Here is a 144179-nt window from a genome sequence, read left to right on the forward strand (position 1 = left end):
TTAGACCACTTGGCATAACTCCTGCTTTAGTTTCACTCATTCTGAGGCCGGACAGCATACTCATCTGCAGCCTGCCAGACGACACAGACTCTCTTTTTAGTCACCTACCCTATCATTAGCATTTCTAAACAAGTACAAGATACCTACCTAACCATCCTTCTCTGCCATTGTTGTAGTGTGGTGTAGACACCCAGCTATATATGGCAGGAAAGGGCTATTTTAGTCAATTATAATCATCTGATCCTGCAAAGTTAAAAGTCTTGGTTCCCGACAAAACCTCTGAGGTTTCTGAATCTTTGAAGCGTTTTCCAACAAAAATGAAGTTTTAGTTCATTTTAGAGAGAACTGCTTACCTTGCAGAATAAATGACTGGTGATAAAACATGCAGCAGTTCTTCACTGTTGTTTTCTGTCAGGTTATCTCATGGTTAATGATCACTTACTGTATATTACTTTTACAGTGCTATAAGGTGATTTGAGTCAACTACATCTAGTGTAATGATTCTTAATTGAGATCCGACTGATAACAATAGTGAAAATGCTATAAAGGGGACTAGAGAGGGGATATTTTACTTTTGAAAAGATAGAGGAAACACACATAGAGTTGTGTTTGTTGTTCTGATCCTCATTGTGGCAAACAAATAAAACCCTGTGTGTAAACCTCTACATTTGGATCAAATTTCTCTTTTAGGAGAAAAAAAACGTCTATTCATGCTCTGTAGTAACCACTAACCTCAGAAACATTCCCCTGCCCTCTACCACGTGACCACGTAACACAGCTCCACAGAAGAGTCAACAACAAAAGCAGGTTAAATATTTCACATTTTATTTAGTTCCACTCATAAAACCCAAAGAACTTCTCTCATGGCAGAATCAGACACAAACTGAAACAATCATACGGAGCCCATTTAGAGTTGGGACAGCACAGACAAAGACCGAGTCACTTATACTGTATCTGTACAAGCAGATTTATCCTGATGACATTACAAACATCAAATGAACACTATGTAACATACATAACGGCATGTGAGATCTCATACATCTGCTGTGTATTGCTGTTGATCAGTTATTGGCCCAGAAAGATCAGATAAATAGACAGATGAATGAAAGGCTTCTGAAAAATAAGAAGCAAACACAGAATCAGTCTCTTTGGCGATTTCACCTCATTTACTGCATAATCTCAAAAGTGGAGAGAGTTTGGTTTTATACTGACTGACAACGAAAGACCCTTTGATCATCCAAAGCAGTGAGCGGAGCAGCTAAGAGCCTTTACCTGCTTGGATCCTACTTTTGAAGAAGGATTTCCACTCTTTCACTGGTCCAAAGTCCGTTGCATGAAATGTGGATAATACAACCAAGGTACAGTGGTATAACCCATGTATTGCTGCAACATTGTAACAGTAACAAAATGTCATGAAGTCGAACTGGCTTTAACATTTCGGAATCAGTCAAAGTGAAAACCGATATTGCTAAATCTTCCATAAACCTACAGCAGAGATGTGTTCTCCAGATTGTGTTGGTTGGATGATGATCGGTATTTGATCTTTGCCATTAATATTTTGCAAAATCAATCTATTGGTAAAGGAGCTTAATGGCCAATTAACAGCTGTGACAAAACTACAACAGCCTGTAGCACAACACACACCATTCAAAACGGTCATACACATCCTGGAGATGTCATCATCATTCCATTAAAAAAAATTATACTCTTATACATTTGATTGTAAATTTTTAAAAGGATGAGTTAAATCTGATAAACTACAGAGCCTATTTTTAGAAGCTATTTGACTCACAGATGCCTCTCATTTAGGAAAAAGTGCAGGGCTTGCAATGTTTAATTTGGGCTTTTAGGCGGAGCAGTTCACGCTTTGAATTCAATAAAACAAAATTGAAAAGAAAATCGGGAAAAAATCTATCACAAGTCTTGAAATCCGAGTTACAGTGTAGATCAAATGAAATAATATACTTTGATAAAGAAATGAACCAAATCATAAAAAAGAAAGAGTATATTTTTAATATGCGATATCATCACCTTAACGACCCCCAAGTCAGCTGGAATTCCTTTGGACAAGTTCTGTATGATATGCAGTCCATGAGCCGTAACACTTTCCTAGTGCCATAAGTTTTGGTTCCATGATGGTCACAGTCACATTTTACATACCGGCTCTGAAGAGCAGACAGTGGTTACAACCTTATACTGTCTCTTAGGCATCAACATAGGGTCTTTTCTGGTCAAAGTAAAACCATCAAATCCTCAAACAGCCATATAGCTTAGCCAGGTGCCCCTGCTGAACTGTTGCTCCATCGAATTAAAGTCACAGTAGGTCATTTGAGGCCGTCCATGTGAAAGTAACAAGGAGTCCTTACATCCAACTCAACACTCCCAAATACGTCAGCAGTTCCAGTTTTACAGTTACAGAAATATTATCTCCTTCCCCCCTACTGGACGCACACATATTTCTTCCACCAGGCCTTGGAGAGCATCTTCATCTTATCGGCTGTGCTGCGGACCTTCCTCTCCCGCCGCGCTCGCCTATCAGACTGTCGCAGTCCCACAGAGATGGCCACATCAAACACCTCCTTCAGATTCTTTTGTGTCAGTGCCGAGCACTCAACGTACGTCACAGCCCCGATTTTTTCCGCCAGCGCCCTGGCATCTTCCTCCGGCACCGGCCTCTCCCTCCTTCTTGCCAACTCGATTAGCACTTTGACGTCCTCCCGCAGGTCGCACTGCGTCCCTACGAGGATGATGGGCGTGAGGGGGCAGCGGCGGCGGATTTCGGGGACCCACTTCTCCCAGACGTTTTGAAAGGAAGCGGGGCTGACCACGCTGAAGCAGAGCAACAGGGCGTCTGTCCGACTGTAGCAGAAGTGGCGGAGTTTGTCGAACTCGTCCTGATGGAGAAGAACAAAGAGAGAAATTTTATTTTATATATATATATTTTAACATATGTCTGGTTCAGAGTCTTTATTTTGATTTGAGCCACCTCCCTTCACTCTGACCACACACGGATGCACTTGAACACACTCAAGTACTGTAACATCACATCACAGGAAAGGGAGTGGTGCCAGTAACTGTTAAATAACAAACCGTCTCAATAGTGTTTATATTGCGCAAATATTCAGAACAGACAAATCCTGCCAACACATTTATACCATTTGCAGTAAATCTCTTAAATTGACACTTTGGAGCCACACAGCTTTAACTTACATGGGCCTCCCACATCCTTGAGTACACAGATTAAGGTTGGCAGTAACTTGACTCAGACCTCTCCTTTTTTTCCGTTTAACTCCATCCTTTCCAACACATATCTCTTAATCCTTATTTAACTAAACAATGCCACAAGCCCGCTCTCTGCCCTTTAAAACACAATTAAAATGTGCAGAAAAAAAAATATCAGCAGTTTCCACATGTGGATTTGAGGCCCAGCACATGCCGCTTCTGAGTTTGACACACACAAGGTCTGGCTGCGCTTTGTGATCTGATGACGTAGGCCCATCTGCAGAATATACACACACGTATCAACATCTCTGAGTGAGGAGCGACGTTGTTTATCAGCCCTGGAAGTGTCTGCTATCATCTTTTTCCAGACCTTCTGTGTCTTTCCATCTCTCCTCGCTCTCTCCTCTCTCATCTCAACGTTTTTGGCACACCCGACCAGTCTCTGGTTCAAGCTCTCCCCCCACCCTCGTATAGAATTGCATCACTACAGTAAGTGTTTGTAGAGTTTTATCTAGTTGAATTTGCCCCAGCTTGTCTGCATGCGGATGCGTCTGCGTGTATGTGTGTGCAGATTTAAGGCCGTGAACAGCTCAGAACATGCTGTGAGGTTTTACACGTATTAGGGGTTTACTCAAATGCCTCATTCCACTTTATAGCCAAACTGTCTTTGATTCTATGCAGAACTGGCAGTGCCCTCGCAGCGGCTGTGAATGTCAAATATGCTGCTCCCAGGGCAGGGTTTGACTGTAGTGGGTTATGAAACAACCACCCAATGCCCCAGAGAAACAGAAACACTGTTTCACAACATGTTCTTTCCAAGATTGGCCTATCAACATAATAATGAGTCAATAAATTTACCTGGCAAGCTCTGTGTAGCACAGTTCATTCACCTTAGTAACTGACAGAAAACAGTTCACAACTAATTATAATTTTATAACCAAATGACGTTTAACCGATTATTTGTTCCATCGTTTCAGTGCCTCAAATATAGTGAGGATGAGTCTGCAAATGTACTCAAGATTTTTTTTTAAATGTCTTTTTAAACATTAGCAGCATGCAAGGACCCTAATATGTGCTATTAAAAACTATTCCTGCATAACTCTGCATATGACACTGCAACCAAGCAACGGCGACTAATCAACCAACATGTGAGAGTTATGTAGAGCAAAGGCCGAGAAGCATGCAGGCACTGTATGTCAATGACCTGCGTAGAGTGGTAATGCAATGTGTTTGTGTGCAAACTCACCTGTCCCGCAGTGTCACACAACTGTAGTCTGACTGGGCTCCCATCCACCTGAACCACAGCTGCAGATACAGAAAGGGACAGAAAGAAAACAAAGTGAGTCACAGGTGACAGTATGAGTTTTAAGGCTGTGTATGTACCCCCACCTGACACTCGAGTTAATGCACACACACACACAGCTACTAACCGCAACACTCTCAGCAATAAACAAAACCCTTACAGTTTAAAAAACAAAAAAGACTCCCCGCTGCCGCCTGTTCTGCTCTTCCAGCTCGCAAATGGCCTTGCTCAGTCTCGCCCACCCACTCTGCCAGTTACCGTTCAGACCGTAACACTTTACTGTCGCTCAGACCGCTCAGTGGGCTTTGTTCTGTGCTGTGTTTTGGCAGAGGCCAGTCAAAGGTTGTCTGATGGTGTGTCTATGTGTGTGTGCATGGGGGTAAAAACAAAGCAGATTTTGTTTATTTAGTGACTCTCTTCCAATTGGCCTCATTTCCAGATTGGAAAAGGGAGTGAGTCATCTCACAGTGAGTTTCATTACAGGGCCATTTATTCTATTCAGAAAACTGAACACAACGCAGAGCAGCAGGCACATGGAAACATTTACAATAGGCCTGGAGCGTGTGGTTGGTCATACCACCTGATCAAAGGGTTTTGCTGGAACTATTCATATAGGAGGACAGCCGTCAGAACACCCTGCTTTCACAGATGCAAAGGGGGGGAAGCGCGGGAGGACACAGAAGAAGGAACATAAGAGAGATGCCATTGGGTAATCATTTCCTAATACCTGACATATGATACTCCTTTGATTTTCTCATCCAAAACTCCTTATTGTCCAGTCTCCTAGCCTCCCGCTTCTCCAAGTCTCTGCCACCTGTGGCATTGTGTAACTGCTCAGAAATCAGCTTTCAAGGGAACGCTCTGATTCCAGGCACTGAAAAATGACATCACTATTAAGGGCCCCAACTGCACAATCACTCTCTGTCAGGCCAGGGAGAAAGACAATCTCTGCCTCAGAGCTACTGCAACAGATGTGCCCGTTTCAGTATAGAAGAGAGGCCTTGCGGGTCAAGGCTGACAACAATAGGCAGAGTTGTGCAATCCAAAACCCGTGAACCAGTGAACCAACCTCTGTTCTGTATGGAAGAGTTGAGCCAGCACTTGTCTAAGGGTGGTGTGTGCTCTACAAGAGTGTTTTATGAGATTTGGGTTGGCCACATTGTTCCTTTTAATGCTTATCAAGAGTAATGTCAGGGAATTAGCTATTAAGTTTACAAGTTTTTTCATAGCCAGCCGTTTTCTTTTTAAATAAAAATGTTAGATTTTGAAAAGGTAAAATACCAAAATCTTTTTGTATATAAATCAGGGTATAATCCTGCACGAAAAAGCAAAACAGCTTCTATGTTGCTCTAGAACTGCATTTCAAATGGTATGTCTAAATAACAGATGCGATCACACGTCAATAAAAGCGATCAACAGGTCACCGTGTATTTTTTTTCTATTCCAATACTGTTCGGGTTCAAACACCACCTTCAAAGGATTTTTGTTTTTCTTCTCTTACATCGCAAAAGCTTCCAGGGATTAGTGAGACAGTTTGGAAAGTGGTACAGCGCCAAATGGAAACCCAGCTACACCAGGGAGGATACTTCATCCACATTAATTACCGCTGATGGAGGACAAGATAGCAGGAAACACAAAGACATCTATCAGTCCTTAACATCTGAATAATAGAGGGACATTGGGGAATATAGGTGCGGTGGGGCGAAGTTGATCTCTAAAACAAGCAAGAGTTGAAAAGGCATCCTGTGAAAAATGGGTGATACTGACAGGTAGATGGAAACCAACAGATTTTTCTATAGGAGGTTTTTTTTTTTAAGTGTCATAAGTTTTATTAAGTTTATTCACCTCGTTTAAATAAACTGGACATGTTCAGCTATGACAGGTGACACACATACACGGTCTGCCTGTGCATTCACAACATTTCTAAAATCTGGAATAAAATGAATAAAATAATATGTCTGTTTACCCGTGAAGTCATCAAATGCAGTAGGGACGTATTTCGTCGGGTATCCATTCGTGGTGTAGCTGACCACCAGACTGGTTTTCCCCACCGCTCCATCGCCCAGCAGGACGCACTTCAGCAGCCGCTCCTGCGCCTGTCCTGGCCGGGTAGGTTTGGGTTTATGAGGAGGCACTGGAGGGGCCATGGTCCTACCGTAATCCATTCTGAGTGGAGGTGCCTTTCAGTCAGCCAGCTCTGCACCGCGATCTCCTCGATGGACCGGTGAAACACCCACCATGAGAACAGGTTCTTTCCTCCTTTGCAGTTTTTCTTCCCTCCAAACGGTAATGATCGCAAACGGAGCTCGTGCGTAAAACCTCTCCTCCTGTGCGCGCTGTCAAATCCAGTACGGGAAGTTATCGTCCAGTACTGCACCGCTGAACACTGCAGTTTTACCAAGCGAGGGAGGACCCAAAGTGTTTTTTGTGTGTGTTTTAGGATAAATTTGACTAATCCCACCTACTTTTTCTCATTGGCTCCGCCCAGCAACGTGGGAGTGTGAATCCAAGTGTTCTTTGAAGAAAAGAACATTACCCTTATTAAACTGTTTGGGGAAAATTAGAAAACAAGAGGGACGATCCTGTGTTTTTATTATTATTATCAATCTTTCCTTTCAATATATTATTGTGTAGTTTACTCGTTTAACCTGTTACACACTGCGTTGCTATGGGCTTAATGTTTGATCTCTTGCAGGCATGTCCAGACGTGTCCTCACTAGTTAGGAGGAAGCCTTGATGCCCTTTTTGAACATGGATATAAAAAGTGCTGAAATTTTATACGCAGACTTCAGCCTCCTGACTTACTTTACCTTGTACTAGTACGCTTTTCCAAGAAGGAACATCCAGAATCTACAAGATTACTCAATCAATCAATAAATGGAAATTTTATTGTATTCTCCACGTGATCGGCCAGTTTTAAACTGTCCAATATCTAAGGTGATCCGCTTTCTTATGCTAATTTGTCAAAGACACTGGAAACCTCGAAAACTGAACCAAATGTTTTGCCTTTTGCCGCCTCCTTGTGGCTGCAGCGAGAAACTGACATACCTGAAAACAGGTAGCGTTAATACTCTTGTCTGTTTAAAAAAGCCACAGTATATGTTGAATTGATCTCTCAAGAGTTTATTTTTCCAGCCATAAAACTAGTTATTTTCAGGAATACAAAGAAAAGTGCACTAAGATAATGCAGGTCACGAGTGATCAATTGTTTGGAAATTAAATGAAAAGGAATTAAAAGTCAGTTTTCTGTTTAGATTAATATTTTCAAGGCAAATAGAAAACAAAAACTTCTGGTAATCTAGGCCTGGTATGACAACTCTATGAAAATGAAGTTTGGCTGGATTAGTAGCAGCTTTGCTAAATATGTACACAGGAATCATGACAAAACAGATTTATACATGTTAAGCTGTGTGGTTACATATTGCTGTCACCCATCTTTTTAAAGAAAGGACAGATGGGTGTGTCTATGCTACTACTGTAGTTCTATGACCAAGCAGCACATGATTTCTGACACTAACTGGCCATTAGGTTTTGGTTTTTAACGGGTTATATGTATGCTTTCTCTGTAGGATGTAAATTCACATCTATAAGGCATAACAGTCTTTGTGTGAGCTTTAAAAGCAGACACTAAAGGGAAATATGGACTTCAACTGTGGAGTATCCTGAATAATTTTATTATTCCTAAAACAGATCTACTTACAGTTCCATATAAGATACCTTGCCCTGTACAGATATAGGAATCCGGTAAGTTTTGTACATATACAAAACTCCATTATTGGGAAACAAATGGTTAGGCTGATACGAGAAGTGGTGCATTGTTGGAGGAAACAAGTTGTAAGTACTGTGAATCAGATCATGCACTGTAACCTGCGGTTAAAAAGGCACCTGCTGTATTACACTTTCACGTTCCTTCACAAGCTTCCTCTACAACGGGAGACAAAACACTTTAAGAGCACAAAGAACATGGGAAATCTTAGCACTTTGTCTATTGCCCATATACGCAATCATGAAACTCCTCAGCAACACTGACACCTCTGGTACTCTGCCAGTGAAGAACTTCCTCTCGTAAAATTTATAATGTTGTAAATTACTAAAGTCACCGAGGAGCTCAGTTATCTTTCTGTTTATATCAAAGGAGGGAAAGCAGTGCCTTTCAGCTGCTCCCTTTAGGAGTCAGCACAGCGGATCTTCTGCCTCCATCTCACCCTTTCCCTAACAGCCTCCTCTATCACACCGACTCCCTGTATGTCCTCCTTCACTACATCCATGAATCTTTTAGTGTAAGCAATGAAAAAAACAAAAAACACACAAAACATAAAAAGAGTGACTGATAGTGAATAGAAATGGATGCCAGCGAGGGTGAAAAGAAACACAAAATTTTGGAAAATTAAGAAATGTGACTTTAATTGCTGGGTAACAGTTTTGTTTGAGCAAGCTCTATGTCAGTTACTCGCATACATGCACACACAAACACAGAAACGTCCATACACACCTGCATACACACAGATAAACAGTCATGTGAATGAATATGCATGGAGAAATGTACATGTGATTTCACACACGTCTTTAATTGCCAGTTTTATGCTGCCGTGATCTGTGTTGACCCCTGTTTTAGTGCTCCTCGCACAAATCCCCTCAACGACTCAATTCCCTTTACTCAGGTGTGTAGCTGTCAGTGTGGGAGCTTCCCTTTTATGGTCTTGTACCTCATTTTGGACTACAGCTCAATTTAAGACACTTTTTGAATTCTTTTTTACATGTCAAAAACAATATTTCCAAAGATGGTCATGCGCAATCACCTGCGCTGCAGAATCTCTTCTTCTTCGAAACCAGCAGCAAGAGTCCTATCCAGGATTCATACACCATGAAGCAGAATCATCTCAGCCCCATCCTCTAACCCCCATAACTTGGATACAGTTAGTGTGAAGTACCATGCGTAGTCCTCATCATCATTCATTTAAATAACCTCCCTTTCGTTCCCTTCCCCGTTTCTGGAGCTCTGTTCTTTGGAGCTCTGAGCACAGACTGCCATGTAAGACATCTGAGTGACAGTCTGTAACTCATGTAGCTTCTCTTTAAGTCGCTGTCCATGAGTGATTACTGGGTTTTGGGTTTGGCACCACCAGGAGTTGGATCAGGAGGAGGGCCACCACCCTGGACAAGTCTTTGAAGACTACAGGGGAGACACATAAGTGATAATAAGTGAAAATTAGCATCATCCACCACCATTATTTTTTGTTAAGTGTGTGTTAATGCCTCACTGATAAATCCTATGTTTAAGGAACACATTCCAACATAGTTAGTCCCCTTAGCTCGTCCTACCAGCCTTATAGTAGAACCTTTTAAATTACTTCAGTTAGATCCCTCCCTGGTTTGTTTTAGTGGCTTGAAGCCATTTTGATACGGATTACCTGGTATTTTTTCTTGGGATTGTGTGTGCGTGATACTGTTACTGCCATTAACTATATCAGCATATTATCGTGGGCTTGGAAGGCATGACTGGGAAATGGATAAACTATTTTGGTTGTAAGTGGTTCCAGTTTGGATCGACAACCAGGTTTGTTAATCCTACTTATTTTCTTGTTTAGAAAAAAGACAGGAAAAAAGGTCAAGGACACATCTGGTTGATGGAACCAGGCTGTGAACATTAAAAATTCTGAGATCCCACCGTGAGCTAAAAAGAGCTAAAAACTCATGCAACTGTAACAATGGATCTCCAAACTAACACTCTATACTTCAACATTCGGCCAATAATTAGCAGATAATGAGCAAATACACTATAACATATTAGTTACCATTATTATTAATAGCATTGTCATGCTGCACAGCCATGGTGGATCATTCTTCTGATGAGAATCATTTGATTAACAGTTAAAAATCTGTTGCTTTTTTCTAAACACAAATCATTGAGCATCATGTTCAGTCTCAGTCTGCTGACCAGCTGAAACTAAATGCTGTGATGTAAAGTACAATGTGTTTGCTTTATTAATTGCAGTACTGTGCAAAATCTTGAGCCTCCCTTCTCAAAAAATGTAAAGTGGGATTTGTCATTGATTTTCAGTCCAGGTCTTGTGTAATCTGGTACACCTCAGCCTTTTCTCCCTGTTTCCCTTCCTGAAGAATGACAGCCACCCTTCCCCTAAAACCATTTCTGATGTACAGTCGATGGATCAGCTGAAGGGCCAGATGCATTTTTCAGGTCCTGTTTCAGGTCTTTGCTGGATTTATTTTTTTATTCTATTAGTCATATCCTATTTATTTACCATTTAAAGCTGAATCATGACACACTCGCCAGAAATGTATAAATATATATATTTTAAATTAAAAACAAAAATGAATGTAAGATTTATTTGCTTTTATTAATTTGACTTTGTATCATATTTGCTATATCTGGCATTTCAGCTAACAGCACTTTGAGAATCACCTTTTTGTGCAAAAATACTCGTTTATGTCTGTGTTTCTACAACAGGCTGCAAAAAAAAGTGCCTAAAGATTCAGTTTTTTTCAACATGTTCAAAATGTAATTTCCTTATAGTGTTAAAAACATATCTGAGTACTGCAGCAATGAATAGATTTGGCATATTTGTTTATTTTTCTTATAGACTGCATAGTGCTATTGACTATATACTGTGTTAAACAGTGTGAATGATACTTTGTGCAGTCAGCTCTGGTGCATACTTAAAGTAAAAAGAAGTATCTGAGATCATGAGCTCCACTGTGTTGGTGATAGCACCTTTCTGCCACAGGATGGCGTCATACTCACATGTCCTTGACGTTGTCAATTTGGGCCTGGATTTTTGCAATAACGCCATCAACCTGCTCCTGGAATATAACAGAAAAAGGGTACAAATGTTAAAGGATATGGTGGACATTAAATATCAGTGAGTGTACAAATAGAAAAAAAAGTTGCTACCGGACGTCGTATATAAAAAAGGGGCAGAGAAAAGACAGCGATCACACCTAGAAGAGAAAAAAAAGTAGAGTTGCCAAAGTGATAAACAAAGAGTGTATCAATAGCTTTCATATGTCCAGTGATGATATGCGTTTCTTACTGATGATGAGCAAAGTAAGGCCATTGCACAGGTCTCCCAGGTATGTCACAAGGTACATCAGAAACAGGAACTAAAAGAATAAACATAAAATAAAGAAACAGCTGCACAGACTTTAGCTTTCACCAGAAAGTTAAGCTGTTATCAAGAAACCCTCCTGCAAACCTCCATTTGGTTTTCATTTCCTTCTAGAAAACAGTCCATCACACTAACACACTGTTGATTTTGCTCCACTGTATTATGTAAATAGGATACAGAATTCATTAAATTATTGTCACTGACATCATTTCTCCTTGACGGATAAAATAAGCTTTAAATATAACCCCCAGGCCCCAATATGATACAACTCTTTCCCCTCATTTTTCAGTTCTGTCACTGTACATATGATACTGACATGGGACACCCTGTGTCAGATGGAAGGAGACTCCAGCTTATCCCGGGTGTCTCTGAGTTCATATCCCTGTGTGTCATGCCACATTCCAGCAAGGTCAGGGTTGAGAACAGGGGGTCCTGGGATTAAGGGGCTCAGTCAGCTTACGCTGACTCACCATTTATTGCAAATGAGTTATTTCAGCCTGCTGTTAACAGCTACAATTTCATATCTATGTAGATGTTTTACTGATACTGGTAAAACTAGAGTATTCTGCATGTTATTCCAATACTGGCAGTGAGGTTTACTAACTATATTGTAACTGACTGGTACATGTGTATAGTGAATGCTGCATCAATAGCTCCTATCCCAGTCTAATACTACTCTCTATGAAATAAGTGGAAATTACCCTAAATTTAATCAAAGGTAAGTAGCCATCACACATTTTTTTATTCATATTTGATTGACCGTTTTGACCCCTCAGAGGATCCCTCAAACTTTTCTTAGACTTGTATCACTTGCATTACTCAAGAACACACCTACATTTGAAATGACTTGAGCCTAATGATGACTGTGTCAAAAGGCTGATTAAGAACTGGCATTTTATGCATTAGCTTTCAGAGAAAGGACATAAACCTAAAGTCAATCAAGTTTTATCTAAAAAACTGCAACAAAGCATTTTCCGTCACAGCAAACTAGATAAATCATTAATTATGTGATGCTGGCAGATTTTCCGCTCTTGACTTGATGAATATGATCTCTGCTGCAAGCAAGGATTTGGCCTTGCTAGCACGAGAGGCATAGCCAAGGGTTGGATGAGAAGAGTGAGGCATTTCAGTTTGATCTGAAAGGGTTCTTTATCCAAAGGGACACTTAGCCTTCCAAACAATTACCAAAAATATGTCACAGGGACTGACAGCTGCCAGCAGTGCTATTAATTTATTTAGGAGGAGAGGCTTCAGCTTTGAGCCGGGAGAATGAGAGTAACAGTCGGCAATGACCTAACCTCCAGTGATAGAGGGATGAGGCAGGGAGGAAGATGACAGATGATGAAGCAAAATGAAGGACTACGGAGATAGGATGATATCTTGGTTAATGATGATAAAATTAAGATAAAAATGGAGAGGAGAGGTTCTGGACAAAGCGAAACAAATCACTGAAGACAGGTGATTAGGAGAGTAAATATGAAGCTGGTATACACATACACACACATCATTTTAAAAAAGTAACTTGACTAAAAAGCTTAACTTACCTTGAGGGATTCAAAAAGGTTGCCAACAAAAAAGAGTCTCTTCAGAGTGTCAACAGCTGACAGAGTCATCACAATGAGTTTCTGCATATAGAGGTCAGCCTGCTCTCCACTGAAGCTGATGTCCAAGTCCAAATAAGACCTGATAGGACAGGATGACAAAAGCAGAAGCTAGATGCTGAAATGTCAGATTTAGTCTCACATTTCTTTGCACTGCATTTATTTTTGAGTCTTTTCTGAGTCATTCCTCCTTAAAAACACAGATTCCACACAATACTTCAAGCACATATACTTGTCATAACTTTCAAAGCCATTAAATTGCCCAATCTCTGAAACTTCCCAGGTCATCAGCAGCTATTTAAAATCCATTTTACATATAAAGCTATCATTTTATAAAGAGGCATTGCAACAAGATGACTATCCTATAAGGAAAATTCAACAAAAGTGACAATATTTCAAGTATGCTTTAACAAACAAAAAAATAAAGGTTTCCTGAGTGAAAGTTGTTATCTTAACCCCCTGGTCTTGAGCACATTCTATATTAATTTGTATAAAAACTAAAATAACAAAGGTCAAGTCCCCATTAAATAAAAGCACAGCATCTTACTTGAACGGATGTTCTCCATCACCCCAGCTGAGGATGTAGAGGAGTTGGTAGTAGATCCGTACTGAGATGGTGAAGCACATGATAGCCAGGGAGACTGTGGAGACCACAGTGATGATGCTGAGCTGGAACAGGGACAGCAATCCCACCACTAACCCTGTGAGCACCATGCCACTCCGCTCCGTGTCCTTCCAGTAGATCAAGTCCATCACTAAAAGGCAAGGCAGGTACCGTGTGGTCAGAAATGTACATGCTTTATCATAAGCACAAATATCATGGAAATTTGAGACTTTTACAATATTTTTTTTTGTGATGTTCTATTTCCAGGGTGGAATGATTGTACAGCACAGAGGTGTAGAGGAGTCAAACATGCATACATTCACTTAAATCTTTTATTAAATAATGCTTTGCCAGCATCTAAAGGATTTATTTAAAGCACACATTAAAATGACCGAGTTCAAGGAAAAGGAGAAATGTAGGTTTAAATAAGTTTGGAAGGTCTCGCTGAGCCAATTTTAAACTAGGGCAGATTCAGAGTACAAGTTATTCAGATGTGTCACCATTTTGCCAAGGTTCAAAAGAAGATACGAACTGTCACCCTTAGAGGAAGGGAAATTGGTTATATATTCAGAAACAGTCCATTAAGCACCGAAGGTCAAGCCTGCAATGAACTGGGAACTGCTGGAACACCAACATCACTGTGCACAGCAAAGCCAGTTTTATATTGACCTTGACTGAGGGTGCTGACCAAGACAGAAGCCCTTGCTCCAAAATTGATACCTTTAAGCTCAACTGAAATTTGTAGCTGCCCACATGGACGAACCAAATGCCTTTTAGTGAACATTTTATGGGCAGGCAAAATGAAGATTGACCTGTTTCGCCACAATCACAAGAGGTATGTTTGGAAAAGTAAAGGTGAGGCTTTCAAACAATAAACCTAACACAGTACCAACTATCAAGCATGGTGGTAGTAGCATCATGATCTGTGGCTGTTTTGTTACCATTGGTATTGGTACACTGCAGAAAATGGATGAAATAATGAAGCATGACTACCTCTAAATTCTTCAACTTCACTGCAAAACAGCTAGATTGTTAAAACTTGGATACAATTGTGTGTTCCAACAGGACAATGATCCCAAACACAAACTGGGTTTGGATTGGATGAAGCAGGCTAACATTAAACTTCTAGACTGGACTTCCCAAACCCCTGACTTCTAACCTAATCTAACTCTTCCAATTCTGCATGGAATAGCAGTCAAATATCTAGCCAGAATTATGCCAGAAGTTTGTTGATATATAACAAAAACAAGCTGCAACTTGCTGAGGTACATGAAACTAAATATTACTGGGCATGTGAGTTTATTTTTGACCCAGTTTGGATTGGAGAAAATCTGAATTAAAAACAAACATTTGCCCCTAATTCAAGCTTTGAAAAGTTTTTAAAGATTTACCCGTATAATCACGCCACCCCGGAAAAAGAACAGTTTAATGAACTCAGCAAAAGCACCAAATTACCATGACATTTATGCCCATGATGAGTGTAAGTACACCTCTGACAACAACTGAAGAAAAGAAAGGTTAAAAAAAGATAGAGCCAACAGAATAGGAAGTAAAAAAGAAAACCAAAATAAAAACAGTGGCTGAAAAGTCCAGGCAACTGTTGACAATATATTCGATTTTGACAAAGCTGCTGTATCATTTAAACTCCTCAACATTCGGCTGAATAATACCTTTTTTTATTTTTTAAGAAGCACCATTGAAAGAGCACCTGGAGCATAGGAAAAGAGATGGAAAGGGTGGCCAGAGAGGTTGAAGACATGAGGCAAGGAGGGATTTTAAGCCTCAGGCATGAAAGCACACAGGGCAGCTCCGAGGACACATCAGGCTCTAGGTCCAGTTAAATTTAGCCCTCAGATGAAAGAGGGAAACAAGCAGTTGAGGGGAATTTAAATGCAGCCTTTCACAGCACCTGCTGTCAGTCGTCAGGACATCGGCAGCCCCTTCTCCACACCCTGTTAGTTTCCCTCTCTGTCACCCAGCAACAGCTGCCCTGGAGACTGAGGCGTCTGCAGAGTCATGCAGTACTACAGTGGACAACTTTGATGTACGCAGTAGAATTCGTGGGTCATCTTTTTTCTCTTAACAATTTTAATGTTACAGAAAACGATTAAGCAATTAACAGCAATTAAAATTCCATCACACAGCTCACTGTAAATGCAGTGTCCCTGTGCTGTGTAATTATTGTCAGAGAGAGACCTGGTACTTTGTACTCGTCGTTCAGCGAAATGCTAAGCCTCAGCATTAGAATAAAGGGAAGCCTCTTTCAATGGAGTGTACTGACAGCAGGTGGGTTATTTATAAACATCACTGCACACAATTAATACCCATGATGCCCCTGGAACACACCTGTTCATTGTGTTTGTTTGTGCTGCTGCCATTCCGGGACAGTGACACTCACATGGAGACACAGCAGGATACGTGTTTAGTGTAATAACACATAAACAGCAGTATGACATCAAAACTGGCCATGGAAGACACATTGTATTTGGCTCATCTTCACACACCTTGTACTTGTACTTTACTACTTGCTCTCTATTACTTGCTCAGGGTTTTCTAAACACACGAGTATCGAGTAAATATGCAAAAACACTGTGACTTCCCCTTGTAATCCCCTAAAGTTGGTTTATTTCATTTATTTATTAGCAATTTCTTTCCAAACAGAACTTGAACAATTTATCAGACAAATAATATTAGCTGTTTGTTGATCGATTTGCATTGGCATGTATGAGGGCTGATAAATCAAAACTTCAAAAGCAAACAGGAAATTGGAGAAACACCCTTCAACCATGTTATGAGTGTTGACATTGCCCTGTTGGCAACACATGCCACAAACACAACAGTCAGAGAGTAAACAAATAAATAGACAACTGAACATAAAGAGAGAAAGAAAAAATTTGCACATATATTAGAATCTCGAATTTTTAAATCAACTATCGGTAACAGTATCGGTCTTAGAATCCTATATCAGTTGGGCTCCACTTTCAGTCACTTTACTTAAGACATTAAATAATGGATTCAATTTTCCAAAGGGCCACATGAGAAACTGGGACTGTTGTGAAGGGCTGCACCAATAAGCTTATAAATAGATAAAAATCATGTTAACCAGAATTGAGTTCAGAGTTGCTGGTATGGCTCTCCACAACAGTCCCATTGGCCGCTTTGCAAAATGAATTGCCCACCCATGCATTAAATATTTAATCTCCACATGACAGGAAGTATTTCACTGGTTACAAGTTAGCTTAATTCTTCAGTCCACTATAGTTCACTAAGATGAAGAACTGCAGCACCTTATGGACAACTGAGCCTGGCTCCAAAAGTGAGGAAAGCCCATAAACAAAAATGACCACATTAAAAGTAGAAATAAAGATATACAAAAAAAGGTACAAAAGGGCTTTGGTCTTTTTTATTTATTACTCAGGCGCATCCACAGTTCACAACATATCAAGTACTGAGCTAAAACATGGTGCAATTCACATTAGCTAAACTGCAGTGCTTTAACTACGATATACAGGATGTTACTGTATTCTTGATTATAATTAATCAAACAAACAGTCAATCAACTGTCAATTAACCAGTCAAACAAAAGTAATAGAGCCAACTCGTCCTTTATGCCACCTTGGCTTGACATAATTTCATTTCAGCCCCCAAAATCCATTTCACTTGTGCCTGGTCATGTCAGCTCAAGCATGTTGCCACAAACCTCGTACTACTTTAGAATGAAACTCCATCTGTGCCAGCTCTTCAGTCTAAAGAGGAGACACCAAAGAGTAAGAGAACCCAGCTGGCAAATATATTACAACCCATGACTGAAAGTTTATAGTCATTTGAATGGCTGGTGCTCATTTAAATCCAGGGTACTGATAAATGTGGCTATATTTGAACAACTGATTAGTTTAGTGCCAAACACACCTGCAGCTGATGGAAACACCCATCCCCAGCGAGCAGCAGGAAATCCACTCAGTTTAAACCTTCAGGACTCTGACAGACCAGCCTTCTCTAAGCCAGTCAGAAAGCTAAACAGTCCACCACTTGAATCTGCAGCTTTCTCTGCCATCAATTTAACTGAAATGAAACACAGCTCTTTGTGGGAGTTGTCCCTCAGCTCATCACACTAAGCTTAGACCTACAGCTCACCTATAAAGGTGTAGAAAATTCTATTTCCACATCCAGAGCATCTCACCTTTACTGGCCATTTTGGTTGCTGCTCCAGCGTTTCCCCTCGCACCCTCTGCCCCTCTCTCTGTGTGTACCTCTCACCCCTGTGAGCTGTTTTTGGCCACCCACTGCTCGCTCAGCAGTCCAAAGGCCTGACAGCCCAAAATAATCTCATGTGCAGCACCGCCCAGCACTCTTAGAAAATACAAGAGCTTCACCCATAAACAGATGATTCGCAACCATTACACTAGATCTTCTGACTCTAAAGACAGATGAATGAATCCATTCCTTTAAACTGGGAGTTTGTTTTATAGAGCTGTGTTCATATTTTAAATTGTGTGAAACAGGAGAATGAGTGTCTTTTTTTCTGTTATGTCACCAGGTCCCATCTTTCTGTTTCCACTGCTGACAAAAAAACAGAAGAGCAACTGAAAAGCTGCATTCTTTTTCACCTTTTCTAGAGTTATAAATTCTACTTATGATTTAATGTGACAAAACAAACAAGATAAAATGCTTAAGCTATCAAATGTCTAAAAACAACTAGCAGTACAAGGCCTAAAATGACTGACTAAAAGGGTGCTGAATGAGAACCCAGTCATTTATCATTGCCAGTTTCAATATTTGAAATTTGATACAATGCTACTAAAAGCAGTCATAAAACCAAAAGAAACATGATATTCCAATAGATATATTTGCAGTACTTATTCAGGGGACCCTAATCTCTGTCATCAGCCTGCCCGCACATTTATTAACGCTCAAACAGTCGTCTAAAATAAGACCGAGCTCCACTCTGATGGAGGATCCACTTCGAGGGTCAATTCACCACTACAATGCTAGCAAACTGCCACAAATCTGCATACACAGAAACTCCTCCCATATACTATGTGCATCTTTCTTTCTGTTGTGTTGCTGACATCAGCATGAATCTGAAAAGTCAGCCAGTGCCAGCTATGGTTTGCTCACAATGAGCCAATCACTCCTTAAATCCCAAAAGAGGGTTATTACGGAGACACAATGAACAGCCAGCACTTCCACGGGGGTGGGGAGAGGGTCAGTTATCTTTGTCTGCCTGCTCCTGAAGGTCCATGCAGAAAGTGAAATCTGATATTCTCCTTCTTTAAAGTATTGATTGAGCTCAGTGAAAGAATCTTGCTGAACGAGAGAAGAGGCAGAGGTCAGGAGAAGACAGACGTTTTTTATTCTCCTACCTGCTATGTGTGTGCATGCTGCCCAGTCCTCTGTTAGGTTAAGTGCTGAAAACCAGTGATCTCTGACCAGTTGTTCCTGAGTGTTTAGGCCAATGGCAGGCGGCGCAGATGACGCTGGGTCTCCCGGTCGCACAGTTGTGAGAAGCTTGACTGAAATGGTTTCCCTGGCAACAGGAGATACTGGCTCAGCTGCTGCTGCTGGGAAAAGGAAGAATGTGTCACTATGGTAATGCCATCACGTTGAATGTGCTTAACTAAACAGCAGCAAACTATATTTTGCACAAGAATGCGGATTTGTTTGATTTGACCACTATTTGTCTTTATAACATTCACCACAAACAAAATCTCTTTTACACTGACACGATCACAAGATACAAATGATATATGAGGCTATCAGACTACTGAATGTAGTTTAGATTAGAGTTGTTAATTGGGTATTTTACAGCCTTTAGAAATAAAAATTACATCTGGGGTTCCACTGCTCTTCTATTTATACATGCTATTTTTTCTCACTTTTTAATTTTTAAGCACAATAAATTTATATGTAATGAAATGTATTCATAAAAACCCACTGGAAAGTGGGTTTACAAAATATTTATGCGGCCTTTCGATGCTACAATTGTCTAATCATTTTGATTTGTCGTCACTTCTGCCTCAGACCCTAACGTGAAGCATGACTCAAGGCAAGGTCATCACTTAAGCTCTCAGAACATGAAGATTTTAAAGTGGAGACTGTTAGGAGGAACTAACAAAAAAAAAAGTCTCTTATACTCAATAAATGTAAAATTTGGAAAGACTCCTTTACAAGATGTTTAAATTCAGTGTAAAAATAATATAAAATGAAGGTAAAACAGCATACAACAACATAATCTTTTTGTAGATCACATGAGGACTTCAAAAGACTTTTGACAAGATCATTATGCTGACTGACAGAATCAATAACCCAGGCCTAAACTCAGTTTTTTGTATTCTAATGTATCTTTAGTTGATCATAAGAATTCATAGTGATTTTTGGATACAGGCTACACTTATAAAACATCTACTCTAATGCTCAGTATGCTTAAAATTACAAGTCAGTTGTGCAAAGAGCTCATTACATTTTTTTGGTTGAAAACCTACTGCTCAGTCAACCAAGCTAGTCATCTCTGTACTGAGGCATCCTGAGATTTCTCAGACACTACATATTTTAGAGTTTCACACAACACAGAATGAAGCAACCTCATCACATATTTCTCACTCTGAAGTATCTGTGAGGGGCTCTGTTGCAGGGATGACAGGATGGAAGGGGAATTCTCCACACTCTCGTCAACACTCTCCTCTCTTTGAACTCCTTCATCTCTCTCTTGAGGTTCTGGGTCCAGGTTTTGGGGAGAGGGCTGAATTGTAATAGTTTCAGTTTGTCTTTGTTGCTCCCTTTCCCGTCTTTCTCCAGCACTTTCTGTCCTCGTCTCAACTCTCTCATGCTCTCTGCTTTCTGACGTTTCCTCTTCTTCATCTCTACCGAGGAACAGTTGAGGATCCCAGTCTGCATCAGGGGAGTCCAACAGTGTTTCCAGGGTGTCCGTGCGGATCAGAGGAGTGCGACTGCCTCGAGAACCAGCCCTGCGTCGATCGCGGAGGAGTCTAGAGGCACCCACTGCTTCAGCCTCGGCAATAGCGATGTAGGAGAAAGTCTGCTCGAAGGAGTTCTGACGCGGTGTGCCCCAAATAGACGGGGATGAAGCCAGTCCCTCATCATCATCATCTGGATCTCCATCGCCCCCCTCATCGTCGTCGGACCACTCCCTGGCCGTGTGCAGCTCATACATCTCTGACTCCTCATTTCCACCTGAACGAATAGAAAAACAAGATGGATGTGAGCTCAACGTACACACTGACACACAGTAACAAAACAGAGAGAGACAAAGAAACAGGATACAAGCTGGGAAAAAAACAGTTTACAAATAATCTAAAGACACTGGGGCTACTAGTGTTATTGCAGTGCTATGCAAGGAGAGAGATTTTAGTTTTATTAAATGGAAACGTCAGATGAAAGCTGCAAGGCATCCTATTTGATGTCAGGGAGAAGAAAGAGTTCAGAGTCGAAAGATGAAGCCTTCTTTGATAAGTGCAAAAACAGCTCTCCTTACAAAAAAGGAACAAATCAGCGTTCCTTTAGTCTAACCTGTGGATCTTCATTGCTAGCATTAGAGAAGTTGAATAACAGGTGCATTTAGGTGAACTTGCATCAATGAGTAGACATTCTGCCACCAAATATCTCTGGGGATGTTAAGTATCTGCTTCTTACCATCAGTGCAGGGAGGAGTTGAGTCTGGAGTGGATGCCACGGAGCCATATTCCTCTGAAAGGACAAAACAGTGAAACTTTTGCATGAACCCACGGGTAAAACAGGAATGTTTAAGGCAAGCTGCTGTAAATTCATTCTTTCCACCATCTCACACTGAGCTCACAGCCTGGCAAACACTGAACGTAGGTGTTTCTTCTAATGATTAAAAACCCCAAAAGAAGCATTGCAGTAACTCGTTATGAGTCACTGTTTTAAGGGTTATAAGTGAACTGTCACTGTACACATTGAAAAAGACTGGGAGGTACCCTACTCAGCAATTTCAACCTCTATGTAAAACAACAAAGCATAAAACTGTGTGCATATCAACCATTTTGTTGCATATTGATTCATTTCCTTGCAGAGTTGTGCTGGCAGCAGTAAAGGCCTTCACTACATTAGACAGCCAGCATGACTTTAGCTAATAAATAAACCAGGGAGTGGAACGAAGCAGCATACTCTCGTCTGCACATGCAAATAAGCAGCCACTTTAATTTAAATGTAGAGAGGATCGTGCCCATATTCTGTCAGAAAGCTGAAATAAAAGGCAGATATGGAAGCACAACAGAAGCTTGTGGCAGCTTGAAATAACTTGCATGCCTAACATGCCTGGCTGAAAAGCCCTCTCAGACACAACCAAATAAACATCTGCTATCCAACGCTAGATAACAACAACCAAACAATCTGCTTCTGCACTGCATCCGCTCCATTAAGCCATGTGTTTATGAAAGGTATGAGCAGTAGAGAGGAACAGAGAGCATGCAGGAGAGGAGGGAGGGGGAGAGCTAACACATACGATGCTCATAGCAGTTAGCAGGAAAAGATACTGAGCTGGAATATAAGAGATGATGGAAAGGTGAGATAAGCAAATGCAGACGCCCCCAACACTGAAACACAAACTGAAGGACCAAAGCAGACTCACGGCAGTGGGAGAATCCTAAAACCTGGCCCATGCTCCATCAAGGCATTGCTGGGCCCATCCAGTCATCCAGTCTGGAAGCTCCCCCCTCCTCCTCCTCCTCTGCTGCCGACACTCACGTCCTGTGGACTCTCTCTCTCTCTCTCTCTCTCTCCTCCTCCTCCCTCTGTGTCTCAGTCATCTACTGAGAGGCTTCCTCCCTCTCCTGCCTCTCGCTCAGTCACTCAACAGCCCCGCCCTGCCTCACTCCACCATCCTCCCCTCTACATCTCCTCTTCCATCGCTAAGGCTGCAGCTGTAGTAGTAGTGTACACTACAGCAAAAGGGGGGAAGGCACGAGTTTCTGTGTGCCTCAGCTTGCTGTCATCTCCCATTCACAGCTACTCTACACCCATCTATCCCCTCTCCCTCTCTCTGTCATCATGTGATCCCATCTCAGGATCTGATCGAATCAGGTTGTCAGAGAATGAAGACATTAATGATGTAAAACATAAATGTAAAACATAGGTTGGGTACGATGAGCTGAATCCTCAATTACATCCCATTACTAACATGTAAGGTTCGTCAGCTTTAGTTTGTTTTAGTAATACAGATCAGATTCTGTTTTCTCATATTATAAACACACAACTAAAACCACAGCCATAAAATATGCAGTATATAATATACTGTAGCATAAAAATTCAAGTAAAAGCTTTTAATTAGATTGGAAACAAGGCCTGGGAAACAACGAACACCAGGAGGCAGTGTTGTGCAGCTATAAAAACTGATAGTTTGGTTTGAGCAATGCTGGAAAAAATATGTGCAGTATGACGTCTTCATAATGCTTTTTATTCATGTAAAATTCAGCTTTTGAACTACAACATAGACCCTTCATTTCAGTTCATAAAACTACACTGCTAATGTATCCAAACCGCAGCTCTTTTACTGAGATGTTTGAGTCATTTTTTAATCATTCGTAAAGTAACTAAAAGCAGAAATTTAAAAGGGGAAAATATAGATTTAAACTGGATTTTTGTAATTAACAAACAGTCACATCCTGAGTTATACACCTGGCAGTTTCCATGATCAGACAAACACAAGGACCAGTGTCAGTTTGATGACAACAAAGATACACACATATAGACCTTAACGCTCTTAACCTCTAAACCAGGTCAGAAATCGCAAATACACAAACTAATTAGATTAGGACGCAGAGGTGTCATCTGACACACAATCAGCAGGTTACAAGTTCGAGGGCCAGTTTACTGCATATCATCTGTCTCTTCATGTGAACAAGTTCCACTTTTACTTTAGCTTATTTATATCCTCCATTTTAGCCTTAAACAGCATATCTTTCTGTTTCATATGAACATTAAAGCACTTCTTTTAGATTTCTGTCATACATCAGAGATGATGGTACACAGCCAAAAGGAGCTGGTACCATTTACCATTCTCAACGTTTAAGGCAGAATGGTGGCCAGTGCTTCAAAAGTTTCAAAAGTCCAGTGTGAACAAATAGAATTCAACTTCACAGTGAATATAACTCATGATTAACTCACTGGGAGTCAATATCTGAACATACAGCTCTGTCCAAAAGTCTTGGGCCAACACACACTTTGTTAAAATTTCGCTAGGAAATGGGAAATATTTGCGATGACTTATTAAAGCATGTGCAAAAATACATGGAAGAAAAGTATATAAAGCAAATACTGATTTTGTAGAAATTTAATGAGCGTGAAAGTCGCTATTTGTTATGATCGCCTTTATTCCGCTTGAACAGCTTGAACTCTCTTAGGCAAGCGGTCCTCAAGTAGTCTCAAGAAATAATTTTCCAGGCTTCTCATAGGACATTCAAAGCTCTTCTTTAGTCAGTTGTTCCATTCTCTGGCAAGTTCAAGCTTGGGAACCGGTGAAAGCCCATGCATGACTGCTAATGTTCTACTGTGTGCTTTTCTATCCTGGTATGCTTTTGTTGCATGGGTAATATGTTGCTATCCTGAAAGATTACGCCACTGCCCAGCTAACACTTTCCAGAGAGGAATGCATGTTGAATTAAAAATATGATGATACTTTTCTCCAACACCACTGGCTGAACAGACCCTGCACTATGCTTTACAGATGACTGAAACAAAAATGTTGATAAGCAACAATTTATTTTACTTTTGAAATAAAAATGTCATATTCATCACTCTAAAACACCTGTTGTCACATATTTTCATTCCAGTTCTTGTGTCAAGTGACATACTTCAGCCTTTCTTCCCATTTCTCTTCCTTAAGAATAACTTCTTGACAGCCTCTCTTTCACTAAGGACCAAATTTATTTGTCAGGTATTTGCTGGGTTTATACCCATTTCGTAAGGATATGACTTTCAAATACTGTTTAATCTCCTTAGATAATTTTTTAAGGTCTGCTACTTTTTTTTTTACAGTTTTTTTTTTTTCCAATTTTAATGCCACACTGCACACCATGATGAGACATTAAGTTTTTAGCTATTATGGATCTAATTTGGAATCACCTTGTTGACATGGTAAATTGCCTGTCAAACTGTGTTATCTTTGGGAATTTTTTAAATACATTTAACAAAAGAAAAGAGGAGAAATGATGTATTTACAGGCTGCTAGTAGCAAATTGCCTCAAACTACAATTTTACAATGGTTCTAAGTTGTCTGTTTCATCCCTGGTAAGACACCTTGTTTACACTTGAATGACTTATAGCCCATTTAAGTGGGTTGACAAACATTCCTCTGAATTCCTCTGAAAATGGCCAAGTATAAGGGCTGAGCTGAAAAACTGTGAAAAGCAGCCCAAAGAAATGACCTTCAAGCCTGGAGAACTACTTCTCAAGACCACTTCATGTCCACAAAGTCTGGGTCCTTGGAAGCAAAATATAAGGGTATGAAGGGTGGCTCCAGACTTCAGCACAATGATATTTGCCAGTGATTTTGTTTTGTTGCAGTTGTGATCATTTTTAAATCCACCAATTTGCCTCCTGACATTTTAAAAGAAATAACTGCATGCAAAAATAAGTTCTACTTAAGTTTTATTTGACCTTAAACAGAGATAAGTGGTTACAGAAAACCTTACGAAAAATGAAAATATCTCATTTTTATTTACAGCGCTCATCTCAAAGTCTGCTACGTGGCTTTTTGAGCTCTCAGTGATTTCCCTTGTTTAACAGGAGAGCTCACTGGTCTTTATGATGAGGCACGTTGAACCTAGTGCGATATATATTTTTAATCACTTGAATTGAACTTGTGTTTCATTTACACAATTAGATTATCAAATAAAATGTGCTAGCTAGATTATGACGTATACAGATGACTAAGATGATTTTTTTCCAATAATCAAATTTCAAGCAAATTAAGAACATTTATAGACTGACTTATGGACAACACTGGCAACCTCACAGGGTATTGTGATGATCCCTAAACAAATAAACAATAGGATTCATGAGTCACTCAAAAATTCTCTCTAAAGATCGTCAGAGATGTTAATCTCCCACAGGCGTGCAAGACTGATCATGGGCTCTGTCAGTGTTTTGCTAAATGTCCCAGTTATAATCCATGCATGTGTGCAGACACAGGACTCTTGTGCTGGCATGCTGGCCATGTGATAATCCAGCATTACCTACAGAGCCAGTACTACACAGTCAGAGGTAGAGGAAGAAGGACAGGGAGTGGGTGGGGCCAATTGAGGAGATAAATCCATGGAAATAGATGAGCCAATAGAAGTGCCAGGTTGATAAAGTGAGAAGAAAAGAAGAGAGAGAGGGAGACAAAAAACACAAAACAAAAAACCCCACAGACAGTGAGAACCAGGTCTTGACGAGGGAGGATTCTCTACAAGAAAGTCGCAGGATTTTAAAAAAATATGCCCCTGGTGTTTTTAAATAGAAAACTAACGCAGTGTTTCATTTAACCGGATTTCACTGTAAAAACAATTTTAGTTTACCTGCTTCCCCTGCTTTGGGGGGAAGAGGGTTATAACCTACCTGTTGCACTGGACCTGTTGAGAAAAACACAGGGGCGGAGGAGGGGCACCCGGAGGAGACGAGGTGCCGCCAAGTCGAGCAGGAAGCTTGAGCACAGACTCCGTGGAGTGATGAGGACAGCACGCCGGGCGAGCAACGTGGAGGTTCCCTCCTTCCTCCGACAGCTGGTGAAAGAGACAGAGAAGATGGTCACCTTCTTCTTCAAAGGAGGATCCAGGGAGACAGGGCCTGGGGAGGAGGACAACTTGGATGAAGATGACGGAATACCCAGCCCGTACCTGGAGCATCCCATTTTGGAAAAGTATGTGTCTGAGGGGGGATCTCCTGTGGGGTTGAACTATGCTGTGGCAAGCATGCAGGGGTGGAGGGCTCAGATGGAGGATGCCCACGCCTGTATGCCCCAGCTGAGAGCAGAGTTGCGAGACTGGGGTTACTTTTCTGTTTTTGATGGACACGCAGGCACCACAGTGGCACAGTACTGTGCCAGACACCTGCTGGATCACATCCTGGCTGCAGGTACGTGTTAACCACCGACTCTGAATCAAAATGTACGATTTTTAGAAACTTATATTTATATCTAAACACCTTCAAAGTAGCCCCAAACATGTTCTTACTTTACTTGTTTGACAGGAAAACGCTTCCAGTCTTTTGTGGCTTTAATAATTAACATTCAGACTTGAAATGCACTCGCTGTAGTTTGCTTAGGACCAAAGCCTCTTAAAGAATAAAATAAGCAACATCATGCAAAGGAGAAGCGGTCTGGCAAGTTAAATACTTTAGCAGAACATGTGTATTTTCAGTCCCAAAACAAATCCTTTGATAAACAGGTCAATTAAATTACTTTAGGAACACAAAATAGCTAATTAAGAGCTGATTAATAAAGGCTATAAAAGATTGAGACTTAAGGGTTACAGCACACTGTGCATTACTTAAAGTGAATTTAAAAAAATAAAACACCACACTACACTACAGTATGCATTTTTTTCAAATCAAAATTCTTGATGCTTTTAGAAACACTTGAAACATCGCAGGGACTGAATTTATTTAAACATGTAATTTCAACCCAGCAGTTCTACAGGGAGAAAAAACAAAACTACATTGAGTTTTTCACGTTTGCTCACAGCTACAGTACTGCTCAGTAATGTTTGTCTCTCCAGTGCACTTTCTCTAAACTTGTTCTGTGTCATTAAAAGTTAAATGTAAAATGTCACAAGTCAAACATCTATCTTTGATTGTCCCTCTTTTCCAACAGGTGGGATTCAAACAAACGAGGATCCTGAGCAAGTAAAGGAAGGGATACGCGAAGGCTTCCTAGACATTGATCGTCATATGCACAAACTGGCTCGTCAGGACAACTGGGACAGAAGTGGCTCCACTGCAGCAGGTGTGCTGATTTCTCCGCGCCACATTTACTTTATCAACTGCGGAGACTCCCGCACTCTGCTCTGCCATGACAGCCAGGTGGTCTTCTACACCGAAGACCACAAGCCGTTCAACCCCAGAGAAAAGGAGCGGATCCAGAACGCCGGAGGCTCGGTGACCCTGCAGAGAATCAATGGCTCGCTGGCTGTTTCCAGGGCACTGGGAGACTTTGACTTCAAGGAGGTGGACTGGAGGTCACAGACGGAGCAACTCGTGTCTCCGGAGCCGGAGGTGTACGAGCTGGTGAGGACGCCTGAAGACGAGTTCCTAATTCTAGCTTGCGATGGTGTGTGGGATGCCATTGGAAATGAAGAACTGTGTGCTTTTGTACGCAACCGTCTGCAGGTGTGCGATGACCTGAGAGAGATTTGTACCCAAGTCATTGATCTCTGCCTCTATAAGGTGAGAAATCAGGCCACAAAATCCACAGTAACAGTGAAGCACTTTGTGAATAGAAGCACTCAGACTTGCAATGTTCTAAAAGAATACACACACACACACACACACACACACACATATATATATATATATATATATATATATATATATATATATATAAAATTTTAAACTGAACTGCTTAATTCCCAAACACATGTGTATCATCGCGAGGTCTTATCTTAGCAGTCCTTCTGTTTACTTCAAACTCAGCACACTGGACCTTTCAGTAAGACTCAGAGTTACCACAGGTGGATTTGTGAATGGCAAGCTTTACGTCAAGAGGGGGGTGGTGGTGGGGAGAGTCTCTGTGAGGAGGTTTAATGCTAACAACTTGTTACGTAAGTAGATTACTCCTGCTGGTCTTCTTAATGCTTTTTAGTTACTATCCATACTCTATAAATAGCTGTATTAAGGAATCCTGGGGACAAGATTGGAGGGAAGAAAAGCCGCACATGGTTGGGATTAGGCCTGAATGTGAGGCTGTTGACGCTGGCTCAGACACTTTATCCCGGCTACGATGGGGCGCTATTTATTTATTTTACTGTACCTGCTGAATAACTGCATGTTCCAGTACACACTGAGCCTCACTTCATAGGCAACAGGATGATGGCAATAACACTGCAATAACTTTCCAGGATGCATTTTTCCAGAGTTACAAGCTATAATATGTAGTTTACAATGTGACATCACAAAAAAAGCCAAAAAACATTTTTTCCCCATGACATGGAAAAAATACAAGAACCTCAGATAGCATTTAAGTACATGTAACTTTCTACTCTTATTTCGATCTGCATCAAAGTGCTCTGTCTCCCTCTGCAGGGCAGCTTGGATAACATCAGCATCATCATTGTCTGCTTCCCTGGCGCCCCCCAGGTGTCACAGGAGGCACTGCAACAAGAGGCAGAGCTTGAGCAACAAATTGATATGAAAGTGGAAGGTACTGCTGATAACTTTCCTGCTTCATGCTAAAATAGATCGCTCTTAATTTCCATTTTTATAAGCACGTTGTTTTACTCATTGACCTCCACAGAAATTATCCAGATGATGAGGTGCAAAGATGAGGACCCTGACCTTCTATATGTGATCAAATTCCTAGCAGCAGAAGAGATGCCGGGACTGCCCCCAGGAGGAGGAATCACCAGCAAGTGAGCAAACGAATCGCCGCCAACACTGATGTGTTTGAAGTGTAATTAATTTTGGAGAATCAAATACCTACTCTTAGTGTTTCTACTTTTGCAGGCGAGACTGTATCATCTCAGCATACCAGAAACACATCATGGCTCTAAGGACTCAGGAGCCTATGGTAATGCATAGAAGACACGCATAAGAAATGTCACAAAAGCTGGTAGATCTATGGATGTTTATCTTCTGTCACATTACAGTTGGAAAACCTTAAAGTAGGGATAACAGGCTCCAGAGAGCAGGACAATCTGAGGGCAGGATTTCTCTCGACATTAACCAAACCACAAGTTGTGGATTTCTCCCACTGAGAACGCCACATCCGGATGAACAGAATGAAATTTTGGAATTTTAAAATTAAACACATATGGTTGCAACTAGCTGTTGTTGTGACTGATCAACCTTCTAGTTTAAGTTTGAAGTATGAAGACTTGCAGGTTTACTTTCTGTGACAGTATGTTTAATGTTTTTTGCTCAAATCCCAGTTTTATTTAGTGCAACCTTTCCTCCTAAAACCCAGCAATCATTTTTTGTCCTCTGTCTGGTACATAAGTCTGAGACCATTACATCAAGCCCATTTATGCAATCTATATGACTCCCTCTGTACTGTCATGGGGAAATCCCGAGCTTTCTATTCTATACAACATTGTGGGGGTTGAGCTAACAGAGCACACAGACTTTCTCTTTAAAATGACGGAAATTGCAGTTTCCATATTTTCCATATTCTTTTGAAACATTTAGCAGGATTTCAGCAATGCACAGTAATTTTACCTCTTGCAAAACAAAACTTTGATTCAGTGTCTTCAGTGTCTGACCTAAGTCATTACTTCAGGAAGCAGAGAATTAAATGAAGTCAGAACTGTGAAAGGGGAGTCAGAATTATTTCTGTCAGGGGATTAGGTGGAGGAAAGCCAGACATCAGAGCAGGAAGGTTAAAATCTCAGAGGAGGAAATAACAGCTTTTGAGGATCAATTCGATTTCAACTATACAGAAATTGGGTTGAAATTTTATTTTTAGGATGAAACAAGAAAACAGAATAATGCTGCCCACAACCCTGAAACAGGAGCTCCTCTGATTACATCAAACAGGAAACAGGCAACCCGGCATTATTTAGAAAAAAGGAGCACACAAACAAGAGAGAGATGGTTATTTCTAAAGGTGGCATTAAAACTTCTGCACTATATCTGTGGTCACCACATGACATCATACATGTCTAATGTCTCTGTAAAGCACTTTGAATCACCTTGTTGTTGAATTGTGCTATACAAATAAATTTGCCTTGCCTTGCCTTGCCTACATAACCGAATTTCCCATTTCCTAGTTTTAACCAATTTTTCAAGATTAGGGAGTCCATCAAACTAATACATGAGCTGAGGAGTCTCTGAAGTGACACCTCTCTTAAACAGAATGTAACAAGGCTGCCATGGAAAGATGATTCCCTTCACATGATGATCCTCTTGGAGACAGACAGTGATTCAAATCCCACCACTTCAGAGGTCTAGCTTGTGCAACACTTCTCATCCATAATGAAGAAGAAGTGTTGTCATGTTACCACTTCTCAGGCGCCCCAAAAGTCGGTATGCCCTCCATCGTAATTTTTAACCTTCTTGCACTGATGTCTGGTTCTCCTCCCCCTCATCACTTGACAGCTCTGAGCACGATCCCACTTCCACAGTTCCGAGTAAAATATCTTTAGGCCTCACTCAGACATCATAGCATTCGGTGATCAAACAAGACTTATTGTCCACTTCCAGGAACAGAAGATGAAAAATAAATAAATAACAAGTTTAAAATGTGTTTCCTTGAAACAGAATAATCAAAAAAATAATAATTTCATCCGAGTCTCAGAAGGAAATAATAATAATTACAAAACAACTTAATAGAATTTCTATTTTATAGCATTACCGGGTCTGAAATAACTATGTCTTTGTCTTGTGACATTTCAGGACATTGAAGGATCAGAGGAAGACTCAAACTAAAGCCACGAAGAATCAACATCATGAAGAAAGCTTAGACACTTCTTAGATGTGGACCACACTAAGCACAATTCTTTAAGTAACGTTTTTGGGTATAGGGTATATTTGTTTTTGGGTATAGCCACACATATTTGCTTTCTGGTCAAATCATATTAAATATGGAGGAACAAAATGATACATCCACTGCATGTGTTTTTATTTATTTATTTATATTTAATTCACTTGGGGTGGGAGGGTGGGTGGCTGGGTGACACTTTTTATCTAAAAAATTTATATTAATGTGCAAAGGTCTTGAGCAAAGGTCTTGAGCACCTCCGTGGTCTTTAGCAATAGTCCTCTGGGCTTTCTGGAGATCTTTCAAAGCTTTTATTTGAACATTGGCTGCTTTTCACGGTTTTTCAGTCCAGCTCTTTCATGGCTGTTTGTTAAGCCACTTAACACTGACCTATGAATCATTCAAGCATATAAAAGGTCGCCTAACCTAGGGAAACAGTGTTGTCACTACACACAAGAACTTAGTAAAAAACTATTTTAAAATTGTGTCATTAGGCAAAAAAACCAACAAAAAAACCCCACTCCACATAATTTCTTCGTATTTCTTTAATTGAATCTATAGAAAATACCAAAGATACCGCAGTTTGACTGGCAAAATAGTATTTTTGCAGCAACGATGTGATTCATAAAGACTTGCTGGCATATCTTAGCATAGAGATCTCTGTTTCTGTAAAGATTTGATGGATCTGGACAACTGTGGAGGACAAAAGAAAAAGTGGCAACACCTCTAAGAAAAACTACCTACAGCAGATGAACAGTATCTGGAAGTTACGTCCTTAAGAAATAAGAAAATGTCCACCAGGATCTGAGAGACACATCTGGTACTTGAGTTAATCCATCTGCTGTCGCCAAAGACTCATCAGAAATGGCCTCAGTGGAAGGTCGGCCCTGAAGAAGCCATTTATAGGAAAAGGCTGAGGTGTGCCAAATGACACAAGAACTGGAAGGAATCAGCTCTTACAGAGTGATGAATCCAAATTTGAAATTTCTGGTTCAAATTACAACGGTATGCTTAGAATGGGTCAGGAGAGAGATACAACAGTGACTGTCAACCATTAGTAAACCACAGTGGAGGCTCTGGGGATTGTTTCAAAATTGATGGAATTATGAACACAGAAAATTATCATCAGATTATGATTCACCCTGCAATACCATCTGGAAAGTGTATGATTGGCAACGTTTTCTTTTAGCTCAACAATGATCTCAAACACACTACCAATGGCCAGTGGACAGAAGAACACACAGTGGATGAGTGTCAGTCATAGACTGGCCTCATGGACTCCAAGATTATTGAAGCAGTGTGAAATCATCTTGACACAGGACAAAACAAAAAGGCAGTCGAGGTCCAAAGAAGAGCTTTGAATGTCCTTCAGGTCTGCAGAACTATTTCTGAACACGACTTAAAGAAATCAGAAGAACGCTTGACTAAAAAAGTTCATGTGTAAAAGAGGGTCATAGCAAATGTTGACTATCAAGCTTGTTAGAATGAACTGTGTTTTTGCCTTATATCAATATTTGTATATTTGCGTGTCTCAATAAATTGTTGCACCAGCTTCGCATTTTACTAGCAAAACGCTAAGATGTGAGTAGTGACTCATGACTTGTGTACAGTACTGTACTTTATGACAGTGGGTCTGCCCATCAATTTTCTATTGCTTATCCAGGGAGTATTTGATATTATTTAACCACACAGTGCCTGGTCAGACACTGATAGTTATCTGCTCATCATGGAAGCGTCTGTGTAATGCAGCTCATTTACATTGCCATGTGATATTGTATACAAGCTGCATATGAGGAAAACAAATGATCTGACATTTGTGATGGACCACAGTATCTCTCGGTAAACAATCAGTTTGCACGGTGCTGTCATGGAGCAAAGGTCACACAGATGGCAATAACTTGTTACATCAACATAAGCGTATGCCACGAGAGAGGAAAGCCAGAGCGAGAGACACAAAAGGATAAAGAATGAAGGAGAGGTTAGGAGAAAGACGGGTGGGTGGGTGTGTGTGTGTGTGTGTGTGTGTGTGTGGGGGTTAGAGGACCAAACTGGATGAAGAGGATGAGAGGTTTCTGGGAATTAGCACATCTGCCTCATTACTTCTAAGATCTACAGCATTTTAGAGGGCGGGTGTGATGTGTTACGTCAATGTGAATTTCAAATTGCAGTGGAGTTTTTGCCAGTGGATCTCTGTTGCACAGTTAGCTTAGTTTGCTCCATGTGTACAGCTTTCAAATTATAGACAGTCACAATTATTTTACTTTAACACTTAATATTTTATCTCTCACATATAGAGTCTAAAATATAAGTGTTATCCTAACTTAGGCTTTCAAAAAAACCCAACTTTTTTGCGAGGGTGTGATGTGGCCCGGCACCTCTTTATTAACTCCCAGAGCAGAGCTTTTATTGGACTGTTCCTCCTTCACATCTCCTCACTCCTGACAAGTTGAATCACTGGAAATTTTCAGCTCAGGGTAGCATCCCTCAGCTTTGAACACTTGTTTGGACAAACATAACAAGAGAGAACAAAAAACAAGAAGAGGTACAGAAGAAGAAGAAGAAAAGCACCTGAGAGGAAGGCACAAAGAAACTACCATATATAAAATGTGAGTAATAACTGGGTTTTGTGGCATTTAAGTTCATTTAAACTGATTTAAAATGACTCTGTTGCCTCACGGCAGGAAGTTAAGCAGCTTTGGGTATGAACCACTGGCTGGAAACTTTCACCAGCTGTTTCCTTCAGGTGCTGCAATTGTTTCCAATTTCAGTGGATTTTGTCGTTTTTACAGGCAACACTGGAATTTTCAGAAATATCACTTTTTACAGAAGTGTTTGCTTGGCTGGGATGGCTACAGCCTCTAGTGCAGAGAAGTTATAAACAAAGAGGATCGGCTTATACATATGATCTTATAAATAAAAGAAATCATCTGAGCATATTTTAAAGGTACAGACTTTCTAGGAAAATCTGTTCAGAAAATCATTTCTGTTTTTACTAGTTTCCTGTCTGAGTTGCAACAGAGGAATGGTAAAATCCCCCCCAAAACCCCCTAATGTGTCACTGCCACCAAGAGCTGTCTGTCTATTACGATGCAGGGTCTTTACCTTACTATAGTAAAGTGCCTTGAAGTGACCATTGTTGTGAATTTGTGCTGCAAGAATAAAATTTTCCAGAATTCAACTAATTTTAGTTTCAGCTCATCATGCGCTGACTCAGAGCTGTTAATTCTGCCTTCCATCACTGCCAGTGAAATTAATTTAATGGAGGCACAGCTAAGGACAAGAGGAAACATGCCCACGAGCAATTAGTAGCACAGAGTACACGAGGGAATAAAAGTGTTGAAAAAAGACAAACTACAATGATGTGAAATAATCAGTAAATTAAATCTTGAATAGTCCTTCCTGTGCTGCCCCCCTCTCCAAACGCTTAATCTTGTTTAGGGGAACAAGGACACTCGTTGTCCCTCACTGCGCCACCACTGTAAGAAAGTGGGACAACAGGACTGTGTGTCAGATTAAATGTTGCACCTGAGTCCGGCAGGTAGGTGCAGCTCATTACAAAGCTGCCTTGTGCTCAGTGTCGCGTGGAAACAGCGAGTTACTGAAAGAGACGAACTTAGCGAGTCCAAAGAAAACCTAAGCGACAGTTGGACAGCTTCTGCGTGCTTCGGCTTGAGTGTCTAAATGTTCATTTAAAGTTAAAATAATCCCCTTAATCTACCTGCAGCAGTGTGAGATGCCCGTGAACGCAGGGCATGTGGGTTATAGCAGTGTGCCGCCGGGAGCCTCAGAGACATGCCCTCTGCTCATTCCGGAGTCCGACTCTCTGTGGAGGCCAATGACGAGAGAGGAGCTCGAGACAGCTGCTGGGCCTGCCTGGAGGAAAGTGCGCTGTTACCTGGTGCTGCTGTTCTGGCTCGCCTGGGTCACCATACTTGCCACTTCTGTCGCCATCATAATAAAGAGCCCCCGGCCGGTTGCGACGCCCTTGAAATGGTGGCAGGAGTCTGTGTTCTATCAGCTGCAGGCCGACCAGTGGACGGAGGCGCAGACCGAGGGTTCAGAGGGCATGTGCGGTAGGACGCGCCGAAACAAAATGCTGAAATTTGGGTTTAATATTTCTATGCTTAAAAAATTGACATGATGGATAATTTAAAGGTGGGTGATCAATTCAAATATCGATAGATTCTATTCCGACGCTGATATTGGATCGATATTAGTACGATAAGATAGATACTTTGCTTCGATCCTTTCAGTTCAATTTTAGACCACTAAACTGTGGTAAATTATTTATTTATGTTTGTTTTTTGAAAATGGAGGAGGGGGGACGACTTCAAGCATGCACTACGAAAAATGTCTGAATCTTTGTATAGCCTGGCCCAAATTAGACGGACACATTTACATTCCAGTCCCCCATTTTCAAAATACATGAGAAACTGAAAAATGTTTTGCTTTGACTGATTATTTTTGGAAAGTGAAAATCACAGTGACTGATCAAAATTAGTTCAGAATTTACAAATTGATGATTCATCTCAGTCATGATGCACAAGCTGCTTTTATAAGTTAAAGGCACTGGCCCCGTAATTACATGGTAAATGGCCTGGATTTGTACAGTGCTTTTCTAGTCCCTAAGGACCCCAAAGCGCTTTACACATCCTGTCATCCACCCATTCACACAAACATTCACACATGGTATCTGATCTATATCAAAATTTGCAGCGTGCACAACCTTAGATGCACCTCATTCACCATCACTTAACTACCTGCTTCCTGGCAGTCACGACAACAGGAAAGCTGCAGTCATCAGTTTTCATTGAAACCATTTTTTCCATTATTTTGTCCACCGCATTTATGTTGGTAGGGCCAATAACGGCTTTTAAAACCACACAAATGTTATTGTACCCAAAAATGCAATGTGCAAGCGTGGCTGTATTTGTACCAATTATTGCTTTTAGTTAAACAGTTTCACTATTACTGTGAGGCCAAAAGCTGCACTGGGTTCATCTCTGTGCTGATAACTACTTAATCTGACTGTGTGATTAATACTGTGGGCTACCACACGATTGTATCAAGTTATGAGAGTCTGAGAAAGTGCTGTTGCTTTTGCTTTGAAAATAGAAAACATTTTTCTAATCCCACATGAGCATCTGTGCGCAACATGTTCTTCGATATAAATGATAAATAACAGCTCTACTGAAATAAACATGAATGCAAACCCATCACATGAGGAAACTGAATATCATGGCATTCTGATTAAAAATAAGTAACTCTTTCTGATATGTATTTTCTTAAGCAATGCATGAGCAGCTTCCCTACCTCAGGTCTTTGGGTATAGGGGCTCTAATCCTGAAGGGTGTGTTTGATGTTGAGGTCTTTCCTTTAAACCTCACTGCCGCTGATAAAAACTTTGCTCCACTGGCTTGGACACAACATCTGCTCAGTGAGCCGCAAAGCAGGTGAGTAAAGAACTTTTTTTTTTTTGCAAATGGTATTCAGACGTGGTTTTATGGGCCTTTATTACTGATTAACAGGCTTCATGCTGGTCCTGCAGGTCTTAAAATTGTGCTTGACTTGTGTAAACGGGATCTGTTGGCACTTCAGGATGTAACTGGAAACCTCTCAGCTACCACACAGGTAAAACCTGCTTTCTGATCATGCACTCAGTCAGGAGTTCATAAAATATGAAATGGATATTCTTTCTACAGCGTGCACTCCACTTCTGGTTGGAAAAAGGTGTGGCAGGTTTTGTTATCTGTGACACTGATGCAGCATATTCAGAAAAGGTAAAATGATATTGACTAGTTTTGAATTTAGCTACAAGTGGCGTTACCATAGGCTCAGTTTTCCCAATTAAATGTGTACTTTTCAGACTCTGCTGGAGTGGAGACGTGTCTTTGGGGAATTCAGTAGTCCCGAGGAGGAAAGGTGTTGTTATGCATGTAAATACAGAGTTTTTTTATGTTATAAAGGAAGCTCAAGGATTGCTGGAAAAAAATGTTTAATTTCAGGATTGTCGTGGTTAAACAGACGGCAGATGTTCTGCGTCCATTAAATGGCTCCGGTCAGGTCAACGTTACACTGGTGGATGTGGTCATGAGGTCCATTCTCCCTCGTTCACATCACCCACTGTTTGCACAGGAAGTGGCTGATTTGTTTGTAGCCAGCACAGGGATGGATCGTTTTGGGTCCACATCTCTCTACAGTCTCAGACTGCAGCCCCACGAAGCCATCGTAATCAAACTTTTTGAAGCACAAAACTATTCGTAGAGTTTCTGTGGTCGGGTTTCAGTATATCTCAAACCACAGTGATGCAGCTGTTTTTAAAAAAAAATATCATTTGTGCTCAGAAGTCACTGAAAATAAAGTCATTGTTTTGTGTGGCAACATTTGTGGTTCCCCTTCAACCACTGGGATCTGTAATATATGTATAATATAGCATGACTGTGTGAACTCAGATAACAAGTAAATCTTGATTTCACATCACAAAATTTTGTTTTGTGTGTGTTTAAAGAGTTAAAATGATACTCAGTTCACATTGGGTTTAGATAACCTATTATAAGTGTGCTTATATCAGAAGTGAAAAAATCCTTTTTACAACAAAATTTGGCAGTATCCCGAGTGTTATTACTGTAACCGAAGAGTTCTCTTGTATTTTGAGTTTCCTGAATTTTTGAAACGGTCACTTAGGCGTGCGACTAAGTACAGTATATGCTAGCAAAATGATACAATAAATGCTGGATATAAGGACAGCATAAAAGATGCCAATCAAAGAAAAGAATGAATGTGACATTCAACACAACCCTTTCTGCCACACTCAATTAGTGGTGAAGTGTGGCTGCCTGAGAAAACAAAAAACACTTGGGAATATAACCTCTCCATCTTGGGATGTTTACATTAAGTAACCACAAGGTGAAGCTGCAGTACCAGTAACTGTTCAGCTGCTCCCCCAACTCTTAAAGTATGACAGTAAAAACTCATCAACTACAAATAAAGAGTTTCTAAAAACAGTAAACCAGTATTGATACACGGCACTTACAAAATCAGCTGCCATCATGTGACTGCTGAGTCATTCACTGCTAATATGGCACTTTCTTTTTTTTTTAAACGTTCCTCATTTTCATCTCTTTCACTCTGAATCATGTCAGATTACTTGTTATTTCAGAAATTTAGGCAGCATTTCACTTCTCAAGAAACTTTCTTACCACATCATCGGCATCTGGAGTGATCTCACTAGAATTTCAAAATAGCAAGTCTTTGTGTGATGCATCTGAATAAACCTATAAAGCAATTATACTTTAAAAAAAAAAAAAAAATTTAAGATCACATCTTTCTCAAAGACCTCCATGTTATATTCTCTCTAATATGGTTAACATAAAAATCAAAAAGTGTGTTGTACTGTTGCAACACTTTTTTTTTTTTTTAACTTTAACATTTTTACTTGCCACAAAAAATTATAAATGAACACACACACACACACACACACACATATATATATATATATATATATATATATATATATATATATATATATATATATATATATACTGCATAAGGGCTTTCATGTCATGTCATGTTCTTCAAACATCGGGTCTCATAGAAGACAAACAGTGCAAGTAAGGATGTTCACTTTTGCTTTGTTTTTACATGGACAAAAGAGTTTTTGACAAGATTGTAACTGTAATGAGATTTTATTTTATATGAATGAAATGTTAATGATAGAATGAATGATATTCTTTCATTCAATTCAACAGATTTACAGCTTGATGATTAAACACTACATCCTCAAAGCAAAATGTGTGGGTGGTAATGTGTCTAACATCGAGACATGCATGACTGAGCATAAGTGAAATCAAAACGTGAATGTGGATTGAAGACAAAAATGTTTTGAAGAAAAAAAAATCCCAATTTTTGTCGTACTCATACATTTGCAATTGCATAAACCAAACTTGCATAATCATTAAAACACACAGCTTTACAGCACAGGAATACAGTTACAGCTTTAAAGTTAAAAGTCTAATTCTCACAGTGCATTTTGCAGCAGCACGGAATTTTTAAAAGCAAAAAGCTCTTAAAATGACGTTCACAATCATCATAGGTCGTTTAGAGATCCATGAAAAGGAGGAAGAAAAGGAGAATGCAATGTTCAAGCAATACAGTGACATTATGAACAGGACTCCCACAGGAATGAAACCCTCTCTGAAAAAGAAGTAACCCAACTCTCAGAGATGGTTTGGAATAGCAACAACTTATACTAATCCCTTTCGTTTCTCAACATAAAACATTATTATTAGACTTGCAAAAAAAGCAGGTTTACCTTTACATTACTGTTTTAATGCAAAAGTAAGTGGTAAAAGGAATAGGCTATTTTTACGACAATTTTTCCCTCCAACAGAGCACAATTATGAAAAGCTTCTACTGTACCAACATATATACATAAACATTTATGTATTACCTTTTCACATTCACTTAAACCTTATGGGTAAAGGTAGAGGATGTATTTTAGAAAACACACACATACAACCACAAACACATGAAACACAAAATAGTCAGTGTTATGAGTCAGGCGATCTTAACTCCTGAAGAAGTAAAAGCTTTACGTTTCTGAAATCCATTTTTTCAGTCACAGTGGTTTTGCTCTTGATACATATGTCTTGACAACGATGTGATTTTTTTTAAATGCAGAAAGGATATTTCAGGGGACTCTGATATAAACTGTAGAAGCATTTACACTTTCTTGGAGAAAAAGGACATTACACGTGTTTACAGATGTTATTGTTACTCCCATTCTGAGGGCTCCCCTCCGCAGGAAGTTGTTATGCTTGAGACAGACAGTCTATGTTTATCCCTCAGTCGAGATAAGGTGGTCTCTACTTTGTTGCCTACTGCTTCTTTATATGAAAGTAAATACAACGTGGGCGATGCCTGAGAAAGTCTCTGAAGCCACCAGCAGAGTCTGGTCAACACAATGCAGAGCAGAAAAATGTAGGCTTGACCCTTTGGGACCTTTCTGTAAAATTGAGAAAAATCTACTGACTTTTTGGTCTAGTGCCAACCTGTGTTTGAGATTTTTGGTCTTAAATAAAAATACACTATATAGACAAAAAAACCAAAATAGGCTTCATCTGTTAATCTTCAAATTCAGGTGCTTTCTATTCCATTGCCACAAGTTTACAAAATCAATCACCTAGCCATGAAGACTGCCTTTGAAAACACTTGTGAGAAAGCAGGTTGTCCTAAAGAGCTCACTGAATTCAAGTAAAGGTACTGTAATAGGACACCATCACTGCAGCAATTAAGTTTGTAGAACTCTTCCCTCTTGAGTGATCTTACTGCAAGTGGAAACATTAAATAACCGCAACAACTCAGTCATGAAGAAGCAGGCCACGTAAAGGTACCGAGCGAGGTCGGTAATTCTCTGTAACTCTCTGCTGACTCAGTAACTTCAGAGTTAACATCAGCATGAGAACAGTGCCCGGGGAGCTTCATGGTATGTGTTTCCATTCCTGAGCAGCTCCTTTAGGTGGCCCAGTACTTGTGTCCATATCAAGTGCTTTGGTTTTTGACCAAATTTGGGTTCTTCACTGGATACACTCATGCTCGTTCATAATAACCACTGACACATTAGTAATTAGCATTGCTAACACTGGATCTGCTACACATTAGCATATGTTGCACATACAACAAACATTGACATCATTAGCATTCAGCTTGGATCACCCCTATATGGAAAATAAATTTCCAGCCCCATTGTCTCCATTAGTAAATGTTTCCTAATATACAGAAAGTTCTATGAGACTTATATATCACACTGTGATTTAGTTCTATATTTATTCTTATGCATAATAAATTTTACTTGATTAAATTTTAATTCATATGTTTTTTAATTCATGTTTCATGACACACAAATACATTTTCAATACATAAGTTGTAGTATGAGACACACAAGTCTTTCAAGACATACAAAATACAAACATTTCCTGTAAGTTAATTTAATTTCCATATGGGGATATCCATGGTGGCAGACTTGTTAAGGCTATTCTGGGTTATGGGCAGTGGACAGTTCAATAATAATCGTGTATATCTGTTACACACATATGTCATCCAAATAAACCGTGTAAGCAGGCACGTTGCGTGAGCTGAATCTCATGTCATCCATGCTTTAGACACAGATAATGCATTAACAGACTTACTGACTTACTGTGCCTTAAAGAAAGGGCCGACTGATGGAGATTCAAACAACAACAACTATACATTCATACATTTCCATACAGCTTTCCTCAACTGCATATATTCAGATTTTACAGTATGTCATCCTTGGGCCTGACATGACTGTAAGTGTTCCTTAGTCCCAAGTCACAGTGCTGTTTTAATGGCACAACTCCCCTTGCAATGTTGAAATAACTTCCGTCCATTAGTGGAAAGTTAACAGTTAGTGCAGTCATTTTTTCCAAAGTTAAGGGAGAAATTTCAACGGCAGCGCGTAGATTTAAATTGTGACAGTCTTGTCTTTGTGCCTTCAAATACTAGGTGCAGGAATTTTGGATTCATACATTCATTTCATTTTAGAGTTTTCCTTAAATGTTTTTTTCCATATAGAAACGTCCTCCAGCCTCCAGGCCATCACCTTGCACTGCCATGGGTTTTTGTGGGTCATCGAGGTAAATTGGAATACATGTTGGTTGGTGGAACTGACGTGTCTGGTGGGTTGCGTTGTATGACATTGTCAAGGGGTAAAGACAGAGCGCAGTGTGCTGTCGTCTTTACGGCTCCTTTACTGAAGCGGAAGCTCAGCAGAGAGCAAAGGTGGCGAAACACGGACTTGCGGCAGATGATAAAGACCCAAGGATCAACGATGGGGTTGACCGCATAGAATCTGAAAGCTGTCAGGTTCTCTTTGTCACCGCAAAATGGATGGATCGCATTGATAAAGCCTGCAATCTGTAAAGAAAAGACAGAGAGAGCGTCAAGGTCAGATGCAATTCCTGTGATTTCCAGTTTACAAGTGTAAATGTTTCTGTACCGTCTCTTCTACAAGGCCAAGGTCAAGAGTTAGAGAGACAATTTTTGTAGAATTGTAAATTAAACAATCAAGATGTGTTTGAAGTGCAAAATTTCAACTCAATTCAAATAAAAATCTGTCTATTTTATATACAGCTCTGCATTCTCAGAAGTTCAAAATTAATGAGACAATCAAAGCAGTTTTATGGCCAGGTAAGACCTGTTCCCTTCAAAGTACTGAATATGTATGTCATAGCTGTTCACTGTTAGTGTAAGTGCGGGAGGTCATCATTAGGCTGACAAAAAATTTTACACTGATCTGCTCACCAACACCAAAAGACCTGAAAGACCACAGAAGACAACTGAAGTGCGTGATGACAGAATTATTTCCAAGGTTAAGAAAAACAACTTCATAGCATCTAACTGAGCCAAGAAATCTCTTGAGGAGGCAGATGTATCATTGTCAAACTTTATTATAAAGAGAGCCTTCATGAATGGAAATACAGAGAGTTTACAACAAGGTGCAAACCACTGGTTACACCAGCCGACACAGTTCTCTAAAATAATCTTTGAACGGATGAAACCAAGATGAGCTTGTACCAGAATGATGAAGACAAAGGTATGGAGAAGAAGACAAACAGTAATAAGTTATTAAACGGTAACAATGTATTTTTAAAAACATTAATACAAATTTTTGAGAGGAAACTTCTTGACAGCGGAAAGTTTTTGGCACACGATTAAAGATATTAAAGAATAAACGTTGTCTCAACTGGATGGAGACCATTCGAAGCTTCCTCCAGCAAATAGAGCAGAGTCGTCGGCACTTTGTTGCTAAAGCCAGATGAAAACTCAACTGCGTGTTCAGCATCAGTGTCAAAGGAGATGGCAGTTCATCTTGCTGTGCAAGGCTTTAACAAATGTCAGCATCATCACACTCTGTGTAAGCGCATCTTTAAGTTTCAAATGTACAAAGTGTTCCGAAAACAGACCCACATAAGGCAGCATGTTAAAACCACATCTTTTTCCTGTATTGACCTTTATGGTATGACAGACTGGAGAAAAGCAGGCCAGACAACAGCAGCAGCTGGCTGCCTACAAAGCCAGGGCAGAGAGAGAAGCAGCAGCTGGCAAAGCATCTTTGTCACCTCACTCCCATTCTCTATCAACAATTCTCCATTTCCTCCACGAAATATCCAACAAACATTCTCCTAATTAATGGCTTCTGCTGATTGACTGCTTTTCTACATCGGTGTAAATGTTTCCATGTTGCTAGGGACTGGACTGAAAACTAATAAGCAAGAAACATGAGAGAGGCCTGAGGGAGAGTCCAGACCCAGTGCAGGGACCAGTCACAAGCATGACTGCATGCTTCGCACACTTATCAGCTGGCTAAAATCAACCAAACATGATATTTCACCTAAAGATGTCTGGGTATGCCGATGACAAACAATTTAAAAAAAAAGACAGAGAATAAGAGAAGAGGCACACCCAAAATAACAGCACTTATCATGTGATTTTACTGAAAGGGGTTGAGCTCAACGGTATAACAACATCAAAATCCTGGAAGAGAGCCGTCATCCTGCATGTGTCAGTAGCAGTTACAGTTGAGCGTGGAATGAAATACTCTCCAGATGTTTTTGACTTTTTAGGAAGTAATCATGCAATTTTAAGTCGTCTAAAATTTCTTGAATTGCACAACTGATGCTGGCAGATTCTAGCGGATTTCACAGGCTTAATAAATGGCAGATAAGACACGGAGGGATTTTACGAAAACACATCTGAGCTAGTGTGTCCTCAACTTCCTTTCACACAACACGTTTCCTTTTTTGCAGGCGTAGACTGCAAAATTTCACAATTTACCTGCTGCCACCACTTTATTAGTAAGTTTCTCTCCTCCTTGTTACTACATTAGTAGCAACTGGTAGTAAAATAAAAAATAAAAAAATTCCAGCTTTAGTAAAAACCAGTAGCTTCCGAGATGGAGTTGGAACTCAATAAAATTATCAATGTCGACTGTGTGTAAATGAAATGCCAGCAAACTTGAAAAATAGTCACCCAAAGTATGTAAGCAGGAAGTCACTGCAGCATCAAGAGCGGTAATAAAACTTTGAAAAATTGGGGAGCGGTTATTTAATAAACTCATCTGGAAGTATTCAGAGAGTTTTGAATGTTTGTTTTGTTAGTTGAAAATTAATTTTTTTTAATTCATCACTGCGTGAAGCGGCTGTTAACTGCTTTGTGATTGCCAGCGTAGATCACGTACATTACTAGTCTTAAAATTGGCTTTTGTTGCCTAGGCATCAAAGGTTACACTGATATACACGCTGAAAAATGGAAGATTACTGAATTCAAACTGTTTATTTGAATTTAGTAAACTCAAGATTTATGTATCGTGTGTGCGTGTGGAAAAGGGCCCGAGTGTACAGATGTCAGCACAATTTGGTGGCAGATACATTTTAAAAGCTCTGGAGAATCATAGAGAAAGATGTTCGTAGGAACGATAAAGGAAATATAACAACACCCTTAACTATTTTGGCTTCTGACCTAGGAAAAGGTCTCATGCTGGCAATAATTTCTTATTTGATTTAATGTTTCAAACAAAAATGAATCTTGGCATTAAACACACTAACAAACACAATGACAAATGCTTCTTGTGCTCAATGCAAAGTTATGGTACCCTTAATTCATCACGCGGCGCTGCCAGAAACATTTCAAACAGACTCGTGTGCTCTGCTACCTTCCTCGCTATTGTTGTCTCACGCCACATTACCACCCTCGCTCATGCTTCTGCTCCCTACATGCCACCCGGCCTCTTATGGTGCTCTCGGCAGGCTTTAAGCCCCGCAGAGACAAACACAAATCACGAGCCGTCCACTCAAAGCACTACAGGCTGTGGGGCCAAAACTGATGACATGTCAGGCTCTCCTTAAACAGGAGCATATTAATGGATCTGTCTGTGCTTAAAGAGCAGGCCAGACATAGAGGGAAAGCATCATGGGGGATTATTTAGGAGAACAGAGAACCAGGGAGCTGCAGGGAAGGCGTGATGAAGACATATAATGTATTATATATGTACCGTATATAAATCTAGCCAACAAAGTGCCGTACATGTGCAGTTGCATTCACCTATCACCACCCACAGCCTTGCAAATTGTAATGACAAATACTGAATGAAACAGAACCTCGTCTCTTTTGTAGCCATGGAGATATTTACCTTTTAACCAAATACTCTTTTAAAGCAGGTAAAGAAATTGATGGATTTTAAACATTTCACAATTATACGCAGAAAGCTTTGGAGGGCACTGTTACCAGACAAGTACCAGACTATTATTATTATATTTCAGCTGATGGTTTCACATCCAGCCTATTTTACTTTGATATTTCAAGAGCCCTCGGACTTCTCAGTATGGTTTTACCTTGCCTGCATGCAGCTTTCTCAATCCTCAGTTCCTTCCCTCACCACCTCTCCTCAAGTCTTAATCCTACCCAGCAGAGATGCAAAGAGAGTGGAGCCAAGGCAACAGGCATATAACAAAATGAGGTATTTTTGCTTAGATGCTTAGACAATCTGAATGAATGAAGAGACTCCTTTATTTACAGACCCCCGCCCCACCAATGCCATGGTTTGTATGTTCCAGCCGTGTCACGCACGTTAGCAGAGGATGCAACACCTGTGCACCCTCGAATAAAACTCGTCCGACAAGCCTCCTCTCTCCTCTCTGCCAGATGCATTTTAGGAATTGAGACATCCTTCAGCATGGCATATTTAGATTGATTTCTGGGTCATGGTAGTGATGAAAGACAGAGGAGATGAGGAGGGACGTGGCATCATTTGCTCTGGTCTGACCGGAGATGCAGTTATCCTTTATTTAAGCCACCCGTATTTTGTTTTGGAGATTTTGCTTTTGTTTTATTTTGCTCAAATTGTTTTTTATGGATCTCGCTTCTTTGTTCTGACAGTCTTCATGTACCTGGATCCAGGCCATCTGTTGTAAATAAGGCATGTAAGACACACATAGGTTGCATGTAAGATGGTTGATGATGGCTGCTTCATTCAGGAAACAGACCACATAATGGATTTCTACACTCTACAACCCATTACTGCCTATCGTGTTGTCCTAGTGGACTCCCCTAACTCTGTCTTCCTGATCCTGTTTCACTGCAGATTATTCTGAAACTTTAGATCAGACAGTGCAGAGAAAACGGGGCTTTTAGAAATCATTTACAGATCGATTACAGTCTCTGAAGGAATTAAGATTTTTGGAAAATATGCGTAATTACTTACTTATTCCTAGAGTAAGAAGAGAAGCTCAATATCAATCTCATTGGTGCCTGTTAAACCTGCAATATTTGTTTTGTTTTTTTTTAGTTGGAGAAAATTAACTATTAATACAAAACTGACATCGTATGTGCAGCTTCTTACATGTTTGTATTCAATATTTGTGCTTCTTTAACTTCTACAGAAAACAGCTGCTTCTTTAGTTACCTAATGCACCCCAGTGTTTGCCCCCCGGCTGCTTGCTTTTCAGGAAATGGAAAGCGTGTTGTGTAGTGTGAGGTCGCTCAGAGTGTTTCCGTTAAAAAAACACAGCCTGTGTCAGTAACACTGATCATAGCTTGAGCTAGATCTGCACGAATCTAAAGCTATGACTCCCACAATTTACAATACACGAACTTATTTGATCTGTTTTTAATACAAAAGCACTGATTTTAACAGGTTTAAGTATGGAAGTAGCTTAATGTGTACTGATGTTTGCCACAAACATTATTGTTTAACAAATTTCTGCACTTACAGTTTTGTGTTATCATCATTTCAGAGGACGTCACACTTACAGTCATTTCATGGAATCTACTCACTATTTGCCGAATCCTAACATTTGATCTGAACCTGACCTTAAAAGTAAAAGCCTTTCACCGTAGCCATCCCCTTCAAGGGTAAGCTAGCAGTAACACAACACGTGCGACCTTATTGCCTCAGGTTGATTCATTCACTTACATTTTGCTCTGAAGTGATTCAGCGATGCTCACACTGATGATATTCTGTTTCCTTCAGCTTCATAACTTGCTTACAGCTGTTAGCCTTTACAAGCAATAGTGAGTCATTTGCAGACTTTTTGGTTCACTTCATTTAAGTCTTTAAGAGAAATCTAACACACCCATCCTCCATGGAATAAATTTATAGGCTTGAGCTTGATTAACGCTCTCGTCTTGCTTTTTTGGAAACAAATGAATCATTTTGGGTTGTAGAGTTGGCAACAGCACGAGAGCACAATTTACCAAAGGTGCGTGAAACTTTGCTGTATTTCTGTTCTTTGGCCAAAAGGTTGCATTAGTGCAGCGACAAAGATTCCTCGGAGGGGGCTCTCTGCACCAGGGCTGTGATCGACCGTGGCTGCCCAATTTTACTCTTTAAGTGTGTGTGTGTGTGTGTGTGTGTGTGTGTGTGTGTGTGTATGTAGCCATATGGAAAAGAAATAGTAAAAACTTATATGATTTACTCATGAAAGTGGCCACTTTCTCATTACTTTCCTACATTGTTTTAGTAAGTATCCAAAACATACAAGTTTCATTATATAATTTTTCAAGGGATCTTATATCTGTTTTCACTCTTATATGCTTTTCATACAAGTTTCACACAAGACAGATACAAACTTTATAAGATTTATATATATCTTTTCCATATGGGTATCCATGATCGTTTATGTTAATGAGAGTGTGGGGAGTGAGTTGGAGGGCGGGGTGGGATTGGCTGCTTTTAACCATGTAAAGCACTTTGTGCTACATCTTTGTATGAAAAGTGCTTTATAAATAAAGACTGATTGATTGATTGATTGATTGAAAGGTAATCGTACAAAGATTTATAACCATGGCATAGCATGGAGGCATCTGATTCATTCAGCACTTTAAATGAGGTGAATCATAAAAACTACTAACTACGCACAGATGAGCCATGACAGAAAAATTAACGGCCTTTTTATTGTGCAACTCCCTTTAGTGGTGTTTTTCCATGCCTAACATACAACACTGGGAGAAGGGCTTCTGGGTCCTGTGGGATGCACAGCAAGGACTCTGTGTTCCTTGAACTGTTCTTGGCCAGTTTGTTTAGTATAGCTTGCATGTACGCCCTGTCCTGGTAGGGAAAGGGGGGCACATGTGCATGTAAGGTGCCATTAACACAGGATACACTTGGTTTGGGTGGCACATGTTAAAATAACGTCCATATAAACGCCAGGACCGTACTATGTTTCGCTTCACCTTTCAGTGTTTTCTTTATTTATATTGTGGCTGAACTGTGTACATATTCGTGGCTTTATTTTTGAAAGTAATCTTTTACTTTTAGTGACATTTTTCCACATGCAGTAAATTGGTGGAAATGTGAGTTCACCCAAGTGTTTTTTCCCCTGTTTAGTTTTCCGAGTTGTCACTTCTCTTCAACTTCACACATCAACGAACCTTATCCCTGTTTTCTGCCCGTGTGTATTTATCAAAAGATTCATTTAAAACATGACAGCAGATTTATTTTCTCGTAACTCCGCTGGAAGGTCAGCGAAAGGTTCACCACAGCACATTAAAGTTCATTGATCCATTGATCATTGGAGATTATAGGATTTCCACTAACAGCTATGCAGGAGTGTTTTCTGTGTTATTTCTCCTGAACGCCTTAAACAGAGCAGCACGAGGCTTAGTGACATAAAGGCTGTCTGAGGATGCTTATCTCTGAGGATGATTATCTCCTGAGATCCTGAAGTTGTTTTGTTTTTGTAGTTGGTGAATTATTCAGTGTGGCACTATAATGCAAGGGTAGACAGGTTTTTTTGTTGCGTGTTTTCTGACATTTGAGGTTAAGGAGAACGTACAGAGAGGAAAAATGGGTGGGTGTTTCCTGCCGACACCGTCTGCAGGATATACATCTCTCGTGCATGTACAACGGCTCAATGGTAACATTTGTTTTCCTTACTGACTTTTTCACAGAAAACACATCCCAGTCTTTGGAGATTATTATTAAGCTGTTCATTTCCATGAAAGACATTTCCAGAAGACAAAAAACTATATGCTGCAATAAGTGACGGTAGTATAGTCAGTCTATATTGATATAATCAGACATGCTTCATCAGGGGAATTACACTGTCTACACTTACGGTCCATTAGTGAGCTTCCTCTCTAAGATGTGCCCAACACTACAGTGAACTACTGCACCTGAAAACATTAAACCTTTTATGATCATCATCTATAAATGACTTCTGAGAATAACGGACTCTCTGAACACTCACACATCAATTCAACTGTCTGCAAAGACCACAGGGCAAAGTAATATTACATTTAACACGCATGCCTTGGTATCACAAAAAAATGATTCCTGTTTTAAATAGTACACAATGTCTTATACATTACATGCTTTCTAAGTTCGTGGAAAACTCATAAAAGTTTTAAGACAAACCTTTATAATCTCTTTAGAATTCAGGGCCAAATAAAGCTGTCACTCTGAACTCTCTCACAATTAAATCCTGTCTCGGGAGCAGGATGTGCCAAATGTGTAGGAGTTGTCGTTTGCTTAACAACTGACAAAAAGAGGCTGGTGTCAGAACTACACTTCTCAAACTCCCCAAAAGAGGAAGTGGAAGTAACCGTGAAACCATAAAACCCCACTTTTCAAACTGGACAGTGTAAAATATGAGGCACAGTGTTTTAGCTGGGCAAATTACAAAACCTTGAGAGTGTTACAACAGAAGAAGCTGTAGACCGACACTTCCTCTTCATTGGAGATAAAAATGCTCATTTTCTCTGCTGTATCTGATGCTGCTGTGGTCTAAAGAGCTTGGAAAGAAAAGCGCCTGGACTTCTTTAAGTTTCTTGAAACTTAAAACTTCAAGAAACTTAAAGAAGTCCAGACGCTTTTCTTTCCTTAGACTACGGTGACCTGGATGACTGAGAACCTTCACAGACATGATGCTACTGTGCTTTCGTGTATTGTTGACAGGGTCATATATGCCCTTTGAAAACAGCAGGAGTGTATCTTTTGAAATAACTTCAAATCGAACAGAATTGCTCACAGTAAAGTGTAACTGTTGTTGACTGAGGCTGTGTTTAATGTCACTAGTGCAGCCAGATGAATTTAATCCTGGTTGCAACATTCTTTCACAGAGAGCCATCTGGACGTCATCCATGTAAATTAACCGCATATAACCGAGGACTATGAACTAAATCCCTTGCTGCTGTTAGCAGTGAAAAACATCCACTGGAACTAATTTGCTGTTGCTTTAAAACATCAGTCCCAAGGGCGTAGATTTGGCATGGTCGGAAGGTACGTGTCCCCACCAATAATTTGATCTATTCGAGTAAAGAAAAACAAACCCGATAGAAAGAAAAAACGATGTGTCAGCGTCTCATTCACCCAGCGGAGCAGAAAGAGTTCAATTACGTCCTCTACTGGAGTCCTACGTCATGTGACAAATATGGCCAATGTGATTGGCTGAGCCTTTCAGGGAGCTCTGTTTAGTTTTAGCAGTAGTGACGTGCGATACCACTGATTTCCTTTCCGATCCGATACCAAGTAAAATTCAGGGTGGTATCGGCGATACTGATCCGATACCGATACTCTGTACAAAAACTTAATGTTTCATTGCATTTCATAATACAATATATAATTGTATTATGTAATTGTAATAATAACATAACCATATTGCTTCATAATGATTAGAGGACATCAGACAACTTGTTTTTATTGCTTAATAATGCAGAATAATCATATATTAAAAAAAAAAACTGACGTTGTGCGCTATTTGAGCATGTTGCCTGCCTGCAGCACTCTGCGAGAGACGTCTTTCTCGCCCTAGCAGCACCTGTCCCCGTCCTCCTCTTCAGTTCGCCTCAACATAAGCTCATCATATTCTGTGATGTGATTTACTCCGAGGTGTTTGACGATGTCAGTGGTGTCTGTCTGTCTTGCCACATATACCACAAACCGCATCTGGGCTGTTTGTGGAGGTAAAATGCATCCACACATGACTCTGTTTGCGCTCAGCCATTGTTGTGAGTGTGCACGCCAGGGGCTGCGACACATTTATACAGCCGTATTTCGCATATGACTATGAAAGGCGTAAGAGGAAGTAGTTCCTTCAAATTTAGAAGATCCAAATGATATAGTTTCTTTCCACTGCATTCATTTTAATGGAAAAACTACAAATTTACCCCAGAGTACTAAAATATCGATATTATAATATGAGAATCGATTCTAGAACAAAAATTGCTGGTATCGGAAGAATCGATATTTCAGTATCGATCCGCACACCACTATTTAGCAGCGGCAAACCTGCGCTGCGAGGAGGAGAGGAAGACGCCAACAAAGAGGAAGAACCTGGATGTAAGAAAGTGTTTTTCAAAGAAACCTGTAAGTCACTTAAAGTCAAGTTCACTCATAAAATGTGTCCGTCACAATCACGTTACAGGCTATGCTAGGCTTTGGCCCACATCAGTCTAAAACTGTATGTACCCATTAATAACGTGTTTTGGAAACTAACTGCACAACATGCAGCACTATTAGTTCTCTCAGTCTCAGAGCAGCATTTCTAATTTTGATTGAAACTGTCAGAGAAAACAGCAGCCTCGAGCAGCCAGGATATTAGTTTACAGAGGCTGTTAGAATTATATGTCTAACGTTAAAATGTTGGTGACACAATAATTTCATCCTAACGGCACTGACATATTCATAGGGTTAATTTTTGAGACAAAATGTCATGAGGTAGTCATGATTTTACAAATATTCCACCTTGTAGTGCAGTTTGCACAAATTGTTTTACAAATGCACTCACCCTACAAACATTACTGATGAGTCAAGATCTGCACAAAGTGACAGAAACACTGAAGCAGCTTCACATTGTATTCTTATTGTCATGTATGTCCTATTTGTCAGGTGACAGAAGAACCAACATAAAGCTCAGAGAGTAATGGTGACACAAGGTCACAGGTGAAGTTGGATGATGACTTGTTGGTTCATTGCTGTATTTGAAGCACATGTGTGACTGCATGTATGTGGAATGTCTCACTGTTATTCATCAGGTGACAGAGGCAGCTCTGCCATGTTGTAGCTCGGACAGAGGTGAAGAGGCGAGGTCACAGGTGACTGACTGATGATTTGGTGCTATAGATTAAATAGTATTTATTATCATGACGATTGTTAGGCTGCTGATGTAAATTGATTCATTAGTGTATGTTTGACAAAGAATCTGAATTGACATGTCTCACTTTTTAAATGGCACAAATCAATGTGTTATTTTATCAGGTGGCAATATGTCCTAGTGCAGTCAGAGGGGAAGAGCCAGGGCCAAAGGTGAGGCACATCAAAATAATAATTTTAATCTGAGGATAAAACGCAGGTACTGAGGCTGAAAGAAGCTTCAGTGCTCTCAGAAGACTAAAAAGATGGCTAAGGTCAACAAGGACTCGAATGAGATTAAACAATACTGCTGTATGTCCACCAGGAGAGACTGGACAGTATAGATGTAAAACAAACATGCCAGCAGTTTATCTCAGTTAACGAGAGGAGCAGGCATGTGTTTGGCTGCTTCACATAGCGGACATTGAGTTGTTGTGTGGGACACCAGTAGTCCATGTCTGTTGCTGTAACAGTAGTTCGTGTTTAGAATAAAACATCCCAGCTCACTGATCTGATCGGGGCAATAGTGCCTAAAATGTTGCACAATTTTGCTGAGAGATCTTTTACTTTGTGGTGATCTTAGACGAGTAGTTTATGGACAAAAACCACCAGGTCATTCAGTGTGCCTTAGTGCCAAAGTATAACAGATGTTGGTGTACTATAACTGAACTAATGTTGTTAAGTCCTTAAAGTCATATTCATTTATTGTCATGACTGTATTTGAAGCTGTTTTTATTTTTGTATGATACCTGATTTATATGGAATATGGCTGAAGTAAACTAAAGCCTAAAATACTTAGTCAGTGATTTGTTTAATAGTAATTTAACATTATATAATTCACATATAAAACTATGAATTGTGATTGTAAATGGTTTAAAAGCATGTATAATAGCATATGTAGGCAAGTGTGTTCCTCCTTTTATCAAGAAGCAGAGACAAAAAGGAAAAAAAGAGTTCGGTCCCCACCAAGGCCAAAACCAAATCTACGCCCTTGATCAGTCCTATTTTTTTGTTTGATTTATTGATCTTCCATCCCTGTTATGGCATTATATTAACTCTGGTGATGTGATGATATGTGACATGGTCACGTAGTCAAAGGGTGACACAACCAGCTGGGGTGGAGGTAGCCGGTGAGCGCTCTATGTTTTAAGCACTTTGTAGCTGATAAAGCCACGATTCAGACGACCTTTCAAAAAACAGAATTATTTTATTGCTTGTCATCCCAAACTAACTTTCATATAGTTATGAATCTATACAGCAGTAAAATAAAAACAGGAGGTTATGATTAGCACACTGTTTCCACCCACAGCAGGTGACAGGTGATTTCCTCACTTTACTGCAATGCCAATAAAGTCTGTTCAGCTGACAACTGTTGCTTTTGTGTTGACTATATTTATTAGACGAACATCACTGGAAGCGACTGTGTGTTTTTATCACTTTCGCACAAGGTAAAGTCGACCTTTTTTAACTGAGCTCATTTTGATCCAGCTCATCACCTTTATTGCACAACAGTGACAGGAGAGTGAAAGTAAAATATGCATTTTTTACATTTAAATTAGTTTGTTTCCAAAAACTTTCAACGTTCTGAAGACGCAACCATAAACGAAAGAATACATTACTTACATTAAGCCTGTCTTTTGAGCTACCATATTATAATTCTGTAAATCATAGACCTACTTTCTCGCCCTATATTTTGGATATTTTTTAGCACTACTAAATGAATGGATGCTGTCCACAACGAGGAGCGCGTGACATACAAAGAAGAATTCCAGGTCTTAACACGCACAGCAGGCCTTTATTTTGGGCTTTTCCAAACTGGTTCTAACAGCAAACCAAAGCCAAATAAATCCCTCACCGTCTTTAGTTGTTATATTTTTGGGATTAGCTTCATTATTATAGTAAAAACACTGCATTATAAACCTCATTAAAATAAAAGCGCAGCATATTAGCAACAATATTGCAACACTATTCTGGTTAAACACAGCCAAGAGAGTTACACCTGCATCGCTATGTGGTTTTCACCCCCTGTATGGTGCAGTTTTAAAGGTTATCAAAGCGGTTTGCATAATTCATTTATCCTGCTAATGCGAGCTCCAAATAACCACAAAGCACTTCCTTTATGAAGTCTGTAAGTGACTATTGCTAAGTGCTGTGTTTGAATGTTTATTTGGATCTTTGATTAAATTTATAACTGGCATCCTGATCAGAACAGCTGTGATTCAGCATGATTCCTTGTCATTGTCCATCTCTTAGTTTTTCCCACTGAGCTGCTGGGACCAAGAATCTACGTGCCAGGCTGTGTGCTGGGTGTGTGTCAGCTGGGGATAAGCAGCATAGCAGCATCAAAGGAAACCTCTCAAACAGAAGATAATAACAAGGATTGAAGTCTGGATTACGGCACTATCGAAGCACACAGAACAGACTCTAACGCAAAGCTAACTGTTACACAACTGCGAGACAGATTAACCAAATGAGACATAATGTACACAAAGAGTGAGAAGTGAAGCCAGCTAGTTGATTCCTTATGTTGTCAGTCTTTATTCCCAGATAACAGGCTCGCGCTCGCACACACACACACACACACACACACACACACACACACACACACACACACACACACACACACACACACACACACACACACACACGTTATTCATTAACTATCGCTTAATAGCTGTTGAATAAAAGTTTTGAATGATTCTGTTTCGGTTTCTAGTTCTGTTCTGTGTAGAAGAAACATGACAGGAAGAAGAAAGTTAGATATTTTATATCACAGCTTTTTAAACTACATGCATTCATTTCAGTTTGAGTGTTACAGAAAAAAAAAAACACAATTAAAAAAGTACCTCGCCATGTCACTTGTGCACAATTTTTATCAACAGCAACTTGTCTGTAATTTAAAAAAAAACAGTTCCTCTACTTAGGAAGTTAAGTCTCATTTCCATCAGTGAGGGTCACACATCTAAAACTATACAAATACACCCTATGTGGACTGGCTCTTTGCCGACATGATGTATTTTTAGGATTTTGCAGGACTCTCTGGGAGAAGATGAGAGCAGAGGAAACTTCCCATCATATTCTCAAGTTCGCTGCAGAAGTAAACATTAGCCAGGGTGCAGTGACCCCCAAAATTTCAAACCACCAACTCGTCACTACTGTCTGGTTGCAATTATGTTGTTTCGTTTGTTTAGTCCCTGTTGTCTACATACTCTGTCTTAGATGTGTTTGAAGGCAGAAGTTAATCCACGCACAGCTGAAATGCATTTTGGAAAGAATCATAAAGAGGATTCATTGATGTGTCCCCCCCACCCCTCATCCATCAGTTCCACCCACAAACATTTTTTTAATTTATTGATATCCTAGATCAATGACTTCATTGTAATTCTATAACTTTATGAGATGTGTGGAAAGTACAGATGCTGACGTATCCTGTCTCCGTGTTGAATAGTTAGAACAATGCTCTGATTTCATTAATAGAAGAAGAAACCTTCAGCCGCTCCTTTGTGATAAGGTACCACTACAGCAGGTTAACATGTTTGGGTTAGCAGAGCTCTGCACCAGTTTCTCCAGCTGGAAGCAAACCAGCAAGCTTCCACATGTTGCGCAAACATGTTAACCACTGCACTACTGAGCCAGCAGTTTCTGTAACAGGAAATTTGTATTACATTTTTCACTGTGACACTAGCAAAATTATTTTGCTTTCTCATGGAGATTTTCTTTTCTCTTTAAAAGACTTCAAAAGACTTCCTCATGACCCAAGCTGAGGGCACACCTGAGCACATAAAATACACACATTAATAGGATTTACTGAGATGAGAAAGGTCTTTACAAGAAATATCAGTAACCTGGTTAGTCATACATGATTCTTACTCAGCTGGACGATTAAATTAAAAGCAGGTTATGTGAGAGTCAGTCAGTTGTAGACTGTTGACCGAACTGTTAACAGTTTTTACAGTTCACAAAGTTTTTTTCTTCCTTCCTCTTTTGGGGCCCCTCCAGCAGGCAGCGTGGCCAACTCAGGGATCACCCGAAGCAGTCATTTAGTTGGCCACGCTAAAAACCAGCCTCGCTATGATAATGGTTTTTAACTGCAGCAAGGGTTTCACCACATTATTGAACTCGAGTGTCAACTGCTTCCCTTTTCAAGTGTCCTTCAGCACATCAACAGATGCTCTGCCTATTCTGCCATTGTTATCGTCTGTTTGATATGAGGGTGTTGTATTTCACTGCTGTGCCATTGTGCCAGGTCGCTTATCTCCTAATGCTGCAAACAAGGCGGAGTATAAAACAAGAATCCTATTGTTCTCTGGAGCTGCTAACATAAGGAGACTAGACTTAGCTGTGTTTACTTAAGCTAATTATCAATTGTAAAACACAGATAAGTGGTTGTGTTTTGATAAGTGGATATGAAAATGGATTTGAATTAACTCTGGATGCCAGGGCGGAGATTTGTGTCTCCACCTGCATATAAAACCAGGGGTTTTTGCTTGTTAGGTGAACGTGTAAACCACTACACTGTGGAGCCATTATGAAAAAGTCACACCTCTGTTTTTCAAATCAAAAATACATTTTTAATTACACAATGTATGCCTGGGGGAAATGTGATTACTGTATGTACCAACATATCATTTTATATCATTTGTTCTATATAAACTTTTTCCTCGTCTTGTGACTTTCCTCACAATCTGAAGCGACTACACAAGCCCTAAGGTTGAGAAACTCTAAACTTGGGTGTGGAGCACATTTCACACAACAGCGTGTGAACAATGACACTGTTGACAGAAAGGCAAATAACTGTGCACACACGTGGCAAAAAAAAAAAAAAGCTACCCAACTACCAAGAGCTCTCAAAGTGAATGTATATGCAGCAAATGGCTAACTGAAAAAAGGGGTGCTGGTACTTTCTCTTGTATGCACACAGGCACACCAAAGCATGACACCTTGCATTTGTTTGGACCAAATGCCTATGTTCCCGATAGGGATTAGCAAGTGAAAAAGAACTGAATCCTTCCTAGAGTTGCTGATCTTTTGCTTTAATTGTGTCAAGGCCTCAGCCACATAGGTTTAGTGACCATGCACAGTAAGATCAGTAGGAAGAAAATTTATCAACAAATGTATATGCAATACTAACAGCCTAAACACATATAGAATCATACAGTGGATCACTGGTTCCTCTACAAGACATTTTACTGTATCTACCATAAATAATAGCAAATAATTCTTGCTGGGTAATCCAGCTGTGAGTGCAACTGGTTGCCTGCCTCTCTGTATTGGCCTTGGTTAGACTGACCTGTCCAGGGTGTACTCCCACTTCTCGCCCTGTGGTAGGTGGGATAGACTCCAGCTGTATTACCATCAATTATCTTTAAAAAAATTCTGCAGAATTAAGGGGCCTGTAACCTCAAGCATTAGCCAGAGTGCAGCGGTAGTGTGAAACTGTTACATTTCATAATGTCTTGTCCTTCCAGTTTTACCACTGAAGTATTCAATATGTAACTGCAGAGAAATGTGTGGTAGACAATCTGGCTGGAAGTAGAGAGATCATTCAAAGGACAGAGAAAAAAAAGTGCCATATACAGGAAATAAATGACGCGCAAAAGCGCAACAATCACTGTTTTGACGTTTAGATTTGAGACAAAAAATGACTTGTATAGAAGAGTCTCTCATTGGTGTTGGCCAGAGGGGCCGATGGCGCGATATGGCAGCCTCGCTTCTGTCAGTCTGCCCCAGGGCAGCTGTGGCTACAACTGTAGCTGCCTCCACCAGTGTATGAATGTGAGAGTGAATGAATAGTGGCATTGTAAAGCGCTTTGGGTGCCTTGAAAAGCGCTATATAAATCCAATCCATTATTATTATTATCATCATAGCCACAAATCCACAGTGAATTAACAGCCAGACTCAAGACAGCTGTTTTCAGCACAAAAGAAGATCCTCTGAGAGTCACCTAGCCTGCACCAAACAGCAGACCAAAAATGTCAGAAACTAGATGGTAAACAGAACATAGCAGCTAAAGGAACAGATTTATTTTTACTTCAGGAGTTGGTCATGGGGATACAACTGAGGGACGCATTCAGAAACACAACATTAAATAAGTGCTTAGCCTGCTTCACACTTGTTGGATGTGCAAATAAGCAGCTATAGTTATGGCTCACATTCTCAGAGTTGAAAGTCACAAAAAAGACTGTTAAAAAAGTATCTACTAAAGGTATTCATTAACAGTGCCAAAGCATTTCGAGCTCAATCAAGCATGCAGAGTACAGTACAAGGTTCAGTTAAGCACATAATCATCATCAGTCACAAACAATTTTTCATTCGGGGAACCAAAAACACATGAACAGATGATGACTGCTGCAGCTGCCCCCATCTGCTCCACATCTGTCTTTAGCCTCTTCCATTCATTCTATTCCTCAGCCATTAAAGACCTCTTCCACAGCTGCTCACCTCCTATTGTACTGGAGCCCAAAGCCATGTTCTCCAGCTCCCACACTTAACTGGCACATCAAAAGGTTTCTTCAGGAGATTCGTTGGCATCATATGTTGTCCGATTTCAGAATGAGTTCAAAGGTAAGGCAAACAGGATAAAACTACAGGTAGTACAAAGAAAAGCAAGATCAACAAGCCTGCAGCCATCTGACTACTGAAATACAAATAAATGCGTGCACATGCATGCGCATTTGTAATGTGCACAAAATAAATGCTTATTTTATAGCAATTATTGTTTTTATTGAGTTACTTTTGAGTATGTTATGTATGTTAAAAATAAAACTGTTTGTGTAGAAATAGAAACAAACATTGATTAAATTGTTTTACATATTTTTTGTGAACGAATTACTTGATTGATCAGGCAATATGTGCTTAATTTTTAAGTTTTTATTTTATTTTATTGGTGCCCTTTTTTTCTTGTGGGTGGTTAAACTTTAACAATGTTTCCATTCTGTAATCAGAAAAAGCCTTAAGTGTACAACATAGAGCGTGTTTACCAGCAGCAAAAAGAAGATGCCCCAGTGCCCACTTTTACAAAAGCAATCCAAAGTAATTAATTACACATTTTACTCTGATGAAGCAATTACAATTACTTGACTCAATATAGTTTCAACAAGACAACTAATAATCTCTCAAGGAAACTCCCCAACACTGTATAGATGTTTGCATGTGTGTATCTGCTTATAGGCACAAAGGAAAGGAATCCTCTTTGTTCTTTTCACAAAGTCAGCTGCTGATTGCAAAGCATCATCTTTCCTTTTAGAGACAACACTAAACCTCACAACAGGGTTAAAATACCACAGAAACAAAAAAGGTTCTTATTTTCAACTCTGTCATAGCATAAGTACTTTTACACATGTAAGTACGACGCCCATGCTGCGTGGACTGTGCTTCTAACAACAACCTAAACACATGCAAAGGTAATGGTATCCTATGCTAATGTCACACAGTGCTTTCCATTCTAGTTTATGCTTCCTCCTGTCCTCGCTCCTACGTGGTGTGGAAACAGTTTTCCCATAGAGAAGATGGGGAGCGAGAAGGGTCGTGCAGGAGGTTTTAACAAGAAAACACAAGTGCATTGCTTATAGAGGTGGCACAGTGGTTAGCCCGGTTGCCTCACAGCAAGAACGACCTGAGTTCAAGTCTGCCATCTATTTTTTCTATGTGGGGTTTGCATGTTCACCTGGTGTTTGTGTGAGATCTTTCTGGATGCTTAGCTCTTGTTCTTTCTCCAGCTAGTCGCTCAAGTTGGTAGTTTAGTAGAATTAAAGAATTCAACTGAGATTCCCAACTTTTGGTTTAATTTTAGACAACCTCTGGAAGGCATTTTAACTTCAATCTTCTGGATCTGTCTGGATTTGGGAAATTCCCCTCTTCATCCACACTAATTTTCTCAATCTGGATCCAGTTGGATGCAAATAGGAGTGGCCCTGAAAAAAACACCAAAAGCCTGTTATTCTGCATATTTTCAATGGCATTCAGGCTTTGGCTATGACTGGGCATGTTAATGCATGTAAGAACTCCAGGCGGTTTGGAAACTATTGTTATAATATTTAGTTGTACGCTTGTTTAAGTCCTGCAGGGGAACAACGAACATGCATCTAAATGTTCTTGAACTAAAAGCAGAATATCCTGTGAAATTTGTCTTCATAACATTTTGTTAACTAATACCTCAATCTTTCTTAAATCTATGACCTGACAAATAGTTTACCAATGAAATTTTTGTGTCTTTTAACAGAAGAACTGTGTGCTGCATACTGTTCCACATAGCATTTTGAAAACTTCACTCTGTGTGATTTCTCTTGTCCAGGCCTGTCAAACAATCCAGATTTATGAAGCGCTGTGATGATTCTTGGAGGAATGATGCCCTGTAAATGTGTTAAAGCTGCCTGCTGTTCATCATCTTCCCAGCAATCAGCCCTCTTGCCCAGTTAGCTCACAGCTATTGGAAGCAAGTTGATATTTCCATTTTTCTTTTTTTCAAATCACAGAACAAACTGTGCTCCTGTCAGATTTGTATATCACTAGCCCCAGCAGAGTGAAAGAGAGACAGGGTTCAACAGGAGTTATATGAAGTCCAAAGACTTAACATTAAAGTAATTGAGGCGCTTAAATCAACGGTAACATGACGTATCTACTGTGAGAAGAATCAAAAAGAAAAAGGTTCATTTTTTAAACAAAATAAAAATGGAAATTTTATTTTTATTTGCTATTTCACTGCTACTGCCACTAAGCAGTGTTTAATCTTTGGTCTACATTTGACAAATGTGCAAAGGAGATGCCAAACTTTATACTGCGGCTGTGGGCGACTAGTCGACTAGATGTTTAAACGTTGCTTGTCTTGATGGTCCGTACTAGAAATAATATTTGAGTAAAAGTATTATTCTCTGTGAATGGAAGATGTACACAAGCACGGGGGAAAGTAAACAGACGATAGCAGCGCTGTTTTGCAGTACTCAGATATTAAAAAATGAGCAGCTTATACGTCGGCTTTGTCAGAATAAACTGGAATCTAACCACGCAGCCAAAGCAATGTGTAACCGCATAATGATGCTAGCAGAAACCGAGGTTCTTGCTGCTAGCACTGTTAAAGCTCGCCAAACACTGTAATTTAATCATTGTGTGTGCTAATCTGATACACGACGCACATTTCAGCTACATTTAAAACATGTTTGGTTATCAAGAAACTTGACTCATATTTCATGGAGCTCATTGGACAATGGTTAACTTTGTCCATTGAAAGTGTGCTCATTGTAAATGTTTTCTGATGCTTTTCCTTCTTTTAGACTAGCAAATTATTTTGGATCCCTACGTCATATATCAGAACGCTGATGGTTTGAAAACGATTAAAACAAATAACTTTATTATTTAAATAACTGAAAAGAAGGAAACAACATTCACAGGGTGACATTTACTGTCATTCAATTTCCAACTTCCCAGCCTCTAGCCTTCCACCTTACTTAGACGGCCGTATGGTGGGTAAAACTACTCAGAAGATCAATGACTGAAGAATTAGTATGACCTCATTCGAGCTGTTATTTCTTTTTTTTTAGATACAAATAATATTTTCAAAAGCGGCTAGCTGGAATTTATCATGGATTTTTTTTGCACTCCCTAACCACACACACAGGAATCAATACAGATCTGATGATTGAGATGGGCATATGGCATCTGCCCTAATGGAAACCTTTTATGAATAAGTTAAAACATTAGTGATTAAATCGAGCCCATGCTGCTGCTGATACAGTTGCTCACTTAAAAAAAACCCTAAAAACCAGGAAAAACCAAAAGCCTGCCATTTGTTTTTCATTATTCACAAATGGGATAATTGGGAAAATTTCTAGCGAAAACAACTTTATTGAGCCAGGTATTGACCAGATGGGTCGCTTCAGGAGTTCCCATAGTGACACTATGAAGGGCATCGATTTGTAGACTGGAGGAAACAGCTTTTAAAATAGAGATTACAATAGGTTAAATACTCACATGATTCTTATTGAGCTGTCAATTAATGCTTATAAACTTCAATGGCAGTATGCAACAGTCATTTTACTGTTAATTCAGCAGTATCAACTTGCATAATCCTGAGAGAACGCTTTAAAACCTTTCCAGCAGCAGGAGATGATTTTTGTTTTTCATAGCTGTATTTTTAAACATTTTACAACCAACAGAGAGCATACTGGCAATAAATTTGACAATAAATCTGTAACAATGTGTCAGTGTCTGCCTGAGATTAGCTCTAATTGGATAACTGAACCTAATAGTTTCCAGCTGTCTGCATCAATTGCACGGTATTAAAAGTGTGAGTGGGAGGTAATAGATAACATTAAGATCAGGGTCATAGTTTGACAAACTTGCTAAATAATGCTTATGCGAGCCAGGCAACAGTAAACTAGACATACATTGCCTTTCCTTCTTTGTCTCATAGATCGTGTTTTACCACCTCTCTGTCTGCAACACTAATAGTTAATCTTGCCGTACTCAGAACCAGACCTCAGAAAAATGCAGAGAAAACACCGCTTCATTTATTAGTGTCCAAAAGCCATTCAGCGGATGCAAGATTGTGAAATGTGATCTGTAAATACAAAGTCCACACACATTATTTATACCTGTGAGCCAAAGACCATTGAAAATAATGAATGTGTCGTGATACGATAAATATTGATATTCCCTGCCAAACTTAAATTTAAAAATGTAAGTGTTCATTTTCCAGTGCCTGCTTTTCATCTCACCTACATCAACCCAAGTGGAGTGCAGAGCCACAGAAGAAAACCTAATTCTTTAAAGTATATTCAGTTCCTCAAAAGTGATCTGAGACAACAAACACTAACCGGAAACACATGCTCAATGTTTTTATTTCTTCTTTTTTCTTTTTGCACATTGTTGTTGTAGAAGTGCAAGAATTAATGACCAAATGAAGACCGTATACCTCTTAAGTGAAGCAGAGAAATTGAGAATAAAAATTACACTTGAACTCTACATTGTTTTCATTGCAATGAACAGATTCAGACTTCTCTGCCCACATCTGCTGTGCCTCAGGCAAACCGACCATTATTAATCATGAGCCTACATCTGTCTGGAAGCTCTGACACGACAATCAAAACCACAATGTGAACAACCATACATGCACACACGTCTGCTGAGACGCTGCTGCAACATTGTCTTTCATCATATACACAACGGATATCAAGCTCATAATTTAAGCACGTTGATAGCAAAACTTAACGTTAGGCTAAATTTGACTTTTTCGAAAACAAAGCTCAATTACAGAAATACATAGGAAAGCTCAAAAGTAAAACAATTTTCTATTTTTAACTTTGAAACTGAAACACAAACTGTCTGCATGACTTCTTAAAAGGAGGACCGTGTGCTTGCAAGCGGTGAAGTTGGAGTTTCCTGGAATCTTACTCAGAGTGTGAACGAGTATGTATCGTCATCCCTGTCACTCTTAACCATAACTCAGGGCAAGTACAATCACATGGACCCTAGGTTAGTCAAAGCTTTAGGGCAAATGTTACCACAAACCACCACGAAGCAGATGGTGAGTAGACGGTGAATAGCACAAGCGTGACAAAATGCATTTTCAGCTTCCTGTAAACTAATTTATCATGAAACCGTCTGTTTAAGAATTTAAAAAAGGCTAATATACATATGACAGCACATGAATGCCTTTATAACACGATTCACACATCCTCTGTGAAAGGCAGGGCCGGACCAGTCTGCCAGGGTTGTCAGGTTGTAGGCACACTCCTCTTAAACAGAGGCAGATACCGAGCTGTGAAGAAAAATGCATAACACAAACACACAAGCAGCGACAGTGTGCTTTGTGTGGCAAAGGCTGCCATTAGGGACACACCTTTCATTAGCAAAGCACAACCGTTAAGGAGACTTCAACAGGGCAGACAAACACATACCACAACTTACAAAAACATCAACCGTCGCCATGCCACCAAAAGCTTGCTATGTCCATAATAATTACAGAAGGGGGGAAAGGAATTCACTTTATTAGATGCACACAAAGTTAGGAAACCCTGAGGCTAAAATGACCTTACTCCTGTAAACTTTGCCTGCCACCAAACAGCACCTACTGAGCACCTACCACCTACCAACACTGAGGTGCCAAAATCTCCAGTTCCTTAAATTGGCACTTGAGGATCAAAAAGTGAGTCCAACCTCAGACTACAATGCAGAATGCCTGGACTTTTGCAGACATAAGCATTTTTGCAGCCTGACACACTTCACCCTCTTGGCTGAATGTTTTCACTTCCTGCACCAAAAAAGGAACAAAGCAAAGACCACAACGCTAAAATTGAGCCTTAAAAAGCACTCACCAATGCATGAAGTCAGGTGGCTCCATCCATCTTATTTACAGATTACATCAGACTTATCTATCATCGCTGCAGATTGTGCACAAAAACATCCACTACAGGCCAGTAATGATGATAACAATAACTAAACCTTCTTTAACTTTCCCCTTTTTGTCTGTAAACTGCTGTAACCTCTTTTCATTTCACTGGGGAGCTGTGGTCATGTTTCAGCAAACTGCATAAAAGCAATCAGTGTGTCACCTCTCCTTCAAATGTGACTGTGTAGTAAAACTAAAAGGAAAAACAACATAATATCAGTAGCTTGCACAGAGGGAAGGTCAAATATAGACTCACAGTGAGAGGCAGTGAGCAGACCACAAAGATGACAGTGATGAGCGCCAGCAGCACCAGGTGATCCATCTCCTCTTCTCCCTGGCCAAACCAGGCCAGGCTCAGCCTCCTCTTTCTGCCCGTTGACCCGACCGAGCCACGGCGCAGTTTATGGCTCTTGTGCATCTTGCAAAGGGTGATAATCACGGAACCGTTGCACACGAACACTGCAAAGATCAGCAGTGCCGTGAGGGAGGAGTAGGACAGAGAGAAAGCCAAAACCAAGTTGGCCTGTTCATCCTCAGTCGCATCCATGTCAATGAAGCACCATGTCCCAGGGCAGTACTGCCTGAATTTACCATAACTAACGAACGGCAGTAGGCAGAAGGCCACAGAAAATAGGTAGATAAAGAGAAGGGTAAATTTAGCAAAGTTGCGGCGGATGTGTACAGAGTAGAAGTAAGGGTGGCTGATGGCCAGGCAGCGTTCCACAGCCATGGCGCACAGGATGAGCGTGGGTGCAAGGCCGAAGAAACTCATGGCAAAGCCGAAGAGGTTACACAGTCCTTTACCGCCCAGGTCTGTAAGGGACATATTACGGGCATAACAGATGAATACAGGTGGGCTTAGAAGGGAGGTGCCCAGAAGATCTGTGAGAGCCAGGCCGGTTACCAAGATGCAGAACACAGAGGACCTGGAGCGATGCTCCTTCTGATGCACTCCCAGGATAAACAGAGCCAGGAGGTTTCCGACAACACCAAGCAGAAACATGATGATACTTGTGGCCGGTTTGCCATCACGGCCCACAATGCAGGTATGGTTACATGGTTCATTTGAAACAATGCTATTGTTCATCTTGTTGAGAAGAAAATAATAACCCCCTCAGTGTGGAATTAATAAGGAATTCCCAGACATCAATAGAAAATCTTGTCCTCTTGACAGCAACATTTGGCAAGACGTAAGACAGAGGAGACGTGTGGTGAGACTCATAATCCTGTTTTGAATCAAAATATCAGAAGCCTCCTCTGGTTGTTTCTTGTAGACAGTTTTCAAATCTTTCTGTGGACCAAAAACAAACAAAGAAAACAACGAATACATATCTTTAGTTCTCATAAACATAAAGCTATAATCTATGGGAAACCCTAACCACGTTTTCACAAAATACAAAACAGCCACACTTTTCTGATTCTTCTTACGTCATCACATTGAAACGCTTAAAATATATCAAATTTTACTAAGAAATACTGACTCACCTTTTACTGGATCTGACAGAAAGCCCCCAACACATAAAAAGTACTTGAAAGTTATTTCTTCCCCTTTCGGTAAATCATTAAAGGTAGCACGAGTCTGCTCTGGTGTGCTGGGTTTAAATGTACCGCTGCTGGAAGTGTCGGAAAAACAGAATGAATCCACGGACGGAGAGGAGGACTGCTGGCGCGGCGCTTCTCCTTCAAACTTTATCTCTCTGTTGTCGTTGTGCCTCCTAACCGGTTTCGGATCGATGCAGTCTAGGCTATAGTCCCTCCCACTGCACTTGTGACTCAGATGACATCTTGAGCAACAGGACACTTTAGAGCCGATGCAAAACCGTATTTAAATCCAATAGAATTTCGGTGCTTTCTAGTGACTATTAACCCTTCCCGTTCTAAGATGGTGTAGATTTCAAGATAGTGTGCATTTGCACCGAAATATTTAGTGATTGATATATCATAAATCACTAATAAAGATGGGGGTATAACTTAACTTATCCATTGTGAACCACTTAAATAATACCTGGAGTCTAGGCTGCAGTGAGTGCGAGTGGGTATACTGTCGGTAAGAGACTTTTGCCATTTTTTGTTTGGATCTTTTGCTATTGCATGTGCCTATTTTTAATGTGTCATTGGACTTTTTTAGTGTGACCACGAATTTTAATAGAAGAATTGATCAAGCCCTAGATCGACTGCGCGCAGGGAAACTGATCAATATTGTAGGTATATTGAGTGTTTGTTTTAGTTTCATGATTTTGAATGGTTTTATAAAATTGCTATTTTATTGGGTAATATTTTAATTGATAATGTTGTTTGTTTTTCAGCTGTGCTGTCTCTGCTGTCCTTTTTTTTTTTGTTCTTTTGATTGATTTGTAATTTTGTTTTGGTTAGTCCGTCCAGCCGTAGAGGCGGTTATTGATTGAGAGTAAGTTTTGTAAGGGCGGACTAATCTCTCTTTTGTTTTTTTTTATTTTAATTGTTTGTGCCACTTCCCTTTATCTCTCAGATCACAGGCCATACATAGCACTGATTCCCAGCTGCGCTGAGACCCGAATTGTTTGCAGTGTGTGCCACGATTGCAGTGTCACTAAGCGGGGTGTGACGGGTTGTAGTGTTATTTCGCACAGTTTGTGTGGTAAGTCTCATGTGCAGCTGGGATATCAGCAGGATGTGTTGTAAGTCCTGTCTGGAAACGACTGGGAATTTGTATGTTTAACTCATGTAATAAATAAATGATCAATTATTTCTTTGCCCCGTTTACTCATCCCTTGTCCTCGGTTACATAAAGTAAACTTAACTGTGGTTGGTCTATATATAAGAAATAGGAACAAGATACTGACAGCATATGTATTTGTGGACCACGCTCCCACACACACACACACACACACACACACACACACACACACACACACACACACACACACACACACACACACTTAGATTGACACACAGACTTCGTCTTGATGTGAGCTAAGAACAAAATGTTTAATCAGTCTTTTGTGTAAGTATTTGGTTTGGCAGAGTCTGACATTCATTTTTATGAAGGTGCTTTGAATAGCCTCAATCTCTGCTTGCTTACATTTCATGCAGCCTTTAGCACAAGTCCAGCGATGCGGAGAGAGAGCCAGTGCACACTGGCTGAGCATTTTGTGATGGGTGCAGCCTCAGCCCTTCCACACTGGTTTATGCTTAATTTGTGAAAGCTGTAGTTTCTGTTTTATTTGTACAGTCTGTAAAATACTGATTAGGAGAGGGCGGGGGGTAAATACAGAGGTTAATCCTTCAAGTGTGTTTGCTCTGGAAACAGTGCTTCACTTTGATTTGTCCATGTCATGTTGGCCACGTATTACTACATGTATTGTTTCTTCCATGACGCCTATACACACAAAAACATATAAAAGGGTTTACACAGTCATATGTTATCATTATATCTTCCTTAACTGGCCATTCTCTTGACTGATGTATGTGCAGGCTGCGCTTGGATTCCACTGAGGAGAAATGATCGGAGAGCAATACATTTAACACTAGACGCTGTTATTTCATTTTGCCACACTGTTTTCATCAGCAAATCAAAGGAAAATAGCTGGGATGAGATGTTTGCTGAAAAACATAAAAACCCTCATCCCTCATGTGCTATTACTTTAGTCCTTAATGGTTTGTTTCAGTGACACCTACAAAGGATACTAACAATAGAGTCATCACAAACAATAGCCATGAATACAAATTGCAACATAGTAATTACATTTCACTGCTCACTTTCCTCTCAGAGTAATCCTATTCACGCTTGCTTCCTGTTGCTGTTTCTGTAGCTGACCAGTCATATTCATAACAGCAAAGTGCCAAGCTTCAATTATGGATAGAGTAATGCAGATCAGATTTCTCCTTGTGTTATACTTTGTTGAGTTTTGCAGAGTTACACAGCTAATACAGACATGCAGTTTCAGCCTTCTCAGTTTCACTTCATCTCTCCAGCATTCAAGCACTCCCTCCCTCCCTCCCTCCCTCCCTCCCTCCCTCACAAAGTTTACTGTTAACTACCAACTTGAGATCTGGATAGCACTTGAGTTGTTTACAGTTGCTTTGCCCATAAAGCAAACCAGGCTAGCAACTTTAAATAAACAACACACAAAGAAGCTAAAAACAAATGCAGACATACTTGCAAACATTCCTCAAACCATCAGATGAGTTTGTGAACATAGCAACTGAGGCGCCAAGATCATAACACTTGGTAAATTTAAACAACTGCTTATTTAGATACATAAGCAGTTTATAATAGCTTTAGCAAAGCTTTGGTTTACAATCAAAGCTGTAGGTGTTTGCTTGTATGATCTTAATTAATGACTAGATGGATCTGGCAACTACAGTTCAGATGAAATATGTACTCAAAATAAGAAATAATGGATGGCAAAATACTGGAAAAATGAAGAATGCTGTATGATGGACAGATTAGTGAGAGGACTGTAGGTGGGTGATTGGTAGATGAATAGATAAGTAGAGTAGGGAATGATATTTTGGATAATAAATGAGTGAGTGGGTGAATGGATAGATAACTGGTAGACAGAATGGATACTAGAAGGCTGATAATGATTATGAGTGGGAGAACAGCTGGATGAAATGATTAGATGTGTAATGACAGGAAGAATTATGGACAGCTGGATGGACAAACAGATTATTAACACTGATTGACAGGAGACCTTGGGATCAAACCACCAAGACCTCGGAGTCTGTTTGATTTGAATTTGCAATCCAGAATTTTTGAATTCCCAGTGGTAATTTTCAACTGGAACATGCCCTCAAGTCGGATTTGCAACTTGGAAAGTCGAAGCGGCCCCACTAACCTTGACTTAACAGTCTAAGGTTCTGGCAGTGCATGTAAATATTAGTAGAACTATAACAACTACTGTTGTGTATTTTTGACTAGTTAAATAAGCCATATGTAGTGCACTGAGCAGACTCCATCCATTACGGTGACACAGCAGTGTTTTTAAATGTAAGAAAACCCCTAAAAAATTGTGCTGCATTGCCACTGATGAGTGAATGGCTCGAATTTTCCAAGAAGAAAAGCAAATCCTGTTTCTACTTGCTTTTCCAACTAACCTTTGACTGTCATCTGACGCAAGTATTGGTGCATCACCAGCAAGTGGTGGACCCGAAGAAAGACGAGTGCTATGTAAGTCTTTGCAAGTGAACACTCACAAAACTCTGGACACTGATAAATTAAGCCAATCTGGCTGCTTGAGGTTAGCGCCAAAAACTGAGTAATTCCACAGAGTTTTACGTTAAAATGCCCCAAATTGTTTTGAATCTATGGTTAGCTTAACCCCTCATAGCAAGAGTGAGGAGGGCTAACATTTTATATAATTTATCCACCTGGCTGCTGGAGCTAGAGATGTTGCATTGACTAATAGGTGTCCTGACACAGGTAGATGGAACTAGTACCTCCACTTCTGCATCTTTCTGCTGTTTTTATGCTGTTAGAGGTTATAGGGACCTGGAATGGTCCCTGACTGTGCGCATAGTCCAAATTAAAAATGGAAGTAAAAAAAGATGGACTATGAAACAGATGTGCGAACCCCACGATTGCATTTTTCTTGACTTGGCTGCTTGGCAAGTTTAAAAATACAAGAAACACTCCTATTTAGAAATGGTGTGCCATTAAGTGAAGTATCAAAATATATTGCTTACATTGGTCTGTGAATTGTTAAAAAAAAAAAAGGCTGCTATGAAAACAAAGTCTAGCTAAATGTTGCTTGAACAGTATTTTTCCTTTTCTTTTCTAAAGAGAATAATAGCCTATGAGCCAGCTGTTTTTAAGTACAGTAGAGGCAGTGAGTGGACATGAATATAAATCTTCTTACCTGATGAGCATCTTTTTACTTTCAGTTGAATGTCAAAGCAGTTTTCCTGTAAAACATATGACGCATCTCACATCAGCTTGTGCTTTGTTTTCTGCTCAGAAAATGCCATTTCAGATTTAGGACAAAGGAATTTACTGATGTGAAAATTCATTTTCAGGAAGAGAGCGTGAAAAAAACAAACCTCATGTTTCCCTACAGAGTGGCTGAATAATGACATTACTTTGTCTTCACCAGAATTACGAAACATGTGAAGTTCAAAGGTGTTTGAACTTGGTTGTTTTCATCTTTCTTTGTCTTCCTAATTGGAAGCAGATGTTAGCGGTAAAAGATCTGAGTTTAAAGTGGAGGTCAAATCAGATCTCAAGAGATCTTGGAAAAGCTCCCAAAGCTGAATTAGATTATGAAAAAGGTCATATTTAGCATATGGATGAATGCTGCGCACTTGTGTCTGTTGACATGTTTCAAAGGGCCAAGTAAGAGTAGATTAAAAAAAATGCAATAGATGGGGAAAAAAAGAAAAGATTTCTGTGCCTACACAGATTTTCCATATTTGTACGGCACTTCCTTCCTGCTGGTTCTTGTTTTATTTTAACTGAGTGATTCAGGTACTGAAGTCATGGAAATAATAATCACTAAATTATTAAATAAGCCACCACGTATTTTCACCTTCCCATGTCACGGTGGGCTTTGTTTCTTTCTCCTTTCAAATTCACCCTTCATTTGTGTTTTTACATTCGAAAGACCGGTGACGCAAAACACACTCTAATTATGAGCCAGATGCTGACGCAGACCGTAAAGATGTAGGCTCAAGATTGTGGAGAAGATGCTGCTGATCTAATACAGATACAAACCCATGTGCAAAATCCCAAAATACTTTGAAAGAATTTGAGCTCACAATTCATGCCAATTCTGTTAACATTTGTATTTTTCATCCTCACTTACTTTACACAAAGATGTATTGCATATTTCTGTTCTATAAACTGACCACTCTGTTTGAGCACATCATTCATCTTTAGTCCTCAGCAAAACTGCTTTTAGTGAACCATCAATTGTGAATTCCAACAGCCAACTTATATGAAAGCTACTAATACTGCCAAGATGAGAGAGAAAAGCTAGAATTATGTCTGAAGCTTGTTTTCGGCATCTGGTCAAGGTAAACTAAATATTAGGGGGGTTATGTATACTGTTGACTCTGTGTGGTTTAGAGGAAATCCAACTTGTGCACCCAATTCTTTGTTTTTAAAAAATACATACGTATGCTGTAAAGTCATTCCAACCTGGAAAACGAATGGTTCAGCCCAAAATTAATGTGACATTCATGCCAGTGATGAATGTATGAAAACATCTGGCCACAAATGCAAAAGAGGAAACAAGAAGTAAAAACTTAGAACTTTCTTTTTCGTATTCTTTCCATTTTTAAATTCAATCACTTTTTATTGAACTATTTTAAGAAAATCACAGTCAACAACATTTTCCTGCCATTTAGCTACATCCAGAATTATATTGTTAGCAGTTGTGTACACAGAAACGGAAAGGGCTTCCCTGACGATAGACATGCAGCTACAATTCAAAAATAATAAGACAGGCCTGCACTGGCTTACTTTGGTTAATGCAATTCAAATCACAATAGTATATGAAGACGTCTTCACTGCTGATGGCAGCTGTTTATTGGTTGTTTTTTATTTTTTCAAGAGGTCCCTACTGCTTTGTCTTATCTATTTGCAGGACTTGGCTTTACTTTCTGTCCATCAAATTAAAAGCTTTTCAAATAACACAGAGTTTGAAGATTTTTCTTCTCCACCACAACTAATTCCACGTGTATGGATAAATGATTTCCTTTGGGCAGAGACTCCACAAAACTCTTTTTATTCTATGCTTTGCAAAACAAGTAGATCCAGCCTGAAAGACTTTATAGTGTCAGGTTTTGCATCCTGAGTGTGGAGACTTACAGGACTTGCATTAAAAATGATGTTATGGTTTCTTTTTTTAAGCATAGTGAGACCATTGTGGTTGTAAGTTCGGAGAAAGAAGGAAATTAAATACCAGAGATCATACTTAGAAAAATCTAGGCTATTTGGCTGAAGTCTTTAGCAGCCTTAGATGGAAACCGCTCCAGGAACCACAAAGCAAGAGAAAGCACTCAACCTGAAGTGAAATGTCACATAGCCCTTCTTTTGAAGATGGGAAAGGGATACTGAAACTTTACTTTCCATATCTAGTACTTTAACCGTGAGAAGTTTTCATTTCTTGTTTATTCTCTTTAGCTTAACAGTATCATAATCTGAAATGTATGCAAAGTCTTTATTAAAGGTTAAGACAAAGCTAACTATTATTTTGACAGCCTATTTCAAAATAAACATTCAGAAGTTTTAGGGGACAAACACAACATGCATTGGAACTTTGAGCAGAAGGTCCAAGATTGTTTAGTTTTTATAATAAATCATGCTGGCCTGGGAGTTTGAGAGTTCTCTGCAGTATCTCAGCTGTTCCTAATCTTGCACTCTTCTGGACAGAGAGCTCTGATGTTGTGCCTGGAATTTGCTGGAGCCACTCTTTAAGTTTTAGGGTTCCAGCTCCTAAGTGCTCCAATTAACACTTGGACCACTTTGGACTTTTTTTTCCGGTTCTAGTTGTTCTTTCACCCTCTGATAATTCTCGTGGACCTTCTTCCTGATGTTGTTGTCTGTTGGGATTGTGGTCTTCTGGTCCTTGTCAGTCACCACGATGTTGGTTGGTCCCACGGGACCTGAGCCCTGTTGTTCTCAATGAGCTTTGGCGGTGCCTCAGAACTTCTAATCCAATCTGTCCCAACTTGCATCTCAAATTCTGCTACTGTGTGGTAGATAGCCTCCAGGTCACCTTTTCACAACTTGGGAACTGTTGGCTAGTCAGGTGTATATTGTCTCAGCAAGAGGATTATGCAACAGCTAGATATTTTCACTTCTTTCTTCTATTTTGAGACACTTTATATTTTAAGCCAAAGCACTGATAGTTGGTGGATAACATTAAGATACAAAAGTGAAGAATATATACAACGTGCAGGAAAAACTAAATGTGTTCCGCTTCATGCAAAGCGAGATAGTGTGCCAGGCTTTGCACAGTGTTGAATTATGTCAAAACAGTAGATATGAGGAGAAAGAAGGGGATTCTTGGGAGGTCTTGGAAAGGGAGGTGTTGTGTGAAAAAAATTAAATAAGTTAGAACAACTGTCCAAACACAACCCTAAAATAGATACATTATTTAGGCGTCTGCTTTACACCGTGAAATTTATATAATGCCCACTACCCCACCTCCCTCAGACACAATGATAGTGGAAAGAAATATAATATGTTTCTAAAGCAAAGGGGTGGTTAGGTTACAGCGTACACAAGCATGGGTAGTGGGTGTGGTGCACCCAAGCAAACCCATGCACCTACAATTCACACATACAACAGCATGTTTCTTCATGTGCACAAACAGACCATTTCACCCTCCAACTAAAGATTTCTGTGACTAAGAATATGCTACCCTTTAATGTTCTTCAACAGAAAACACGATTTCTCAAAAAATGATTTCATTCATCTGTTTCCAGTTAGGCTGTCTCATCTCCTTCCTGTCTTGCGCAGCGCATCTTGAGTCCAGTTGGAACGTGATGAAACACTGCCACCGTGTGGACGTGTAAAATGTTTCATGTTGTTTTATTCTGGTGACAGTGTTTGATTATTTGCAGTGTGTGTGCTCGACGGAAATATTCTTTACCTACAATGTAATATGTCAAAGGTATTAGGTATAGAATGACAGGGAAATCCAGAAGTTTTTGTCTAGCAGTGATGAAGTGTACTTTTAATTAAGTGCAAATTTGATGGGCGTACTTGAGCGCTTCAATTTTTTTTAATACAACTTCTACTTTAGTTTCTCTTTAGTAGAAAGTATTGTGCATTTTTGAGCACCGCCTTACTTAAAAAACGTGATTAGAATGTAATAGAATGAATTTAACCCTTAGATGACAGCGAATGCGCACCTGCAGACCATTTACAGTGGGGCAAAAAAGTATTTAGTCAGCCACCGATTGTGCAAGTTCCCCCACTTAAAATGATGACAGAGGTCAGTAATTTGCACCAGAGGTACACTTCAACTGTGAGAGACAGAATGTGAAAAAAAAAAATCCATGAATTCACATGGTAGGATTTGTAAAGAATTTATTCGTAAATTAGGGTGGAAAATAAGTATTTGGTCACCTCAAACAAGGAAAATCTCTGGCTCTCACAGACCTGTAACGTCTTCTGTAAGAAGCTTTTCTGTCCCCCACTCGTTACCTGTATGAATGGCACCTGTTTGAACTCATCATCTGTATAAAAGACACCTGTCCACAGCCGCAAACAGTCAGACTCCAAACTCCGCCATGGCCAAGACCAAAGAGCTTTCGAAGGACACCAGGAAAAGTATTGTAGACCTGCACCAGACTGGGAAGAGTGAATCTACAATAGGCAAGCAGCTTGGTGTGAAAAAATCAACTGTGGGAGCAATCATCAGAAAATGGAAGACATACAAGACCACTGATAATCTCCCTCGATCTGGGGCTCCACGCAAGATCTCATCCTGTGGGGTCAAAATGATCATGAGAACGGTGAGCAAAGATCCCAGAACCACACGGGGGGACCTGGTGAATGACCTGCAGAGAGCTGGGACCAAAGTAACAAAGGTCACCATCAGTAACACACTACAACAGCAGGGAATCAAATCCCGCAGTGCCAGACGTGTTCCGCTGCTGAAGCCAGTGCATGTCCAGGCCCGTCTGAAGTTTGCCAGAGAGCACATGGATGATACAGCAGAGGATTGGGAGAATGTCATGTGGTCAGATGAAACCAAAGTAGAACTTTTTGGTATAAACTCAACTCGTCGTGTTTGGAGGAAGAAGAATACTGAGTTGCATCCCAAGAACACCATACCTACTGTGAAGCATGGGGGTGGAAACATCATGCTATGGGGCTGTTTTTCTGCCAAGGGGACAGGACGACTGATCCGTGTTAAGGACAGAATGAATGGGGCCATGTATCGTGAGATTTTGAGCCAAAACCTCCTTCCATCAGTGAGAACTTTGAAGATGAAACGAGGCTGGGTCTTCCAACATGACAATGATCCAAAACACACCGCCCGGGCAACAAAGGAGTGGCTCCGTAAGAAGCATTTGAAAGGAGTGGCCTAGCCAGTCTCCAGACCTCAACCCCATAGAAAATCTGTGGCGGGAGTTGAAAGTCCGTGTTGCTCTGCGACAGCCCCAAAACATCACTGCTCTCGAGAAGATCTGCATGGAGGAATGGGCCAAAATACCAGCTACTGTGTGTGCAAACCTGGTAAAGACCTATAGTAAACGTTTGACCTCTGTTATTGCCAACAAAGGTTATGTTACAAAGTATTGAGTTGTATTTTTGTTATTGACCAAATACTTATTTTCCACCCTGATTTACGAATAAATTCTTTACAAATCCTACCATGTGAATTCATGGATTTTTTTTTTCACATTCTGTCTCTCACAGTTGAAGTGTACCTCTGGTGCAAATTACTGACCTCTGTCATCATTTTAGGTGGGGGAACTTGCACAATCGGTGGCTGACTAAATACTTTTTTGCCCCACTGTATGTGCAGCCCTGTTTATAGTTTTCTGTGCATTTCAAACATTGTACTTTCTGATGGTTTTTTTTAATATCTTAAGTAACATGGCTGCTATGAGGCCAGCTAGGAACTCGGAAGCATTGACTCAGAATCGGACATCTCAGATATAGAGGACCCAGACTAAATATTCCACTACTGATGGCTAAACAAGTCCAAAACCCCTTTGCTATAGCCTAATTACCAAGGATTCAGTTACTGTGCTTCAGAAAATTTACTCAAGTTTCCATACAAACTGTAGAATTACGTTATAAACATTTAATGTCAGTGAAAATTACTGCATTGGAAATGTAGTGAAACATTTAGTGTATGTATGTATATATATACATACATATATATACACACACACACACACACACACACACACACACATATATAGCCTTGTGTTATTTGATTATTGGATCGTATTCATTGAGGCATTGTGATTTGAGCAGCACATTAAATGGCTGGTGTGTGCTGGGGGCGCTGCTGTTTTTCAGTGTACTGTGTCTTTGATATTTATCAGATTTTGTAATCTGTTTTGCTGGTACAGTTGTAATCTGTAAGTGATTGCCTCTCTTTCTTTTCTCCACTTGATACAGCAGATCGAAAGTAAAACTTGTAATTCAATTATTTATAATGAATGTCTACAACCCTCACTGCAGAAGAGGCAGTGCATTGTTGATTCTCAGTGTAAACCAGCAAGCCTTTCCAGCCTGTTATACAACCGCAGAGGGATTACCACACCTGCCTGTCTGTAGTGCTACGGTTCTTATTGTACTGCTGAGTGTGCTCCTGTTTCCTAATTCATTTATATTATCTACTTACACTTACACGATTAGCATGTGGACACACATCCAATCACATTCACCTGGCCCAGATAAAACGCTGTTCTATTGGCTCTTGATCTTGCCTCTCAACAAGAAAGGCTTTTTGCATTTAGACTGTGTGAGGGGTCGTGACCCTTGCTGACCTGGATTAGCACAGGCTCCTGCAGCAATCTCATGAGCTGCCAAATATAGCCTCTGCCCAGGATAGTTTCTAGAGTGAAGACCTAGGCTGACCTGCCCTGACCCAGTCTGAGGCTATCTGGAAGAGTCTCCTTTCTAACACAGAAGCACTGGACGGGGGAGTGTATTGCAACATTATGGGAATTTGTGAACAGTTACAAAAAAGAAGAAACAAAAGGATGTCTGTTTCATTAATGACTAATTTTAGAATAAACATGTCAAGGAAATGCAGGTGAAGTAAAGCTCAGTCAATTTATTGATTTATGGAAAATATATCACATCTTTCCATACTGGACACACCTTCAGAAATTAACAGTCCAATAACCATTTACTTCCAAACATCTGACTCAAATGTAACCAATTAGTACGCCTCAAACAGAGCAGTATATTAAGTTTCACACATTGAGGAAATCACAAGATTCCCCAGCTTAAATTTAGCCAACTGTTCAAAAACCTAACACTGAAACCAACTGCACATCTAAAGCTGAAGTCGTTGCTACAAACCCATTTCATTCCCCATATGAAAGCCTCAATGAAACACATCACCCCCCCACCACAAGCAGTATGTGTCAGTATACACTGAATGTATTCGGTTTAGTAAAACAGCAAGCCGACTGGAGGTTGAATCACCGGACTATAAATTGAAGATCAGACAACAACAAGGACAATGAGTGAAACATATTGTTATAGCAGCAGCAACAGTGACATTTGGTTTCTTTTTCTTCTTTTAAAACAAAACTTTTTTTGTCCTCCATTTTTTTAAACAACCACATGGTTTATACCAAAGTGCAAATATGATGAACTGCATGTATTTTTATATTATTATATTAAGTAGAGTTTTTCTATTCTAAAGAACTACAGGTCTTGCAAGAAGGTTGAAGGTTTTTTTTTTTTGTTTTTTTTTTAAGAGTATTATGGCACATTTCAAAACCGAAGAGAAAACATGTCACAGATCATTTACTACAACAATAGGCATTGCAAATTTAACGATACACTTATATAGATATAATTTGTGACCAAAGTTCGTCAGCAATACATTAATATTTGAGAACACATTTATAAAGCGTTACATCAATATTGCATCATCAGGATATCTGTTTGCAGAACAAATGTATCAACTGCAGTCCTCAAGTGTGTTTTCCCAATAATCATCCTGAAGCAATTCAACACACTCCCGTCTTCAATCAGTGCAACGTAAAACCCACGACTCAAAACAATACAAAATAACATCCAACTGAGGAAAACAAACAAAGAAAAAAAGAAAAACCATCCAGCAATTTTCAGTCCCTCGTTTTCGTTCGAACTCTTCAAGGTTATAAGAATGCTCATCTCCAGCAGAGCACCAATAAACACCCTACATTGCAACTATTTGCTCTTGCAATAATCAATAGTGACACAAATTTTTTACAGATATATAGCTATATATTTATGTATATACCTCCAGTGTGTACACAACCTGAACACTACCTCTGACAAGATCAGAGCTTCCTTGTTGTCACGAGAGACAGTCACAGAAAGGGTGCATGCAAGAAGAGTACTCAATTCAGTATTTGGAGAGTCACCACTGGTGCAAGAGAGTCGATTTTCTTTGTTCAAGACTATCAGGTAAGAATTGAAAAGCCAACTTCTCTACATGAACCGTGGCATAGGTTCCTATCCCTCTGCCTTTTACGATGTTGCGCTTTCCTCTAAATTAATCAGGAGCAGGGTGACTCAGCAGAATCTTGGTCTGAAGTACCAGGGGCTTTGGCCCTCTTAAAGCTTGGTCCATTAACTTCTCTAGGGATTATTCTGTTCTGGTGGTGATGAAACAGATACCTTAGAAGTAGCTGGATGCACTAAAGCACAATTTGCAAACGGTTTAGATAAATGATTTTTTTTCTGGAGGGGAGGGTAAATTTATCATTTGAGAATTGTTCTTTTTTTTGGTATATTTGACATATTTGACAGTGATCTTAGAGGATAAGCAACGTTAAAAGAAATTTCAAATTTCTCTTCACTTGGCTGTCATCATCTGGACAAACTCTGTGGAAAACAAAAGAACAGAAAGCAACATTTAAAGTTACGTTAAATAATGAACAAATAACTAACTGTAACAGCACCGTTACCAGATGGAAAAAAAATAAGTGCATACACACAAACTTGTAGATTTTCACATTTGCAGACTCACAAAAAGTATGGTGGTTAATAATTAAAATCTCACCCTCGTAGTTGACCTGACCATCTCCATCAATGTCGGCCTCGCGTATCATCTCGTCCACCTCCTCATCAGTGAGCTTCTCACCCAGGTTGGTCATGACGTGCCGAAGCTCTGCTGCACTGATGTACCCGTTACCATCCTACAGGTGGCAAAACAAAAGCAGAAAGTTAGCTTGGTGTCTTCTATGTTTACAGGCAGGTGTGTGTCTACAGATACCATAGCGCCAGAGACAAGGCTATTCCCTTCACCTGTGATGTCGAGATCCTGATTTAGGAAGTCTATTGAGCTAAATGTTCAATATTTGTGTGTTTGTGACGCTTAATATAATAGTCCGGCTAGCAGAAAGACAGAAACGCTCCAGAATATCGCTTATGCAGACATTTTTCACTCTTTTGTCTAGCCATCATCATGGATCAAAGTCATTTCTAACAAATACAGAGGCTCTCCTTTTGCTGAATAGTCTAATTAAATATTTCCACTTTACTCCTACTTTACCTTGTCAAAGACTCTGAAGGCTTCTCTGATCTCCTCCTCACTGTCTGTATCTTTCATCTTCCTGGCCATCATTGTCAGAAACTCAGGAAAGTCAATTGTACCATTACCTTAATAAAATAAATAAATAAAACAAAAACAAATAACAAACCAGAAAAAAAGTGTTATCACCGTGTAATTTACCAGAAAAACTCAAAATCAGATCAGGAAAATTAGCTTATGACAATGCAAGGTAGTTCAAAGTATAAAAGGAAATGCACATCATTTTTATTAATCACAACAGACAAGGCAACAAAAACAACAAAGACTAGATTCAATCTACACACATCTATACAGAGAGAACAGAAACAAGTTATGCCATCTCAGATATCAGGATCTGCATTTATGCCAGTCACTAAATTCTTGAATGACAAAAGAATTCTCTTCATGAAGAGCTTTCTCAAAAGTAATGCAACTTCAAGCTCTTGTGCATGTTAGTTTGATCTCACCATCAGCATCTACTTCATTGATCATGTCCTGCAGCTCAGCCTCTGTAGGATTCTGTCCCAAAGAGCGCATGACAGTCCCGAGCTCTTTGGTAGTAATTGTACCATCGCCATCCTTATCAAACAGTGAGAATGCCTCCTTGAACTCTGTACATTTGCAGAAAGAGAACTGTGAGTTGTAATGAAGACTGAATCCAATGAACATTCACTGACTATACACAATAGTCAGTGCATTTGCAACAACTGGGACACTGAACAGACAACCCCTGATAAGAAGAGCACAGGCTGAATACAAAGCACTGCAGCTTTAATGTAGACATGCAAGCATTTCTAGGACACCTGACTCAAAACCCTGCTGCTTCTCATTACCCAGGGTCTGATTTTATACCTAGGGAAAACAAATTGAATGCAATTATCTAGTTAATAGTATGGGACCATAATTAGCATACAATCCCATAGACCTGCACATCTTGTATAATCTCTGAGAGCCTAGTTTCTAAGGTTTGTTGGAGAAATTAGGTGTTGCTAAACCTAAAACAAGTCAAAAAGGCTTGGTTAAGGTATGCACTCACCAGCAATCTGCTCCTCAGTCAGCTGATCAGCCTGTTGAAAAGGGAAAAAGACACTGATAAAACACTGATGCTTCAGCATGGAAATAACCTCTTTTTCAACCCTGCCACCATTTACAATTATTAAATCGTGCATTGTATTCAAGAAATACAGTTTTTAATGGCAAGTTCAACTTATATCAGGACTAGGCAAATAAGATAAGACAGCATTTAAATCCCAGAGACAGGAAATTCACACTGTTACAACAGCACAGTAGAGAGGGCAGTTATATAGACACAGCTGCATCATGCCTAAGAACAACAATACTATGCAAAAAACTGAAGAAAATATACGTTATACAAGGTAGAGGAAATATACTTTAGACATAAATATATGTACATATACAGTCCTGGTCAAAAGTTTAAGACCACTTGAAAAATGGCAAAAAATAATAATAATAATAATAATAATAATAATAATAATAATAATAATAATAATAATAATAAAAACAAATTAAAAATCATATTTGGCATCTTAACAAGGTTCCAAGTAGAGCTTCAACATGTGGATTCATTGTCATTTTCTGTCAGACAGAAAATGTCACACTGTCATGACGTTCTGATGGCAATGCAAATAAACATTCCCTTTCTGAACCCTGGGGTCCGTTCTTCGTACCTCGCTAAGTAAGTTAGCTGGATTTGATTGTTGACGATTTCGCGTGATCTTGGATCGTTCGGTTCCCCGAAGCTCATCCGGGACTTGCTGTCATAGCAACAGATCCGTAAGCGTAAACCTGCTCGGGAGCAGGTTTACTTTATGTAAACAAGATTAGATCCCGGCCACTCAGGTATGTCCGCTTCATTTATACGAAAGCAACAGCGATATTTTACCACTGTTTTACCATAAATAAATATTATCAATGTAACTAAAGATAATGCAGTATTTGATTCTTTTATTGATTCCATACAGATACAGAAGTGGACTGAAACTGACTTTACTCCTACAGAGCACCCATGCTATCTTGCATAGATAGAGCGCTTTAGGTTGAAGTTGTAAAATGTTGCCTTTGTTGTTTCTTTCTTTGGGTTTTTTTAGGTCATTTCCTAAAAAAAGGGAAATGTACTATTAATCATTCTATTTCATGTATTTGATTATTTCAGATGTAATTCATATTTTAGAGTAGTAATAGTAAATTACTTCGTGTAATCAAGATGAGAGACCACGGCTATAAAAGCGAAGGTGGATTTGGGAAGTCTGTCGCAGCCATGTCCTGTCCGTATACGCGAGCCACCCATTGCGGAAGGTGCAAGATTGATAAGGAGAGTTTTCAGAATTCCGCGTATATTGCGGGATAGACAGGATCCTTTAGCTCAGCGCGACAGTGTGCTCATTTTCCCGTGAGGGTATTATTTACTTAACCAACTTGTTGACGAGGAGGTGCAGGACCACCACCTGTCTTTTTTTGCTCTGCCCTTTTCTTGGTTGCTGTTATAAACAAACAAACTGATTATTTCAGGGTCTCTTTTCAAGAGACTAAAAGCAATATAAGTGATAAATATTACCATTCTGTAGAATATTCTTATATTTCACTTTTACTTGTTCCCATGTTCTAGTGGGTCCTGTTGCGGCTCTAATGTGAAAGAGGATATAATGTAATATAATATAATAAATTTACCCTACCGCCTACTGGTGTTGGCCAGAGGGGCCGATGGCGCGATATGGCAGCCTGGCTTCTGTCAGTCTGCCCCAGGGCAGCTGTGGCTACAACCGTAGCTGCCTCCACCAGTGTGTGAATGTGAGAGTGACTGAATAGTGGCATTGTAAAGCGCTTTGGGTGCCTTGAAAAGCGCTATATAAATTCAATCGATTATTATTATTATTATTATTATTATTATTATTATTATTATTATTATTATTATTATTAAATTACTTACTAGTTTAATTTGTCAGCAACTTTCTGCCAGCCCTCTCTCCTTGCTTTTGCAGCGTTCCCTTGCGTTTTAATTAAACTCTGAAACTCCTGAAATCCCTCAATCAAGAGTTCTTGCTCTGCTGCCGAAAAATACCGAGCGCGCTCCTTTGACATTTTCGCCAACCAATCAAAGGGTTGCCGATCAATGTTTCTACTATCGATGCGTAGCCCCTGTTAAGCCACCCAGTGATCTCACATTACTTCATCCAGCTATACTAATCGTCAACAACAGGTGTGTTTGGAGAACCGGGATAGCGAGCTCAAAGTTAGCGCGATGATTTGATCTTGGATGTGTCATTTGATCTTGGATGTAGTAAGTGAGGTACGAAGAACGGACCCCTGGTCAGGTTGTTGAACTGCATAAACAGCGTCTCTCGCACCACGTCATTGCTGCTGAGCTGGGACGCAGTAAGACAGTCATTTGGAATTTCTTAAATGATCCTGATGGTTATGGAACAAAAAAGTCAAGTGAAAGGACCCAAAAGAATTTCACCAGCACTGAGCCGGAGGATCCAACTGGCTGTCTGTCAAGACACTGGACGATCCTTGACCCAAATTAAGGCCAATGCTGGTGCTGACTGCAGCCCCATAACCATCAGACAGCATCTGAGACTGAAGGGCCACAAACACAAAAAACGTCTTCAAAGGCCTCATCTCCTTGATAGAGATGGGTACCGATATCCGGTGCCATTATGGCTACAGATTAAAAATGCCCAAGGCGAAACGGTCAAAAGTCTGGCTGTACTTCACAGCAAAAGATGCAAACTCAGCAGCCTGCAACAAGTGCTATTATGCTGATACTGTAATACTGTGCAAAGGAGGTAACTCCTCAAATCTGATGAAACACATGGTGGCGCATAGCGTTTTTTTAAAAGCCGAGAAATGCACCCTATTTGATAGCTTGCTGCGAGACCTCACACTGAGCACATCTACTGCGGGTGTGGTGCCTGTTATCGACCCGGAGTCAGCAACTTGAACCCGAAGAGGAGAGTCCTGGCTCCTAGCCCTGCCGTGTAGCAGAAATGATGACAGATGATGATGGCAGCAGCAGCCGTTCCTCTCTGGGCGAGTAGCTTAATGTTGTTTGTGTGTAATTTACGTTGAGTAGGCTAACCACGTTATCAAATTAATGCATGTAAGGTGAACTAGCAAACACTGTCGTAGTTACATGCGGCTGTCTTCTTGTTTGATGGCAGATACTCCCTTCACCCTGGCCAAAAAGGCTAAAATGACCAAAGAAAAAGTGGGAAACAGCTAAACATGAGAGGTTTTTGGACAAAGTTGGTGTTTTTTTCCATTGTTTAAGCACTGCTTCCAGCCAAGAGTGATACCATATATGCCCTATAGCTGCAGAAAAGGCTAACAATGTTATCTTTTTACAAAAAACAGCTAAACATGAGAGGTTTTTGGACAAAGTCTGTGTTCTTGATTCTTTAAGCACCGGTTCGAGCACCGACACCGTTTCAAAAGTACCGGTTTGGTATTGGTATCGGATAAAACCTAAACAATACCCATCCCTACTCCTTGAATGCCACAAAACTGACCGTTTGGACTTTGCAAGAAAGCACCAAACATGGGACATTGAAGGTGGAAGAAAGTTTTATTCTCTGATGAGAAAAAAGTTAACCTTGAAGGTCCTGATGATTTCCAACATTACTGGCATGACAAGCAGATCCACCTGAGATGTTTTCTACACGCCACAGTGGAGGGCGGCGCCATAATGGTCTGGGGTGCTTTTTCCTTCAGTGGAAATATGGAGCACATTAGGGCTGTTCGATATAACGATATATATCGGATGACGATATAAAAACGTCTATCGTTTCATTTTACGCTATCGTTTGTTTCGTGGTGTCGCAAAATAAACTGTTAACGGCAATATTTTTTTCATCGTTTTGATGGTCACTGTAGTGGCTATATTAATTTCTTAAAGTTCTCTCTTTCTCTTATATTTAATATAACCACACTACAGACAGACAAGCACCTGTTTTTATGGGTTGTCGTTAGCAACAACGACCAGGTAAAACCATCGCATGTCCGCTTGTTTATTTTCCACATAAACCTTTCACAAGAAAGCTCAAGATCCTGTTGAGAATTTTCAAAATAAACGGAATCACGTGAAAAAGTATGCAGAGTATTGACGGATGAGAAGCAAAAAAAGAGTCGTCAGGTGCTAAAAAAATAAACCTTAGACTCAAACGTTAGAACAGGCTTTCCCCGCAGCACGGTGTGTAATAAATACAAAGAAAACGGCGGCCGTTACAACCTATGCCTAAAAATGTGTAGTTTCATGCATCGGTTAAAACACTCGACTCCAGGTACAAGACGCCCAGCTGGAAACACTTCACCTACCCGAGATTCACAGAATTTACAGGAAATATTAAATTTTTTGTGATTTATATTGTTATCGCACGATAGAAGTTTTATATCGGGATATGAGATTTTGGTCCTATCGCACAGCCCTAGAGCACAGGAGGTGCAGGGGCATCAAATGGCTGCCGCCTATGTACAGATGTTACAGAGAGCTTCCCTCATGACTGAGGGCCCTCATCTGTGTGGTAACGACTGGGTTTTTCAACAGGACAACGCTATAGCACACAATGCCTGCAGGACAAGGGACTTCTTCCAGGACAATAACATCACTCTGTTGGACCCTCCTGCGTGTTCCCCGGATCTAAATTCAATTGAGAACCTTTGGGGATGGATGGTAAAGGAAATGTACAAAAATGGACAACAGTTCCAGACAGTAGATGCCCGTCATAAGGCTGTCTTCACCACTTGAAGAAATGTTCCCACTCAACTCATGGAAACGCTTGCATTAAGCATGCCACAAAGAATTTTTGAAGAGACCAACAATAATGGTGGACCTACTCATTACCGAGTTCATGTCTGGAACTTCGATTTCTGTTTTGGGGTAGTTTCCGGTTCTTTTGGAAGGGTGGTGTGACATTTTCTACCTGACAGAAAATGACAATGAATCCACATTTTTGCACAGATTTGGCCTTTTTAAGGCTAAACTTTTGATGAGCTGTAAAACAGCCTGTTTCAGTTTAAGCGTGGTTTTCAATAAATTGCATGCTCAAAAATTTTTTTGTCTCACTCCTATTTCTTCTTGTTGCACACTGAAACTCTACTTGGAACCTTGTTAAGATCCAACCATGCAAAATATGATTTTTTTTTGCCATTTTTCAACTGGTCTTAAACTTGATGGGGAAAATGATGAAATTTCATAAACAAGAAACGAAAAGAAAGACAAATGAAACAGCCGTTTCTCATATTTTTGGAAAAGAAATGACTAAGCAGTAACAAATTAAATCACTTCTGGATTGATATAAAAACCCTGAAAACAATCATTTTTCAAAGAAAAACAAAGAATTTCCAGCAGGCAAAATGGAGAACACGTGCATCAGGCTCCACTGTGTACACAGGCTCTGCCAATCCAAATGCAATTTAGACAAACTAATTCAAAACAGACTGCAGTATTTTCTGGCAGCTGGACCCAGCCATTACCTATGACCTAGATAAAACTATGTTAATACAGCATAAAAAGCTTTACAATAAACTTAAACTGTAGATGTGTTCACATTTTCACATACAAATGTATGTAAATTAAAGAAATATTGTTTGAACTCATGTAATAATAATTGTTAATAACTAAATGAAAATATTCTGGGAATACTAGAAACAAGAGAGCTCCACCATCTTGAGATATTGTTAGCCGAGCAAACTTGCATTAAATCGGCTCAACCTAAAATCCAACACTGGAGTTTCTGCAGTCTCAGTCTGACTTGGCCAGTATTCAATCACTCTCAGAAAAATTACTTAAGGTTTGTAAATGACTTATTTAATTTGTAAATGAAGACAGATTGCCAAAAAATTGCTATCAGTCTGAATGAGCCTTTGTCAACGAGCACAACTCGAGGGGACTCGACTGGCTGCCTACCGGCTGTATTCTAGTTAGATTACAACAGAACAAGAAGGTTACTGAGAGTACATTTAATAGTTAAATAGGAATGTCTAACTATAACAGTGCTTGTATGCCTGACCCCCCACCCCCACCAATAGAAAACTGAAGTGAGATAACTTTTTTATTGGATAAAAAAAAAAAAAAAAAAAAAAAAAAAAATATACAAACAAATTAACTTTGAGGAAAAAAAATACTCATTTGAAAAAAGAAGAAAAATGGCAGTATGTGTTAATGCAAAGTTGCAAATGGTTAAAAATCACAATAATATTGTATCATGACCAAATTATTGTGATTTCTTATTGTGGGGTGTCTGCTGATTCATACAGTGTTCAATATTTTTTTACCACATTCACACACACACACACACACACACACACACACACACACACACACACACACACAAAATAAATTCATTAATCAAACAAGGAATTTAAACTCATGTAACACAAATTCATTCTTCAAGTTCATCTGAGACATAATTGTGCGCTCCATGTGAAGCCTTATCAGGCCTGTCCAAGTCAGTCAACATGCTCACTTCAGGCTGAGAAAGTGCGATGAGGGACTGGTATAAATACTCCACAGCCCGAAATACACACGCCTGCTATAATTAGTGAGACACGAACAGGGTCGCCAATGTAGCACACTGAATATCACCGCAACTAACCACCTCCTCGACTCTTTAAAAAAAAAATTTTAATTAAAAAAAATAAAATAAAATAAAAAAATACATTATGTTAACAAAACAAAAAACAGATTAAACCCTTTGAATGTGCCTTCTGCTTTGCATATTCCTTCAGGATGTTTGTTAGAAAACTGAAATACCTGCTGCATAAAACAGACCATTAGAGTCTGCAACAATTTAGCACTGACACTAATTCGTTGATGGGGATAAGCTGATAATGCTATATGTAATACTGCCTAAGGACTCACTGTGCATTTGCTGTTGAGCTAATGCCTCGAATAAACATGTTTTCACTGTATCCACATGCTCTTGCACCACAGATAATGGACAAATGAACTTGCTTTTTCAAAACCAAACAGATTAAAGCCAACATTTCTGTAGCAAAATTTCTGCGGTGGTGGTGGTAATGCCATGCATTCAAGTCAATTTCAATGAGTCACCCATTTAAGGGGAAGGGGGGTAGGCAGAAGGGAGCATGGCAGACTGCAGAGTATCCAGTCTGCTCACTGCCAACCAATTCAGTGTTGCTGAAGCAAGCAGTGTCTGGATCAGAGCACAGCTGGAGGATTTATACAGCTGCTGTAAAAAGTACTGCTTGCTTTCAACTCATCAGTACCCCACAGAGCATGTCATATATTCTTATGTTGACAATATTTTTCTGAAGTGCAGCCAGTTAATCATATTTGCAAATGGTGTTTGAGCAGCATGTGAATAAATTGGATTTTGTAGCTGTCCAAGTTTCCTTACTTGGCAAAGACCGCAAGGGACTCCATTCGCCTGCTCTCTTACAGAATGCAGATGAACAACAGACGACACATGATAAGATATGATACAGATATTCACATGCAAGTATATGTTAGAAGTATTTAAAATAGTTAGATCCCATCTTGGAGGGTACACTGCGGGTCCTGACAGCCGACTGCACCAGGGATGCTTGGTTCAATGCGGGGGGAAGGGAGGCGAGAAAGGAGGGGTGGAAAAGAGGATCATTCAGCAGAAGCAGAATGCGGTTCAACGTTATGGCGCAATACGTAACGCAGGACATGGTGTCATGGTGGTATTGAATCTATTCCCAAATTGTTGCAGCGCCTTGCTGAAAGCTTTGCAATATGACAAACAAGTGTTGCTACCTGTGAGCCGTATTCTTATGTAACCCCAATCGGTGGTTGAATACGACCCCTTTTCTCGCTTGTTGCGCATGTCCGAGTCCGTTCAAAACACCCTGCTGATGTGGCTAACACAGATACTGTCCGTGCTGCAGCACCTTATGTGGCATGTCGAAAATGACAGTTACTCAGAGTCCCAATGTCTTTCTCGCAAGATTAACGAGATGGGTAAAGATCACATTCACACTGGACGGTCTATTTTTACACAGCACCTTCACCGGCACCACGCCCACTCTCGAGTCCAAGCGAACCAATAAATAAATAAATAAGTGAGCAAAAAACAAAACAAAAAAAAACCCCAACAACAACCCAAAAACCAAATGCCACAAATATCTGTCCAAGCTCGGGGACTGCAACCACATCATCAACAACTCTGCTAATCAACCGAATGAACGGTGATACATTTGAGCATTAAACAGGCCGTTTGTGTCCTCTCGCAATACAGCGTGTGTGCTGCGCATTTGGCAGACACTAATAAATAAAACGTTTCTCTTCTCTTCTATCTCGTCAGCTGTTAAGCACACATAAAACCACCGATCGAAAATTGCGATATATAGACGATAAAATGATGAAAAAAAGAGCGTTGTATGCACGTCAGGTGTGGGATTTTTCTGCAGTTTGCCAATATTATAAATGCCATTGTGAAGGGAAGCCGGAATATGCTTTATTGCTTCAGACCGTATGCATTTACGATTATATTACGCATTAAAGTGTCGCATGAGGACATTACGATTTAAACGATTCATAGCTAAGGCTAGCTAGCTTACGTTAGCTAGCTTACACTTACCATCGTCCCGTTGACTTTTCAAGCTCCGTGAAGATGAAAAAAAGCTCAGTTAAATGACTTGTATTTTATTTACTTAGGGATCACTTACTCAAATAGAACAATAAAATAAAACAGGACTTTAAGTATAAGAAATGCTTCGGGAAATCTGTGTAGACAGTATCCTTCTGTTGCAGCAGAGTTGCCCGGAAACCTAAACCAGCGACGTGCTGTACCACAGTTTGACAGCCGTGTATCCCTCCGCCGCTGTCTTGTACGTTTTAGTCCCACTGAATCCACTGTCAAAATGGAAATACACGAGCATTAAAAAGCTCGTTCTGTTGCGGTAATCATTCACTGTTTATCGCCTAATAATTATTTGACACTTAACAAAGAGCAAACCACAATTTTTGCTGCTTTACAAAATCAAACCGCGCAAAGATACTAGCCCCATTACCACGTCTCATAAACAGTCTATGGGAGAAAAGAGTGTTCCAGTGATCATACTGAACACAATACTAATGGGCCATTTTAAAATTACAGGGCAATTTCTGTACCGCTCATTAATTTAAAAACCATTCGTGCAAAAAATACTAAAATAGACATTTGTGGTTGAAATTAGACTTGTCCTGGGACAAAATACTCCAAAACATGATCTCAAATCCAAACTAGAAAAAATTTGCATTTCCTGCGAAAATGCAGTGTGGATGCCTTAACGCTGAAGATGTCTGCTGAAAAAAGCTGAAAAAGTTGAAACAAAAAAAAAAAAAAAAAAAAGCTGCCCTGAGCAGGATTTGAACCTGGCCCTCCTGGTCAAAGGAGCTAACTGAGCCAAACACTTTCTCACAAAGAAGAGGTGGAGAGATTGACAATTGTGCTGAAATGAGCAGAAGCTGCTGAGAATTGTGCTGATAAGAGGTGGAAAGGCTGAAAATTTTTCAGAAGAGGTGAATAAGCAGAATTTGGGCAAAAAAAGAGGTGAAAATTCTGCTGAAAAGAGTTCAATCAGCAGAATTTCTGCTGAAAAGAGGTGAATGAGCAGAATTCTGCTGAAAAGAGGTTTTTGCTGAAAAAGAGCTGAAAAAGTTTGGATTTGTCCTGAAAAGGGGTTTAAAAAACTGAAAATTTTGCTGAAAAGGGGTGAAAAAGATGAAATTTGTGTTGAAAAGAGTTAAAAAAAAGTTTAACTGTTAAGTGAAAGAAATGTTGCCATAAGCTGGATTTGAACCCAGGCCTCCCAGTCTGAGAACGGATGCTTATCTCACTGAGCTAAAACACAGCTCAGCCCATCATGCAAAATCAGTGACCACATTGATAATGTGTTCCATTCATTTCAATGGTCAAAAGTCATAACACACATCATCAGAAATAGCAGAATTTTTTAAAGTTTAAACATAGTATTTCTGCTCAAACTTAGTATTTATACTAAATAATATTTTTTTCCTGCCAAATCATAGCATTTGTGCTGGAACACAGAAAGTTCTGCCAAATCATACAATTTGTACTAAAACATTATTTATGATTTAGCAGAAACACTGGGACTTGGTAGAAATACTATGATTTACATGAAATACTTTGACTTAGCAGAAGTACTACAATCTAGAAAAAAGTACTACAGCATAGCAGAAATTCTATCATTGAGCAGAATTACTAGGATTTAGAAGAAATACTAAGATTTGGCACAACCACTGATGTGGCTCAAGAACCTTTATTGTGCAGTTATACTATGATTTGGAAGAAATACTATACTTTGGCACAAATACTATGATTTGGAAGAAATACTATGTTTTAGCACAAATACTATGATTTGGCTCAAATACTATAACTATCCTCGGTCAGAAGGAGAGGCTGACATCCAGGGATTAGATTACCACAGGTGGAGTTTATTGCGGTCAGATGGATGGTACAGGGAGGTATGGCATACAGTAGGAGGATGTGGAGAGGTGATATGGTGTGGTTTCTATGATTAAGAACAGGGTATGCATTACAACATGCATACAGATTAAAGATTAAGAAAACTGGCAACAAATTCCTCCACTACAAATCAGTCTGATGCCACTTTTTACAGGGTAGTAATACTTAGTAGTAATACTATAACATAACAGAATTATTATTTGGGCACAAATACCACGATTTGGCAAAAATGCCATGATTCAGCACAAATATGATGACATGGCAAAAATACTATGATTGGGTAGAAATACTATGATTTGGCAATAATACTGCATTTTAACACAACTACTGAGATTTGATTGAAATACTATGATTTAGAAGAAATACTATGACTCCATACAAATACGATGCTTTGGGACAAATACTATGTTTTGATTCCAATACTATGATGTGCAACAAATACTATGATTTGGCACAAGTACTATGATTTAGTACAAATACTCTGATTTGGCAGAAATACTCTGATTTGGCAGAAATACTCTGATTTAGCAGAAGTACTATCTTTTGGTAGAAATTCCTGCTAAAAGGTAGTATTTCTGCGTTTTAGCAGAAATACTGTAATTTGGCATACATACTATGATTTGGCATAAATACTATGCCTTAGTAGTAATACTATAACATAAGAGATATACTATGGTTTTGCAGACATACTATGTTTTTGCACAAATACCATGATTTGGCACAAATACTGTGATTTAGCAGAAATACTATGATTGGGTTCAAATACTATGATTTGGCAATAATACTGCGTTTTAACAACAACTACTGAGATTTGATTGAAATACTATGATTTAGAAGAACTACTATGACTCCATACAAATACGATGCTTTGGCACAAATACTATGATTTGGCAGAAATACTATGACTTAGTAGTAATACTATAACATAACAGATTTCCTAAAAAAAACTATGAAATTGCATTAATTCTATGACTTGGCAGAGATACTACGTTTTAGCACAAATACTATAACAACGCAGAAATACTATGACTTAGTAGTAATGCTATAACATAACAGTTCAATGTTCTTGCACAAATACCACAATATGGCAGAAATACTATGTTTTAGCACAGATACTGTGATTTGGTATAAATACTATGATTTGGCACACATACTATATTTCGCAGATACACTATAACATAACAGATATTCTACGACTTAGTAGTAATACTATAACATAACAGAATTATTAATTGGGCGCAAATACCACGATTTGGCAAAAATACTATGATTGGGTACAAATACTATGATTTGGCAATAATACTGCATTTTAACACAACTACTGAGATTTGATTGAAATACTATGATTTAGAAGAAATACTATTACTCCATACAAATACGATGCTTTGAGACAAATACTATGTTTTGGTTCCAATACTATGATGTGCAACAAATACTATGATTTGGCACAAGTACTATGATTCAGTACAAATACTATGATTTGGCAGAAATACTATGCCTTAGTAGTAATACTATAACATAAGAGATATACTATGGTTTTGCAGACATACTATGTTTTTGCACAAATACCATGATTTGGCACAAATGCTATGATTTAGCAGAAATACTATGAATGGGTACAAATACTATGATTTGGCAATAATACTGCGTTTTAACAACAACTACTAAGATTTGATTGAAATACTATGATTTAGAAGAAATACTATGACTCCATACAAATACGATGCTTTGGCACAAATACTATGTTTTGGCAGAAATACTATGACTTAGTAGTAATACTATAACATAACAGTTCAATGTTCTTGCACAAATACCACACTATGGCAGAAATACTGTGTTTTAGCACAAATACTGTGATTTGGTATAAATACTACGATTTGGCACACATACTATATTCCGCAGATACACTATAACATAACAGATATTCTACGACTTAGTAGTAATACTATAACATAACAGAATTATTAATTGGGCACAAATATCACGATTTGGCAAAAATACCATGATTCGGCACACATACGATGACATGGCAAAAATACTATGATTGGGTACAAATACTATGATTTGGCAATAATACTGCATTTTAACACAACTACTGAGATTTGATTGAAATACTATGATTTAGAAGAAATACTATTACTCCATACAAATACGATGCTTTGGGACAAATACTATGTTTTGGTTCCAATACTATGATGTGCAACAAATACTATTATTTGGCACAAGTACTATGCCTTAGTAGTAATACTATAACATAAGAGATATACTATGGTTTTTCAGACATACTATGTTTTTGCACAAATACCATGATTTGGCACAAATGCTATGATTTAGCAGAAATACTATGATTGGGTTCAAATACTATGATTTGGCAATAATACTGCGTTTTGGCAGAAATTCCTGCTAAAAAGGACTATTTCTGCTTTTTAGCAGAAATACTGTAATTTGGCATAAATACTATAATTTGGGATAAATACTATGATTTGGCACATATAATATATTCAGCACATATATTATAAAATAACAGAAATATTATGATTTGGCCTCAAAACCATGATTTTGCACAAATACCATGATTCTGCAAAAATACTATGATTTAGCAAAAATACTATGATTTAGCAGAAGTACTGAGATGTAGCAGAAGTACTTTGTTTTAGCAGAAATACTATGATTGAGGAGTAATACTTAAACATAGGAGAAATATTGATACACAGACACACATACACAGACAGTAAAGGGAACAGGAGCTGTGGAGAGTCTGGGCTTGGTATATGTAGGTCAGTTAAATTAGCTGCACCTGCTGTAGTCAGCCCTTACACACACAGACACAGAGAGAGGTGTGAGTTTTCTTCAGTGTATTTCTGACATTCAGGATTCCACTCGAACAAATGGCCATAATTCCCTAACCGTAGAGGCTAGAACGGTCATTCAGGCATCGTTTTATTCAGAAGAGATGGGGGAATCTTCAGGTCTTCATAATTCAGAGATAAAACATAAATTATTAAAGATATATGACTTGTAATACACTGTAACTGAGTAGAGGCGAAGCAAAAACTGCCTTGACTTGCGCTCAAACAACCTTTGGTAACTCTAAATCTATATGGAGCATCAAAATCATTCTTTCACCGTAAGAAACAGCAGGCTTTGGTGAACAGTTATGGAAATTTTCAGGGCTCTGTGGAAATCCATCAAAAAGATATGACGAGAGAAAAAAGTGCCTCATTTCCAGTGTTTGAAATCTGATGAAATCTGAGCGAGGGACAAATTTCCTACCCTCAAACAAGTCCAACTCATTTCAGAACGGTAATAGGTGAGAAAGAAATTCTTGAATTGTGAGCGTCAGGAGTGTCTGAACATATACGGGGACAAGCCTCATGTCTTAACTTTGCTTCGTTAAGGAGATATGACAATTTGAAAATGCCTCTCATTAGAGAAATCCAGCGGTGATTTTGAACAAACTCTCCATTGAGTTTATATGGAGAGTTTTCTGACTTTGTGTTACTCTGAGGAGATTTGCAAAATATCTATGAGTCCCACAACAATGATAGGGACATTTTCTGAAAGCCAGCAAAAATACCTACGTTTTGATGTATAATTTGTGGGGCTTGAGTGGAAATTGAGCGAGTAGCAAGAAGTTGTTTGGACATGAAGAGAAAATTCAAACAGTTTCACTGTCCCCTCTGAGTTAATTGCATAGCAACCATAGCAACGCATGTATTTTCTGAAAAATCACAATTTTGCAACTGAAAACTAAAAGAGGGATAAGATTAAAACGGTAGAAGATCTGAAAAAGCTGAATCATACAGGAATAGCCAAATCATTTGAGAACATTTTAAAGTTTGAATGGAGTTTCTAGGTGAAAGTATGAGGCAGTAGTTAAGTTTCAAAGACAAGCAAGTTTTAGCAGAATTGTGGAAGTTTCCCATTCATTTCAATGGGACAAATTAAAGGAAAAAAGTGTAATATTTTAAAAAGTATAATAGTAATAAACACCAAAAGTCATAGCCGGCATTAGCAGAAAGAGCAGAACAGTTTAGAGTTTGAACGGTGAAAATAGCACAAAAATTGTGGAAGTAGATCCACGGCGAAAAGTGTACGGAAACACCCGGAATAATAATAAAGAAGAAAGAGAAACAGGATCTCAATAGTGTGGATGCCTATTAAGGCATCCACACAAATAGGTCTTCAGAACACCTTCCAAAATGTCTTTTTCTCTTGTCCAAGATTCTTGATCAAATCAAATCGCATATACAAATTGGACAAAAGTATTAGTGTGTCTGAAGACCCCAGAAAAACTTCCAACACACAAATGAATGACTTAGTAACATTGTTGTAGAGACCCACCTTTTAGCACATCCCAGCACACCCACTCACTTCACCAGATGCACCTAGTTCTCTCACCTTTGATTGGGTGTGGTGCTTGTCCTCGATTGCACTCACCTGTCACACATTATATGTCACACATTATATAAGGACTGCATTCACTTTTGGCTCACTCTTTCTTCACTTCCACACGGGGCGGCAGCTGAGCTGTGGCAGTCCATGTGTGTCTTTGTTTCCTTCCTTCTTTGCCTTATTTATTTGAGAATAAAAGGAGAACCCTGAGAATAATTCTGAATTAGATGGCTGCTTTTTCTTATTCTAACCGGATGAGCCCATGATGCTGATTGCTTCAGCCCTGAACCTTCCTTCCTTCAAAACAAACATCGAGAACAGTCTAAAAGAAATCAATCGCTTAAACCACAATGCACAATTTAAAGATTATGAATATCTTTCTATAAATGTACTGACAGTGATTCAGTAACAAATGTTCCATAATTCAGACTATCTGCCGACGACAATAACAAAGACAAAGACAGTGATGTTCCCATTTTAAAACCTGTTTTTTTTTTCCCAATTACCAATTACAGTTTTTCTCATGCCTGACAATATGTATCCATCTAAATATGTGTTGCACAGAAATGGAATCTGAGGTTGCAGACCAAGAAAAATTCCACTTCTGCAGAAGAGACATCTTCAAGCTAGACTGAAGTATGTTAAGGATAACCTGGAGAAAGATTACGCATGCTAGAAATACATCTTTTGATCAGATGAGACGAAACTAGAACTCTATGGCCATAAAGGTGTTGCTTATCTTTGAAGAAAGATGAAGATGCATTCAACCCAAAGAACACCATTGCTACAGTGAAACCTGGTGGTGGGAGTATTATGATGTGGGGATGCTTCAGTGCGTGTAGAACTTGGAATCATGAAGAAAGAAGGATATGTGAAGATTTTGAAAGACAACCTTAAAGAATCTGCAGTAAACTGTTTGGTTGTCACTTTGCCTTCCAGTCTGTCTGCCAATGATCCAAAAATATGTTGTTTCTGGTGGAGAACTACCTCCTGGAGATCAAAGTGAACGTTATGGAGTGACCTGCGCAAAGACCTCACTTGAATCCTATTGAAAATCTGTGTGGTAAACTCATGCCAGAAGGTTATTAAATCTGCGGGAGCTTCAGAGATTCGGATGGACTAAGGATGGACTCAGTGGCGGTCCTAGCCTGTTTGGCGCCCTGGGCGAACACTCCCTCTGGCACCCCCCCGACATTATTTCCTTAGGGATTAATAAAGTATTTTGATTCTGATTTTGATTGTTTCAGGATGACCTGCCATTATCCAATGACACATCTGCTTACCTGTATCTTTTGCTCGTTTCTCCTCCTCTTCTTTTCTCTTTTTTCTAAACTGAGCACCTGATGGCTTTGAACTTTTCTTGTCCATCTTCCATTGGTTTTAATTTTGCACTCCAGTATGAACACCCATCCCCCAACCCGAGGATACCACAACATAACCTAATAGACTTACACCTTAGTTCACAGATTCGATTTGTCTAGGGTTTATTTCTGGGATTTTGCACAACCCAGGGTCCAAATCATGAACACATAATAATACATAATGGGCTTGGATTTACAACATTATGAATGAAATGTGCTCTATTTGGAAGAAGCAGCCCCCCCCTCCCCTTTCGACGGGTTGTGTGTGAGACTTTAAATCATCAAACTGCAAATTATAAATTTTAAATTGTTATTGATCCCTTTACCACGTGTCTTAAAGTGTATATTTATTTTCTTACTCTTCTTATATTCATTGTTTGTTTACTTGCACTGCTGTAACTGGAGCCACGTCGTCTCGTCTCTCTGTATATTGGACTGTATGTAGCGGAGATGACAATAAAGTTTACTTTGACTTCATCAGCGAGCAGGCGCACCGAGGGCTCTCGCGCTCACTTTTCGTGTATAGAATTTCGAAAAAACATCGGTGCAAATTATAAGTCTGTATTATAATGTCTGGTGTTTTCATGTTTGTTGGTTTGTTTTAATTTAATTTTATTTTGCGAGTTGGTTGTCAGATGCTGCTCCAGCCAGCCAGAGAATCCGCCGCCGCCCCGCCCTCTCCTCCCTGTGTCGCAAGCAGCAGGCGCACCTTGCAAACGGAGGGCGCCCTTACTCCCAGCTAATGGACGATAGAAAACCAGTCGGTGCCTATGCCATTCCCGATATGCGCTGGCATGATGTCGGGGCAGCATAAGTAAGAGTAATTCTTTTTTTTTATTTTTATTTTTATGCCGATGCCCGTGATGCCGCCCCCCACCATGATGCCGCCCCGGGCAACCGCCCGTGTCGCCCGTATCAAAAACCGCTACTGATGGACTAGGATTATTCAGCAGTTGCAAGTTGAAACAGACTGCAGACTGGATGGTGTACTGAGTATTGAAAAGTTGTCTTGAACAGCAAACATCAAAAATCCAAAACCAGAGGAATTATTTCTCTGTTATGACTTTGTCTCGGTGGCAGTGCCCAAATCGAAGGACCAATAGAAGCATGAACATAAAAAATAGCCCACAGACTGGTTCTTTTTTTGTACTGCCTCCTGGTGACAGTGCACAGCTACAACTGGTCTGCAAAGGTCTGTGTAGGAGCATGGTGTGGATGTGGGTATATTCATCTTGTTTACAATTTATGGTTGTGCACTGAGATTGCCCACTTTAAGGTGAGACGGTGTTTCTGTGTGTTTAAGATTTTTGAATGCATATGACTAGCATATATTAGACTTAGTGCCATTTCCTTATAGTTTCACTTCGGTAAGTACTGTGAAGAGTGAGAGAGCAGGCTGATCACAATGTATAGAATGATTGGGCAGAGGGGAAAAAAACAACTTAATTATGCATGGGTGATAACAGGCCTGCTGATTAGATCCTGTATTTAGTGAGGCTCTGCCTGTTTATACAGACATTTGTTATATGACTTTATCACTCACCCATCCAAATCATTGAGTTCAGGTGTTCAAATCACTTCTATGGACACAGGTGTATAAAGTCAAGCACCTAAGCAGACGGTATTTACAAATATTTGTGAAAGAACGGGTGCTTAGGGTGATAGGATGCCACCTGTACAACAAATCTAGTCATGAAATTCCATGCTATTAAATATTCTACAGTCAACTGTTAGTGGTATTAGAACAAAGTGGAAGCAATTGGGAATGACAGCAAGTAAGCCACAAATGCCATAACACAGAGTGGGATCCTATGGGCTCAAAATGTGGTCATAAATATTTTGTACTTGTAAAAAAGATTTGTATGTGTAAAAAGAATTTGTGTGTGCGTAAAAAAGATTTGTATGTGTAAAAAAGATTTGTATGTGTAAAAAGAATTTGTGTGTGCGTAAAAAAGATTTGTATGTGTAAAAAAGATTTGTGTGTGCGTAAAAAAGATTTGTATGTGTAAAAAAGATTTGTGTGTGCGTAAAAAAGATTTGTGTGTGCGTAAAAAAGATTTGTATGTGTAAAAAAGATTTGTGTGTGGACTTAGAAAAAAAACCCCTGCAAGTTACAAGTACGGATTTTTGACCCTATTTTTCTACCCTTCATCTGATTGATCAATGTCATGTCAATCACACATGTAACAATCCAATCAGAGAACAGATGGGTTAGGCTGTCAGAGGGACGCTTTTTTGAACTGCAGGTCCTTGAAGGGTGATACCGTTTGAAGCTGGAGGATCGCTATATAAATATCCGATAGCAGCTAGGTCCCCTAACTTTCAGTAGCTGTTGAAAGGAAAAAGTTGTGGTATATCAGTGGTTAGAAATAACATTATTACTTTAGGATTAGTTTAACACAAAGTCAGGGCTGACCCAGGACCATTACTGTGAGTCACAGTGCGCAGCATAAAAGTCCTTTCACATCGGATGCAGGATACGCTGCTAATGCTAACTGCTAACTAAAAGCAAAGGATCCAGAATTTGTTGCGCTGGCTGCTGGGCTCTGTGGGTTTTTGCAGCAGCTCTACCTGTACTAGATGCACCTGCTCCTTGTCTTTTCTATCTCTGACTTTATGTCCTCTACAAGAGTTTGTTTTTTTTGCTAGTTCTTCAAATGTTCAATAAAAACATGTATGCTAATTCATAACGAAGAAAGCTTTGTAATGAAGACTGTCATTTCCAAAACACTGCCCGCCCCCACCCCGCGGTCCGCAGCGCTGTTGAAAAGGCTGTGGAAGTCCCTGTATTAAACACGTAGACCTGTGACATAAAAATCACCAAACTCGGACAACCACAGACTGTTTTCCTTCGTGGTGATGAAGGAAAACGCTGGGTTGGCATGTAAAAGGGCATTTATTCCCTTCAAAGACCTGCAGTTCAAAAAAAGCGCCCCTCGACAGCCAAACCCATCTGTTCTCTGATTGGATTGTTACATTTGTGATTGACATGACATTGACCAATCAGATGAAGGGAAGAAAAATAGGGTCAAAAATCCATACTTGTAACTTGCAGGGGTTTTTTTTCTAAGTCCACACACAAATCTTTTTTACACATACAAATCTTTTTTACGCACACACAAATCTTTTTTACACATACAAATCTTTTTTACGCACACGCAAATTCTTTTTACACACACAAATTCTTTTTACACATACAAATCTTTTTTACACATACAAATCTTTTTTACGCACACGCAAATTCTTTTTACACATACAAATCTTTTTTACGCACACACAAATCTTTTTTACACATACAAATCTTTTTTACAAGTACAAAATATTTATGACCACATTTTGAGCCCATAGGGATCAGCAGATTTTGAGGTACATAATGACAAAGGTCACCAACTTTCTGCAGAGTCAATCATTAGACCTCCAAACTTCATGTGGCCTTCAGATTAGCTCAAGAACAGTGCGCAGAAAGCTTCATGGAATATGTTTCCATGGCTGAGTGATACATGACTGTATTGTCACAGTCCTTGGTCGCTAACCCAGTGTTTTGTATCTGTTTAATTTGTATTTCTTATTTGCTATTCCTGGCTTTAGTTCTCTTGATGTTATGTTTTATACTTCTAGCTTCTTGCTTCTGTACCTTCCCAGTGTTCCATGTTTGGTTACCTTTTTGTCTCTGTGTTTCATGTTTCCTCTGTGTCCAGGTCTGTCATGTTTCATGTCTCAGTGTCTAGTCTGTGTCTTTGTGAATTGTGCCATGTTTCCTGCTTTATTTTGATAGTCACTCTCCTGTGTGCAGTGTATCTAATTTTGCTTGTCTTATTATGTTTGCTTACTCTCTGCTGTGCTCTCCTGCTGTGTCTCATCCCCTCGTTATCCTTCAGTGTATTTAAGCCCCGTGTTTCTTTCTGTCAGTGTTGTGCCCTCATAATGCTGTGTGGTTTTTTCTTCAGTGCGCCCTGTGGCGGTGAGCCTAGTTTCTAGCTTCTCAGTGTTCAGTTATTCGTTTCCAGGTTCTAGTTTAGGTTTTATTTTTGCAAGTTTATTTAATGGAGTTTTCAGCTACAACGCAATACGGCTGCCTCTTTTAGTTCACCCTTGTCTCCGAGTCCTGCGTTTTGGTCCAGTTCTGCCTGCCACACGGCCGAACCATGACATTTAATGTGCCAAGTGTAGAGTTTGATACGGTGTGAATATGGTGTGGGGCTGAATGCTGCTGGGCTTGGACCCTTAGTTCCAGTGAAAGGAACTCTTAATGCATCAGCATACCAAGACATTTTAAACTATTTCATGCTCCCAATTCCTCAATTCCTAGAACATCTGACAGTATTTATCCACTTAAATATGTGCTGGGTTTCAAGTGTTCTCCTTTGAATCTCTCATCTTGTTGGTGATGACCATATTCACAAACTCCCTCTAATGAGGCTCTATTAACAACCTTTGTCTCCACCATGTGGTTGTCTCTCAGAAGAAGTACTCTCTGAAGTTTGTGAAGATGGCCAATAAGAGTGGAGTGAATTTCTTCTGACACTAATTGTCTCCTTGGACTTCTTCCTCCACCATCTCCTCCTAGAATAGGAGCAGCGCGTTTTCATAGCTGGGCTGTTTAGTCTGTTTAAATTGAGCTCTGGTTTAATTTTCCACTTCAGTGTAGTTTGTTTGTGAACACAGTAATCAGACTTGAGTGCAAGCCACACAACTGCACCAGGATCCTTTAGAGGAGGTGTTTTGTCTCACTTTGATTCCTCATAAACTCCCCAGCAGCTTGTTTATGGTGAGTGATGAGAACATGATGTGACCTTGATCCTGTACATTCTCTGTCGTTTCCTGCTTCTGATTAGTCCTATGAAGGCAGCACTTCTTTCAAAAGTGTGAAGCAGTGTGCTATTTTGAATACATCTCTTTGAAATTCATTTGTCACCATGCTCATATAGTTTTGCTTGAAACATCCACTGGTCCAGCGTACAGCACTTTCTTTCTAGTAAGTGGATGGAGCAATTTCAAGTGTCAATTTGGTTTTTCACGCAGTTTGGCTTACAGTTTTCACGGTGTTTTCCAACTAAACCACAGGAAAAAGGTTTATCAATAATAGCTGTTTTTGGTGAGGCATAAGCAGTCCAGTAAAACTGTAGTTTCAGCATTCTGATACAGAGTATATCCTCCTGAGAAACAGCTTATTTTTTTATGTCCTCTGTAATGGGCATTTGTTTTTGGTCTGTATCTTTTGACTTATTTGAGCTACCCTCTTAGGTCCTGATGTATGACATAGAGGAAATCCTCGACTTTCCATTGATATCTCAGGTGTTTGGGTGGCCTCTTTTAACTCCAAAGGGGAAGGAAATTCCAAAAAAGGTTTAATGGGAAGATTATTTTTTCCTCGCTTCTCAGAAGGATATAGTGTAATTTCTATGTGAACATCAGTGAGGAACATTTTAATGTGATTTACAAATACTCCAGCAGAGGGAAACATTGCTCTAGGATTGCCTACCCACCAGCTAAAGCTGGCCTGTCACAACACTGAGAGTGACTCAGTATTCATCTCTTCGTGAAGTTTTAGACATGAAAGATTAAGTTCCAAGAACTAATGGATAAAAGAAAGCAATCATCTGCAACCAACACTACCAATCCTAACACTCAGCCTTTTTTTTTTTTGTATTTTATACCCAGTTATAGATGCCAGATTGTGTGACACCCTGTGTTACCCTAACAATATCACATCAAAATACAACCACTGGTCTTCTTGTTATTAGAGTAGCAGGGATTTGGTTATTTACCCTTTTCTTAACTACACTGACTCATCAAAGGAGAATAGCACCACTCCCTCATCTATAAATATTTAGGTGTTTGACATAATGGAGGTAAATTAACTGGGAGATCTTCAGTGAGGATGATCTTGAACTGACAGCTCAGTTAACAACAAAGCTCCCTGGAAAAAACAACAACCATAAAAATCTAATTATAAGCATCCCACATATATGATAGATTCCAACACAACAGTAGTTTCACACCAATAGAAAAATATGTCACAGCAATGCATCCATCAACCATTAGTTGTTGTTAGTTGTGGCCTGTGACTAAAATGAAATGAAAAGTAGCTGTACAAAAATCAGATTGTTGGGTGCTGAAGCCCTTACTATGGCAGACAGAAACATTCTTGTGAGATTTGTGAGGCTGTAATCAGAGGGTGATCCATTTTTTCAGGGGTCCAGCTGTGTGCTTTTGGTTCAGACCAATCAGCATCCTTGCAGCATGGTTATGTTCATGTTTTAGCTGTGTCGGTGTCTTAATGGCTCAGTAAATCTTTTCAAGTTAGATTTTTAGTGAATGTGTTTAGTAAACTGTCTGGTCTGTCTCCTGGTACAGTTGAAACGGCATAGTTCAATATGTCTGGAATGGATAGAATCCTGTTTAAAAACACACCCACACGACCTAAAGTGTCTCCAGCTATTACCGTGAGAGTCTGGTCTGGGTATTTGTCAAAAAATGTTGGCATGAGTAATTGAGGAGAATTTTACTCATGCCTCATTTTTTAGACAAAACTACTTGGATAGGTTAATTCAAATGAATTTGGGAGGATCTGGTGAAAACCCTGTCCACTGATGTGTAAGGAAGTGGAGCATGGAAGAAGGCAGAAATGTGTTTTCTTTCCAACAGTGGGATACTGTTAGAGTAAATTCGCTTTATACAGTAGGACTTCATCATAAGCATCTCTGACCATTCATGGCCTACCTCCCACGGCTTATAGTGTCTGGAGACTTCTTGGTAGTTCTCACTCGCAATTTTGTGAATATGCCTGCTATCTAAGCAATGTTTGTCATCTCATTTCTTTTGGGAAATGAGAAATCAAAACAAATTATGAGCCTTGAGTTTCTTTTTACTTTGATCATAAAACAGATATAGGTCTTGATGTCTGGTGATTGGGGGTTGTGGTAAATAAAGATAGCATTTAGAACTTTAAATATTTATTTGTATTCAAAACAAATCCTTTTCATATCTCCTCTTCTCTGGGTGTCCGGCACCTATAAGGTGTGGGGCACATCCACTGCACATCCCCTGGCTCTAACTCGGAAGGTAGAGTGGGTTGTTCACCAGTTTAGTATTTGGGAAAGAAACTAAACCCGGTATTGTTTCCCATGCCTCCATCTGGGTGTTAATGGGTGATTGACAGTTATAAGCATTTAGAAAACAGAGAGAAAAAACACCCACACATCTGTGGGGGGCAAAAACAAGCCCAGGCAATGTTTCTGTAATCTTTTACTGTCCAATTTAGGTAAGTGAATTATAGGCTCAGATTCCTTTTCTTACCTGAGAGGAGTGGTATACTATGGGTCTTGACCACTTGTGCATGCCTACACAGCAAAATCTCCAGTGTTAAATTAACACTGGAGAGTGTCTATATGGGTCCACACCTTTGAGTGTTAAATACAACACTGTTGAGTGTTAAATTAACACTTTTGACAGTGTTATATGTTTAAAAGTAACCTAGTCAGTTTTGAAGATTAACAAAGACTAACACTGAGCAGTGCTGATTTTCTAACACTGGAAAATAACTCAAAATGTTAGAAATATTGCAGTGTTAGAAAATCAGCACTGCTCAGTGTTAGTATTTGTTAATCTTCAAAACTGACTAGGTTACTTTTAAACATATAACACTGTCAAAAGTGTTAATTTAACACTCAGTGTTGTATTTAACACTCAGAGGTGTGGACCCATATAGACACTCTCTAGTGTTAATTTAACACTGGAGATTTTGCTGTGTACATGGGCTGAGTTGCTGTGATGGCCTGATTAGTTATTTCTGTTTTGGTGATAATGAGAAGTTAAACATGTATACCCAGTCTTGAAGTGGATGACTAGTGGCTAACAAACAGACAGTATGGGTTTTTTTTAAATGTTAAAATAATAATAGAGAACAGACGTAATTCAAAACAACAACAACTGGAATTATGGAATTTCCTTGCTTGTGGATACCTCCTAATTTGATTGACATTTTCCCCAGAGCTACTCTGTGAAGGAAATTGTAGTGATGGCTGCTGTGTAGTAAACTGTGAGATACCAGCAGGCCCAGTGCCTTACACAGTAATAATGAACTGTGGCGTGTCATGAGATGCGAGGTATCTGATGAGGACATTTTGTATTGCATTAAGCTGGCCCCATATATCAGCATGACAGAGTCTGGCCTGTCTGTCGATGAATTAGTTGCATATGGCAGAATTAGTAATGCTGTTGATAATGTGGGTTTTTATGAGAATTTTACTCTTGCTGTATTGTTTTTTGTGTGCCGTTCTGTTAGTCTACGTTTTTTTTTGTTGTTTTTTGTTTTTACATTGTTCTACATCATTTAGTCACTAAAACTACTTGGATAGGTCTATTTGGGATGTATCCTGGCGTGTAGCTGAGGAGTAGCTTGTCACCAGACAACAACTTTACCACCTCACCTTTGTGTCTCTCAAAGACCTTTTCCATTGGTCTGCATGATAGTGAATAATGGCAAAAATGATGTATTTATTCAACAGTGAGGTAATTTTAGAACAAAATCCCTTTTACAGTACGACTTTATTCATTAAAATTGTAATGAGAGAGAATAGAGAATTTAGAGAATTTAATTGTCATTTGGCCCTAAATGACTCTGCTGGCAGACTTTGCAGATCAGTTCTGCCAGCAGGCTTTGAGCAAAGTCGATGGCCTACATCCAATGGTCTGTGGTTTCTGGAGACCTCTTAGCGGTTCTTGATCACAACTTCAGGAAATGTGTGCTGTCTCAGCAATGGTTTCCTCAGGCAGGAAATCACAACTAATGAGTGTGGAGCTGAATTATGTCTACTGAGTGGGTGTTTATCGCACATAAACATGACTGTTAGGAAACAGTTATTTTTCATCATGAGAATATGTCAAACAAAAGAAAGTAACCCTTTTTGTTTTGCTTGGTTTTTTTTTTTTTTTTTTGGACAAATGGAAAGCTGCATTATTTACACATGGGATCAGCTGACGGCAGTAATTAGTCCTGTTATCCCTTCCAGTACTGGTCCATGGCCTGGGGGTTGGGGACCGCTGGCTTACATGATGTGCTTTGAACAAAAATGACTAAACCAACTTTTCCCAGCTGTGTCATGATTACTGGCGGCAGATCATATGTTTTAAGTGAGGACCCAAATGCAGACAACACAGCTGAGATGGAAGTGAACGAAAGCGAGACGCACCTTTGGTGCGTGGGCCAAAGGTGGAGGCCCGCAGTGAGATCTGCCCAGGCATGAGAGAGAGCAGTATTACAATAAATAAATGTAGCCTCGTGGGGCCGGCCTGAGATACACAGGGACCATGACAAAACACTAAACACTTTAACAAAGGAAAGGTGGATCATGGAACGTACCCACCAATGACGAAAGGGAAACGGTATGATGAGGGAAGTGGAAACACACGGGTAACATAGCTGGGATGAAAAGACATAATGACACAGGAAGAAGCAAAACTGAACACAGGACACAAGCTGTCAAAATAAAACAGGAAATAGACTAAGATGCAGACTAGACGCTTGGCTCAACCACAACTGACCAGAACAGGAAAATATTTTTTAACTTGACTAATTAAACTAAGAAGAATGGGACCACAAAAGGAATTTAATTAAATAAACTTCAAGTCATCCGGAACTGAAGCTAAGATCTGAGCACACAAAGCCATAAAGAGCCCTTACAAATCATTCGAAGATAACAAAATTAAAAAAGAACTACACATTGAGTCGAAAACTCAGGACCATGAGTATTGTAAGTACTAGTCACTGTTACAGAACAGTTATAGATTTTGCATTTTACATTAAGTGCACGAGGTTTAATTTAATCTGTTGAAAAAAGATAAAATCTCTATCATCAGTGAATTCTTTATGGCTAGCAATATGATTTGGGGTCAAACAAACACTCAGTATCTGCAAAGTACTGTTTGAACTTTGAACCACTGAGGAATTTTGATCCGCTAGTTCAGAACTGTTTTCATTTAGTTGCATGTGGTTTAGGCTGCCCATTTAAATTCCTACCAAAGTATTTAGACTGTTTATTAGGTCTCAATACCAGTAAACTGGAACTCTGAGGAGAGTTGTGTAGAGATGACTGCTGTTGACCCTATGGTGTGTGCGCATTCATAGAGAGGTTTTTTTTTAACACTGGACCACTTTCAGAATCATTTTATCATTTACATAATTTAGAATAAGCCTTCATCCATTATAACTGTGTCTGGTTTGTCCCCTGGTATAGCTGAAATGCAATAGTTTATTATCTAGTCATCTGGCAGACTGTGAGTATGTCTGGAATAGATAGAATGCTGTTTAAAAACACACTCATACAACTTAAACTCTCTTCAACTATTAGCATGAGAGTCTGTACTGGCTGTTGAGAGATTATGCTGTACATTGAAGTGTTATTTATTTTGTGGAATGTTAGCATGAGTAATTTAGGAGAATTTTACTTTTGCTCCCTTTTTAGGCAATAAAACTACTTGGATAAGTTAATTCCAAATGAATTTGTGAGGTGTAGCTTGTCACAGCAGCTTTAGCAGAAACTCTTTCTCTCAAAGACCCTGTCCACTGATGTGCAACTAAGTGGAGCATGAAAGAAGCCAAATGTGCTTTCTTTCCAACAGTGGGCTACTGTTAGAATAAATTCACTTTTACAGAAGGGCTTCATTATTTAAAGTTTTAATGAAATAAAGAAAACTGAATTGGAATGCGATATGTGTTCTGATGGATGCCCGCTATAAAATTTCAGTTACAATGGAGCTAAAATCAAGTCTGGAGAGTCAGATATTACTGCGCTTAAGCATTGGCTGCAGAAGTTTGAAGTGTTTTCGTGTGTGTCTTTGTGATGCAGGTGCAGATAGGAGGTCGACGAGGAGCGGATGTGGGCGAAGAGGAGGTCGAATGGAGACATCAGGATAAGTTCTGGAAGAAGACAGACATCATTTGGTATTCTCGCAGTATAAAAACTGTATGGCCTGAACTCACAGAAAGGTCCAGCACTGTAACTAGTAATTTCAACTGCTGAAGAAAATTAAATATTTTTAAATGATAGATACTTTTTCCTGTACTCCCTTCTGAAAAATTTGAACACTACAAAAGCCTGCTTGATTCTTCTCTGGGTATAAAGGCCTACCTTTATATGCCTGCGGCTTGTGGTTTCTGAAAATCTCCTAATGGTTCTCATGCTCAGTGGTGCTAATTTTGGTCATTTTATAATGGTTATAAGGCTGAGGTGAGATTGAGGAAGTCAGCTGAGTGAAGATGAGTGACTAAATGTTTCTCCCACTGATAATAATTTGTCCAGATAAACAGAATCAACTTCCTGGAAGTCAGAAGACATTTTAAATTTCTATAAGCCAGGAACTAGTGAGAAGATCTATAAACAGCAGCAGAAATGTGGATTTCCGTGGTTAGGGGAAACTTACTTTTTGGTCACTGAACTGTGACATGGCTAACCTTGGGTAGCATATACTTCAGTGATTGATTGTTAATCTTAGAAGAAGCCCAGGGATGAAATTGGGATTCAAGTTGTGGCAGGTGTGCTTTGACTCATTCTGCTTTACCGTCATATAATTATTCGTTTACTGGAACAGCATTGGGGTCATTTTCCAGGCACACATACAATCCCTGAGAGTTCCTTTGGTTTTGTGTTAGGAAGGGTGGCTTGGTATTAACATCTGCCAAATCAAACATGCAGAGCCTCCCTCAATCCGGTCGTTAAGTCTGACGTCACTAGCCGTGTCTGGGCCTAAACTCCGCTGCAGGTCCATATATCAAACGATCACTATGGCATTACTGAGAGTTGAAAAACTGTCTAAAGTCTTTCATCTTTAATAAAATGATCAGCGTTCTGCTCTACTGGGTGTAACAATTGAGTTTAACATCCAGGCATCCATGAAAACGGAATTTATGACATTTAATGGAGTTAGAAGTTAGCAGGAAGTTAGCTCGCTAGCTTCTATCTAAATACAATATAGCATGTCCTGGTTTTGATTTTGGAAACAAATTAAAACGTACAGCTCTGTTATCACTTCCAGCATAAATGAAGACAGAAAACTAAACAGCAGTGACGTTTGTAGGGTTACTGAAGTTGGGCTAGCTGGTATATAATGATGTGCTACGTGACCGCTAGCGACACAGCTATGTTAGCATAATATAAACAAGCTAACTTTTTTTCCACTCGATAAAAGTTAACGTGAGTGTTCTCGGTGGTCAGGAACAAATGTAATCGCATGGCAGGATGCTGTAAAAGGACCAAACTTCAGCCAGGAGAACAACTGAGATAATCCATCCACAATACGAGGTTAGTCATTCATATGCTGCTGCATGGGCTGGGCTGTAGTTACATCCTAAGGTTTTAAAAACTGAGCTTAAATAAATGATTAGCGGTAATAAAAGCCGAGGGAGGTCAACAGTGATCACTGACTGTTTTAGGAGCTTTTTGAGATTAAATAGAAGAAAATACATAACATTAAACATGTTAACAACACAAAAGCCATATTAAACTCCAAAAAGAGAGACCACATCACTCCGGTCCTCTGCTCTCTCCACTGGCTCCCAGTTGCTTTTAGGATTGATTTTAAAATTTTACTGCTGGTTTTTAAGGTTCTTAACGGTACTGCACCTCCTTACCTGGCAGAGCTTCTTAGCATTTACCGCCCCAGGAGATCTTTGAGGTCAGCAGACCTGATGCTTTTAGATGTTCCCAGGTACAGATTAAAGACTAGGGGAGAGAGGGCTTTTGCTGTGGCTGCACCCAGACTGTGGAACAGTTTACCTCCTCACATCAGATTCTCCACAAGCCTAGTAACTTTTAAAACTGCTCTTAAAACTCACCTCTTCTCATTGGCTTTTAGCAAGGTTTAACTATCAGTGAGGTGTTTTATGTACTTGTGTTTTATTGTATTTTATATTTGTATTTTATTGTACAGCACTTTGGTCAGCCTTGACTTGACTAAACGCAGACTACTTTAGGCCCGCAAGTAGGATTCGTCACGTCATCACTTAACGACCGGATGAAAGCAGCTTTTTACCCATAATTGTAAGCATAGCGTCATTAGTCATACATACATAAGGAAATAGATATGAGAGGATAAAAATCGGAAGCAAGTTAAACTCTAAGGCAACTGGTGAAAAATAACAGGATAAGCATTATTTAAACGTTTATCTATTACTAGTTATGTTTTTGTAGCATGAATTCTTGTGGGGAGTTCTTTATCAGTAGGACAGGCTGTAAATCTGAAGGAAAAAACAGTTAAAAAGTCTAAATTTATGCCGTCATTCATATTTTCCAAAGATGGATTGGAGTCTTTGCTGTGCTGACTCTGGACCCCAGGCCTTATGTTTGACACCTGCTTTAAAGGTATATGGACTGCATTGTATATGGACTAACTGAAAACTCAAAGCAATAAACATTTCACAGATTATTCACCAACTGAGTTATTCCATATACTTTCACTCTCTATTTACCTTTCACATACACCTATGGGCAATTTGGAATCAGAATTTAATCTAACATACATATCTTTGGACTGAGCGAGACAATGCAAGGAAAACCATGCAACCTTAGGTAGAACCTAGGTAGAAATCCAGAACTTTCATGCTGTGAAGGAGCAATGCTAAACAGTCACGAGCAGTTCTCTATTCCCTGGTTGGCATATGTCTCTGATTCTATAGCATATAGTTTTGACTTTAGCTTCATCACAAAGGCATTTGCCAAAAACACCAGGAGCACATGCTGTGGCCTGAAATGGAAACTGTTTGTAAATCCAATGAGTTTCACCTCCAATAAAAACCATTACCAGTAGAGCTGGGCGATATATCGAGTTTTTAAAAAATATCGATATATTTTTATACGAGATATAAGATGTGACAATATCCTTTATATCGATATAGTCTATGTTACGTTATAATTATACTTGTGGAGCCACAAGTTTGCCTCTCTTTCGTCCACTTTCGTCTTTACGCAACGTTACTCGGCCTCGCCTCTCCTTCACTGAACACAACTCCCCCTCCTCCCCCATCGCTTCACCTGCAGGAAGCGACAAGATGGACACGGCAAATCTCCGTTAACGAGTTACTGCGCATCGCCCCGTGTGTGGGGCTGGACGACGTCAACGTGTTAGCTAGCTAACCACGCTAACGAGCTAACGACGCTAACGCCATGCAGCCCAGAGGGGCTGCACGGACTAAAATCCTTTCATTTTCTCAAAAGTTGACAGCGCGCCTTATGTATGAATTCTGGTTGTGCTTGATGGCCGCGAACCGATTTTATGTGAAACACGGCGCTCAGCAATCTGTCAAAAAATGCTTTAGTACGACTTTGATAAGCTACGGAGCTGCACCGCTTGATGGATTGTCGGAGGATTACGGCTGAGCCTCGCGGAGTGATACGTACTGTGCTTCAACGTAATATTACCCTACTGTGTATAAGGACCATAAATGGCACCTGTTAAGAGACGTGGTTGCGAAGCGGATTTCAAACTCCAGGCTGTCAGTCACGCAGTACAAGTTGGGAACAGAGCAGCTGTGAAATCTGTCTTTGTTATTGTGCTCAGCGTCTTTTAGTTTACATTTTGACTGCACAATTGTGAGCTTTTTGTTATGCACAAAAACAACATTGTTTTCTTTTATTTATGGAGCATTATTATTTAATAAATGCTCATAATTTATTTTTGAGTAAATTTTATGTACATCTGCTCTATGTTAATAAAAGTGCCTGTGTGACATCTGGGACACAGCTTTGACTAAGAACTCTCTTTTTGTTCTTACTTTATGACTTTAAAAAAATATATCGAGATATATATCTTATATCGCCATCCAGCTAAAAAATATCGAGATATGAATTTTGGGTCATATCGCCCAGCCCTAATTACCAGTGATTTAGAGTCAGAAAGACAGTTTTATTAGCATGTAGTTTAGCATATTATCACACATCCACTTCAGTGTTCGCTGGCTAGAGTTCAGCACCCTGAAAAAGTGGCACCCCCATGGTGCTATTTCTAAGCCCACTGTACTGAGTGCTCTCTCTCAGAGAAGACTATGTTGCAACCACTGTGAAATGTACCAGAGGAAGTTGCCTTCCTTGTCCTTCCTTTTGTTTATTTTTGACTAATTTATGGCTGGATTTTACTCTGACCGAAGAAGGAAGCTTTTAACCTTTGTCTGTGACTTCATATCCTTTTGCCTCAGTGACATTTAAACATCTGTCATAATACACTACAGATAATAAACCTTCTAATTGTGTTAAGGGTCAGTTTGACCCATTCCAGTTTTTGTGTTGACCAAAGTACTGGTCATCCTTTCTTTTTCTTCATGAAAGTTTAAAAAAATAAATACATTAATATTAAACACAAATATTTTAGATGGAAAAACCCTAAATACAAAAAATATTTGTGAGAAAGAGATGAATAGGCAAATAATATAATAATATAAATTATAATAAAGAAAAAGAAAGAAAAAAAGAAGTTAGAAAATAAACTTTGAAAGCTTAAAAATAGTACTTTCTACCTGCTCATGCAACACCCATCCTGTGTAATTTCCCCATGGTCTTACCCAAGCAATGAACTCATTAGCTGAGCAATACCAGCAGACTTGGCGATCGTGGCTCAAGAGTTGGGAGTTCGCCTTGTAATCGGAAGGTTGCCGGTTCGAGCCCCGGCTTGGACAGTCTCGGTCGTTGTGTCCTTGGGCAAGACACTTCACCTGTTGCCTACTGGTGGTGGTCAGAGGGCCCGGTGGCGCTAGTGTCCGGCAGCCTCGCCTCTGTCAGTGCGCCCCAGGGTGGCTGTGGCTACAATGTAGCTTGCCATCACCAGTGTGTGTGAATGGGTGGATGACTGGATATGTAAAGCGCTTTGGGGTCCTTAGGGACTAGTAAAGCGCTATATAAATACAGGCCATTTACCATTATAAATTCTGGGAAAAACAGAAGTGATGTATTTCTGAATGGGTCAACCATTCTATGATGTTGATGTCATAGTAAATACATTGGTCTTGTTTATCTTATATAGAATATATGCCATATAATAACAAATTCACAATAAATATCAGAAAGGAGTTAAAGGTAAAGTAAGTACCTGAAGTCATTTAATAGAAATAAAAAGAATGCTGTACTCATAAATATACCTTAATTAGTGTGCAATTACATTTCCAACAACTTGATGTGTTCCCATAAACTTAGAATGAATATATTAAAAAGACATAGGAGCTGACAACGTTTGTGAAAGCCGCCTTGTTGTCTTGCAATCTTGAATACAGTGGCTAAGATGGACATCAGTGTTCTGCCTAATAACATTTTATATTTGTGTGGCTAAAGGCTGGCCACATACATAGCATGCGTTATAAGTTAGTGTCCATTTAAAAATCACAACTATCTCTTTCAAAAGTATATAACATTTGTGCATGTATGTTTTCCCTTATATCTTTCTCATCCTCCTCCAGCGCTCTCCATCCTCCCTCATTTTCACCTCAAGCAGATAGGTAAGAAAACTGAACTACATTTACTGAACTCTACTGATATCTACCTTTAAATTTGTTGTCCGGTGTATGGGGTTTTTAATCACAGGACTGACTCTTCCAGTGCGCTTTAAAATGTAACTTTAATGAGTTTTGCTGCACATTTTTGTTTATAACTTGTTTTGTAGCTGTAGTGTGTGTGAGTGCAAGAATAGTTTCACATAAGTGACAGTATGAATGCACTCACTGTTTAATTATGTTTTTTATTTTTTATGGAATAGCAAAGTAACTTGAGCCAAATCCCCCCTATCAGAGTTAGTTGCCTGTCCAGTTCACATAGTCTTGTGCTAATACTGTGTGGGAGAAAACCTGAGTAGTTGAAAGGATCTTGCACAAGAACCTAAAAGCATCGTCCAATTACAAGGTTTGAACAGAGAACCTTTTTACTGGCAGGAAACATCTGCCAAATCGAACATGCAGAGCCTCCCTAAACACCTCTATCACTTATATTCATGTCTTTTTATGATAGCAATATTTAATTACTCCATAAAATACATTTTTCTTTAGGACAGCAAACACCACCAAACAAAGGCCATAAATTCCACCCACATCTCCATCTCCGAGTTAATCAAGAAAAAAAAACTGGCACAATGCAACGGACAGGAGGAAGGAAGGAAGGAAGGAGTGGCAACGGATCATTGATGCGGGAGCCAAAATGAGTCATATTTAATACTCCTGGTTAAGGCTTATAAAAACAGTTGTGTCCTGTATAAAATTTGTCCTTCGCCCCCCAAAATCCCAGTTGTATTACACCATGAAGTCATTGCATTCAGTAAAAAGGGAAGTTGTTATAAAAGAAAAATTGCTGTGGGAGTTGCACATCTCTGAACTTCCCCAGTGGCATTAAGATTTTGTACACACTGGGAGATACCACTGCCATTCCATTTATAGACTTCCTATAAATGGAATGGAAAAACATATCTTACGGAAATGTTTGTCAATCCGGTTGTTCAGTGATGACACGACGAATCCTACTTCCGGGCCTAAAGTAGTCTGCGTTTAATATGGCTTTTGTGTTGTTAACATGTTTAATGTTATGTATTTTCTTCTATTTGATCTCAAAAAGCTCCTAAAACAGTCAGTGATCACTGTTGACCTCCCTCGGCTTTTATTACCGCTAATCATTTATTTAAGCTCAGTTTTTAAAACCTTAGGATGTAACTACAGCCCAGCCCATGCAGCAGTATATGAATGACTAACCTCGTATTATGGATGGATTATCTCAGTTGTTCTCCTGGCTGAAGTTTGGTCCTTTTACAGCATCCTGCCATGCGATTACATTTGTTCCTGACCACAGAGAACACTCACGTTAACTTTTATCGAGTGGAAAAAAAGTTAGCTTGTTTATATTATGCTAACATAGCTGTGTCGCTAGCGGTCACGTAGCACATCATTATATACCAGCTAGCCCAACTTCAGTAACCCTACAAACGTCACTGCTGTTTAGTTTTCTGTCTTCATTTATGCTGGAAGTGATAACAGAGCTGTACGTTTTAATTTGTTTCCAAAACTCCGCAGTCAGGACATGCTATATTGTATTTAGATAGAAGCTAGCGAGCTAACTCCCTGCTAACTTCTAACGCCGTAAAATGTCATAAATTCCGTTTTCATGGATGCCTGGATGTTAAACTCAATTGTTACACCTGGTAGAGCAGAACGCTGATCATTTTATTAAAGATGAAAGACTTTAGACAGTTTTTCAACTCTTAGTAATGCCATAGTGATCGTTTGATATATGGACCTGCAGTGGAGTTTAGGTCCAGACACGGCTAGTGACATCAGACTGAACAACCGGATAGGTTCATTTCCTGACCCCCTCTCTAAAGTTTACCACATTAGTATAACTTTGTGGGTGCTATCAATTTAGGACCATTATGTTTACATTTTCACTGGTATGTAGTAGAGATGGACCGATCCGATATTACGTATCGGTATCGGTCCGATACTGACCTAAATTACTGGATCGGATATCGGAGAAAAATAAAAAATGTAATCCGATCTATTAATTATCACGAAAGCACCTCACAAAACTTGCAACACGCCGTAACTCACCTTAGAACGTTAGCACGTCGGAGCAGTATGCATCACGTGATAGAGCGGCTGTGGCATGAGGGACCTGTGGTCTGGATAGCATTTGGAGCTTCGCTAGCAACATTTCATCTCCGACAAAGTTATTCCCGAGAGAAGTAAAGCAAGTGTGTAAGTCCATCTCTGAATGTTTGTAAAGCATTCCTGCCTTAAGCTTAACAAGCGACTGCCTCTTCTTGCTGCTATTTCAATCATGAAACTCCTTAATGATCAGCTGATCGGCTTTTCTGTCGGGAGTCCGTCTCTCTTGTTTGTTTTTGGCCCACTTTGCACCAGAAAGAGGAAACCAGCGGCTGAACAACAGCAGCACGTTTAAGCTTGATAAGCTGTTGTTAGAATTTATTTAATATTACTTTCTACACCAGGATCCTTTTCTACGTAGCTGACGGCTGGTAACTGTGCAGGGGCGGATCTAGCAAAGTTTAGCCAGGGGGGCCGATAGGGCATTAACAGGGAAAAGGGGGCACAAAGACATACTTTTCTTTCTTATTCTCATTTAAAATGTCTAGCTTTTAATAAATAATTATCTGACACCCAAAGTTTTAATTTGATGTAAAATGAATAGAAGTCAATTACTGTATATAGTGACTATTAAGTCTAATATAAATACCCTAGTAAGCTATAGTACTTTTTCCTTTGGGAAGGTACCATCTGTGCAGTCTGCAATTTTGTTGAAGAAAGATGTTGAATCTATTTAATATTTCTTGAAAAATAATTGATTTCTGTGCATTTTTTTTCACACTGCATCAAATTAAGGTTGATTACGTCGATTAAGCATCATGAGGTGGAGCGTGAGGGGTGGTTCCCTATTTTTTATTTATTTATTTTTGTTGTTGCTGGGAGTTGGAACCCTATTAGTTAGGTTGCTTAATATTTACGCTAAGTACTCTTTAAAATACCAGAATAGGGAGGATGGTGTAGGTTTGAGTTTATTAGATTGATCAGTATTGCTGAACTATGAAATTTTTTTTTTTGCATACAGGTATAACAGAATAGCTTTAGTGTAGTTGTTGTTTTAAACTTGAGTATGAACTTATACAAAATGCAGCAAGATATTTAAAAAAACAGTTTTGTCGATTAAAAAACACTATATCGGATTCATATCGGTATCGGCAGATATCCAAATTTATGATATCGGTATCGGACATAAAAAAGTGGTATCGTGCCATCTCTAGTATGTAGCCCACACACAGGAGGGCTGCTGTACATGAGCAATACCAGCAGACTTGGCGAAGCAATTCACTGGAAAGATTCGACACATTCACAGGGTTTCATCACACCGAGACAAGTTTGTCTCGCCCTTGTTTTCCCCCAATGGTGTTCCTGAGTGCTATCTTAAAGGTTCCAGGCGGCATACCTTTCTTCATTGTCATGTGTAAAGGCTGGAGACTGATTTCCTTCCATGAATGCTTTACAGCAATTTGAGGTAATAAGCAACAGCAATAAAACAAGTAATATTTGTACATTATTTTATCAGTCCACATCCTCACTACTTAGAGAACAGTTTCTCCAGTTGATAATATGTTGGTAACACTTGCTTCTGAGTCTATAAGTGGCTTTAACTGTATCTTACATCTGTGCATCTCAGTGATCCACCTTCACTCCCCGTTGTGAGCCACAAAAATACCGAATGAACCTGCTGTCTTCCAGTTGTCATAAACACACTTATAAACTGGACAATATGTGTTCTACTAGTTTTTGCTTTTCTCTAAACTCTCTGTGCTTCCACTTTAATATTTTTCCCCTTTTCTTTCTGTAAAAGAAACCGCTTCTGTGTTTTGTAAATGTGAACATGAGGCCACCTCCAAATACTAAAAAAAGTATTCTCTCACTTCAGTGGCATGTCAGGTATTTTTGGTGTGTCCCTTAAAGCTGCCAGTATGCTGTTAGTGGTGTTTTCCCTGTTGTGCACAGTACATTTTTATTTGCACCATATTCCAGTGGGAATTGTGGGCTTAACGGGAAAGAATCACATGTAAAGGCTGATTGAGTGCCAGCTGCAACGTGTTTCCTCGACTTTGAGCATTTTAAATTCCCTTCCACATAGTCATTGTTAGAAAAAACACACAAGATCAGAAGATAGGGAGAGGTTGTTTATTGTTTCAAAAATGACTCCATACATCATTCTCAGCAAAGGTCACAAGCCTCCCACGCTTCTTCATATTTTGCCAGCAAAATGGGAAATAGATGCAACGGTCTGTTTAACATAATGCAAACATAAATCGACACCCTTCCACTGATATCGTTTCTGATGGGGCTTTGGTGTACAGTATATGATCAACTGGAGGCCCAGATCCATCTCTGTAGTCCACTGTCAGCACTTTGCTGTATTTTTTCCCTGTTTCTTAAAGACATCACTTTCAAATACTGTTCACTTGCATACCTTCCAATGTGACAAGAATAATCGAAAAGAAAGGATAAGCATATCGCTTTCATGTTATGTATTATGTGGTTGTGTGATGAAGCCAAAAAAGTCAGTCTTATATTCTGATTTCTAAAGTACATGATTAAGTTTTTAAATATTAACTTTATTTTAAATTGTTCCCAGATTTTTAAAGGGTGCTGTAACATTTTTGTATTATATATGCAGGTTTCATATAAAGACACATCTGTGTTTTTTAAATAAATGTTGAGCTAGTGGAAATCAGCAGTTAGGCATTTTCACATGAATTATCTTACAAACAGTGTTTTTGCCAGTCTTGTTTTTGTGTCATGTAAAATATACAGTAGCCTGCATCATTTAGAACAGGGGTTGGCTATAATTTTTTCCAAAGGGTCACAAATGTCAGTAAATGTCAAGCTGGTGGAAATCAGCAGTAAGGCATTTTCACATGAATCGTCTTACAGTGTTTTTGCCAGTCTTGTCTTGTCATCATGTCATGTTAGCAGTTTCATTCTGTGTGCTTGAATGTTTATGAAACCTCTCACTGTTTGCATCTGCGAATGAGTAATGCTTGTTATAAAGTTGTGCTCGGTCACAAATCCTGCATGCATTATGTCATGAAGTGATTGTAACAGGAAACTGATGTGAGCTCAAAGCTACTGTTGTTTCTTCAGTGACAAACACGACATAACTTTGAAGGATTCACTTGCATGCATCCATACATAAATAAAAGTCAAAACTTCAAAATAAAAGCATCACACCCTGCATAGCATGAAATAGTTTTCAGTTATCTTTTATTGTTTACAAGTGACTGCACGCGGACCAGAGTGGAAGGGTTAAGAGGCTGAGTGTTGCCCACAGGCTTTAAAAAACCCTGGTCTGTCAACAGGTATGTCTTCAATGGTAAAAAGGTGAATTCTCTGCTAAGTGTCTGTAAAGAGTTTATGGGGGCTAGAATATCAGATATATATGCTTCAGTTAAGTGTTAAACAGGAATCAACAGCTCCCCTCTCTTTTGACAGAATAGAGCAGGGGTGTCGAACTCCAGGCCTCGAGGGCGGTGTCCTGCAGGTTTTAGATAACACCCTGGGTGAACACACCTGAATCAAATGATTAGTTCATTACCAGGTTTCTGGAGAACTTCAAGACATGTTGGGGAGGTAATTTAGCCATTTAAATCCCCTGCGTTGGATCAAGGACACATATAAAACCTGCAGGACAGGGTCCCTTGAGGCCTGGAGTTTGACACCTGTGGAATAGAGGTTTCAATCGGAGTCTAAAAGGATGTGACAGAGTGGAGAAAAAGAAGGTAAGAATGAGGCTGACCTTTCCTTCAGGCTCTCTGGAGAAAGGAGGACACAGACAAGTTAAGTACACGGCTGTCAAAAACCAAGCAAACTGGTAAACAAGGCTAGGTAGTGAGAGATGTTTATAAAACTACAACACGAGTAGGATATTGGAGTGAGTCTAGAGGTGTGGGACCTGATTGACCCTAGGCACAGACCGAAGGGCAGCAGGTCAAACCGGTGGTGGGCATGGTGCAAAGGCGTCACCTGTCTTGGTCCTGGTTTTCATGAGAAAGGCTGCTGTCGGGGGTTGGGGGGCTCTGGCCTTTGAAGTTGGTGAGGGCTTGACTGCCTCTCTACACTTGGCGGTGGTTGTCTGTCTGGAAGCCCTTAATCCTTCTCCTGGAGGTCTCCTTGGCTTGTTTGATGCCCCTCCTCGGGTTGGCTCTGGCAGTGCTCTCCAGAGAACTGTCCCCCAGCCTGAAGGCTGTGTTTCGAGTTCTGATCAGAGCCTGTTCTTCATTCGTCTTCCAGGGTTTCCGGTTAGGAAGAACTCAGGTGGTTTTGGTCACTGTCACATTCACTACACACCACTTAGAGTAGAAAAGGACAGACAGAGTGAAGGTCTCCAGGTAGTCCTGTAAAGTCCTGTAGCTGGAGGGGAGCATGCTCGAGCCACAAGATCTACATCTACAACATATAACCCAGTGTAATGTATTAAATATAATGAGATGTTTCTAAATGGTTGAACAGCAGCATGTGACTGCAACATTAAATCCCAAGGAAAAATCTGGACCTTAAATCAAATCCGATGACATTGTGTTTTATAAAGAATTTTAAAAAGAGCAAAAAAACAAACAAACCAAAAAATGAAAAAATTATGCACTCCCTAGTATGTTTTGGGTATGTGGTATCCATATGGGTATCCGTAAAGTAAAGTAAGAAAAATAAGCACAGAGTATTGATTTATTATCTAATTCTGTTGAATATCTACGAATATACAAATAAACAATGTGTATATAAAATGTAGTAATAGTTATGTATATATATAGTCCAATAAATTGTTATGTAATAAAAAGTAATAAAGTAATAAATAAAATAATAAGTAATAAAAGTAATAAAAAAAATCACACACACATTCAATTATTCTTATCTTCTTATTTATTTAAAACTTAATAATACAGGAGGTGCTATTAAATATTAAATATAAACATGCAATATAATATATAATATATATACTGTATATCATGAGCTTGTCCTGTTAGTAGCTTAAAGGTATGTTCTTACCAATTTAGTAAAGACACAGTACAATAAATGCCAAACATCTTCCCGAAAGTCACATATATAAAAATAACTTGGGTCAAGGTGATTAAAAGTAGGTACTTACAAAGAAACAGAAATATTGCATTTTTAGAGGGATCAGTGAGAACTGGGGTGCTTATAATAATGGTATTGTCAACTAACCATTTGACAGTTACAAGCTTTATCTTTCAAATAAATCATGCTTTACAGTACATTTATACATTCAATTGTATGGTTCAAAAAGTGCAAATAGTTGCCATTTACAATTTAGTTCAGTGCAAAAAAGAGGCATAGAAATAACAGTCACAAAAATTTCAAATGACAAACAATATTAGCTGATAGCAGTTTAGCTTATGTGACCGTTAAGCTGTATGCTAACATTCTTGCATGCCTTGCTTCCTGTTACACTGATAGCTAAGGTGTTAGCTACTGTTAATTTCAAACCAACACTAGCTTGGATATCCTAGTTACTACTTTAGCTTTTTAAGGCTTTGAAAGATAATGGTCATATTGCATTACTGCATGTATAAGTTAACAACACTGTGCACTAATTAGCTGTGTAACAGTAGTTACACAGGATGCGTTCAAAAACAGAGCAACATGGTTTGGATGGAAATGAGCGTTGAACATTTAATGCATTACTGATAGCAACTTGTAAGTAATATCACTAATAACTAATTCTGGATTTTTTAAATTTAAACAGTTGAAAAGTAATGCAATCCCTAATCAAGTTAATTTTTTCTATAATGCATTATTGAGTAAACATATTTCAGTTAATGAATTAATTCAATTGAGTTACATGTTCTTCAATTATTTAGGTAACAAAAAGATTAAAAAGATCACATTTTAAAACATTTTCATGTGTGCTTGCACAACAATAACTAATGTAAAAATAAAATGTGTGATAGAAATATGGCTGGTTCTTTGATTTTATGCTTACACCAGCAAAGTGCCCAAATGTTAAGCTTCAATGGTCTTTCCTTTTAGGGTAGAGTTTTACAAATTAATGGGCATTTCTAAGGTTCAGTGTTATATTGTTAATAGACCATGTAAGAGAACATCCCTGTAATGAGTACTTTAACAGTACATTCTTCTGAGGATAAAAAACCCCTATGCATTACTCTTAGTGTAGCACTATTTTAGAGTAAGAAAACCAGCACTGAGTAAATAAAAATTAATTACTTGTTCTAAGACAAAAACAAGGGAATAGCTAATAACTGACCATACATAGATCAGACAGTGGTGATCTAAGATGAACATTTATAAAAAATGAAACGGAGCGACTGAAGAACAGAGTCATGGTTGAAATCAGTGAAAATATTAACGTTGTTAAAGATGTAGGTCTTCCCAAGAAACAGTTTAGGTGATTGGCAGTGATCATCTATGTCCAAGATGTGATGCAAAGGCAGAGCTGTCACGTTGGAATATTTCCCATGAACCCATAGCACATTCCTGAACACAACGCTCTTCACAGACACACTTTCCACAGTCCCAATGTACACTAAATAAAGAGATACACAAGTACATTACATTAAAAACCCATAAAAAAATTTAAGAACAACATTTGTTCCAATATTGAAAATTATAGATGATATCTTACTTTCTTTGCAGAGATCACTTGTGTTTAGATTATTCAAAGATAGAAGTCTGGATCCTAAAAAAAGAACATTACAGGCATATTATTGGTCAAACGCATTACCTCAACTGTGCTATGAAGTCAAAATGACACAAAATGAAGTTTAACTTTGTGAGAGGACATTTAAGCAGACACAACAGACCATGCATCATGTTTCTCTGATCCTTTCCTGGTTCATGGATTCTTCTCAGCCTCTCCGCACAGCATGAGCACAGGCTGGTGTTGTAATAGAGGTGACCACAGCATCCAAATCCTGTCTTGACAGAGTAAAGCACCTCTTTTTCCTGGCTTGAGCAGCAAATATCCTGGTTTTGAAAAGATATATAATTCATTATGGTTAATGAAAGCATAATCGTTTGCAACCAGTGAGGCCACAACATTAAGTTCAGTCAGTAATTTTGGTACGTTGGCTGAATTTAGCTATATTTTTTGCACATGGGAACGAAGAATGGATTTGACTTAAGTTATTCTGACTGTCAGATATACAGTAAATAGATCCAGAGTGCAGTTCAAACATAGATTTCACTATGGCCTTAGAGAAAACTGCTTAGAGGAGCTCACTGAGCCTGATATTAACAATAACTACTCCAACTTCGCAACTGTTTTATGTTATAAGATCTTATGATTGTCACGGCCAGGGGATCAGCAGGCCGCTGACTAGTAGCGTTCTCTCTCTCTCTTGTTCTCTCTCTTGCTCTCTCTCTCGCTCTCTCGCCAGGGCGGAACTCATGGTGGGTTCATGCCCTTGGCCCACGCCCCTCTGAAGAGGAAACACCTGGGCCTCATCAGTGCAGCCAGCATTTAAGCCAGGGAGTGGCTTCTACTCATTGCTGGATCTTCGCGTGTGACTCGCGTCAGTGCAGCCCAGCTCTGAGCAAGTTCTTCCCTGCGCAAAACCTCTAACGTGTGTTTCCTTCTGTACATAGATCCCCTGGACCCGACCCTGCATTCCCCGAGTGGATTCCTGTTTTTTTGTGAGTGTTTGGAGAGAGACTGGTCACGATAGGAGAGAGTCAGAAGAGGAGCAAGTGTCTTTTCCCTACCTGGATTTCCCCGGAGCCTTTTCCCTGTCACCGCTTTGTATATAGCACTACCCCTGCACTAATTGTATATACACCTGGTGGAACTGTAATAAATACCAACTGTGCCTCTGAGTCCTGCGTGTGAGTCCTCAAGCGAACCGTGACAATGATATAATACAGTGTAAGACATGAATAGATGCACAAACAACAGATCCTCAGATAACACCATTAATAAATCTACCTGTGGCTTTTGCAGGATGGATCCGCAGCACTGAGCGTCCCCTCCATGCTTGTCTAATGATGTCAGATTGTACAGTGTTCCTGCACAGCACTTCATCTGTGGGTCTTTAATGTTGTAGGCTTTGACCCCACAGCAGTGAAGGTTTTCTGATTTGGGGTGTCTGAGTGGAAAACAGAGGTAGCAGTTAGAATTAAATTAAGTACAGTGACATAAAGAAGTATGCTCATAAGAGGCTAAGTGAACCCCAAGTTGCTGCTGTTACACTCCGAATATTAGTACAAAGTACTTAGGCTCATAAATGAGCTGTATGAATGTCTATATTTAAGTGAATGATGCTTATAGAAGTAAGTGCTTTGAGTGTTTGCTTGAGTAGAAAGACAATATATAAGTACTAGCCCACTTAGATCACTGCTTATGTATGTTGCTTGAAGTCAGCCTGAAAGATAACTTCCTCTCTGCTTCAAAACAGTGTTTACACAGGGTGAAGTGAAAGAAACACACTATCAGAGCAATTTCAACACTCAGAGTCTACACAGAATGCATTTATACCCAGTGTTGCTGTTACTGTACAGCTACTGTAGCTGAAAACAGCCACAATTCAACGAGTTCAGCTGATCTGGAACTAACCATAAAACAGAAACTGAGAATGATGATGAAATAACGGTAAGGGCAACACAGTAGTGTGGTGAATAGGGTTATTACGTCACAGCTGGAGGGTTCTGAGAAATCCGACTGAAAACAAAAAGGCATCCCAGGAGATGAGTCATGCACACAGACAGGGTTTTTAAACATAAAAATTTCAAATGGCAGTCAGAGTCAGGGACTCAGACAGGCTGACAAAGAGAGGTTTGGCACAGTAAGTTAAGAGGAAACAGATGAAGCTGAATTTCTGCTTATTTTGTGTCTTCCTATCTCAGACACCATGTCTGTTTAAATGGATTGTGCCATGCAGATGTTTTTTTAATCCCTTCGTTCTCACAGAAGAGACAGAATAAGTTGTTCCCATGCTCCCGTGTTCCCATACTGATTCTAAAAAAAAGGAGGAAATTCCAGTTTTCATCAGCAATTTTAAAGTAATTAAACAAATCACACATGTTCTGATTTGTATGGGTGGAAAACAGAGGTACTAATTATAATTAAATATGGACAGCGACATGAAGAAACATGCTCCTAACAGGCTGAGTTAGAGTTCTCATGTTCACTGCTGGATGCCAGCTTGAAAGATAATGTCTTTACCACAGTCTTTACACAGGCTGGGAATTAAAAGTAGAACATCATTAGAGCTACAGCTTCATCTCTCTGTTAGTGTCCACATAAAAAAAATAAAAAAATCAGTCACTGAAAGACATAAGTCATGACCAGACAGGGTGTAACAACTAACAGTTAGCACCAAACCCAATAAAAGACCCAGACAGGCTGTTTGAGAGATTCCTTGGCACAGTAGTTCAGCGCATTTTCCAAGGGAAAAAAAGAACGTCTGCCTTTCTCAGACGGTTTCTTGCGAAATGTTTTTTTTCCCTGCTTCACCTTTCTCAGACGGTTTCTGTTTTCACTCGAGACAGACTACATATAAAAAATGTTTCCATACTTTCGGCCACCCTGTCTGACAAAATTCCAACTAGCGTTATATTCCAACTGATTAAAACAACAAAGTTAAAGAACTAATTTTTCACTGGACTTTCTCAGCAATGTAAAGCAGCAACGCAAACACACTCACTCACACACACACGCACACAATCACCTGTGTCCATTGCAGCAGATCTCAGTACGAGGCCGGTAAATTTCCGTCCCACAGCAGTGTTGTCCCGGGCTGCCATAAAACTGAGAACAACATAGAGTCCCTTTAGCTGGATTGTAAGGAATACACATCTCTGAACATTCCTCTCCATCATCTCTGCCCTCGTACAAGGTGTCATTACAACAGAGAACTCCACGTTATGCTGAGCAATACGCAGTCACTCCACAGCACTTGAAGAATCAGAAATAATGCAGTAAATTGCTCAACAATGCACAGCCAAACCCTTTTATTTGTGCATTTAAATGCACATGGATGAACACATAAATTTATGAGTTTTTACAAAAAGAAGATGAAATGCAAAAATCAGGAAAAAAACAAAAAGTTGAAACAATTCAAACATTACACAGGTCTCATTTCCACACATAACATATCTAATTTTTTTTGTCTTACCAGATTTATGGACCTTTTGCAGTAGTGGTAACCAAAACCAACACCGCTAGACGAGTTTAAACATCAGATTGAAAAACACCCTCAGTTACTGTATAAGAGGAGCGGGGTGGAGCTCTAAGCTCTCTCATCGAAGCTGCACAAAAACAACCTTTTTTGTCTGGGATCACTAGGTACCATTGCTGTCAGTTATTTGTGTAAAACTGAACATTGCAGCATGAGGCCCTTCATTTTTAATAACAAAAACTTTAATGAAAAATCTCGCCAAAATGCCATTAATATGTTTTTCCCTTTTGTTTTTTTAAGGAAACAGTGCTTTAGGCTTTAGCCATAATTTGAAAGCTTGATTTCATTTTCCTACAGAAAAGGAGATTAAAACTGTTGAGCTTTGCACTTTACACTGATTAAAAAACACAAACAGCTGGGCAGGCCCAGAAAAGGAAAAGAAAAACCCAAAAAACAATTTGTACATTACTTGATCTAGCCACGGCTTGCATCGAAATACGGATCCATCACAGCAGACTTCTATACGTGGGTCATACACCCTGGCCTTGCTTTGACCTAAACAGATAGGTGTGAGGGTTGGGGTGGGTTGGGGTTAGGTGGAAAGAAGAGATAGTAGTTGCAGTAAAAATAAAACATGTTGCGATTAATGATGTCTTGTGTGTAACTTTGTTACACACAAGTTGCTTTATTCTCCCTCCTTTGCAAAATACTGACTATAAAATAAAGGAATTCGGTTGGTTTCCAAGTCTTTGTAGGAGGCATCTGGGGCTAGGTTGGTAGAAGAGCTGTCCCCACTATGCATTTCATTGGGCAAGATAGTGAACAAGATACTGAGTTACCACTGATGCATACACGGTAGTGTGAGTGTGTCTGAATGTTAGATAAAAGTGCTTAGTCCTACATGTAAGTGACTGGGTGAAAGGGATTTATAGTAGAAAGTGTTTTGAGTGCTCAACTAGTGCAGGAAAATGCAAAAAAAAAGGATAAAGGTTAACACTACACACCCTGATGTGGGCTGTTAAGCATACCAGACATTTCTGAACAGCTCACATATTATGGAAAGACCAAACCACATGTTTAAAACCCTCCACCTCCGGGCTTAGAGCTTTAATTCTCCACACTGGAATACTTGACATGAAGGGAGTGTAAACTCTCAGAAGTTAATGCCTTATGGTGATTAAGATATGGTGATTTTAAAAAAAAAAAAAACGTCTTTTGTGGAGTACAGTAACTGATATAGATGCCAAGATTTTGAACAAACCAGCTGCTGCACATCCTTTTTTGGATTCAAAGATAATCCTGAGTTATCCCTTTTTATTCATTGCAAAGCTTTAATGTTTTTCATAGGGTGGTTCAAAAAGATGGAAGCTCTTTCAATTGTGTGGTCTGGGGGAAAATATCAAGACCATTTTCCCATAGCAATTTAACCTTTTGCTAATATGAACAATGAAATCTTTCTCTATGTAGGGAGAAAAAAAGTTTTTATTTGTAAGTGAACCACCCTTCCGCGCAGCTTACATTTTCCATGATTTTGATCTTGGCAAGATGTACTGTCTGGAAAAATAAAGACACACTTCACTGTCTGAAAGTTTGATTAAAAAAAATACTTAAAGTCTTCAGGGAACCCTTAGAAAAAAAAAGTCTTTGTCTAACTTTCTAACTGTCAGAGTTATTTACACACCCAAGATAAGAATGTCAATGTGAACTTCTTTTAAAACAGTCCCTCTTTTTGGGCAAAAGCCATTTAACTTAAGGCCTAAAACTGTCTCTGTGGCAGATTTGATTTGATGGATTTATAACAGTGTTGGAGGTTACAGTTAAATTACAACAACTCAGTAGTTGAACTAAAGTTCAGGGTCAGTCATTGTAGTGCAGCGCTTGACATGGTTGCCTCACAAGAAGAAAGTGCTGGGTCCTAGTCTGCAGACTGATCAGCTGTTCAGGGGCTCATCCTGCCTCTGGTTGGAAAACAGAGCCTTGCAGCTGGGGTACGTTTCAACCCCATGATGACTCTGACTCTTTCCTGACACTAAACACACTATAATAATTATAGTTGTTTTTTTTTTTTAAATCACCATACAGGCATGAGGTCCATATGGAAGGTCAAGTGAGAAAAGACTGTGTATTATGCAGTACCTTATTGACTTGCATAACAACATATCAACGTTCTGTCAGGACTATTGCTGCAAGTGACTAATCACATTGTTGTAAAAGGAACCCTTAAAGTTCTAAAGCATGGCTGTTAGTAGGAAGACTTCACATAAAGAGTTCATGTATAGATGACAATGTGTTGGATGAATTACTGAATCAAACAGAAATAATTTTATTCGACCCATAGCCATGATCTTTCCTTAGTTATACTGTTATCTGGGCCTGAGCTTATTTTTAGATAGAATAAGGCTAACTGGAAAACTGTTCTCTGGACTGATGAATCACACTTTCAGCTGCCAACATCATCCAAGCTAAATACGGACCAATAAAACGTTATTTACGGGTACCATTATAGAGGCATAGGGCCAGGGTAACTTGAAAGCACCATTAATAATGAACATGCTTTGGAGGAACACGTGCAGATAAGATTGCATTCTTTTCAGTCTGTAACTATCATAAAAGCATGGCTGATAAACTGATGCTTCCCTCAGGATCTGCCACCCAATAAAAACATCTGGCACTTTGTGGAAAACTAAAGAGACAAAAAACTGGCTAGCACTTGAAACATGAGACTGTGAAAACATGCGACTTCAAAAGCTATTTGATCTCCTAATTTCTTACAAGTTGTGTAAAAAGACAAGAGGATGCAGCACAGTGGGAAACATGCCCCTCACCTAAACATTTGGAAAAGGGTTTTTTGGTATTGACTTCACAATGAGCAAACAGGTTACAGTATAATATAATATAGTTTCATCATCCTAGATGAAAGTTCTTGTCAACATCTTGTCAATAGAACCTGTTAAGCTTGTTATTTTATCTCTTTATAGTTTTCCATTCTAGGGATTTTCCAAAATGAGATGGTGTCACAAAAGCAAATGATGCAATGTTCCCTTTAGGGGAAATTTATGCTGCAAATAAGTTTTTGTTTTTACACGGTTGCACGTAAGATAAACATGTTTAAACTGCTCACTCAGCTCTAACTGCTTTCTTGGAGCGTGGGCTGTTCCTTATCTGATTCAACTCACTCTACAGGCCCACATAAAAACCATGGGATGATGCAATGTCACATACAATGATCAATGATAGATAGAACATCTGCAGGGAAGCTTTAAGAGTGTTCTTAGTTTTGTTTTTGTTTTTGCAGGACTATGCAGAGTTCTTGAAAACTTTCCCTGGCACACACTCACTCAAAGAAACAGCTATGGAGACGGTAATACCTGAGGCGCAGAACCAAAAAGGCTTTTGGTGTCTCTCACAGCAACGATGCGTCTTTGGATTGTAACATGTCGACCCACAGAGATGTGTGTTTGGTTCAGTGCTGTGGATAGACAAACACAGCCAAAATAAACACAAAAACCACTCCATATCACTGGTACACTACCACAGAGCAGAACAGAAAGTATTAACAGGTATATTTATTTTTACCGGCTACTGGATAGCATCACACTTTACTGCGTGTACTCGGATTTCATTCAGTAAAGATTAAATCTGTGACCTCAATCCAACTGAAAGAAATTGGTGGACCAGGCTTAAAGCCAATTGTGTGTCTATAAACCAACAAATTTCAATTAACTAACCCCTAATTAACCAATTCTGTCAAGAAGAGTGATCAAATTTATGCCAAAAGCTTGCTCATGGCTACCAAAAGTATGTGGTTTAGGTGTGACTTACTAAGGGACATTTAACTTAGTTGGGGTGTATTTAGACTTTTGGCACTGTGGGGATTACAGAAGATCAAAAATCATTTCAAAATTGTGCACCCATTGTTTTTTAAATTATTAAAGGTGTGTGCTGTATAGTCTCTCATGAAAAAGAGCAGTTCAAAGAAATAATTTAAGCACAAATTTACTATGATATTCATGCCAGTGATGAGTCTATGTACACTGTTGAGCACAACTGTAAATAAACTCAAATTAGAGTAGAACATTTCCTACAAAGCCTGAATGCATGATAGTTAATCTTGACTAGATTAAATTTACATTTGTCTACATATGACATTATAGTAAAAATTGTTATAGTAAAACCCATTTACTTACCAAAAGTGTTGGAGCTCATGTGTCTGAAAAATATAAAACATAAAGGCAAACATTCATATATTTGCACAAAAAAGTAAAAGAATGATATTTTATTGCAGTATGTATCTTACCAGTTGTTGAAAACCTGTAAAGATAAAGCACAAAGCCTTTTGAAGTGGAAAACTAAACTAAACCAAAATAATTGCCATTAACTCATCATTTGTCATTACATTTTAATAGAAAATATGAAGCTAAGAGTTAAATCTTAAATAGATTTGTAAGATATGCATGAGACTGCATTTGACCATTTCTGACCTTCAGGGTTAGCTGACTCCTTTGCACAGCAAGATGAATGCTTCGGTTGTACCTCCAGAACACCTTCATTCTCACAGCAGCACTGAGTCCTGTTGTCATACTGGTGGTGACCGCAGCACTGGTGGAAAGTGGAATTCCTCACCAGACTCTTCTTATTATCATTCGGACCACAATGCAGAATTCCCACATTTTGCACTCCTGTGAAAAAACAATCAGATACTAAAAACTGTAAGACTTATACTTCAGTCGTAGCTAATTCATGTTTAGCTTATACTGTACGAGAAAACCGTAAAAATAATAATTGCAATGCTGCTTCAAGCAGCAAACCTTGTGTTTATTGCAAGGGAGAGCAACACAACCTCCAAATCTGCGGAAAGCTCAAGGACAAGCCTCATAAGGACAAGATTGAGTTTTTAAGGAGCATAGGACTGTGTTTTGCCTGTTTGAAACATGGTCACATGAGTAGCAGCTGCAAATGCTCTCGACTGCATCCTACCCTGCTGCACATCACCAATAGGGACTCACAAGAAGAAACAGCAAGGGTGGCGGCTCAACAGTTCGTATCAAGTGCTCTTGTACAAACAACAGCAACTTTCAGCATGACTGGGGCCGGTAAGGAAGATTGTATTCTTCCAATCGTTCCAGTACGTGTCAAGGCCCAGAAAGGAACCAAGACAGTAACAACATATGCATTCTTGGATCAAGGCAGCTCAGCCACCTTTGTGACAGAGTCACTGATAAAACAACTGAACCTGAACGGACGAATTACGAAAATCTCACTCCGAACGATGGGAAATGAATCTGTTGTGAACACCTGCATTGTGACTGGACTGGAAGTCAGTAGTCTGGATGGTAGCCAGTTTATTAAACTTTCAGAGGTGTATGCACAAGACCACATTCCTGTAAGTAAAAACAATATCCCATGCCAGGAGGATGTTGACAGGTGGTAACACCTGACGGAAGTGAAACTTCCCACTATCCAAGCGGATGTTGGATTACTCATAGGAGTGAATGTTCCCAAAGCCATGGAACCGCTTAAGGTGGTAAACAGCGTGGACAATGGACCCTACGCAGTGAGAACAATATTAGGTTGGACAGTAAATGGACCACTTAGGAGTGGAGGCGACATGAGTGGGAGAAACAGATTGGCACAAGTGACTGTGAATAGGATATCAGTAGCCAGGTTGGAAGAGCTCTGGCAGCTACAGTTTAAGTAAGACTTTCCTGATGCGGGACAAGACGAAAATCTTGAAATGTCCAAGGAAGATCGTCAGTTTCTGAACATGGTGTCTCAGTCTGCAAAACTGGAGGATGGCCATTATAGTATTTGTCTTCCAGTGAGAAGCAAGGCGCTGTGCTTACCAAGCAACAGAGAAGTCGCAGTGCAACGTGCGCTGAACTTACAGAAAAGATTCACCAGAGATGTCAAGTTTTACGAAGAATATGTTGCATATATGGATGATATCCTAAAAAAGGGTTACGCGATCAAACTGAACGATGCTGAATGTAAGTCACTGGAGGGACGAACATGGTATTTGCCTCATCATGGAGTGAGACATCCAGTCAAGCAAAAGTTACGTGTTGTCTTCGACTGTGGGGCAAGCTTTCAAGGAACATCGCTGAACCAGCATCTCTTGCAGGGACCGGATTTGACAAGCTCACTGGTGGGAGTCCTCCTGAGGTTTCGACAGGAGACTGTGGCAGTAATGGCTGACGTGGAGGCCATGTTCCATCAGGTCAGAGTCAGCAAGGAAGATACAGATCTCCTCAGGTTTCTTTGGTGGTCTGATGGGAATTACAAGGAGAAGCTTGCAGAACACAAAATGTTGGTCCACATCTTTGGTGCCACCTCTTCGCCAAGTGTTGCATCTTTTGCACTTCAGAAATGCGCTACTGATTTCGAAAGAGAATTTGGTCAAGAAGCTGCAAGGACAGTCAAGAAAAAATTTTATGTGGATGACTGTCTTAAGTCAATTGCAGAGGAAGACGCAGCAATCACCCTGTGTTCTGACTTGAGGAACATGTTGGCAAAAGGCGGATTTCGACTAACAAAATGGTCAAGCAACAGCAGAAAGTTGCTCAACTCAATTCCTGATGAAGAAAGAGCACAAGGATTTAAAGTTCTGAATCTGGACGAGAGTAATTTGCCGATGGAAAGAGCATTGGGAATTCAGTGGTGTGCTGAATCAGATCAGTTCAAGTTCAAGATCAACCTTAAAAACAGACCGAACACTAGAAGAGGACTGCTTTCCCTTCTCAGCTCCATCTTTGATCCACTGGGATTTGTTGCTCTGGTGATTCTGTGTGCAAAAAAAATCTTGCACGATTTATGTCGGAGGAAATACGGCTGGGATGAATCCCTACCAGAGGATGTCATTAAGAGCTGGAATAAGTGGGTTGCAGATTTGCAAAGGCTTGACGACTTTGGAGTTGACAGGAGCATCAAGTCAAAGCATTTTGGTGCACCAGTCTTTGCGCAGCTGCATCATTTTGCTGACGCAAGCGAAGACGCTTATGGAACAGCAAGCTACCTGTTGCTGCGCAATGCAAGTGGCGAGACTCAGTCCACCTTGGTAATGGCAAAGGCAAGGGTTGCACCTTTGAAGTGTCCAACCATCCCACGAATGGAACTGATTGCCGCAACAGTTGCAGTGAAGATGGATAAACTTCTAAAGAAGGAACTAGAAGTAGAACTGCATGAATCTGTTTTTTGGACAGATAGCACGGCTGTGCTAAAGTACTTGAATAGTGAAGGCACAAGATTCAAGACCTTTGTTTCTAATAGGATCTCAGTGATCTTAAGCCATTCTCACATTCGGCAGTGGAGATATGTCAATACCACTTTGAATCCAGCAGATCATGTCTCTAGAGGACAGACTGTTGCAGCATTCTTAAAATGTGGCGATTGGCTTTCGGGTCCAAGTTTTCTATTCTGCTCAGAAGATCAGTGGCCGAAGAATCCAGATCCCAGAATGCTGGATTTTGATGACTTAGAGGTCAAAAGAGAAGCTCAGACACATGTCATTCAGATGCAAGGGCTCAAAGACTCAGTAGACCAGCTGATGAATCACTACTCATCTTGGACAAAGCTAAAGCGTGCTGTAGCCTGGTTCATGAAACTGAAGAGTTTGCTTAAGGAATTAATAGCAAAGAGAAAGGAAGCAAGCACAATGAGTGAGGAAATCAGGATGAGCCAATTCAAGAAAGCTTTCAAGGGAAAAAATCTAACCTGTGACGATTTGTCTGAAGCAGAAATGGAAATTGTGAAGTACTGTCAGAAGCAAAGTTTTGAACAGGACTTGGCAATGCTGAAAGAACATCAAAGGGTGAAGAAAAAAGGCTCTCTCTACAAGTTGACTCCAGTACTGCAAGATGGAGTCATAAGAGTTGGAGGAAGGTTGAGTCGAGCAGCAATGCCAGATGATGCTAAGCAGCAAGTCATCTTGCCAAAGGACTCACATATCACACAGCTTGTGTTAAGACATACCCATGATGTTACAGCTCACGCCGGACGGAATCACATGTTGGCTCATCTGCGTCAAAAATTTTGGATCCCTGGAGCAAATGGAGCCATTAGAAGGTTCTTGTCAAAATGTGTTACCTGTAAAAGGCTACACGGAAGTGCTGGCAAACAAATAATCGCAGATTTACCAAAATGCAGGATCCTGCCTGATGACCCTCCATTCACCAAAGTAGGTGTTGACTACTTTGGTCCATTCCTGGTAAAAAGGGGAAGAAGTCAAGTAAAGAGATATGGTGTCATTTTCACATGTCTTACCACACGAGCTGTACATCTGGAGGTTGCATCTTCACTTGACACTGATGCGTGTCTCAACGCCATCAGAAGATTCCTTGCCAGAAGAGGACAAGTTAAAGAGATGTACTCAGATAATGGAACCAACTTCCGATCAGCTAACAGTGAGTTAAAGAAAGCAATTAAAGAATGGAACTCCAGTATGATCATAAAATCATTGCAGCAAAGGGGGATCCAATGGCATTTTAATCCACCAGCAGGATCTCACCATGGAGGAAGCTGGGAGAGACTCATCCGCTCAGTGAGAAAAATTTTGAACATCACAGTAAAAGAACAACTGTTGGATGAAGAAGGTCTCCACACCTTGCTGTGTGAAGCTGAGGCTATTATGAACAGCAGGCCTATTACAAAGGAATCTTCAGATCCCAATGACCTGGAGGCTTTAACACCCAACCATCTCCTGTTGCTGAAGGTTAAGCCAGAATTACCCCCAGGAATCTTCAACAAGGATGCCCAGTATGTAAATCGCAGGTGGAGACAAATCCAATATCTTGCAGACATTTTTTGGAAACGCTGGTGCAAGGAATACCTCATGCAGCTCCAAGAGCGTCAACGATGGACTACACCTAAGAGAAATTTCCATGTTGGTGATGTTGTGCTGATCGTAGATGACACAGCACCCAGAAATTCATGGCCACTAGGAAGAATCGTAGAGACCTTTCCAGACCAGAAAGGTCTGGTGCGTCAGGTGAAAGTAAAGACCAAGACCAATGAGCTTGGCCGACCAGTTACAAAGCTGTGCCTTTTGCAAGAAGCTGAAGATAATTGATGCACTCTTCGAAAGTCAAGAACTAGTTTCCTCTGAGGGGAGGAAAGTGAAAGAAGATTTCTTTAAGATAGTTGAAGTTCAGTTAAGTAATGTAGCCATAGACCTTTTCATTTAAGTTAAAGATTTTGGAGTAATTGTTTCAAAGACATTGATAACAATTAGGGGCCGGTAATGTAGAAGCCTACATGCAGTTTAATTTGAAATGTATGCTTTTATTTTGATAGTGCAGAAAAAACAGGAAGTTGGGCGAGAGGAGAGTGGAGCCACATGGTATTTTGACCTCGCAATCTCTCTTCATCCATTTTGAATTGAGCTTTATAAGTTTTCGTAATTTGGAATTCTGTTGCTGTGTACCTGTTTGGACTTTTGAAGTAAATATTGAAAAAACTATCAAGGACTGTTTTTTGTTTTTTTGTTTTTTTTGGATATGGAAAGAGGGACTAAGCGGAGCGTCAAGCTAAGGCTCCATTCGAAGGAAACCTACATGTACAATATGAAATAAAAAATAAATCTGTTGTTATTGGATTCGTCACACACAGCTGGCATGTAAGTGTACGAAGTAATGAGTCACCCACAGTTGACATGTAAGTGTACGAAGTAATGAGTCACCCACAGTTGACATGTAAGTGTATGAAGTAATGAGTTACCCACAGTTGACATGTAAATGTACAAAGTAATGAGTTACCTGTAGTGGAGCTCTTGTCACAGCAAGATGAATGCTTCGGTTGTACCTCCAGAACACCTTCATTCTCACAGCAGCACTGAGTCCTGTTGTCATACTGGTGGTGACCGCAGCACTGGTGGAAAGTGGAATTCCTCACCAGACTCTTCTTATTATCATTCGGACCACAATGCAGAATTCCCACATTTTGCACTCCTGTGAAAAAAAATCAGATACTAAAAACTGTAAGACTTATACTTCAGTCATAGCTAATTCATGTTTAGCTTATACTGTACGAGAAAACCGTAAAAATAATAATTGCAATGCTGCTTTTCACAGTAAAATGATTATCTTATGATTAGCTCTCTCATTTTAAATAATATTATGTGGAGGTTTGAGAAAAACAGCTAACTGACAGCATAGTTGGTTGGGTTTGTTGAAGCAATTGTGGAAAGCTGTAGAGGCAACAACAAAGTCATCACCTCCAGTAATGAGTCTGGATTTTATTGGATTGCTATATGACAACTATTGGAGGATCAACAGCACTGTAGACATGGCAGATCTTTTATAAAATATGGTATCGCTTGTACAGAGTTTTGAATTAAGGGAGAAAAATACACACAAATGTGGCAGGTTTATTAGTTAGTCTGTAATTCTATGATGTTTACTCAATCAAATACATTTCTCACCACAGTCTGATGTGCATTAAGACTCATATGTACAATATGAAAAAAAAAATGGAACTGTTGTTACTGGATTCGTCACACACAGCTGGCATGTAAGTGTACGAAGTAATGAGTTACCCACAGTTGACATGTAAGTGTATGAAGTAATGAGTTACCCACAGTTGACATGTAAGTGTATGAAGTAATGAGTTACCCACAGTTGACATGTAAGTGTATGAAGTAATGAGTTACCCACAGTTGACATGTAAATGTACAAAGTAATGAGTTACCTGTAGTGGAGCTCTTGTCACAGCAAGATGAATGCTTCGGTTGTACCTCCAGAACACCTTCATTCTCACAGCAGCACTGAGTCCTGTTGTCATACTGGTGGTGACCGCAGCACCGGTGGAAAGTGGAATTCCTCACCAGACTCTTCTTATTATCATTCGGACCACAATGCAGAATTCCCACATTTTGCACTCCTGTGAAAAAAAATCAGATACTAAAAACTGTAAGACTTATACTTCAGTCATAGCTAATTCATGTTTAGCTTATACTGTACGAGAAAACCGTAAAAATAATAATTGCAATGCTGCTTTTCACAGTAAAATGATTATCTTATGATTAGCTCTCTCATTTTAAATAATATTATGTGGAGGTTTGAGAAAAACAGCTAACTGACAGCATAGTTGGTTGGGTTTGTTGAAGCAATTGTGGAAAGCTGTAGAGGCAACAACAAAGTCATCACCTCCAGTAATGAGTCTGGATTTTATTGGATTGCTGTAAGACAACTATTGGAGGAGCAACAACACTGTAGACATGGCAGATCTTTTTTAAAGGCAAGTTTATTAATTAGTATTTAATTCCATGATGTTTACTCAATCAAATACATTTCTCACCAAAGTCTGATGTGCATTAAGACTCATATGTACAATATGACAACAAGTGCAACTGTTTTTATTGGATTCGTCACACACAGCTTGCATGTAAGTGTACAAAGTAATGAGTTACCTGTAGTGGAGCTCTTGTCACAGCAAGATGAATGCTTCGGTTGTACCTCCAGAACACCTTCATTCACACAGCAGCACTGAGTCCTGTTGTCATACTGGTTGTGACCGCAGCACTGGTGGAAAGTGGAATTCTTCACCAGACTCTTCTTATTATCATTCGGACCACAATGCAGAATTCCTACATTATGCACTCCTGTGAAAACGAATCAGATACTAAAAACTGTAAGACTTATACTTCAGTCATAGTTAATTCATGTTTAGCTTTGTGTTTATGTGTTTCTCGTACAGTATATCCTGCAATACTGCTTTTCACTGTAAAATGATTATCTTATGATTAGCTCTAGTTCAGTTTAAACAATATTCTGTGGACGTTTGTAAAAAACAAAACAAAACAGCTATCTGACACTATAGTTGCTTTGGTTTGTTGAGGCAACTATGGAAAGCTGTAGAGGAAATGACAAAGTCATCACCTCCAGTTATGAGTCTGGATTTTATTGGATTGCTATATGACAACTATTGGAGGATCAACAGCACTGTAGACATGGCAGATCTTTTATAAAATATGGTATCGCTTGTACAGAGTTTTGAATTAAGGGAGAAAAATACACACAAATGTGGCAGGTTTATTAGTTAGTCTGTAATTCTATGATGTTTACTCAATCAAATACATTTCTCACCACAGTCTGATGTGCATTAAGACTCATATGTACAATATGAAAAAAAAAATGGAACTGTTGTTACTGGATTCGTCACACACAGCTGGCATGTAAGTGTACGAAGTAATGAGTTACCCACAGTTGACATGTAAGTGTATGAAGTAATGAGTTACCCACAGTTGACATGTAAGTGTATGAAGTAATGAGTTACCCACAGTTGACATGTAAATGTACAAAGTAATGAGTTACCTGTAGTGGAGCTCTTGTCACAGCAAGATGAATGCTTCGGTTGTACCTCCAGAACACCTTCATTCTCACAGCAGCACTGAGTCCTGTTGTCATACTGGTGGTGACCGCAGCACTGGTGGAAAGTGGAATTCCTCACCAGACTCTTCTTATTATCATTCGGACCACAATGCAGAATTCCCACATTTTGCACTCCTGTGAAAAAAAATCAGATACTAAAAACTGTAAGACTTATACTTCAGTCATAGCTAATTCATGTTTAGCTTATACTGTACGAGAAAACCGTAAAAATAATAATTGCAATGCTGCTTTTCACAGTAAAATGATTATCTTATGATTAGCTCTATCATTTTAAATAATATTATGTGGAGGTTTGAGAAAAACAGCTAACTGACAGCATAGTTGGTTGGGTTTGTTGAAGCAATTGTGGAAAGCTGTAGAGGCAACAACAAAGTCATCACCTCCAGTAATGAGTCTGGATTTTATTGGATTGCTATATGACAACTATTGGAGGATCAACAGCACTGTAGACATGGCAGATCTTTTATAAAATATGGTATCGCTTGTACAGAGTTTTGAATTAAGGGAGAAAAATACACACAAATGTGGCAGGTTTATTAGTTAGTCTGTAATTCTATGATGTTTACTCAATCAAATACATTTCTCACCACAGTCTGATGTGCATTAAGACTCATATGTACAATATGAAAAAAAAAATGGAACTGTTGTTACTGGATTCGTCACACACAGCTGGCATGTAAGTGTACGAAGTAATGAGTTACCCACAGTTGACATGTAAATGTACAAAGTAATGAGTTACCTGTAGTGGAGCTCTTGTCACAGCAAGATGAATGCTTCGGTTGTACCTCCAGAACACCTTCATTCTCACAGCAGCACTGAGTCCTGTTGTCATACTGGTGGTGACCGCAGCACTGGTGGAAAGTGGAATTCCTCACCAGACTCTTCTTATTATCATTCGGACCACAATGCAGAATTCCCACATTTTGCACTCCTGTGAAAAAAAATCAGATACTAAAAACTGTAAGACTTATACTTCAGTCATAGCTAATTCATGTTTAGCTTATACTGTACAAGAAAACCGTAAAAATAATAATTGCAATGCTGCTTTTCACAGTAAAATGATTATCTTATGATTAGCTCTCTCATTTTAAATAATATTATGTGGAGGTTTGAGAAAAACAGCTAACTGACAGCATAGTTGGTTGGGTTTGTTGAAGCAATTGTGGAAAGCTGTAGAGGCAACAACAAAGTCATCACCTCCAGTAATGAGTCTGGATTTTATTGGATTGCTGTAAGACAACTATTGGAGGAGCAACAACACTGTAGACATGGCAGATCTTTTTTAAAGGCAAGTTTATTAATTAGTATTTAATTCCATGATGTTTACTCAATCAAATACATTTCTCACCAAAGTCTGATGTGCATTAAGACTCATATGTACAATATGACAACAAGTGCAACTGTTTTTATTGGATTCGTCACACACAGCTTGCATGTAAGTGTACAAAGTAATGAGTTACCTGTAGTGGAGCTCTTTTCACAGCAAGATGAATGCTTCGGTTGTACCTCCAGAACACCTTCATTCACACAGCAGCACTGAGTCCTGTTGTCATACTGGTTGTGACCGCAGCACTGGTGGAAAGTGGAATTCTTCACCAGACTCTTCTTATTATCATTCGGACCACAATGCAGAATTCCTACATTATGCACTCCTGTGAAAATGAATCAGATACTAAAAACTGTAAGACTTATACTTCAGTCATAGTTAATTCATGTTTAGCTTTGTGTTTATGTGTTTCTCGTACAGTATATCCTGCAATACTGCTTTTCACTGTAAAATTATTATCTTATGATTAGCTCTAGTTCAGTTTAAACAATATTCTGTGGACGTTTGTAAAAAAAAACAACAGCTATCTGACACTGTAGTTGCTTTGGTTTGTTGAGGCAACTATGGAAAGCTGTAGAGGAAATGACAAAGTCATCACCTCCAGTTATGAGTCTGGATTTTATTGGATTGCTATATGACAACTATTGGAGGATCAACAGCACTGTAGACATGGCAGATCTTTTATAAAATATGGTATCGCTTGTGGGGCGATTGTGGCTCAAGAGTTGGGAGTTCGCCTTGTAATCGGAAGGTTGCCCGTTCGAGCCCCGGCTTGGACAGTCTCGGTCGTTGTGTCCTTGGGCAAGACACTTCCCCCCATGCCTACTGGTGGTGGTCAGAGGGCCCGGTGGCGCCAGTGTCCGGCAGCCTCGCCTCTGTCAGTGCGCCCCAGGGTGGCTGTGGCTACAATGTAGCTTGCCATCACCAGTGTGTGAATGGGTGGATGACTGGATATGTAAAGCGCTTTGGGGTCCTTAAGGACTAGTAAAGCGCTATATAAATACAGGCCATTTACCATTTATAGAGTTCTGAATTAAGGGAGAAAAATACACACAAATGTGGCAGGTTTATTAGTTAGTCTGTAATGCGCTTGTGAAGTGGCTGTTTGGTCTCTCCAATGTAGAGGTCTGGGCATTTCTCGCTGCACTGTACAGCATACACCACATTGTTAAGTCTGTGTTTTGGCGTTTTGTCTTTCGGGTGAACCAGTTTTTGTCTGAGCGTGTTGCTGGGTCTGAAATACACCGGGATGTCATGCTTGGAGAAAACCCTCCTGAGTTTTTCTGATACACCGGCCTCTACATTGGAGAGACCAAACAGCCACTTCACAAGCGCATGGCACAACATAGAAGAGCCACCTCCACAGGACAAGACTCAGCAGTCCATCTGCATCTTAAGGATAAAGGTCACTCTTTCGAGGATGCTAACGTTCACATTTTGGACAGAGAGGACAGATGGTTTGAAAGAGGAGTGAAAGAAGCCATTTATGTCCACTGTGAGCGACCATCTTTGAACAGAGGCGGGGGTTTACGACACCAACTGTCTGCCATCTATAATCCAGTTTTGAGTTCCCTTCCCAGACGCACTTAACGCCCACTCACATCCTGAGCCATCTGATTTCAGGAATTCGCATGATAAGGTGGGGCCAGGTTTCACAATGAACTCACCCGAAACTCTGACTGATTGGGACCCACACCCAGTTTCACACCTTGGCTCAGGCGATTAGAGGATCATCAGGGGGTCCTTTTGTCCCTCTGTGGGGGGAAACTCCCACTAGGTTTATATCTGGGACTCTCCAATATTTGACCTTAGAACTGAAGAAGCTTCTCGGATGAGAGGTGAAACGTCTTCAAGTAACTTAAAGAAGTCCAGACGCTTTTCTTTGCAAACTCTTTTGGCTGTACAAACTAATGAGTCACCCACAGTTGACATGTAAATGTACAAAGTAATGAGTTACCTGTAGTGGAGCTCTTGTCACAGCAAGATGAATCCTTCGGTTGTACCTCCAGAACACCTTCATTCTCACAGCAGCACTGAGTCCTGTTATCATACTGATTGTGCCCGCAGCACCGGTGGAAAGTGGAATTCCTCACCAGAATCTTCTTATTATCACTTGCACCGCAACACAATTGCTTGTCCTTGGCAAAAGCCTCTGTGGAGAATACCATGGAGATTCTTAACTCTTTGGCCTCAACCATAACTAAGCTGATAAGCCTCTGCAACATTCTGCCGATGCTGATTATATTTTTTCCACTTGTATATTTGTTCTACTGAAGAATGAGGGATCCTTCTACACAACATTACCGTATGTTCAAATGAACATCTAGAACCACAAATCCATCTTCTTTTGTTTCCACTATTTCTCCTTACTTACATAAAATAAGTACATTTTGCAGTAGAAAATCACAACTCTCAAGAAGTCCTGTTTTTTGTTTGTAACACTGTCTGTCTTCGAATTTTGCCTTTTAATTATATAATATATGCTTAATGTGATGTTTTTCATCAGTGTGTCTGCTCACCTTTACCGCAACATTCAGCCATTAGTCCAGGTTTTGCAGTGATGGTTGATTGACAGCATATTTCATTGACAGGGTTGTAGGGCTTCAGCCCACAGCAGTTGGACACCTTTTCACTCAGACCATGAGTAACATTGGCTGTATAATAAAGACACAAACACTAGAAGCAGTGTAACAGCTGAAAGTGTCATGTTAAGTGTTAAATGGCCCACAGTTGTTCAAAAAAAGAAATGTTGCAATACCTCTGAATAAATGGAAACATCTGACTTAGTGATAGCAGATGAACACATACAGATGTGTGCAATGAATCCAGACTTCCCATCATTACTTTATTGTTCTTTTTCTGTTCATTTGCGCTCTGACAAAAAGCATGCTAATTTACAATAACAACAACAAGCACCCAAAAAGTTCAAACATAGCTATCCATAACTGGGTAATGATTTTCTTATTACAGTATCTGCCATGACTTTTTTTTTTTTTTTTACCAGAGTAGGGGGTGTATACAGTCAACTTCCAATTTATTCAGTCAATTAAATTCTGTATTAAAAACAAATTTTAGTCTAAAGCGGTACAATTCAACTGCTTCATAAAGCCAGAAAGGTGGTTAAGAGTTTTTGTGCTCTTTAACTTATTTTCTATTAAGATTTTTAATTTAGGTGCTCTTCAGGTGCTTTTCTTTATTGGCCAGTTACAAAGTCAAAATTTCAGTTTCAGTTTAGCTAGATTTCAAGTTCGTTACCTCTGAGAGTGTTTCCGTCTTGTACTTTGCAACAGGTTGCTTTTTCAGGATTGTAAGGTTCCTTTCCACAACAAGACAGACTCGCCCCTGGGTAAAGTTTGTTTCCACAGCAAGCAGCTTCTTGTGTGTCATACTTTGTCCCATTGCAGTCTTTTCTGAAAAGCACAGATAACCAAAGCCTATTATCAATGACAGTAAATTCCATAGACTTAACAGTGCATACAGAAAATTGCTGTTTTACACCGTCAAACCTAGAGAGACTACTCCCTTTAACCTTTGTACTAATGCCCTCTATTGGACAACTATGAAAATACACTAAAATGTAGCAACAGGAGCATACCCATAAGCTGTTTATAGTATTTTTAACACCTCCACCCTTGCTGTGCTGACATAAAATTTATCTGAATATAGGACATTTTAAAACCTCCCTCTACTCCAAATGTCAAAAACTGGAAGGTACTTCTTAAAATCCCAGCTCAAAGTCGAAGTTTCTCAGAATTTTTTTTACATTAACTTGTCTTAGTATGTCTTCCATCACATCTTTCCAACTGGGTTAAATGTAGAAGCTCATGGGTACTGGTTTAGCTCTCTGGGATGAGCAGGTGACCACTTGATGTATGGCTAGGAGCCCAGGTTTGAATCTGACCCATGCCCCTTTACCATACATCTTCCTCACTCTTCTAATAAGGCAGTTTATCCTTAGTTATTTCCATTATAGCTTACAGGACATTTTACAATTTAAAGCTTAATGATTAAAAACAAAAAGGTTTATGTATTCTCAACTGATTCTTTGAAGATGTGAAACAGACTACCCCATCATCTTGTAGTAGAAAGTGCCTTAGGTGGTCATATTGAGTAGAAAGGCACTATAGAAGTATCAGTCCATTTACCATTTTCCATTAACTCTGCCTCCTGGATGTCAACCTCCTGTGTTCTTTTAGGTGCCACTGTCTCCTTTTCTAGGCACCACATCATAGTGGGTCTCACTACCATTTTGTAAACCTTCCCTTTCACTCTTGCTGCTATTCTTCTGTCCCAAATCACACCTGACATTCATCCCACTTCCACCATGAACCTGTCACTCCTACCA

The 144179-nt window shown here is 39.5% G+C and overlaps 7 protein-coding genes across 7 annotated transcripts in view; 2 read left to right on the forward strand and 5 right to left on the reverse strand.

Annotated features, from left to right (window-relative positions):
• Positions 1–813: 813 nt before the first annotated feature.
• On the reverse strand, positions 814–6905 carry rhoub (ras homolog family member Ub). The gene is made up of 3 exons (XM_085370476.1): positions 6492–6905; positions 4469–4527; positions 814–2894 (listed from the first exon to the last, which is right to left on the reverse strand). Exons 1-3 carry the CDS (start codon positions 6688–6690, stop codon positions 2439–2441), a joined length of 714 nt encoding a protein of 237 aa, XP_085226602.1. The 5' UTR covers positions 6691–6905; the 3' UTR covers positions 814–2438.
• A 1277-nt stretch (positions 6906–8182) lies between these two features.
• On the reverse strand, positions 8183–22496 carry rtn2a (reticulon 2a). Its single transcript, XM_085371178.1, has 10 exons — positions 22466–22496; positions 21508–21561; positions 20458–21048; positions 19221–19418; positions 13801–14008; positions 13197–13335; positions 11578–11647; positions 11439–11485; positions 11289–11347; positions 8183–9698 (listed from the first exon to the last, which is right to left on the reverse strand). The coding sequence occupies exons 1-10, from the start codon at positions 22494–22496 to the stop codon at positions 9623–9625; spliced, it is 1473 nt and encodes a 490-aa protein (XP_085227304.1). The 3' UTR covers positions 8183–9622.
• A 4047-nt stretch (positions 22497–26543) lies between these two features.
• ppm1na (protein phosphatase, Mg2+/Mn2+ dependent, 1Na (putative)) lies at positions 26544–31458 on the forward strand. Its single transcript, XM_085370457.1, has 6 exons — positions 26544–26949; positions 27686–28257; positions 29113–29230; positions 29324–29438; positions 29533–29596; positions 31420–31458. Exons 1-6 carry the CDS (start codon positions 26544–26546, stop codon positions 31450–31452), a joined length of 1308 nt encoding a protein of 435 aa, XP_085226583.1. The 3' UTR covers positions 31453–31458.
• A 3779-nt stretch (positions 31459–35237) lies between these two features.
• On the forward strand, positions 35238–37768 carry LOC146618886 (amino acid transporter heavy chain SLC3A2). Its single transcript, XM_085371610.1, has 6 exons — positions 35238–35577; positions 36795–36957; positions 37033–37135; positions 37207–37284; positions 37371–37426; positions 37510–37768. Exons 1-6 carry the CDS (start codon positions 35238–35240, stop codon positions 37766–37768), a joined length of 999 nt encoding a protein of 332 aa, XP_085227736.1.
• Positions 37769–42151: 4383 nt separating this feature from the next.
• On the reverse strand, positions 42152–66125 carry ptgir (prostaglandin I2 receptor). The gene is made up of 2 exons (XM_085371305.1): positions 65295–66125; positions 42152–42439 (listed from the first exon to the last, which is right to left on the reverse strand). Exons 1-2 carry the CDS (start codon positions 66123–66125, stop codon positions 42152–42154), a joined length of 1119 nt encoding a protein of 372 aa, XP_085227431.1.
• An 11609-nt stretch (positions 66126–77734) lies between these two features.
• Positions 77735–90017, reverse strand: calm3a (calmodulin 3a (phosphorylase kinase, delta)). Its single transcript, XM_085371674.1, has 6 exons — positions 89814–90017; positions 81266–81296; positions 80697–80840; positions 80212–80318; positions 79720–79855; positions 77735–79541 (listed from the first exon to the last, which is right to left on the reverse strand). Exons 1-6 carry the CDS (start codon positions 89814–89816, stop codon positions 79513–79515), a joined length of 450 nt encoding a protein of 149 aa, XP_085227800.1. The 5' UTR covers positions 89817–90017; the 3' UTR covers positions 77735–79512.
• A 32264-nt stretch (positions 90018–122281) lies between these two features.
• The window catches only part of LOC146618889 (uncharacterized), a 28625-nt gene continuing 6727 nt past the window's right edge, over positions 122282–144179 (reverse strand). Inside the window, exons 4-19 of the mRNA XM_085371329.1 lie at positions 143090–143244; positions 142354–142488; positions 141792–141986; positions 137526–137717; positions 136805–136996; positions 135874–136065; positions 130606–130803; positions 130422–130435; positions 130312–130334; positions 129493–129593; positions 126594–126679; positions 125675–125754; positions 123934–124093; positions 122813–122975; positions 122635–122688; positions 122282–122535 (exon numbers count right to left, since the gene is read on the reverse strand). Of these exons, the coding sequence (XP_085227455.1) occupies positions 122282–122535; positions 122635–122688; positions 122813–122975; positions 123934–124093; positions 125675–125754; positions 126594–126679; positions 129493–129593; positions 130312–130334; positions 130422–130435; positions 130606–130803; positions 135874–136065; positions 136805–136996; positions 137526–137717; positions 141792–141986; positions 142354–142488; positions 143090–143244 (2194 nt within the window). The remainder of the gene's footprint in view (positions 122536–122634; positions 122689–122812; positions 122976–123933; positions 124094–125674; positions 125755–126593; positions 126680–129492; positions 129594–130311; positions 130335–130421; positions 130436–130605; positions 130804–135873; positions 136066–136804; positions 136997–137525; positions 137718–141791; positions 141987–142353; positions 142489–143089; positions 143245–144179) is intronic.

This window comes from Diplotaxodon limnothrissa, linkage group LG14, assembly GCF_057381915.1.
Source record: "Diplotaxodon limnothrissa isolate DT_005_m linkage group LG14, D_limnothrissa_male_GT1.1, whole genome shotgun sequence".
Lineage (NCBI taxonomy): Eukaryota > Metazoa > Chordata > Actinopteri > Cichliformes > Cichlidae > Diplotaxodon > Diplotaxodon limnothrissa.

Excerpts from the sequence above, each read along its gene's own strand:
- rhoub (XM_085370476.1), bottom strand. The coding sequence starts at position 6,690 with ATGGATTACGGTAGGACCATGGCCCCTCCAGTGCCTCCTCATAAACCC. Across the intron at positions 4,528-6,491 it reads TGCATTTGATGACTTCACGG|CTGTGGTTCAGGTGGATGGG; the intron begins GTAAACAGACAT and ends CTGTATCTGCAG. Across the intron at positions 2,895-4,468 it reads TGTGTGACACTGCGGGACAG|GACGAGTTCGACAAACTCCG; the intron begins GTGAGTTTGCAC and ends CTTCTCCATCAG.
- rtn2a (XM_085371178.1), bottom strand. The coding sequence starts at position 22,496 with ATGGGCCAGGTTTTAGGATTCTCCCACTGCC. Across the intron at positions 19,419-20,457 it reads CCCCTCACAGATACTTCAGA|CAGCAGCAGCTGAGCCAGTA; the intron begins GTGAGAAATATG and ends TCCTTTTCCCAG. Across the intron at positions 14,009-19,220 it reads AGCATGCACACACATAGCAG|TGATGGACTTGATCTACTGG; the intron begins GTAGGAGAATAA and ends CTTGCCTTTTAG.
- ppm1na (XM_085370457.1), top strand. The coding sequence starts at position 26,544 with ATGAGGACAGCACGCCGGGCGAGCAACGTGGAGGTTCCCTCCTTCCTC. Across the intron at positions 28,258-29,112 it reads TTGATCTCTGCCTCTATAAG|GGCAGCTTGGATAACATCAG; the intron begins GTGAGAAATCAG and ends CTCCCTCTGCAG. Across the intron at positions 29,597-31,419 it reads TAAGGACTCAGGAGCCTATG|GACATTGAAGGATCAGAGGA; the intron begins GTAATGCATAGA and ends GTGACATTTCAG.
- LOC146618886 (XM_085371610.1), top strand. The coding sequence starts at position 35,238 with ATGCCCGTGAACGCAGGGCATGTGGGTTATAGCAGTGTGCCGCCGGGA. Across the intron at positions 36,958-37,032 it reads CTCAGTGAGCCGCAAAGCAG|GCTTCATGCTGGTCCTGCAG; the intron begins GTGAGTAAAGAA and ends ACTGATTAACAG. Across the intron at positions 37,136-37,206 it reads ACCTCTCAGCTACCACACAG|CGTGCACTCCACTTCTGGTT; the intron begins GTAAAACCTGCT and ends TTCTTTCTACAG.
- ptgir (XM_085371305.1), bottom strand. The coding sequence starts at position 66,125 with ATGAACAATAGCATTGTTTCAAATGAACCATGTAACCATACCTGCATT. Across the intron at positions 42,440-65,294 it reads TCTGCTCACTGCCTCTCACT|ATTGCAGGCTTTATCAATGC; the intron begins GTGAGTCTATAT and ends TTTTCTTTACAG.
- calm3a (XM_085371674.1), bottom strand. Across the intron at positions 80,841-81,265 it reads GACTGAGGAGCAGATTGCTG|AGTTCAAGGAGGCATTCTCA; the intron begins GTGAGTGCATAC and ends GCAAATGTACAG. Across the intron at positions 80,319-80,696 it reads CAATGAAGTAGATGCTGATG|GTAATGGTACAATTGACTTT; the intron begins GTGAGATCAAAC and ends TATTTTATTAAG.